At 37.3% G+C, this 144,179-nt stretch overlaps 7 protein-coding genes across 9 annotated transcripts in view; 3 read left to right on the top strand and 4 right to left on the bottom strand.

Moving 5' to 3' along the window:
• The window catches only part of LOC115922181 (protein ABHD18-like), a 15,949-nt gene extending 1,032 nt beyond the window's left edge, over positions 1 to 14,917 (bottom strand). The window contains exons 1-10 of the mRNA XM_030980488.1: positions 14,681 to 14,917; positions 10,699 to 10,783; positions 8,533 to 8,633; positions 7,106 to 7,184; positions 6,315 to 6,427; positions 4,774 to 4,912; positions 4,110 to 4,307; positions 2,529 to 3,105; positions 852 to 1,045; positions 363 to 421 (exon numbers count right to left, since the gene is read on the bottom strand). Coding sequence (XP_030836348.1) covers positions 363 to 421; positions 852 to 1,045; positions 2,529 to 3,105; positions 4,110 to 4,307; positions 4,774 to 4,912; positions 6,315 to 6,427; positions 7,106 to 7,184; positions 8,533 to 8,633; positions 10,699 to 10,783; positions 14,681 to 14,778 — 1,643 coding nt within the window. The 5' untranslated portion in view covers positions 14,779 to 14,917. The remainder of the gene's footprint in view (positions 1 to 362; positions 422 to 851; positions 1,046 to 2,528; positions 3,106 to 4,109; positions 4,308 to 4,773; positions 4,913 to 6,314; positions 6,428 to 7,105; positions 7,185 to 8,532; positions 8,634 to 10,698; positions 10,784 to 14,680) is intronic.
• Positions 14,918 to 14,994: 77 nt separating this feature from the next.
• On the top strand, positions 14,995 to 20,160 carry LOC115922182 (deoxycytidylate deaminase-like). 2 transcript variants are annotated; one of them, XM_030980490.1, is made up of 5 exons: positions 14,995 to 15,640; positions 16,093 to 16,204; positions 16,529 to 16,664; positions 17,608 to 17,821; positions 19,105 to 20,160. In XM_030980490.1, exons 1-5 carry the CDS (start codon positions 15,495 to 15,497, stop codon positions 19,202 to 19,204), a joined length of 708 nt encoding a protein of 235 aa, XP_030836350.1. In that variant the 5' UTR covers positions 14,995 to 15,494; the 3' UTR covers positions 19,205 to 20,160. The 2 variants fall into 2 exon arrangements, with proteins under 2 accessions (XP_030836350.1, XP_030836349.1); XM_030980489.1 differs by having other exon boundaries at positions 16,090 to 16,204.
• Positions 20,161 to 26,844: 6,684 nt separating this feature from the next.
• On the bottom strand, positions 26,845 to 28,142 carry LOC115922379. The gene is made up of 2 exons (XM_030981325.1): positions 27,540 to 28,142; positions 26,845 to 27,002 (listed from the first exon to the last, which is right to left on the bottom strand). The coding sequence occupies exons 1-2, from the start codon at positions 28,129 to 28,131 to the stop codon at positions 26,860 to 26,862; spliced, it is 735 nt and encodes a 244-aa protein (XP_030837185.1). The 5' UTR covers positions 28,132 to 28,142; the 3' UTR covers positions 26,845 to 26,859.
• A 6-nt stretch (positions 28,143 to 28,148) lies between these two features.
• Positions 28,149 to 30,991, bottom strand: LOC115922357. Its single transcript, XM_030981261.1, has 4 exons — positions 30,579 to 30,991; positions 28,897 to 29,037; positions 28,216 to 28,607; positions 28,149 to 28,172 (listed from the first exon to the last, which is right to left on the bottom strand). Exons 1-4 carry the CDS (start codon positions 30,805 to 30,807, stop codon positions 28,149 to 28,151), a joined length of 786 nt encoding a protein of 261 aa, XP_030837121.1. The 5' UTR covers positions 30,808 to 30,991.
• An 8,550-nt stretch (positions 30,992 to 39,541) lies between these two features.
• LOC115922378 (putative gamma-glutamylcyclotransferase CG2811) lies at positions 39,542 to 41,397 on the top strand. The gene is made up of 2 exons (XM_030981324.1): positions 39,542 to 39,730; positions 40,601 to 41,397. The coding sequence occupies exons 1-2, from the start codon at positions 39,548 to 39,550 to the stop codon at positions 40,949 to 40,951; spliced, it is 534 nt and encodes a 177-aa protein (XP_030837184.1). The 5' UTR covers positions 39,542 to 39,547; the 3' UTR covers positions 40,952 to 41,397.
• Positions 41,398 to 45,652: 4,255 nt separating this feature from the next.
• Positions 45,653 to 112,002, bottom strand: LOC576191 (circadian locomoter output cycles protein kaput). Of its 2 annotated transcripts, XM_030980486.1 has the most exons (16): positions 111,547 to 112,002; positions 86,187 to 86,234; positions 84,397 to 84,545; positions 79,922 to 80,103; positions 75,893 to 76,121; positions 73,402 to 73,567; positions 68,200 to 68,306; positions 60,401 to 60,548; positions 59,465 to 59,670; positions 55,928 to 56,020; positions 55,170 to 55,256; positions 54,601 to 54,770; positions 53,479 to 53,610; positions 52,294 to 53,019; positions 49,736 to 49,804; positions 45,653 to 48,536 (listed from the first exon to the last, which is right to left on the bottom strand). In XM_030980486.1, the coding sequence occupies exons 1-16, from the start codon at positions 111,591 to 111,593 to the stop codon at positions 48,192 to 48,194; spliced, it is 2,904 nt and encodes a 967-aa protein (XP_030836346.1). In that variant the 5' UTR covers positions 111,594 to 112,002; the 3' UTR covers positions 45,653 to 48,191. The 2 variants fall into 2 exon arrangements, with proteins under 2 accessions (XP_030836346.1, XP_030836347.1); XM_030980487.1 differs by lacking the exon at positions 49,736 to 49,804 and having other exon boundaries at positions 111,547 to 112,001.
• A 5,403-nt stretch (positions 112,003 to 117,405) lies between these two features.
• KRP85 (kinesin II, 85 kDa) lies at positions 117,406 to 132,447 on the top strand (the record flags this gene model as incomplete). The annotated part of the gene is given in 15 exon segments (NM_214612.1): positions 117,406 to 117,446; positions 121,595 to 121,859; positions 122,239 to 122,383; positions 122,997 to 123,081; positions 123,625 to 123,730; positions 124,537 to 124,676; positions 125,268 to 125,465; positions 126,268 to 126,442; positions 127,298 to 127,399; positions 127,902 to 128,058; positions 129,012 to 129,303; positions 130,058 to 130,237; positions 130,968 to 131,170; positions 131,913 to 131,961; positions 132,386 to 132,447. Coding segments are annotated over 14 exon segments (2,100 nt in total). The 3' UTR covers positions 131,959 to 131,961; positions 132,386 to 132,447.
• Between the last annotated feature and the right edge of the window lie 11,732 nt (positions 132,448 to 144,179).

Below are 144,179 nucleotides of genomic sequence, written 5' to 3'. Positions count from 1 at the left end.
ATCATGGTATACCCCCTCGTCAATTATTATGCTGACCTCTACGACCTCATTGAGCCTATTATTTTGCCAACCCGAAGAACAATCATTGCGGGATTGAGAGGAAGCAACTGTTCACCGATAATTTCTTGAATAAAATACATCAAATGCAGATTTGTCATTTCGTTAACAAATTAAAAATTGCATTCATTGATGCTTAAATAGCCTCGATAAGAGCAGAAACAACTCGGTATGTGCATTTTTTTTGCACATTCTGATATGAGGAAAATCAATTGGTCAATTTCCCCTGTATAATTTACAGCTTGTTTTGGAGGGTTTAACACATCTCAATCCCATTCTTCATTTTAACTGGTTCAGAAAATTACCTGAATTCTGACTGCTTGAAGAGGAAGGCTGCAATGTGTCCTCCCTCAATGTATCGAACCTGTAAGAGCAACAAAGATTTTAAAAGAGGATTAGTTCATAATGCTCTATACAATACATGACTACATGATTTCTGATTCATCAGCAAACAAGGAATATTGCAAATGAGAAAATTAATTTTATTGACATTCAGCATGTTGGTAACCATTGTTGGGAGATTTTTTTTCTTTTAAAGCCCCACTGCACTACTTATAGCTACTTGCACCCTCTATACAGCCAACAATGCCTAAGCGGTAACCGTTGATGCCCTTTTTCGTTAATTGAGAGCTGATTTGATGAGACCACCTGCCAGTGAACTTGCAGGGAGGTCTAATCCCTCCATGCCAAACTAGTGCAGAGGGGCTTTAAATTCGAATCGAGATAAAAAAAGAAGTGTATCACAGATAGTTCACTTATCATTGAAAGAGGGACAAGAAAAATGACAGACTCACCTCGACTCCTGGCCAGATGTCATCTAGTGGAGGGACCCCCTTCCTTGGGATGTAGCCGTCCTTCAACGCGCTCACGACGATCACCAAGCTGGAATCTACAGGGGTTGAGAAGTTGCCCACATAGGTAGTCACATCCATCACCCCTCGCATAAACTCCAAGGCTTCCTTCTTCAGCTCCTGGTAGTTCTCCATATCTGAAATGAAGACAAAGATTAATGGCACGCATTATTTGTGGGTATCAACTCTCTTTATTGAAACAATAACCCTAGGAAGGGGGAGGGGAACGGGGAGGGGGGCTCATTGTGAAGTATCAAGTGTCCCTGAGGGTGGAGGGTAGTGGTCCAATGGGGGGGGGGGGTAAATGTTTCAGGTTGGTAGTCTGAAAATCTCTATGCTTTCCAAAGACGTATCCCTCTGGAAAATGGTGCATGGTGATCGATGCATGACCCTGTGAACGTACACATACCGGTATATTGAAAAGCAAAGAGTGTAGATTTCTCCTCAAAAAAATTCTCTGAAGTGGTTCTAATAAATGCACTGTATAGCTGATAGCATTTACAGAAAACCATTTAAAGGGGAGGTCCACCCTGATATTAATTTGGTTTTAATAGAAGCAAAAATATGAGAGAAACGGATTTGTGAAAGTTATAAGTTCTTGAAGTTGCCATCAATCAAACATAAATTGGCAAGACACTGACATATATTGCGAAGTCCTCTCCAATTTGGTCTGTACAAAAATGTCATAACCTTTCATTTTCTTAGTTCTTAATGACGGAATAGTTTCGTTTCGTACAGGGGTCGTGCAGAAACACATATGCAATAACTATAGTTAGGGTGTGTGTATGATAGAACATTTTCTTTAGGCAAAATAGAAATGTTTGAATTATTTAGTACAGGGAAAAGGGGAGGAAACCCCGCCCCTGCCCCCCCCCCCCCACTCAGTGTTCTTTAGGATACGCATATGCATGTTGCCTCCTTTTGAAAACACCCCCCTAAGTCTGGTGTGTAAAGTCAATACGGGCCGGATTTTTGTGTACTACGAGCCGGACTTTGGTGCGTGAAAAGTACCCCTTTACCGGACATTTTTGGAAGATGCATGGTATCCCTCCGTTCACGGATTTGGGGGTCGGGAGTGAACTTAGCAAGATATATCACAGAGTAGCCAATTTGTGTTTGATTGATCGCAACTTCAAAATTAACAAATTTTAAAAAAAGGAGATTTTGCTCAAACTTTAACTGACATGTTCCTCTCATTTTTCTGCTTCTATTAAAACGAACTTAATATCAGGGTGCCCGGTGGACCTCCCTCCCCTTTAAGCAGCTATGAACTTTACCAATTGCCAAAAAGAGTGAGTGATTAATTAACACAGCTTTCTTGAAAGTCCAAGGTATGGAATTGTGAACATGAACTGACATAAGAATGTCACTTTATTTCATATTTTGTCTCATCTAAGGTCCTCAAATATGCCGAAAAAAAGCTTGCTTTCAAATCTGCAACATCACATCAATTCAAACCATATGTGGGTAACATTTCAAACAGTATTCTGCAGCAGGAGAATTTTCAGACCCAATGTTTTTACTCTTGCAATAATTCTGTCACAGCAACTTTGCCAAAGTAAGCCAATAATTCAATGGTTACATTAATACCCCCACTATTTGCATTCATGAGGTGCTTACCTGTGATTTTCGTTCTTTTCTTCTTCTTTGTACCTGCAGTACTGCTCTCCTCCGATACTGTGGTCTTCGCTGTATGATCACTATTTGTGGAAAACCGAAAATGGCTTTCTTTGTCTTTCCTATCTGAAGTTGATTCTTTGTTGGTATCTGCATCTACATTTGTACGATGAGCATGCAGTTTGCTATCTGGTATGGATGATCCATTACAGGTGGTGCTTTGCATGCTGTGGCTATGTGTCTCTGAGTCATGTGTAGGGTGTACTCTTTCATCGTCTCTGCAAAATCTATCTATACCAGGCTTGGCTTGCAGTCCGTTCGATGGGCCATTTAATGAAATCCCAACGGCTTCTTGCAAGTCCAGCTTACCCATCGGCCTATTATCTATTGCACTCAAAATGGACTCCTGGGCGGAACTCTTGCTATTATCCTCACACGGCGTTGCTTTAAAGTCATTGTGATACGAACGTTGAGGTGTTTTTGGTCGTTGGTCGTCTGTAGATCGTTGCATGCCGTTGAGATCATCAAGACTCTCTGGATAGTTCCAGACAAACTCCTGTCCAAGTGTGAAGGAATCCGTCTGTATCAAAACGAAAAGAAAAGAAAATTTTACCTGATTTTTTAATAAGCAGATACAAACAAATTCTGGGTGTAAAAATCCCCCAAAAGGTAGAGCCCCCCCCCCCCTATTTAGGCGTTGTGTCGTGCACCTGTAATCCAGCTAACAGTGGAAGTTACAAACTGATTCAGCCGAGGACGCAGGTTCGAAACTCAGTCACGTCTTTCAGATGGTGACGTTTAGAAGTCGGACCCCAGACGTAAATAATCATATCTGATTGACACACGTCTGTAAAAACACAATACACACACACACCCCCCTCTTCAGGAACAGATTCCAACCAATGTCCATGATGTCGTAGATGCATATAAAATGATGTTTGTCATCACTCCCCCTCAAACCTAGGGCACTGTAAAGAGTTGGTCGCACCCCACCAATAACAATATTTTTTGATTGAAAGTACTCCCTCCTTAAGGAACTTTTCAAGGACGAAACCCTCTTTAATTTTACTTTACTCAGCACCTGTTCGGTAAAGACAGGGGTAGCACCGATCCAGGACAGAACTCCCTTTATTTCATCTTTGCCCCTCCTCCCAATCCTTGGTAAAACCATACACTCTGACTCATTCACCTTCTCTTACCTTTGGGCACTTGTGAAGCTTGCCCATAATCTCCCTCTCATACTCCAAGTGTTGGCCCAGGTACTGGGTCACAAGGACAGGCCAGGGGATGGAACCACTAAGCACCCCCTTGGTGAAGACAGGGGTAGCACGCTCCAGGACAGACCCCCTCCCAATCCCTGTCCACGTATCCCCCTTCTCTTACCTTTGGGCACTTGTGAAGCTTGCCCATAATCTCCCTCTTGTACTCCAAGTGTTGGCCTAGGTACTGGGTTACAAGGACGGGCCAGGGGATGGACCCACTAAGGACCCACTTGGTGAAGACAGGAGTAGCACTGCTCCAGGACACCCCCCCCCCCCCTCCCCTATCCCTGTTAAAACCATACGCTCATTCCCCTTCTCTTACCTTTGGGCACTTGTGAAGCTTGCCCATAATCTCCCTCTCATACTCCAAGTGTTGGCCCAGGTACTGGGTCACAAGGACGGGCCAGGGGATGGACCCGCTAAGCACCCCCTTGGTGAAGGCAGGGGTACCACTGCTCCAGGACAGACAGGGGATCAGAGGGATGGGCTTGTGCCAGTTGGTTGCAGCTAGAGATGCCATCTAGGGTCAAATGGTAGATGATATTGCAATATTAAGAGAAAATTAAATCATAATTTTTTTATGTAGGAAATTCTGAAAATATCAAACAGATTTCATGTACACAAGATTTGAAAAGTTAAATCAAGAATAGGCAGTTTACTGTGAAACTACAAAACCCAACACTTTTTGCAAGTTTAAAGCTCATGAAAGAAGCCAAAAGAAAACTGAATACTAAAACACAACATTTAAGTTATGCCGTTTGCTGACAAGGAAAATAATGGATGTTGTTTTATCATATATGATAGATGCTAATATTTTCATCCTAACAAGCAGTTTTTGAGATTTGTTGACAGACTATAAAAATGTTTGCCAACCAAAACAATTTTAATAGGGGGTGTCACCCCTCCCCCTCCCCCCCCCCCCCCCCCCCCCCCACTCTGACAATGCCCCATAACATTATGAAATGATTTGAATTAGACTGACTCACATGTCCACCCATTGATATCCCTGTAAGGCCCAGTGGTCCAAAGCCTTGCTTCTCACACCAGTGTAGCATAACTAACCCCTCTAGGATTAGACCTCCTCCCATCACAAACAGATCGTTCACATGCCGCAAGCTGGACCGTCTGAAAATAAAATCGTATGGTAAAAACTTTTCTTGCAAGGGATCAGGAATGACATTTTTGGGGGTCTGGTTGCATGAGCTCCCTCTTAAAGCCCCACTGCACTAGTTTGACCAGGAGGGATTAGACCTCCCTGCATGGTCACTGACAGGTGGTTATCTCAACAAATCAGCTCTCAATCAACATAAGAAAAAGGGGATCATGGGGGGCCAATGGTCACTAATTAGGCATTGTTTGCTATATACAGGGCGCAAGTAGCTGTAAGTAGTGTAGTGGAGCTTTAAAGCTTTAAAAATAAAAGAACTTAATAAAACCATAACACAAAGCTTTAATAGCAATGGATCCCACAATTGATTTTCGTGATTGATGGCATTGATCAGGATCAATTGCTAAGCTTTAGGTTACAAGACCAAGGTAAACATTTTTCTTTATGAATTCAAGCCAAAGAATTCATTTAGAAGAAGTAATTTGGGTAAGATAGAAAAATGCAGTTTGGAAGATACAAAACTACAAGACTCTGGAAGATATTGGTAGGTAATCTGTTTCTTTCATTATGAAGTATGATTTCTGTAAACTATCATTATCTTCCATGTCCAGAAATATGACCTGTGTTTACTGGTTTACTATTAACCTATTCAGGGGTGATAGTGAGCACTAAAAAAAAATAGGTTGTTTGTTTTCGCCTCAACCACGCCCCCCTTGAGTAAAAAAAGCAAAGAAGAGGATCCGCGAGGAAAAAATGGCATCTAACAACATTCCCCCCCTTTCGAGTAAGAAAATTAGGACAAAATTGGGAAAATTGGGAAAAAAATAGGCAAAATAGGGAAGAATAGAGAAAATAAGAGGGAAATCGGGAAAAACAGGATAAAATATGAAAGAACAAAAAAAAATTGGTACAAAAAAAAAAAAAAAAAAAAAATCAGGAAACCGAATTATATCAGGTTTTTATCAGGCCTGCCTATTCAAATTTTATGCATACTTTTTAAATAAAGGTTGTTCTTGACAACCTGAACTCTTGTCGCTTGCCTGATACAGCAACGTGTAATGTATGCCCACTGGATTCCAAGTATTGTAGTTCATTCATTATCAGCAGGTTAATGGAAATCTTGTCACTAGGTCCCCAGGAAAGAAGCATCAATAATCTGAAAATTTGGTAGACCTGTCTATAATCACTATGAAAATGACTGACAAAGAAAGCGGACAAAATATACAGTTCCTCAGGTAGACAAAGAAACATCCCTTCACTGCTATTATGTAAAAATGTGTAGAACAGGTGTCACATGCATATTCACCTTTTAACATAATAGCAGTGAAGGGATGTTCCTTTGTCTACCTGAGGAACTGTATATTTTGTCCGCTTTCTTTGTCTGTCATATTCATAGTGAATGCCTCTTAGAGTACTTACAGCTGTTCTTTGGGCTTCCTGTATCCATAAAAAGGATTCTCAATCAGCAATGATCCAATCCCATATTCCTTGATGAGAGGCCTGGCCAGGAACGTTCTCCGCCTCCAGAAAAACTGAAAATAAAGACATCACACATTACAAGATATTTAAAAGAGGAAAGAAAATATTTTTATTTTCTATTTTCAAATTCTATTACTAATTTAATTTTTAATTTTTAATACGTCTATATAATGAGTTTGTCAAGTACTAAGCTCTCCATCTTCACCTAGAACCTACCAGTATTCTGACTGACCGCAATTAAAAACTGACATATGTCCCCGGCCCCCCACTCGGGAAACGGAGGGATACCATGCGTGTTCCCAAAATCTTTGGCTCGTAACAAAAGCAAAAGGTCTACCCGTATTGACTTTACACACCGGACTTTTGCTGAAAAGGCTCATATAACAAAAGAAAAAGGTCTACCCGTATCGACTTTACACACCAGACTTTTGCTGAAAAGGGGGGGGGGGGGGGGGGGGGGGGGGGGGAACACACTTATGCATACCCTAAATATCACTGAGTGGGGGGGGGGGGGGCGGGCATACGTCTTTTGAATAACTTTAAAAGTACAATGTGTAGGTCCTCAGATGAGTCACGTCTTTCTTCAATATAGGCTTAAAATCTGTCAAGTACGTTACATTTACTTAGTAACAAGTAAGAAACAAACATGATTTCAGTTTCCCCACTGAATTCCTATTATGGTACATTTAGAGTTCCTCCCTTAAGTAAGTGTCATAGCTACATGTACTTACATGGTCGCCTGTTCCTGCCATGTGGATGCACACTGGTTTCTTCTCGGTGCGCCATTGTGTGGGTACTATCAGTTGAAACCTGGAAAATCAATCAACAGTCATGAAATAACTGTATTCTTACACATGATTTCAGCTATAACTAGTGTAGTGTAGATTGGGGAGAAGTTTTCCATGTTGTAAAACAAGAAGCCCCCTTGTTAGACAGACCACTTCACATGAAATTGAACTCAATAAAGGCCTCTTCTACAGCCATCCGTATTCTCCATGCAATAGCTTTTATGAGGTCACAATACTAGTGTAGGAATATATCATAAACAGTGCATGACTATTTTATAATACCTTGTGTTAGGCTTTCTAAAACACCAGCACCTAGTGCATGCAATCTGTTTTCTGACTTCTCAAATACAACCACTTTTTGAAGGTGAATGCAATAGCTTTTGCAAAGCATTCAAGTACAAGAATAGGGCCTCCACCTGAATAGGCCATTTTTGTAATGTACCGGTAACCAAATTTAATGCATAAGTCTTTGTGAAGGGCCTCAATATATATTATTTCATTCACCTGATAAGAATAAAAGTATTCCTATAGTCAGAATCTGAACTGCATATATTAAGTGTTGCTAGGTAGATCAAGCCATAAAATCTGTCCTACCTGGCAACAACTAATGTATGCAGTTCGGATTCTGTCTATTGAAATACTACTATTAAACAGGTGAATGAAATAATTTGTATTGAGGACCTTCAAAAATACTTTCAAAATACGAAAATGGCATATTGATAGGCAAGGGCAGTGAGGTTCATAGGTTACATCACATGCAAATTGGCTGATTAGCATTCATTTATTCACATTTTTATAAAAAACAATTAACATACAGCTGTCGTTCATTCGCTAGTTGACATTAGCGTTCTTGATAACTTTAGAATTATCCAAATCAACTCTGCTACACGTCGTGGCTTCAGACAGTTCTAAAGTTTATTGTGTGCACATTATTTGAATGTACAAACATGGCATACACTGAACCAATTTTTTAAAGATTTAAAGGGGGTGTAGCATGACGAGACATTAGGGACTTTTAGATTTGCGTGGACTGATACGTTTGACGTCCATTCAAGGCAGTGCATTAAAAGGACGTCGATCGTAGCAATCCACGTTGTCGTTGTGCAAATCTAAAAGTCCCTAATGTGTCTTTTCTGTGGCCTGACTTGGAGCCAATCGGGTATAATATGTCTACAGACGACGCAACCGCAGTATTCACGTGCGTGCACCATACAAGAAATCGATGCGTGAGGAGAACTTTGGTCTGTTTCGCGAACGCTAGGGCGACCATTATAATCAAGTCTATTAGTTTACGTGCAGTTGTTCAAAAGAAGTCATAGATGGCGTTAACCAGTATTTGCCACGCTACACTCCCTTTAAAAGCATCTCACCTTGCTGTTTTGACCTCCTTTGGCATGATATCAGGAAGGTACCTGTCAAATGGGGACCTGAAGTTCCCATCAACGATCCGGACATCACCCTTCTCCACATCCTGTGATGGGTACAGAGAAATGGATTTGAAGAGTGGCCTTTTTTCAAAGTTATCATCATTAAAACTTATGGGAATTTCAAAAATGGCTGAATTTGTGAATTGCTAGTCTGCCATTTGTTAAAATTATAGAGAGTGGATAAAATGCAAAATATTAAAAATGTATTACAACTTATGGATGATCTTTTCTTTTGGAGGCAGCGCTCAAAATACACGGGGGCGATGGGCGATTCGCCCCCGTGAGCTCCATAATTGCCCCAATCAGGTTGTCCACGGGGGCGATTGCAAAATTAAAAATCGCCTCCGTGGAATTATAAAATAAAGATCATCAGTGAATTGAAAAATATTGAAAAGGATGCAATTCATAGTTGTACTCGATAATTCTCACTTAACATATTCTCTCTCTCTCTTTCTTTCCCTGTCTTGCATAAAGAAAATATGAAAATAATATTTTGCCTTGATTAAGAAAAATTGAAAATTTTATCAGTATTAAACAGGGAGAAGGAAAGGGGAGGAAATTAATCAAAACAAACATTGAAGAATCCAATTCAGTGTTCTTTCGTGATGCATAAGAATGAAAGTACATTAAAAGGTGAAATAATAAATTGAAGTGCGATGATAAATCAATTCTTTGACGTTGATTGATTGAATAAAAAATAATGAAACAATATGGTCTGAAGGTCATATATCTTTGAATATTAGAAAGTTTCATCCACCATCGTGTTGTTGAACACTATTTGCAATTTAATTTTAATGCGGTGACTTGTCGGTTACGAGCAGAAGGTCATATCAGGCTTCTATATTCTATTATACTATCAACAGATATCTGGATAGAGACACTTCGTCACATCAAGCTACGAGAAAGTATATCATCATCTCACAGAATTCTACTCGAACACCGCATCGAAATTCTTTTCACCCTTTTTTTTTCTTCTTCCTCTTTTTTGGTCCCTTTTAGCTCTCCTTTTTTTCCTTTTCCTTCCTTCTCTCTCTTTTTTTTTAGCGGGGGCGGGGGGAGGCAAAGGCCTTTTGACCCACCCCCATCCGCAACTTGTTGGCGGGAAAATTGCAACTGCATGATATCCCCCTTCTTTTCTTTACTTCTTCCTCAATTTTCCTTCCCTTTATCTCCTCTTTTCCTTTTTTCTTTCCATTTCCTTCCTTCCTTCTCTCTTATTTTGTTTTATTGGGGGGAGGCAAAAGCCTGGAAGGCAAGGCCCTTTCGCCCCCCCCCCCTCGATCTCCTTCCCCCTTTTCATTTCTTCTTCCTCTTCTTTCTTTCCCTTTCTCTCCTCTTTCCCTCTTTTCCCTCTTTTCCTTCTCTCTCTCTCTCTCTTTTGCGGAAGGGGGGGGGGGGAGGAAGGGGCAAGGCCCGCTCACCCCCGCTGGATCCGCGCCTGCATCTATCTTATATCTACTAACTAATGGGTACCAATCCAATGGAAATTTGTATTAAAATAAGAGCCCCCGTCAGCACTAAAAGAGCCCCCGTGGACAAAAATTTAATTTTGAGCCCTATTTGGAGGGCATATAATAATCTGCTACCTATAATATATAGTCAGTGCACCACAGGAGATGGTGCTTACTAAAGAAAAAACAGAAATTTATGATTTTTTAGAAGTGACCAAGAGCTGGAGAGTTCACCATGAATAAGTCGCAATCCACTGGCTAAATTGCCAATTTGAGATTCACAAAGATTTAGTGATTTTACATTTCAAACATTCTTAACATTCTTATTATTTGTCCAATTAAATGACAATGGTGTAGCATAAACCCAGCCATACGGGCGAGGGGAGGAGGTTATCTGGAGAATAAAATGATACAGAACAAGGCTAACAATTCAGGAGGAGAATGGGCATGGTATCATCCTATCTTCTTGTCATTGTACCTTTCCCATCTCCATATCTCTCGTTCTCTCATCCTCTATCTCTTTCTCTCTCCTTTTTCAGCTTTTATTTGCGATTCCAGAGTCCACCTTCCACTTTAGTAGCTAGGCCATCGTTTAAGATGTTTACAAATAGAATGTCAACGACAAAACAATTGAAAATATTGAAAAATCATGTCTTACACTGTCTATGTTGACTGGGTAATGTTCATTGACAAGGCGTTGACACGAAGAACGGTCTGCCAGAACTCTCAGAAAATCAAATTGCCTGCAAGATCAAAAAGAACATGAAAAAAGAACATGAAAAGTAACCTAATGATTACAATAACAAACTATTTAAACAAATGGGGGGAGGCTAGTACAGTTCAACCTGTATAATTGGAGATGGCTTAAGGGAGACAGAAATGGAGGTCTTTATGGCATGTGATCTTTCTAGACAGGTTCTAGACAGGTTTATGTCAAAGAGAAACATGGTTTCAGACTTTCAGGGGAAACAAAAATGTGGTCTATATAGACAGGTGGCCTTTTCTATGCAGGTGACATTATTAAAGTAATTTTCAGTTTTTCACTGTACTCTACTTAACTTCATATACCATACAGGTTTTTTGAAGTTCCGTCTAAGGTCAAGTAAAAAACAGGAAATTGGTTTTCTTTCTTTGATAACCATTACTTAGACCTGACCCACTGATGTAAAAGGTCATTCAATTTGACAGTGTACTCCTACATAACTTTCCTGTCAGACCTTCTTCAAGAATTGTGAAACTTATAATGCAAGGTTAAAGACAGTTGCTGCCTCAAAATCAAGAATAAAAATGGTCATCTAAAAAATATACAGTATTTATATTTTTGGAATAAAAAAGTTTATCTGAGAGCATTTGTTACATTATTACAATAACAAATTAAAAGGCTGTCAAAAAAATCTGCAACATTATGACTTACCGTATTTGCCGGCGTATAGGCCGCAGTATTTTTGGAAGAGAAAATATCAAAAAGTCGGGGTGCGGCCTATGCGGCGAAAGAGTAAAAAATGATTTTTTTTTTTTTTTTTTTTTTTTTTTTTTTTTTTTTTTTTTTTTTTTTTTTTTTTAATTTTATTTATGGCGCTATGCCTGGCAATGTCTTCCAGCTCAGTAATCAGTGTGTTGACTCACCACTCGGAAACTACAACAACACTCAAATTTGTCTGTCATCTTTGTTTGAAAGTAATCTTTCTAACAGATCTCAATATGTAGTTTATAATAATAATTCCTCAATTTTTTTTCTATAACAAATGGTGTACCACAAGGTACACCATTGGTACCATAGGTACTCTATTGTGTTTAATTTACATTAATGATCTTACACATTCTTCTAAAAACGACATTGTTACTATTATTTGTGACAAGTTTACAAGCACAAATCAGCGCCTTTAACTGCACCTCGATGTTAAATGAAGGTCCTTCCCCGCGTGGGTTTTCGGCAACAAAACATCAACAACAACAACAACAACAAAAAAAAACTTTTTTTTTTTTAAAATGTCAAAATCGGGGGTGCGGCCTATACGGCGGTGCGGCCTTTACGCCGGTAAATACGGTATTCTAGATAATGTACATGTGATAACGGAAATAACTGTCAAATCCAATACCTACAAAAAATATGAATGTCTATACAGAATCACTTTCTTCTCATAAATGAGAAATACAAACTATTCATAGTATTCAATACAAAAAAGTAAGGGCCTTCTCAGAAATTAGCAAGTACAGTAGTTACTGAGTGTGTACACCAAACACTTGTAATGCCTATGGGAAGGTGGAATGCACCATAGGCATAGCATGCAATGAATTTTTATGTACAAAGTGAATGAGAATGCCATAATAAGTGTTTCAATATGCAATAAAACTGTTTTTATGCTACATGTAGGTGCCACTTCCATTTATACTACTTTATTATAGCTGCATGTACGTGTACGAGCTCATAAAATGTTAATGATTAATATCAAATCATAAATTTACCTGGATATTCACTTGATAACTTATAAACAAAATAACAGTCTGTTTGTGAAATAATAAAAATGGCTGGATCAGCAGGCTGTCTGCTCTGACATCTAGACATTGCCCTCTGGTAAGCATTGCGCAGCAAAAACCTTGCAGCAATCGTGATGCCAAACACATTCAAACAAAAATGGCTGCACTTGCACAAACATACACCACACCTTGCCCTAGCTTGCTTGATACTCAACCAACCTAGCATTGAGTGCAGAAGTGCTCTACCATGACAATGCAAAGTATTTTTCAGGCAAAGTCCTAGCAACCGACCCACACATAAAATGTACATGCGTAATAATTTAATCAGAACATCCCTGCCAGAGAAATGATAAAACACCTGACAGTGAAATAGCTGATAGTCTGAATAAAAATAGTATGGCACTTCAAAAGATCTTGAAATTACTCCTACATTTGTGTATTTGATTACTTAGCAATGGAAACAATCTCTCCACAGTTTTGCAGTTTCTGTGCTAGCCATTTTCCTGTGGTAGAGTCGACATTGTGATTGAAATGGTGAAGTAAGAGTACACACTATGAATATGAAGGACAAAGAAAGCGGACAAAGTATACAGTTCCTCATTCTACCCTGAACCATTGCTAGACAAAGGAACATCCCTTCACTGCTATTATGTAAAAAAAAAACCTGTAGAACAGGTGTCACATGCATATTCACCTGTTCTACAGATTTTTACATAATAGCAGTGAAGGGATGTTCCCTTGTCTACCACAGAAAGTGTTGAGGGTAGAATGAGGAACTGTATATTTTGTCCGCTTTCTTTGTCCGTCATGTTCATAGTGACAACTTCTTAGATACCCACTGATGTGTATTCCAGCTACAGTGCATGATTATTTCCCAACAATCCACTCTCCAAGAAATTAATATTTGAGGTCATTTTTTAAAGATCTTAAGTCTGTTGCATACCATAATACCTGCCTGGGAACGAACCCATTTTCAAAGAATTTGCAAAAGCACTTGATATGGACATCCAAACATGTAAAATCTGATGATCAATGTTCTGAAAATTCATGTGAATTATAAAATTTCAGGCTTTCTTGCTTCGAAAAATCTAAGTCTTACAGAGAATTGAAGTGACTTCAGAGTCCAGACTAAATGTAGTTGCCTGATTGTCTACAATTTGAAGTTGATTATTCTAACTCAGTAAAACTTTAAAAGGCTGCGATGCACTAGAATTCAAGTTGTTAGTATACAGATGATCATTCCGAATCTCATTTTGGAAGATGAATTTGTTTAACTTTCAAGTTCAATATCTAATGTTTAATTGACATTTCTTAGAAAATTGGATTGCAGAAGGATTGTATATAGTGTGTGGTTAGCTTTATTGCAGTGACATTGACCTCATATTAACAAATTGAAAGCTTTTGACCAGATTATCCAGATACTTCATTTCACCATTTCAGTACAAAATATTAAAAATAGAGTGCATAGGGTCTACACATCATTGCACATAATTTTACCATTCATCTAGTAATCATAGACAGGCCCAAGTCTAAATCATGAGGTAGGACTTGACTTACTCACTTTCTTTATTGATCATTCTTCATGATTAATTTCTGTTTTCTTCATTATCCCTTCTTCATTCTGCTGACTCTGAACTTTTCTTCCGCTTTTAGTTCAGTCTGAAGAAAAGTTTTAATTTGCCCAACCCAGTCAAGACCTCACACAATTGGTGCATGTGACAGTGAGAAGCATTGAGAAGCAGTGAGAACAAAAGGCTCAGTTGAGCAACTTCGTTCTTTTTTCTTGTACCTTTTAGTTTTACTTCAGTCTTACTCAGCATCTGTATCTTAATTAATTATTATAATATTAATATTAATAAATTAATAGACCTAGATCTAGAGTCTATTCAACTTTTAAGTTTTTTTTAACTTTTAAATTCATGTCTAACTTTTACACCATTCCAAAGCTGCATTGCCTGCATTCATCATTCATGTTTATCCTTTATCATGTTCTTCCTCTCTTTCAAATCTTAGTTTAGATCCCTTTTCTTTTCTTTTCTTTGTCTTTCTTTCTTATTTTGACCCGCCCCATCCGCACCCCTTTGCATTTGCCGTCTGGCAAAAGGAGGTGCGTGCGTGCGAGAACGTAGGCCGGTGGCGCGGGGCGGCTCCGTTCTACTCACCGTTTGATTGTCGCTGGATTCCCCCATCCTCTGGTGAAAAATTTGGATAGCAGCAAACTTCTGAAAATACGATCGAAAGCACTTGCTTTTTCATACATTTCGCCCTTCTTCTGAAGTTCTTGTGGACGTGTAAAAACTCATCTGACAGCCGAAAGAGAGTTTTTTTTAGGAACTTTAGATGCTCGGAAAATGGACTCTCGTTGCGCGCGTTGCCTCTCAACCTAAGATTAAAAGTAAGAATAAGATTGCGTGCATTGTTGACCTCGTCGAGTCCGTCCATGACCTACAGGAAGTGCATGTAGCTCGGGTGCTGCGCCAGCTGGTTTGCCGCGGGAAAAAGGGAAAACACCATTGACATGTGTGCATGTGTGGATGTTACGCCCACGTAGATGTGTACTTGTGTCAGCAGCACGAAGAGAGTCTGTTTGATGTTGACCTCCCAAGGCCTTCGCCAACTAAGCTTTGTTTACGGCACGGTATAGAGGTGTGAAGTCTATAGACTACTGTCCCGACCTGACTTGACGCCCATAGGCCTAATCATCATTATGCAAAGTCTTGACATTGATGACAATTTTGCAGGTTGGTCATGATCATGCCACTTGCTAGTTGATGTCACCAGTGGCAGTGGTGCTGTGTTGTTATAGTTTCCGTGATCTGCATAGACCTGACAAGAGTTTATCTGAATTCTGAAGTCTTCCCCTAGAGAGTGAATCGAGTGTTGACTGTTGGATTGCCTTCTAGATCTTCTAGGTCTAATCTAAGTTGAATATCTTAAAGAGCTGTTTTATTCTGGAAAGGCCTCAAACCAACCAACATGATGCAGACACCACCACGACAACCAAAACATTTCCCAAGCAAAGCTGCAGAAGAGATTGCCAATGTTACTCCAACTAAGCTAAATAGCCTGACGCTGAAGTCAAAGAGTGCAGATGTCAATCAAAATGAGAAGAGTGAACCGAGGTAAGTTTAGACATCTGGGCAGCATTTCACAAAATGTTTGCTGAGTAGAGGTCTACATCCCATGAAAATGTGTTAAAAAATTGACTCACTTTTCCAATACAAAATTAACTGAAGTAAAATCAACTCAACTTGTGCAATGCTATCCAGATTGCCAGCACTGTACTGTTGTCAAGTTGAGACCACTATCCTGTTTACCTTAGAATCTAGGCTTTACCAGAAATTTTGGAAGAATACCGGTACTGCCCGGAGTTGGAGTTAAATATATAGAAAATGATGGTCTTGATTTACTTGCCATGCTGTGTTTATTTTCCCATCTATCTAGATTGATATACCGATAACCTTATTAAGGGGTCTAGTATGTAGATTTACATACCGTATAGATTGTACTTTGTAGGTCCATAAATGTTATTATCATTTTGTAAAGTGCTTGTCTTTTATTTTCATCAAAGCAGTAATACCACCAGTGGACAAGCCACCAAGAGATTGGACTATCTAGCCTGGGAAGACTACTTCATGTCTGTAGCTTTTCTATCTGCACAGCGTAGCAAGGACCCAAGCTCACAGGTGTGTTCATCTTACCTGTAGACTAGCCATCGTTTTAAAAAATGATGACATTGTCATTAGATTACCTCAAAATATCTTGCCATTATTTTCCTAGTCCATCAGAAGTGAAGGGATTTCAAGTTCTAATTCTTGTGGAGTCTCATGAAAAAAGTGCAAGTATGGTATCTAAAAACTTAAATACTCACTCAATGAGGAGTAGACAAACTATTCCTTTTCGCATATATGAAGAAATGTTTGAAGGTATAACTTTATTAAGCAGAAAATACAACTCTCTATCTCTCACTTTCTGTGTCATATAAAATCATGTTGATTTTCATTTAACAGGTTGGTGCTTGCATTGTGAATGAAGAGAAGAAGATTGTTGGTATTGGCTACAATGGGATGCCCAATGGATGCAACGATGATGTGTTGCCATGGAGTCGAGATAGTGAAGATTGGCTGGAGACCAAGTATCCTTATGGTGAGTTAATCATCTTTCCTGTCCTCTTTTCTGAATTGTTTTCCTTGCAATTATTCTTTCTCTCCACACAAGTAGTGCTAAAATAAGCACTGATCGTTTCATTTAATGTAGGCTATATATATATTTGTTTCTGCTGAGGAAAGCACATAACTCTTCCTTTTTTTTCTCAATTGTTTACGATATGTTTAATAAAATGTGTCACTTAATGATAACCCTCGTGTAATCATATGCTTTTGTAATTGTAAATATGTTAATTCAGATACCCTAATTTATATATAAACCATATTATGAGGCAGGACCTACATAATACAAGCTTTGCTTTTTAGTAGATCCCCCACATTATTTATTGATTTATATGATTGTATTCTTTGTTATAACTATTATCATGTACATTTTGTTTTCTATATTGTAAGTTTAGTTATAATAATTACCATTGTTCATTATGTTCAATTATGTTATCTTTGATAAAGTGAAATAAATAAACTTTAAAACTTGAAATATAGAGAAGGGTCTGTTAGCGTTACCATCTTTTTCACTTTTTTTTAAAGAGATGAAAGATATTGTAAGCAAGGTATTTCATAGAAAATACAGTTGCATGAATACCAGGCACTGCTAGGTCTATTAAACATATGCAATTTATCCTGGAAACAAATGCTTGGAAACAAAGGATGTCGTACAGAAACGCATTTGCCAATCATGGGATAGTAATAGTTATAATAATGATGATAGATATTAATACCAAAACATATTATGTCAATGAGAAAGCAAATAGAATAATGAAATGCTCATTACTTTTATAAAAAAAGTACAATGCATCTGGATTTGTATTTATAACCTATACAAACAGTTTCTAAGCGTTTTGTTATCTTTGACTAAGCATGCAGAGCCACTGAAACAAAAGGATAACACTGCTATGTTTATATAACCTACTTCTATTTTCCAGTATGCCACGCTGAGCTGAATGCAATTATGAACAAGAACTCCGCCGACGTCAAAGGATGTACTATGTACGTAGCTCTCTTTCCCTGTAACGAGTGCGCTAAGGTCATAATCCAATCAGGGATTAGGAAGATCGTTTTTCTCTCGGACAGGTACCAGGAAAAGGACACCATAAAGGCATCCAAAAGAATGTTTGATTACGCTGGAGTAACTTACAGGTAAAAATTATTTTTATTTTGTATTTTGTATCAACTTGAAGATATATGTACCGTAAATCTCTGTATATAAGATGCACCCCTATTTTTAAGACCAACAAAAATATATTTTTTTTGGGGGGATGGCTTTTCTGGTTTTTAGCAGATACCGCAGTACGTTAGAAAACCTTCATTTTGCTACAAGGCAAGCAAAATTGAAGGCACCGATTTGTGCTTGCGAACTTGTCACAAATAATAGTAACAATGTCAGATGCTGCTTGTAAGTATCGGCTTGCATGGTGATGTACATGTAGATATACAGTAGGCTTGGGGGTGCACCATGTGAGAGAGAGGGAGGATTGAGGGGTCGTGAAAAGGACTCTCGGTAATCTTTCTGAGGGTGTGTAGTCCTGTAAAGGACTATTCTTGGATCTTAGATTGGATTTCTCCGGAACATTCCACTAGGGAATTTTAACTGGAGGTGTGGCTTTGAGTGGTCAGTTACTTCATCTCTTTTCTCCTAAATCTGATATTCTCATAAAGTGTAATATAACGAAAACAGAATTATTACTTTCTGCTACATTGATAGGCTACATGATTACACTGTTGGTGTAGTCTTGAAAAAGACTGTTGGTTATCTTTCTTAGCTTATAGTTCTAAGGAGAACTAAAGCACTTGGAGAGGATGGGTGGCAGGAGTGGCTCAACGTTTTAAACAGGTTGACTATCCGTCATCAGGAGACGAGAGTCCTTTTCAGAACTCCTCAATCCTCCCTCTCTCTCTCTCTCTCACATGGTGCACCCGCAAACCTACTGTATAGTAACAATGTCGTTTTTAAAACTAAAGATGACTGACACATTTTCCTTTGAGTCCAAACAGAAATTCAGAAATTTGGCAGGGGATAAATCATTTTGTTAATTTGATTAACAGCTGAGGAAGTTCATTATCTTACATGTACTTAAAAAGCTCTGTAATCATGTAGCCTATCAATGTAGCAGAAAGTTATAATTCTGTTTTTGTTATTACTTTATGGGAGTATCAGAGGTAGGAGAAAAGAGATGAAGAAAATTGTGACACTCTTTGCATCTCCACAGCTAACTCAATAGAATTAGAAAATAAATGCAGTCTTGCTGTTCTTATTATTCTGCAAACACAAGATATTCAGATTCTCTCATGTTGTACAAAGTCCATATTGCTATTGAGAGATCTTGCAACCAAAACACCTGCCATAATTCCCTCAAATACGAACAAGGTCGTCCTCCTTTCTTATCGTCTATCCTTTCTTCTCTACCCATTGACATTTGCAGTAAATTCACACCGTCTCAGCAAACAGTTACCATAGATTTCTATGCGCTGGATCCAGAGGCAAGACCCAAGGACGAGAATCAGAAAGAGGAGGAGCTCTAACACCTCATAGTACCTCACCTCAAGGTCATATTGATTATCTCTGTCTTTCAAGGTCATTTCTAAATATATATTTATATTTTGTTATCACAATATTTAAAAGCAATACAAAGTGTTGGTATATAAAACATGAAATGAAGTCATTTTCCAATAGTTTTTGGATGCATCTGCAAGGATAGAACACAATCCAATAAATCTACCTTGGATTATTTGCCATTTTGAGATGGGTTTAAGAATGTAGCCAATAGCAAACCTGTATCAGGTCACATGTATATATATGCTTTATTTTTTCCATCACGCTCAGCTTCGCAATTTTTGTGCAGCATTATGTGAGCTCTGTGCAACCACTCTTCGTCAACGCAACTTGATGCGTTCAAAGCTCAGACGCGATCTAATGCATTTCATACGGCATGATGATGCGTACATCGAGCCATGCATTGTACATACGTTTGGCTGGGCGCGCGCACTGCATGATGTGACTTCATCCAATAAAGCAAATGGCTGCCTTCTTGATGTGGGACTTGGCTTTTTGATTGGGTTTCTTAGGCAATTTATCAACTTTATACTCATATAGGAGACCCAGCTTACAAAACAAATAATACATGATTTAGCTCGTGCATTAGTGATATGCACTGCACTTGGTTAAGCCACAATGAGACGGACAATGAACTTGATAATGAAGTCTCTTTCATTAGCCTATTGTAAGTTTTCCTGCGTGCGGTGCATATTCACTAATGCACTCGCAAAGATGTATTATTTGTATATTGCATGTTCAGTGACAAGTATCTATCAAGGCATTGATAAATAATGTGTTTTCAAGCTGGCTTGCTTTATGATAAATATGCTGGACAAATTCTTATTTGAGTTATTAAACAGAATATGAAAAATTTATCCCAAGAGGTGTCTTATCCTTACCAACACTTTGTATTACTTTCAATCTTATACATGTATTGTCAGAGAAAATTAAAAAATGTCTTCCAATTTCTCGATATTATGGAAAGAAAAATCTTCAGCGCAGAAGAAGTATAACATGTTGTGTGGTGCTATTTAAGAGATATCATAGGTCATAATAATGACATCTTTATATTTCTGTGGACAGGTAAGTGAGATTATTGGTAGGAAGCAAACAGTATTAGAAGTCTTTAGATATTTCCTAGAACATTTTTGGTAAAATTTCCATTGTGTAAATGTGAGTTGGTTTCTTAAGCTTTACCAGATTGAAAATAGGAAGCATACAGTATTAGAAGTCTTTAGATATTTCCTAGAACAATCTAGTTGAACTTCCTTTGTTTAAATGTAAATTTTGGCTTCTTAAGCTTAACCAGATTGAAATGAATTGACATTTGGTTACTATAAGTAGAAAAGGGCAAAAATGCACCGTCTAACACAATTGCACACACCTGCACAATTGGGCACTATATTTTATGGGAAGATACAGGAAAGCACAAAATTTGGTTGTTGGGAATTCTGTAGGCTACTTCGCAATGTTTAAAGGGAAATTCTACCCCCAAAATAAGTTTGTTTCGATAGAGGCAGAATAATAAGAAAATCAGGTGAGTGAAAGTTTGAGCAAATTCTGAATGAAAATAAGAAAGTTATGAATTATTGAAGTTGTGATCAATCAAATACAAATTGGCAACTCTGTGACTTATTATACAAGCTCTCCTTCATTTGCTTTGTGCATAATATTCCATAAAATCATGTTTTCTTTGTTATTGATGACGGAATATATATTTGTTCCTTGCAGGGGGAGTATAGAAACATATTTGCAATTATTATATTTAGGGTGCATGTATGGTTGAAATTTTTCTTGAGGGAAAATGAACATTTTAGATTTTTTTAGTACTGAGCAAATGGAAGTTGAGCTCGCATGATACGTCATAGAGTTGCCAATTTGTGTTTGATTGATCACAACTTCAAAAATCCTAACTTCCTTATTTTTAATCGGAATTTGCTCAAACTTTCACTGACTTGTTTCTCTCATTTTTCTACTCCTATTAAAACTAACTTAATTTAAGGGTGGACTCCCCCTTTAATGTTTAAGTTTAGTGTATTTTATATCCTGGTGCTCATAATAATAATATTGCAATATTCTTTTATAATATTGGAGTTAATTGTTTCAGTTTGCTGAACATGTTGTTGTAGAGTAATATTTATGTGTAGTATTTCTACATGTTAAAGGAATATAATGTAGTTGTATATATAGGGATCGCTGTCCATGAAAATCAACATTTCAAGGAAAAAAGTTCTGATGTAATCATGGCAAGATTCAATTTCTAAATGGGAATCTTTAAGTATCGAACAAGTTGTGCTGTCTCTTAATAGCATGCAGTTAATAACTACCGCAAGAGTATTACCACTCAAATCTATAAAGTATTAGTAGCTTGTAAGCAAGTCCACCATTTATACGTTACTATAACTACCCATCTTGTAACCCAACCCTCATTCAGTGTATAGACACATGCTGAGTGGCTTAAGTACCCGATATGTGAAAGTACATTATGTATTCCACTATGAAAGCAGGCATCATTACAAGGTATACACGTAAGGTTCAGTTCTTCCTTACAACTTTATACACGGCACATATTACCTCAGCTTAATAATACCAAAGTACTTTTCAAACAAGATACATGCGTGTTTATATTTATCACTGATATTTCAATGTGAGATCGATGTAAATGTTTTTTGTTCCAGCTATTTGTATTCTCTACATAATGTGGACAAGGGTAAGGTTAAAGAGAAGGTCGAGTTCTTGGAAGAGGTGAACAATAATTTGTGAGCGTTATCATTGTTATTATGCAAGTGTGGAAGAACATCATATAAAACATGTTCCCTGAAAAGCATGGCTCTTCAAATACCTTCATATGCTAAATACGGCATGTTACAGCATAACAATCAGGACAGATTTTTATGCCACATGTTTGTGTAGTCCCATATACATCTTTGTAAATTTACCAAGACTGGGCCAATTTTTGTTATCATTTTAATGATTCCAGGGGGGTGTTTCACAAAGATTCTAAGTAGAACTTAACTCTAAGTTGGACTTAAAAATTATGGACAGCCATTAGCATCTTTGAAAATATTTGGTAAAAATATTTTTGAAAGGCATAAAATGTTTATTCAAATCATTCATATTTTCTATCATCAAGGAGATTTCATATTCTTCTTGTGGAATTTATAAAATGTCTAAAATACTTGAATTTCTGCTTTTGAGTATATTTTATTTTAAGGCTCCAATGGCTGTCCATAATTTTTAAGTCAAACTTAGTGTTAAGTTCTACTTAGGATCTTTGTGAAACACCCCCCTGAACTCAACTTTATCTTTAAATGCATTTTGTTGACATTTTCATGTAAAAGATAATGCTATTGGCAATAGATGTTACTTGTTACATTTGTATAATATTGGTACATCTTATCTTCATAATAGGCTCAAAAAGAATAATAATATTTACAAGTACTTTTTTTTCTTTCTCTTGTTGTTGTTGTAAGCATGTATAACCCATCCATATTTCTTATACACTAAAAATCCTCTAGACGGTCATGCATTATGGCTCAAGGCATGAGCACACAGAAGATTTTGTTATGTTGGGAACTGGGGTAAAATGCAATAAATTATTGAAATTGTATTGCATTTTCTGTGTTTTTTTTTTTTATTTATGGGAACTGCCCCCTACCCTAGCCCCCACTGCGTACAGTCATGGTTCAGTGACAAAGCAATGGCCTCGTAACTGTGAGGCCCCGGGGTCAAAACCGTGTCGATGTGCTCTATTAGCGCCCTTTTGTGGGGCATTTATGCTCATTACTGTAATTTATGGCTTAAGGGCGTAGGTCCCCTAGTTGATAAGCATAGTAGCATACACATGCTTTAGCAGTCACGCAAAAACACGCATTGGCAAATTATTATTCAATAAAATCTGAGAATGTATACTATTATCTAGATCTATTATTTTTAAATTATTTTTAAAATAATTCCATGAATTGGGATAAAAAAAAAATATTTCACCTTTATGAGCGACAGTGTAGGTAAACAGGGTTCATTTTAATGTTTTGTCATGTTAATGAAGTATATACATGTATTATTGGGTTATATATAAAAAACGAATTACTAATTTTCCAACAGAATACCCGGGCAGAATACCCCCCTCCCTCCAAGACAAAAGGAAACTTGTTCCGTTTGTTGATAATTCATTTTGGCTGAAATCTGATGAAGGAAACAGATGGGCAATTTTTGTTTTTTTAATTAAATGTTTTCATGGAAAATCATGCATTTTATTGTATATTAGAAAACGTGGAACATTTGAGGTACCAAGTTGGAATTTTCATCATTTGCTAAAAGCCAGAATACCTTTACCGGTAAATCATTTTATTTTACAAATGTAACACCTTTCTACTTCTCGACCAACATTATACCTTCAGACGAATCTTCATTTTAAACTAAATCTCAGCCATATACCGGTACTAGACTTGATGTTGTTAACTCGGGAAGATGTACTAGTTATGTGTACACCATGTACGCATACTATAAGTTATCTAGCAGTGAAGGAATATCTCTAATGTCGTAAGATATTGATATTATAAAAGACTATTATGTATTACATTATCATTATGTCTATATTTGTACAAGCAGGCCTGATAAAAACCGGATTTTTTTATTTTTCCCGATTTTTTCCTGATTTTTTTTTTCTTTCCCGATTTAAAAAAAAAAAAAAAAAATCCAGATTTTTATTTATTTTTATTTTTTTTACCAATTTTTTTTGTTCTTCTCTATTTTATCCTGATTTTCCCGATTTCCCTCTTATTTTCTCTATTCTTCCCAATCTTGCCCTATTTTTTTCCCCAATTTTGTCCCAATTTTCTTACTCGAAAGGGGGGAATGTTAAATGCCATTTTTCCCCCGCGAATCCTCTTCTTTTTTTTTTTACTCAAGGGGGCGTGGTTGAGGGGAAAACAAAAAACCTATTTTTTTTTAGTGCTCACTATCGCCCCTGACAAGGCATGACAATTGATAAAAGTGTGTGAAATATACATATGCCAGCTAGGCAGTGTGTGACAAAATGTTCTTTTTTTTTTTTTCATTCAGATTCATTGTTGGTTGTAGTTTATAGTATTTTTTGTTAAATATCACTCTTGAATGCCACTAATGACTTAGCAGAAAATAGCGTGCTAACTTAGCACGTTATTCTTCTCTTTTTTTTTAACATGTGTACGCTATTATTTTTTTTTTAAATATAACAAAATAAAAGTCAATTAAAAACATATTTGAGTTATGTGTATGTGTTTTTTTTATCATCATTCGTTTTATCAGACCATCACATTTGTTTATCCATATGCTCACTTTCTATATTTCCGTCATAAATGGTTTTCTTGATGGTAACGTTATATTTTTTGTATGTACAAAAAGCATCGATAATCCCCTATAATAGAGTCCACGGACCTGATAAGAAGCTATTTGAAAGATAAAAGGAGCCCATAGCAAAAGCTCAAAGAGCCTCAATTCATTTCAAAGAAAAAAATAGATGTAATATGGGTATGTATGATATTAAACAAATATTTACATTTTGCTATAAACAAATAACATCATTTCATATTTTGTTTTAAAAATTGTGCAAAATACAGAAGAATACTTGCATAGGTTTAAAACATGTTAGCATCAGTATAAACTGGGGAAGGCATAAGTAACTAAATCAGTCTCTTGAAAAAATGGTAAACTTGATTTTTAATGATGTACTACATGTTCATACATACACAGTTGTATATACTATATCAAATTGAATGTAATAATGAATAGATATCAAAATATTGATACAGAGTTGCCAAACACTAATGTGAAGTGCAGATATAAAACTTTGCCTGTTTGACAAACGCGACGTATTCATAAGAATTACCAGTAAGGGGTTATTATTCCCAATGCAATGACAATAACCAGGGCTCAAATTAATTTTTTGTCCACAGAGGCTCTTCCCCCCCAAAAAGAGCCCCCCGTGAGCCTTCTCACGGGGGCTCTTTTAGTACTGACGGGGGCTCTTTTTTATACAAATATCCATTGAATTGGTACCTACGATACCCCTCAATTATTTGCTATTTCATCATTATCATTTCAATCAGCATTTTCCCTCTTACAAATTTACAAGCTACATAGCTGTTACTGGCCTGTGTATATAATATATACGCATACAACACTCATCTTTATGATGTCTTTAATGTGACATATCTTCTTCTCCCCTTGCAAACGAGAAAGAAAACAAGGTCATTAAAAGGGATTAAGCGACAAATAATGATTGTGATTCAAATTGATGCGAATATTTGTTTGAATATGCACTGCTATTCACCTGAATCTTCTTTGTAAAAACAACTTTTACAAATCTCATCCATGCTTTCTGAGTTGTGACGTTCCATTCAATGTAAAATACTCATTATAGAATACACTTCTCCTAATCTGAAAGTGATCTTATATTTGGTTTTAAACAAACCGGTATAATAACACGTTTGCAATATACACTTTTATCCAATTTACTCTCAGACTGCCTAAAACTGTAAACATATTTTAATCCGTTGTTTCATTAGGCCTTTAGTGTTCCCTTCTTTTATATATTCTTTTTAATACAAATTCATGCCCTTGCCAATTATTTGACTTGGGTCTTTTTTTCCAAAGTAATGTGCAATATCTAATTCGAAATTACACTATATTGTGATATTGTTATGTAAATACTCATTTTAATTTTATTTGAACAACTTTCTCGATCTAGATGAATGCTGTCATTACATTTATATTAAAAGGGAAAACGGAATAGAGACTGTCATTTTGACTTTTACGGTTTAATTTCATCCCATCCAATAGGTTTTTTTTTAATGCTTAATTTCATTTTTTGTAATAGAAATGTTTGTTTAGCAATTGTTAAATACTTTCTCAACTCTTTCGGTCAAACAACTTCCTTTTTTCTTCTCCATTCTCTCCTCCCTACCGTCTTGGTTCTTCAACATGAAAGTATATTATTACATTACTCTATAACTTTGTTTTGCGATTTCGACTTCATCTTACAATGACTTACAATATGTATTTTAGTTTTGTATATGTTTATATCTCTCTATATTTTTAACTTGTTTGTAAATTGAACATTTTCAGCCTGCGAGCTGCTTGTTTGATGTGATTTCTCAATAAACCAAACCAATTCAATTCAATTCAATCCAAAATCTTACAACACAGTGGCAGAAAAAAACAGAGAGCAACACACAGTTAGGCCAGTGAAAGGTCGAATTAAAACAAGCCATAAGTATCATAAAACGTACCGGCCAATGTACAGCTAGCATTATATTTCGTTTTTCCCCCTTGTTGTTTTGTTTTGTTATGTTTTATTTAGCCCCTCAAATCTCAACCCATTGAGAACGCGATCGCATAGACATTCGAGATAGAAACGCAGGGGCAATTTCAATTATTATTATAATCATGCATCTTTATGAAATCATTTTCGGATTAAATACGTCATTGCAAGGGGTGATGGACAGGTGTACAGACCAGTACGTTCCAGGAAAGAGTCGTTAGCCTTTTTTGTTTGGTTGGGGGCGGGGGGGCGGCGCGGGGAACACGTGCCCCCGGTATCCCCTGTATGCAATACTGATTGATTTTTGGAAAGTCTTTGAGATAAATTTCCCAGCTTGAATTATTCCGGGTCTTTGTTTTGTCTCATACTCGATCGCTTCTTGATGGCTAGGAGTAAGAGATAGATGCCCACATTAGCCGCTTCCATGATCCCGAGAATATAAAAGACTATCTGATAGGATCCAGTCATGTCATAGAGTGATCCTGTAAATGGAAACAAAAATGGAAGATCATTTTACTTTTAATAACGATAGGTAACAATAAATATTTATACATTTTACGAAAGTTTGATGCATGGGTTCATTGACTGCGTTCAAAAAGTCTTCAATGTGATAGTATTAACCCATGCCCTCATCTATACCACTATCCCGGACAACTAATATTCAATCATAGATCCACACAGTCTAATTATGTTTACATTTTTGTGACATTCATGAAAGTGCCGCGCGCATCTACAGATTCATATCCTTTGTAAATTTGATGTTTTGTGATTTTCGTAACTCAAGAATGAAAGATGGATTGGTTGACCCGGGGCCTTTGTTGAATACTTTAGATGTTAGCTTTATATGTCACAAACAAATCCTTGTCTAGGCTTTCGGTAAATTTGGGCAGGGGCATCGATCCCCTCCATTCCAAATGGTGAAGTGGCCTAGTGGCGCCCCGGTCTATCTTTATATAGATAAACATTGAAAGACACGGGGCTATATCACTGTATACTGGTACAGCTTCGAATGTACTTACCAGAGGTGTAAGCAGTCAGAATTCCACTGACGCCTTTCAAAAGATACGTGATGGAAACTGATGTGGGGAACACCTTGGGACTGACGACATTGGGCACCAGGGCTTCCACAAGGCACACACTACCGTAGAGACCGAAGCCCATGAGGAAGGAACATGCAAGGAGGTAGGTGTAAGACGCCCTCAAGGGTTGGACAAACAACATCAGCGATGTCAGAGAGCAGAGCACGACGTATTGACCGGACACCCAGGTTGGATGAAAGTGCAAGACGACAGTGCCCATGACCCTGGCGACCAGACCTCCCACTCCTCCCATAGTTCCAACAAAGACAGCCCGGGATTCCGGGATTCCGAGAGAGATTGCGAAAGGTACGATGAATATGGTCCAGCTGATGAGTACAAAAGCACCGATGAAGTCACACGGTAAAACGAATGCAAGGAAGAACTTTGCCTCCTCTGTGTATGTCTTCAGACTTGAAATCCTTTCAATGATTCGCCTTCGAGTACCCTTGCGAGAATCCTTGAAGTCAACATTTGGATCGTTGTATCTCTTTCCAGAGTCGTTGAAAGATTCAGTGCTTTCTGTCATTTTCATTTCATTATATCCCCCTCCTATTTCTTTTCCCATAATATAATCTGATCCAGTCATCTTATCAGGGTTAGGTGACTCACATTCAGCTAGGTTATATCCTAGATTTTGAAGAATATGGCATTCTACCTGGTGAGTTTGGGAAACGTTTTTCTCTGAAGGAAATTCCTTTGTCCTGGTTGAACCAGCATCAACAGACTCTAAGAGATGTTTACAAGTCAACACAGATGGTTGCTTATGCTTTTCCTTCGGCAATTTGAGGACAAGTCCAATCGGGAACATGTTGAGGCAAAGTCCACCTAAGATTAGGAGAGCGTTGTGTGGTCCGTAAGATTCAATCAAAACTTCAGTTACGATAGGTAAAATGAGCACCCCGACAAGAGAACCTACAAAGGCAAAGGAGCTGGCGAATGCGAATCTTTCTTTGTAGTGACGGTGTAGACAGATGATTGCGGGAACTAATACCATGCTTTGACCAATACCTAGAGGAATTGGAAGAAAGAAGACAAATATACATGTTAGGTTTAAAGTAGTATATGGATTGAGTGTGTGTGTAATATATACATTTATATATATATATATATATATATATATATATATATATATATATATATATATATATATTATATGAAAATATACTTCTCGAAAAGGACGAAATCAAACACAACTCGACGCTCAGCAAACCGGAATCGCGTATTTTCGATCTTACGTTTCATTTTTAGAGTTTTTCATTGCAACTGGCAAAAGACCATGAAATGTTGGATTTCCTACCGAAGAAAATGAAGAGGGTTCCTAAAGCCCAGGTAGTACGAGTGAAAGAAGACGTTGTCAGGGCAACACCAGCTATGAGTCCCCCAGCCATAGATATCTTGTTTGGATCAATACGATTTACCAGTGGCTTCACAATTACCGCTATAACGAAAGGAAGAAAAAAAGATAATGTCATTGCACGTATTCTTAGCTCTATTTACTTGTGGCTGAATCCGAACGTGAACATATTTGTATAGGCTACTTGTATCCAGGCGCGGATCCAAGGGCCGATTCTACCGGCCCAGCCCCCCCCCCCCTAGCCTCCCGAACCGGTTAAAACAAAAAAGGATAGTAACGTAAATTTTACCTTTTTTTTTTTAAAGCGGCCCCCCTGACCCCCCCCCCCCCCAACCCCCCCCCCCCCCCCCCACCAAACCCCTCCGCACATTCGCCGTTCGCTGGCTGGCTGATTCGCCGCTAAATATTTTCTCAAGCTTCCCCCCCCCCCCCCCCCCTCTCTTGCTGCCGGCTGGATCCGCCCCTGGTCACATAGGCTATGGGTCGTTACTGTTACACTATATGGACAGATTGAATAGATGTGTAAATCATTGAAATTATAACCAGTATACGATGCGAAAATGATTCTTCTCCAACTTCCGGATACCAACCTGGAAATTTTTGTTGCGTCCTACAGGACGCAATTACTCACTGCTTTTGCAAAATTCGTGCGTGAGATTTGGTTATTTGGTGAGTCCAGGACTTTCAGCGACATTTGCTTATACATGTATATATTGCTCTACAAAACAAATCTGCCATAATATGTGAGAGGAATAGATGATACGGTACTCGCTTGTATTACAGAAATTTTATTTTCACCTATAAAATGTACTTATGAAAATAAATGGTCAACATTAAATTTTGGGTCTTTAGCAAGTGTCTCATTTGAATTAAATATTGCTTCAGACCATGATTTACGTCATTTAACAAAAATATTGTGACCTGCCAGTGACACAAATGCGGCATCAAAATATTTGTGCTCAGTTCTCTGACCGTAATTAAATGCCTTAAACCCCTGAGCTTCCGGGGGCTCCGCCCCCTAAAACGGCCCCCACACCATATTTACGCTTCGCTCGCTACCCTCTACCTGATCGTAAATACTTTAGCCGCCCCACTTTGATAAACATTCCGTGTATATAATATATACACATAAAACACTGATCTTTATGATGTCTTTAACGTGACATAGCTTCGATCTTCTCCCCTTGCAAACGAGAAAAAAAAACAAGGTCAGTAAAAGGGATTAAGCGACAAATAATGATTGTGATTCAAACATTTGTTTGAATAAGCACTGCTATTCACCAGAATCTTCTTTGTAAAAACAACCCCTCCCCCCCCCCCCCCCCCCTCTTGCCGCCTGCTGGATCCACCCCTGCTTGTATCTCATGTTCTACATATTGTATGCTACAGTCTTCCAAAGTACAATATGTTTAAAGTCTTGTTTTTTTACAGGTTTTTTTGTTAATCTAAAAAGATAGTCTTTATAACTACAAAGGTAGGATCATTGCATTGAAACAGCAGTAAAATATATCTTTATAACAATAGTAGAATAGATCTCCATAATTATGCGCATTATTAATTGAGGCATATTATGTCGATCACACCAACTTTATCGCTTGTTTAATCGGTCAAAGTTTTTACTTAACCACATGTGTATTCCAAGGTCCATGACAAAGAAAATATGACGCCAATGGTTGCAAAATTACTGTCTAGCTGGAAAACCATGGGTGAGAGAAGAACTCCATAAGATTTGAGTACACCTGCTTCGAGAACTAGGAAGAAAAATGTTGCCAGCAAGACGACATGACGCCGGGAATCTGTCGGGGGTTCGTCAGCACCTCGGGCAGAGCGTAATTTCAGTGTTTTCGACACCATATTGACTGATAACCGACTCCTTCTAGTTGATAAGCGTACCGTACTTGTTCAACTACGGTCAACAAGAGACTCACACAGTTATATAAGTCAATTGTGATACCAGCACTAGATTACTGCTCTCCCATGTGGCACCCTTATAGAAGAAACATTCTCAAAGTGACGTCGTGCAACTAAACTCCTTCAACCTCTCAGAAGTCTTCAGCAGTGGCGGATCCAGGGGGGGGGGGGGGGGGGGCCCCCCCCCCCCCCCCACTGAGCGACTTTTCGGCCGGCGCAATTTTCAAATTTTCAGGAGCAAAAAGAAAAAAGTTGGGCCCCCTCCCCTAAGAAATCCTGGATCCGCGCCTGGTCTTCAGTACAAGTTACGGCTAGAGCAACTAAATTTGCCTTCATTATCATACAGATGTCATAGAAGCGACATGCTACAGCCTACAGGTCTATAAGATAATGCATGGAATTGACGACCTCCAGTCAACTAATTTCTTTCATCGTATCACTGTCACAGTAACAAAAGGTCACAGTTCAAACTACAAAAGAAACCCGTAAACCACGCAAAATCTAAATAGAGGCAGAGCTCTTTTTCACAGAGAGTAGTAAACGAATGGTCTCCGATCATTATGTAGCAGAAAGTCCATCACTCAATTCTTTGAAATCAAATCTTGACAAGTACTGGTCACTGAAGAAGGACAAGTTTAATCCTGATGAACTATTCAACTGTCCATGTTCATCCGTAACTGCACAACACCAAATTCAAGAGTAACCCACTAGCGGAAACCGAGGGGCAAATAAGTTTTGTACCCTTGAACTGTATGCCTCCCGCCCCCCCCCCCCCCCACTCAGTTTAGGGTACGCGTATGCTTGTTCCCTCTTTTTGAAAGCACCCCCTATCTGAGGAATGCCAACATTTCCGAACCCCCCTTTCGCGGGCTTTTCGCGGGCTTTTCCTGCCTTAATTGGAGACCCCCCTAAATCCAAAAAAATGCTCAATGTCTATGTCAATGTCAATCTCTAACATGAATCAGCCGAAGCCTTTTACGTATATGCACGTCAATTTGGTTGTGCATGGGTGGGGTGGGTCAGGTGGCTATGCTCCCTGAGAATATATATATTTTTTTAAATCTTGGCACTTTACTAGAATAAGAGGCACTTGTCGCTAGTGGTTTAAAAGAAGAGTTTGATTTTGAATATGGCTGATAGCGGAGGGGGAGGGGGGGGGGGGGGCGTATACGCATTATGCGGTCCGGTGCCAACCCCTAGACACGCCATTATTAGGGACTTTTAGATTGAGTGGACGAGAACACGACGAACGCCGACTGATCATGCGTGTCAACGTACTCAACTGCCCATGTTGACTACAATAAATTATAAATGTTTTAGATTGCAATCGACGATATACATGCATGCAGGAAGTAACACTATGAACATCACGGACAAAGAAAGAGGACAAAATATACAGTTCCTCATTCTACCTTCAACAAAAGAACATCCCTTCACTGCTATGTATATGTGTTTAACAGGTGAATATGCATGTGACACCTGTTCTACACATTTTTACATAATAGCAGGGAAGGGATGTTCCTTAAATTTGTCTACATGAGGAACTGTATATTTATGCGCACGCGGCATACTAGTACCTTGAGCATGTAAAGGCGCTACTTAAATATCTACAAAAGAACATCCCTTCACTGCTATGTATATGTGTTTAACAGGTGAATATGCATGTGACACCTGTTCTACACATTTTTACATAATAGCAGGGAAGGGATGTTCCTTAAATTTGTCTACATGAGGAACTGTATATTTATGCGCACGCGGCATACTAGTACCTTGAGCATGTAAAGGCGCTACTTAAATATCTACATGTATGTAATACTGTATGTACTAGATTTAGGAAAATCAAGGTTGACGCATTCTCGATCGCCGACTGAGATGACGCATGCGCAGTGCCTTAAAATGACGTCACACGTTGCAGTCAAAGCTGTCGACGTGCAAATCTAAAAGTCCCGACTAGCTTGTTTTGTTGACTTGACTGGGTATAAAGCAGTGGTATTGACCATCCCTTGGAATTGGAGGTCACCACGCAGACCATGGTACCACATTGGACTTTGGATCGACGGTCAAGCCAGCTTAACACTAATTGATGCAGAATACAATATAGGTACATAGAGTGAGAGGCATTTATAACAGAGAAGAAAGAGAGAGAGAAAGAGAGAGAGAGAGAGAGAGAGAGAGAGAGATTAAATTGAATTTATTTATTCAACACCGTTGAAACCATCGAAACGAAAGATAAATGTACAATGACAATGTCAATAACACAAAATTAATATAAACATGACATGCATTAAAATACATGTTCTACCGCGATTTATACAAGTTTGTGATCGATGGTAAAATAGAGTAAGAAGTGGCACATGACTTGTGCTATTCGGGCCTGCATGAGTGACTCTCGTTTTCTAAATCCAAAAATAAAGTAAAAGAAGAATACATGATGGGTTTCCAAATCCTGTAAATAAGATTTGTGTATATATCACAATCCAAACAATCAGACTGGCTGCTATATAAGTATATACAACTATATAATTACAAAGTTATAATTCGTGGTTTTCACCCAAGAGTAATTTTGTGATCTTTTTACGAAAGGAGTTTCTTGATCTCTCTCAGTCGGAACAATCCTGGTTGGAAGCATATTCCAAAAATTACTTCCAAATAACGAAACAGAATAAGGAGAGAGAGAGAGAGAGGGGGGTTGGGAGAGGCTTTCATCGAAAGGGTGCGGTGCGGCGCGGCGCGGTGTGGTGTGCTCAACGCACCCATTCGATAAAAGGCCCCCCGCTTTTCTCGAAAGGGTGCGTTGAGAGCGGAGTACCGTTTTAACACACCCTTTCGATAAAAGCGGGGGGTCTTTTCTCGAAAGGGTGCGTCGACTAGTCTTTCGCATCAGTCGTTTAAAATGAGGATCTAGGACAGAAGGTAATAGTTGCCAATTTAAGTATATCGAAAATGTATTAAATAAAATGGAATGGTCTTGATTACAGAGTGTTCTCTTTCGTTATTACTATGTTGATATGGGGAGACAGAGAGAAGGAAAAAGGGGAAAGGGAAAGGGAAGATAAAAGGAAAGAAAGAAGAAGAAGAAGAAAAGAGGGAAACGGGGGGGGGGGGGGGGCGAAGGGCTCTTGGCTCCTCCTCACCCCCCTCCCCCCCTCCCGCCAAAAAAAATAAATAAGAGAGAGAAGGGAGAGGGAAAGAAAGAGGAAAAAGAATAAGAAGAAAAGAGGGAAACGGGGGCAAAAGGCTCTTGCCCTCCCCCCCCCCCGCCAAAAATAAATAAGAGAGAGAGAGAGAGAGAAGGGAGAGGGAAAAAGAAAATATAAAAGGAAAGAAAGAAGAGGAAGAAGAAGAAAAGAGGGAAACGGGAGAAGGGTGGAGGCCTCCTCCCCCCCCCCCCCCCCGCCAAAAATAAATAAGAGAGAGAGAGAGAGAGAGATTTGAAAGCGAAAGGGAAAGAGAATATAAAAGGAAAGAAGGAAGAGGAAGAAGAAGAAAAGAGGGAAACGGGGGAAGGGCGGAGGACTCTTGCCTCCCCCCCCCCCCCCGCCAAAAAATAAATCAGAGAGAGAGATTAGAAAGCGAAAGGGAAAGAGATGATAAAAGGAAAGAAAGAAGAGGAAAAAGGAAAGAAGAAAAGAGGGACACGGGGGCGAAGGGCTCTTGCCATCCCCCCCCCCCGCCAAAAATAAATACGAAAGAGAGAGAGAGAGAGAGAGAAGGGAGAGGGAATAAGAAAATATAAAACGAAAGTAAGAAGAGGAACAAGGAAAGGGGGAAACGGGGGAAGGGCGGAGGACTCTTGCCTCCCCCCTCCCGCCAAAAAATAAATCAGAGAGAGAGAGAAGGGAAAGGGAAAGGGAAAGAGAAGATAAAAGGAAAGAAAGAAGAGGGAAAAGAAGAAACGAGGGACACGGGGGCGAAGGGCTCTTGCCCTCCCCCCCCCCCCCCCGCCAAAAAAATAAATAAGAGAGAGAAGGGAAATGGAAAGGGAAAGATAATATAAAAGGAAATAAAGAAGAGGAAGAAGAATAAAAGAGGGAAACGGGGAAGGGCGGAGGACACTTGCCTCCCCCCACCCCCCCCCCCCGCCAAAAAATAAATAAGAGAGAGAGAGAGAGAGAGAGAGAGAGAGATTTGAAAGCGAAAGGGAAAGAGAATATAAAAGGAAATAAAGAAGAGGAAGAAGAATTCGTGTCCTGCCAGTGTCACAAATAGATATAAAAATATGCTCATCTGACGATAATTTAATGTATAAAACCCCTCACCTTCTTGGGGCTCCGCTCCTTGGATCCAACACCAATTTGTGTCCTGCCAGTGTCACAAATAGATATAAAAATATGCTCATCTGACCGTTATTTATTGCCCAAAAATCCTGAGCTTCTGGGGGCTCCGCCCCCTGTACCCAACACCAAATTGTGTCCTGCCACTGTCACAAATAAGGTATAAAATTATGCTCATCCGACGTTAATTTTGATGTTTAATACCCCTGAGCTTCTGAGGGCTCCGCCCTGTGACAAAAACGTGTAAAAAAACACGTTAATTTTAACGTTTTGGGGAGATAGGCCCCCCCCCTCCCTGGCGTTCAAGGGGGGGGGGGGGGGTGCTACGATTTTTCAAATTTTCGAGGGCCCCAAAAAAGATTAGTGCTCTCTAGTAATTTCGCGACTACTCCGGAACCGCGGCAGATATAAAGTTTTTCTTTCATGACTTTTTTCTTTCGAGTCTTACGCATCTTTTGAAACATTTTTTTGGTTGAAAATTGGACGTATAGTTGCGGAGTCACGTGACTTTTTGTTTTTGCATTTCAGCCCTAAAATCGCTCATTTTTGTGATTTATGTACCAAACATATGGAAATACCATTTATTCTTTTAAAAAAAGAGAAAACATTGGTTATTTGGTCTTGTTTCAAGTTAATGTGTTTGTTTTTGGGTCAAAATAGTTGAAGTGTGCTTAGAAATGAAATAAAACAACAAAAACAATGTAATACATAAATACAAATTATCAAAACAAGAGATAACATGGGGATAAACTGGCTCTTCCAACTTTGTTGTCGTATTATTATTCTAACGAATATATGTCGTGAAAAAGAACGCTTGAATATGAATTATATATGATTTATGGGTAAAAATGTGAATTCTCTGATCTTGTTTGCATAAATTACCATAAATATGCAAATGAGTTAATTTTTCAAAAAAATGAAATTACCATAGTTTTGTATACACTTCACTTGACATGCATGCACATTTTCGCGGCGATCGGCTGTAAAACGGCCGAGATCTAAAAGGGGGACCCCCCCCCCCCCCCACCCTCAAGTCTACTCCAATCACATTGAAAAAAAAGTATGACTTAAATCATCTCTCTCATCATTAAACCGCTATAGTATTCATGTTTTTAATATTATTTATTGTCCTTCCATTAAACAAGTTCATAGAGAAAATACTTATCTCTCTGCAACATTAAAAAAGAATCTTCATTAACATGTCTTAATTTGTATTGATAGCCTTGTGGTCGCCAACAGTGGCGTAGGTAGGGGCGTCTCCAAAGGGGGGTGTGGGGGTGCGACACACCCCCCCCCCCCACCTGTCAGGATATTGTCGGTAAAATTGCGCTGCCGTCGGGAAAAAAAAGAAAAGGGGGAGAGGAAAAAAGAGAGGGAAAGGGAAAGAAAAGAAAAAAAAGAAAAAGAAAAGAAAGAAAGAGAAAAACGAAAAAGAGGGAGAATAGGAAAGAAAGGAAAAAAAGAAAAGAAAGGAGGCAAGAGCCCTTTGCCCCCGTTTCCTTCTTTTCTTCTTCTTCCTCTTCTTTCTTTCCTTTTATCTTCTCTTTCCCTTTCCCTTCTCTCTCTATCTCTTATTTATTTTTTGGCAAGGCGGGGGGAGGCAAGAGCCTTTCGCCCTTCCCACGTTTCCCTCTTTCCTTCTTATTCCTCTTCTTGCTTTCCTTTTATATTTTCTTTCCCTTTCCCTCCTCTCTCTCTCTCTCTTATTTATTTTTTTGGCGGGGGGGGGGGGTAAGAGCCCTTCGCCCTTCCAACGTTTCCCTCTTTCCTTCTTATTCCTCTTCTTTCTTTTCTTTTATATTTTCTTTCCCTTTCCCTTCTCTCTCTCTCTCTCTCTATTATTTATTTTTGGCGGGGGTGGGGGGGGGAGGGGGAAGGCAAGAGCCCTTCGCCCTTCCCCCGTTTCCCTCTTTCCTTCTTATTCCTCTTCTTTCTTTCCCTTTCCCTTCTCTCTCTCTTATTTATTTTTTTGGCGGGGGGGGGGTGGTAAGAGCCTTTCGCCCTTCCCACGTTTCCCTCTTTCCTTCTTCCTCTTCTTTCTTTCCTTTTATATTTTCTTTCCCTTTCTCTTTCCCTTCTCTCTCTCTTATTTATTTTTGGCGGGGGTGGGGGGAGGGGGGAGGCAAGAGCCCTAGTTCGTCCTTCCCCCGTTTCCCTCTTTCCTTCTTAATCCTCTTCTTTCTTTCCCTTTCCCTTCTCTCTCTCTCTCTCGATCTCTCTCCTATTTATTTTATTGGCGGGGGGGGGGGGAGGTTAGAGCCTTTCGCTTTTACCCCGTTTCCATCTTTCCTTCTTCCTCTTCTTTCTTTCCTTTTATATTTTCTTTCCCTTTCCCTTCTCTCTCTCTCTCTTATTTATTTTTTGGCGGGGGAGGGGGGTGAGGAGAAGGCAAGAGCCCTGCGCGCTCCCCCCCCCCCCCGTTTCCCTCTTTTCTTCTTATTCTTCTTTCTTTCCTTTTATCTTCCCTTTCCCTTTCCCCTTTTTCCTTCTCTCTGTCTCCCCCATCAACATAGTAATAACGAAAGAGACCATGCTCTGTAATCAAGACCATACCATTTTATTTAATACATTTTCGATATACTTAAATTGGCAACTATTACCTTCTGTCCCAGATCCTCATTTTAAACGACTGATGCGAAAGACTAGTCGACGCACCCTTTCGAGAAAAGACCCCCCGCTTTTATCGAAAGGGTGTGTTAAAACGGTGCTCCGCTCTCAACGCACCCTTTCGAGAAAAGCGGGGGCCTTTTATCGAATGGGTGCGTTGAGCACACCACACCGCGCCGCACCGCACCGCACCCTTTCGATGAAAGCCGTTGGGAGAGAGAGAGAGAGAGAGAGATCAGATCGAGAGTAGAAAGGGAAGAGAGAGCATCTTGCAATATTATTTATCTTTTTGTAAGTAATGGAATATTGCCCAAAGTTAGCTATATACATCGTCATATTTTGTTGTCACAATATACAGTCAAACCGGTATTTGGGAGATATCGCTTCTCATATTTTTCTTCGTTTTCTGAGTGCGTTTCATCAGCTCCATGGTTTCATGAAGCCTGAGTCACAACGAGGCGTACGACAGTTTGCCGTCTTCTGACAACCAAAAACAGCTGCGACCATCGACAACCAATAGGTTGTAGGGCAGTATATCCGATCGGCTGTCGAATGTCGTACAATTTTTTTTTGAACATCAATTAATTTGTGACCGCTCGTGGATATATTTGCGAATGGTTGGCAGTTGTTTGGCTATTGAACAGCAATAAACAACTGGTCTGAGTTCAATGGTGGATAAAATTATTTTTCATTTATGCACTGGTGGTATATTCTATTTTACACCGGTGCGGTGGAAGTCTTTTCAAGAGGGAAAACAACATGTATTCGTGAAGCAACCCTTTGGCAGTGATTATTTTAAAATGCACAAAAACTGAACTAAATCGTCCCTAATGTGTAAAAGATCTGTGTAAATTCGGGGTCGATTTTTACATATGCTAGCTCTGAAGTGGCTTATTATGGTAGAGGTGTCGTGGTCTATCGTGTGTCACCGGACTGTGGATCATATAGTTAGCGGTTCGGTCCCACCGTCCTTTGGCAAGACTTTAATCAATTCAGCAAGACATTAATCTACATCTGCATGCCCTGCATCTGCCACTCTCCGCTCAGGTGTTAAATGGGACCCGGTAGGATGTGTGCGCTTGTTAAATGGCGCCCATAGCCGGAATATGCCTTGGGAGCGGAGCGTGTGCATGCAATATCATGTGTGATTAGCAATTGAATCCAGCAAATGGGGCAATAATGATTACAAAGCGCTTAGAAACGTATGATCGATAATTAAGCGCTATACAAATGTGACTATTATTATATATTATGAAATGGAGGGACTTTTTCGGAACCGTGCATAATTATAAGAAACGGTAGCATATGCATCAATGAATAGATCAGACTTTATCTAGCTTTTGGATTGACACTAGGTGTTATTGCCAGGCTGCTGCAGCAGGAAAAAAATACTGATGTGGAACGTACAGCTGCTCAGTACATTACACCTCATTCACCCTGACAAATCTACTCCTCATGCAACGACTCCAAACCGACTGATTTGTTTGTCTTTAGGGGTAATATAATATATTTGATCGGTCTGTTGTTGATCTGGTGATGGTCTCGCCGGTGTGGCTGAGGTATTAGTACTGTTTGCGTGGTATATTTTTGTTTGGCGCTTTTGTTATGACAGTAAAATAACAATCACTTCCTTTTCTAAACTCCCCAAATCTCACGTTTTGGTGACTATTGCATAGTACAAGGTCTAATCACTCAGACATCAGAAATTCGCGTGTTTATAATTCATTCTGTTTACCTCCTACATAATACAAACGACAAAAGAAGACTCAGTGCAAGCCTCATATTGGGTCTGTTTAGTTACAATGAATCGTGTCTTCATGTACGGTACGCTAAAACAGGGGCAACCCTTGCATTACGTGCTTTCCGAAGTTGGACAGGACCGGTATAAATATGTCGGAAAGGGCTACACAAGCACCAAGTGGCCCCTCGTCATTGCTTCAGAGCATAATATCCCATATCTATTGGACAAGGAGGGCGACGGATACGTAAGTTTCAAGACAAAATCTGATGATTTGTGTATGCTTGCATGGTATTGCAGTTCATAAGGGCTCCGAAGATCCAGAAGATTAGTTTGGGGGAGTCGGAGAGGGGCCCCTCAGGCACAGGGGCGGATCTAGATTTTAGGGAGGGGTATGCCGGAATAATTTTTATTTTTTTATTTTTATTTTTTTATATTTTTAAATTCGTGTTACGTTTGTCAGAAAGAACATGATAGTCTCTCGGTACGTTACGTCAGATATGTATAACGTAATTCTATACTATTATGTTCATTATGTGTGCAGATATATCCCCTGCCCCCCTCCCTACTTGATCATGCTGGAAAATGTGCCACGCCTACTAATAAAGTGCCACGCCCACTATCGAGCCACTACCTATACGCATATGCGTATACAGGACCAAATACTACAGATAGGGGATGGGTGGATGGGAGTGGTGGGGTGTTGTGAGTTAAGGATATATTGCTGGTGTTTATTTCAATTGTTGGCGGCACCTGGATTTTCAAAATTGAGCCGAGGACAACTGAGAGCAAGGGAAAATAAGTAATTTAATTGCTGAGTAGAGTAAGAAAAGGTTTTTGGAGAGGAAAAACGATCTCATAGTAGGAAACATGTCATTTTCACAAACATTCCAAAACTCTCAGTTGGTCATTTCCATGATAAAGATAACCTGAACACATAAAGCCAAGTTGAATAGCCTTGAGCGTCACCTATTGAAATGTGTGAACATATCAATGACGTATTACTTAGTTTGAACATGATTTCTATGGGATATACAATAGGGTATTAATTGAAAAAGCCCTTGAGTTGATTTTCAGAAAATAGTTGCGATCGTGTTTTCTTACTTTTCTTTTAAAGAACATCAAAGGCGAAGTTTACGATGTGGACGGCGATTTGTTAGCGCATCTGGACCAATTTGAATGCTACCCGGACGTGTACGGCCGTCGCAAGGTTGAAATAATCATGACAACCGTGGAGACGGATTCGAATACCGATTCAAAAACCGACTCGGAGAACGTCACTCGACCAGACCAAGAGAGGACGACAATGGAATGTTGGATGTATTATCTACCCGAGCCTAGTCCTACACTTCTGGAGCTGGAAACGATGGAAGATTATGACAGTTATGGCGCCCACGGCAAACCGTGTAAACCAATATATGTCCCGGACAAGGGATGGATAGGAGAACTAACAACGCCGTCATCATAAACAACATCTTTAAAACTTTTTAAGACTTTCAAAAATACTTCCCTGGCTGAATAGGACAGAATGATGAAAACAAGGAGACTAAACTTTTACAAATTCATGATGCTGTACACGTCTTCTGTAGTTGATGTTTATATTTATAGGGATAGTCGACTTTAAGATGACACCTTCTCTCTTTTTTATAAACAATAACATAAAAATCTATACTTTATGTGAGATAAAAGGGGTTAAAGTTTTTTTTTAATGGTATATTATGTTTTTAATAGAATGTGGAAATCAAATTTTAACTTGAGCTTGAACTTGATGTACAAGTATTCTGTTCCCTCAAAGTTTCTCCATATTTCCGACAATTTTTCTTTTCTCACACAATATGGAACCAGTGCTGAAACGCCCACACATCCATCCAAATACTTTGGCTGAACGCCCAAACCAGGGCTTCCGCTTTTCTTTCTGTTAAAGAAAAATAGGGAAAAGTTTGTTAAGGAATTTGAAACTAAAGAAAAATTAAGGAAAATCAAAATTAAGGAAAATCAAAATTTAGGAAAATCAAAATGAGTTTAAAGAAAAGGTGAAAATTGTCTCATTGTCTCATTTGTTTTACCCATTTCTCTAAATCAAGTGTAAATTTTTTTTTTCGTCACGCATGCTCAAAAAATTCGAACTGAAAGTTGATATTCTTTTAATGAAAGAAAAATAACAAAAGCATGTACCGGTAAGAGGCATTATGAAAAAAATTACGAAATTTCATTGAATTCTAGGAAATCTGTTCTTTGGCATCGACCCAAACAGACACACATAACCACCCACTCACCCACACACAAGCCTGCATCCCCACATCGAACAATTATGTCTTTAGTTCACAAAGATTCATATTGGCCACAAATTGCAAGATACATGTTATTTTTTATAGATAAATCTGATTTCCAAATTTATTGGTGCATTTATACAAACACATGATCACTTTTCCATCATTAAATATATAAAGAAGCACTTTTTTCCAATGTGTAATCAACAAGTATTCAACTTTGTTTCTTCAAAGTCTGAATATACAGAAATGGTGACATACATTCGCATGTTCAGTAAAATTCCTCAAGACGTTCATGAGAGAGAAAAGAAAAAAAAGTATTTACAAAACCATCGTGTTACCTCCTGACACAGAACAGATGGAGAGACAGACAGGCACATTAAAATATCTGAAGAGTATGAAAAATGGAGTCCGCACCAAGTCTATTTATAAGAAACTCCTTCAATACTTGACTTATATATAGTACACATATCACATACAAAAATACACACACATACCTTAACTGCATGACACAGACTGAACAGTTTGATCCTGTTTATTTGTTATTAGTTTTTTACAATTTTTGAAACAATTTCATATTGTTGAAATGCGAGTCTGATGTTATAAAAAGACATGCACAATATCCTTTAAACAAACAAACAACAAACCTGCAAGATTTGAGTGAAAATAAGTTATATCTGTCAGTGTTTGGTGAATTCTGTTTATAATCAACACACAATAATAACAATAAAGGCGAATTTTCACCCACTTCCAATTTAGTACAACATTACACTACTTAGCATACTTGGCCTTTCAAGACAACAGAAAAGCACTTTGTGAAGTTAAATAGCAAAGGAAACAAAAGTCTCTGAAATGATTTTCATTTCTTAATTGCTTGCAGCACGGGTTTGATTTTTCATGATGGAACATTTGAATATAATATGGCAGTAAAATAAGGTCTATTTTAAAGGTGATTTAATATGCATTGATACGTACCACTCTGTACTTTTTTTTTCTTTCTAAAATATATGCACTTTAGCAATATGCAACTGTAGCAATTAAGGGTCATCAAATTTTGATATACTTTGTTTGAGTCATGCTGGTAAGAAAGGGATAGAAAAAGAAAGACAGAGAGGCAGAGAAAGAGACACAGAGAGGTGGAAAGAGAGAGAGAAAGGGTGAAAGACAGAGAGAAAGAAGAGAGAGAAAGTAGAAAGAAAGAGGAGAGAAAAAGAGGGGTAGAGGTGAAGAGAGGAGAGAGACAAAGTAATGGACCTGAATAAAACTGATCTCTGTATTAAAGCTGAGAATACAACATGGTACGGAATAATGATACCCTTTTCTTGAAAAAAACTTTATCTTTGCTTCCCCGTCATCCACATATGAAACATTGCGATAACTTCCTGAAAACAAGAGGGAGGTTATCCACCTTCACTGAGGCCTTTAATATGAGGTAGCCAGCGCATGCTATTCAGAATGACATTTTGAAGACTTATATACTGGTACTTCCAGTACTTCAATACACACATATTAAACAATTACATTATAACACCACATAACCATTTTACGATACAGAACTCCACTTGCAACATTGTACATGAAAGCTTACCACCCCCAAAAAATAAGTAGTCGAAGCTTCCAGAAATACAAGTACACAGCAGTTACAAAATCACACACATTTGCTCCTCCAACGATTTAATAATACATATAGGCAATGAAAATAGAGAATAATGTAATATTTTTTTCAGTAGCGTAAAATATGGCTGGCAGACACGAAGTACAATTTATATATGGCAGGATATAAATATTTGTTGAGTGTTTTTTTGGTAGAGAGTTATCTTTTTGATGCAAGAGATGTACAGAAAGTGCTACACTACTTTGCCTTGACAAACATCAAAATAGGCATATGGGCACATGCCGCCTCATTTTCATTTCATTATGGAAATAAAATAGAGTAATATCGCATAATAAGCAAAATCATCAAGCACAGAATTGCTAACATTTTTCATCATTTAAGAAGACCATAACAAGTCAGTTTCATACAAACAGAATTCATCCTTCAAAAAATAGAATAGTAACTCCATAGTATATTCATTACCTCTTTCTTCCATCCAAAACCTAATAAATTCATCCTTGCATGCTCATACATATTTCATCAAAGTTTGGTTTAATGCTGCTTATAAGTATCGGCTTGCATGGAGATGTAGATATACAGTAGGCTTGCGGTTGCACCATGTGAGAGAAAGAGGGAGGAGGATTGGGGGAGTCCTGAAAAGGACTGTCGGTAATCTTTTTTTCTTGAGTGTGTGTGTAGTCCTGAAAAGGACTGTTGGTAATCTTTCTTTGAGCTTATAGCTCTAAAGAGAACTATAGCGATGGTTGGAGTGGATGGGTAGTAGGAGTGGCTCGACGTTTTGAACAGATTGACTATCCGTCTTCAGGATAGTTTGAATTGCTGAATCATTTTCATCATAACTAACTCAACAATCCCTTTGAAAATACTTAACAAAAATAAGATCTTACATATTTTTTTTAATGAAGAATATTTCTGATACATGGCCTTCCTTTCATCATAATGATGAAGAGTGATATGACAGGAAAAAAAAAATATATAGTTGACAAAGTAACTGAGTTCAAACAGGTAATCCTGAGGAAGCAATAAACTGATGTAAAATATCCTTAAAATAAATCTTTTTGGAATGTTTGAAAACAAAATTAACTAATGAAGTAAACTGAACCAAAGGAGAACAAAAAGTGCTACTAAAAGGCATAAAGTTGTAGCAATCAAGTTATCTTCGTAAAAAGATCAAAATCGTTGATCATCTCCAGTCATTTCAGCTCCAGAGTATGTACACCTGTCTGCCTGGAGTGTTGAACCATAAACCCAATATTTGACTGGACACCGGCCAGAAGAATACTGCTATGTGCTGAATGACACCTCACTCTCCACGATACACTGCTTGTAACTCAGCTGTTGACTCACATCACATGTCTTTAAGCTTCTCACAAGAGTAGGTCTTAAAGCGATACTGAACTGATGATGAACTTTCTGCCCCAGCCATGGTTAACTTGCCATCAGTGCATACCAGTAACCCAATACTTAATTTCCACTTCGCAGACAGAGGACTCGATGTGAGAACCAACAGCGCAGCTAGGGAAGCAGCAAGTTACGTGACCATACTGCTAGACCTGACCTGACCTGACGCTAAAATGGACTTCAGGTACAATATGGCTCTAAATCCTGAGCCTACTCCTGACTATACGCCAGGTTGAAAATGTTGAAGTCATCCGTTTGATTTCCCTCTTGTAAAAATGATAGAGATTAAAGCTGTACATTCATTATCCAAAGATTCCCACCCAATCTTGAAAATCAGATGAAGATGAAGGTAGTTTGCACCTACAAATGATAAAAATAGCAACTGCAAAAATTCAGTCAACGGGTCGCACCACATAAAATCCCTGAACATGATAGTTTGAATGGACTACAGCCCTTGCGAATGAAATTGACTATTTTTTCTATATCTTCTATGTCTCCAAAAATCTCTCTCTTCATAAAAATAGTACCGGTACATAAATGTGTCACACACTTTAAGAAAACACTCACAAAATGCCCTTCGTTCATCGAGGAGAAAGCTCGAGTAACATAATGATAAAAGTTACATGTAGGTTTTTGACATGGACTGTAAGTACTTTCAAAATAAATCTTCCTTGACATTTTCCTAAACTATTACATTCACACATTTTTCTAATTGAAACTTAACAGCGTAAATTATGTGCAGAAATTTACTAATAGGGTGACTGAAAGTTATGTCAAACCTTTCATGACATGGAACCAGGCGCCAAATGTGAATTTTTGAACAGCTTTGACAGAAGAAAGATTTTAGACCTAAAACCTTTGAATACAGTAAAACCTTAAGTTATTTTAGAAGTCTTTGTTTGCACATTTCAGTGCTTAGTGGCTCATGAAATAATTTTCAGTCATCTTATTAGTAAATTTCTGCAAATAATTTACACTGGTAAGTTTCGATTAGAAATACAGGGTAAGGAACAGTTGAATTATTTTGTTTTCTTTTGAGCAATGACCTTTCTTCAGTTAAAATGAAACAAATGCCCAAAGCGTGTAACTGTAGCTGCACATATCTATATCTATATTGGTCCATATTTCATCTTGCCCGTATAATTCATCAAGTACGTCAAAGTAAAAATAATCTTTTAAATACAATGCAAATGTTGAATTCTTTTAAGCTTGTGAGAAAAATATATTCTGATTACAAAATCCCCATAATTCATCAATTTTTCAAGACTTTATTCACACAAAAAGAATAAAAAACACCTCTACGATTCCAACACATTTCATTAACTGATAAAAAAAAAATTAAAAATGAAATTTTCAAACCTTTCACTTTCAATTTTATAGTCAATTGTTCTGCTTTCAACTGCTGCCTTTCCAATATTGCACAAAATATAATTAAAAGATATTTTAAATATCATTCTCTCACTTTAAAAAATATGTTCATAATTTGTATATACATCAGCTCTCATTTCTTTCTCATTCTAATTAAAACCCTATCTAGGTACCAGCACATGATTGTAATACTAACATGATGAAAGGGTTTGCTTATGGCCCATGTACAGGAACAGAAAGAGCTACTCACAAGTACAAGTGACTTTGATGCTGGGTATTGACAGCTCTCAAAAGGTAAAACTCTAAAGCTATGTAAAAATGTAAACTTGAAACTACGTAAAGATGTAAATTTGAAACTCCTTAAAGATGTCAGGAGCAGAGGAATCTAAATCTAAAGGGAAATCTAAAGTCTAAAGGGAATCTTAAGTATTTTCATATATATCCTATTTGAATAAATCTAGATTTTTCTAAGGAGCAGATATCAATTGAAAGTATCATCTATCAACTTTTGCTTATTAAAACTGTACATGGCTTTAGATATAACTACCGTTTTGAGAAACAAGAGGCACTTACTTTGTTTGTGCTTTTGGTGTCATCTAATTTCATTTCACGTCAAGGCACTGTAAAACCATCACCACCAGCACCATCTCATTTCGATAAAAACCATTCACACTATGCCGCCCTCTCCAACAAAAAGAAATAAGTCACGATTGCACAAAATTGTATAATTTGATGGTCAATAAGACATAGAAGCATTTCTATCACTTTCTCAAACCACCGATGCTACCTTACGATAGAAAGAATTGGATATCCATCTGTTTGGAGCCAGTAGAGCAGTATTCTATGTAATATGATGTGAATTAATGACTTTCTGGTACCAAACAAACAATGTTTCTATACTGGATAATTCTAAGTGAGGGTAGATGGGGGAACTAATAGGATCGCTATGAATAAAAGGCATGTGTAATAACAGAGGGACAATGATATAAGAATATCTGGGAAATTTCTACATGGGCAGTAACAGGATTACATGATCCTTTTTCCACACTTTTGCATGGCGTAAGTAATGGTCCTTCCCAACGATTGTCTTGTAGGGTCGGGTGATACACTTGCTATCCTATGAGACTGATGCAGGTCAAGCATCTAATAGAGATGTTTGATTACATATTTCTAATTTGCACGAAACCGACACTTTTCTGTCTTTCTCCTCTACAAACACATGGAAATAAGCTTGTAAAACAAACCAAGTTCTTCCGAATCATGTGTACCACATCATTTCAAAATTGCAACACAGACACATCTTTTAGGCACCTTTTTTTATCTAATCCTTATACTTTAGAAGAGGTATCAAAAATTGTCATGAAGCAAAAAAAAGGTCATGAAAAGGTACAACTCTTTTTAAATTTGTGCATTAACATTGAAACCGAATATTGTTGTACATCTGTGTAGTATAGGGATGTGCGATGCGTCTTCACAGTACGAGAGAAAGAAAATGGAAGAAGAAAAAGAAAAAAAAACCTGTAGATGTAAAATGTGCTAACTATACACTGATTGGCACTTTTCCGATCACACAAGATAAAACAACACATTTTCGTTGGGTACATTTATAGTTTTGCTGGATGATGAACTGCCGTCACGTAGAAAGCGATGAGTAGTACGGTTAGATAGAACAGGCATACCAACACATACGACAGTAGCTTGGACATAATACACTGTACTCCACATGTCATCAACGAGATATAAACCATGTAGTCTTTGGTGCCTGCCGGCTTTAGACAAGTAAAGAGCGGTGTTGTAGAAAAGGCCTCAATTCTCTGCGCACGTCCGCAGCCACCATACAGGCAATGGTTTGGACCAGAAGGTTATATGAGCGATCAGTGGATAAAGGTTTCACTGCAAACAGGGTGTTTCCTCTAGTATCCCTTCCATTGCAAAATCAATGCGTGCACTATAGTGTCTGATGCATCATGTACACTCAAGGCTCCATGCCACATAATAAAAGCACCTTTTAAAATCCATGGGGTAATCCATGGGAGGGGGGCAGCCATGCACCCCTATAAATTGTCTTGCCCTTCCGATTGATGCATGTATTGGTCACTGCCCATGTCCAGCGTTGGAAGTCCTAGGCAAGAGAGGTCCTGCATGGGCACGGCTTGCGCCCCTGGGGGCATTGTCATTGAGGAGTGCATGGTAGGCTGGGCTAAGGAGTGGCAGTTGAGGGGCACCTGGGGGAGGTGGGGCGTCGGCTGCTGGCCGGGCGGGCCCACCTGTTGGTGGGGTGGTGGTGGGGCGGTATTGTTAGTCCTGTGAGGGGTTAGGTGTTCACGATGCAATGATTGTCCACTTGTGGAGGGATACTGATGAGTCTGATGCATAGCAAACGGAGCCCTTGTTGCTGACTGCAGACAGAAAGACAAGTAAAAAAAAGGCATAGCAGATCAAAGTATTACAATACCATCTTAAATTTATGAGCAGTATATCCAAACTATACTAAAAAGAAATCATCATAATATGAATTCATTTTATTCTGATTGTACTATTTGACATTTCAAAGTAGTTTAATCAAGAAGAAATCTAACCAAATTACATGTATAAACAATATCATGAACGAAAATGTGCAAAAAATGACTTAAAATTGAAATTGGAAAGTTCTTGAAATCAAACTGATAATTGCTAGGGGTGTTCATCTTTGTCATCAAAGAGTCTTCATTATACACATAGCCAAAATATATGTAGGTTTAATAATTGTGTTTAAGTTGTGGATTATTAGTGAAACAAAAGAAAAACACACAAATATCTTTTCTTTTTTTACATACTATTCAATATTTCTAAAAAGACATTGAGGTTAAGAAATAAAATGTTAAAAATTTGAATTTTCATCCCAGTGTTCATAACTTCATGGAAATGAGTGGTAAAATGTATATGGTTTCATGTGTAACATCAGACCGAAATGAAAAGAAAGTGGGTTAATGAAAAACAGTGCAAGTTAAGTCAATTGCACCTGAAACGTTTCCATGGAAATCCGATTTTGTAAGAAATTGTGATATCACTAGAGAAATATCTTTAACAAATAAAATCGTCCTGATCAATATCAAGAACAGCCATTTGCAGACACTTCAAATTTTCAGGTCACAATACCTGTTGTTATAAGCCTTCAATCTGAGTAAAGACCCTATCAATTTAAGTTGAGAGAGCTGTGCAACTGGTCTGAAATCTAAAATCTGGCACCAGGATTATTAGAATCCCTGCATTAGCTATCCCCATCCAAATGATAAATATCTTGTATCTAGTGCTACTACAATGTCTTCCAAAGGCTTGTTCAGACGAGAAACGGCAAAAGCTTTTTTTTTTAATGATGACGTAAAATGTAATACACTTCACATTTCTGTAGCTTATGACACAGAGCAGGCAGGGCCTTTGTTGCGAGCAGTTACCATTCATTTAAATGTTTAAACAAAAATTTAAAAACGTGGTTGCTCTTTTGCGGACGAATAACATGGTATATCTGAACAAGCCTTAAATCGGAAATCCATGGGATAATACAGTGCATAGTGGTGTTTGTACAGACTGGCAGGCCCACGTCCTAGTCTAGTCTAACCTGTAAGGCATTACTCGGCAAATCAAGGAGGTTGGGTGTGCTACAAGGCCACATAGCCCCAGCAGACAGCTGTTGTTAGGAACAGCATGCACAGATAGATAGATAGATAGATAGATGGATGGATAGGTAAATAAAATTAAGAGATAGAGAAATAGATAGCGAGGTAAAGAAATATAGAGATTAAGAAAGAAAGATAGGCAGATAGAGAGATAAAAACATACAAATAGAAAAACGGAGTGATAGGTAGACAGATATATAGAAAGAAAGAGAGAAATATACATAGACAAGTGGAGATTTAAAAAAAGACAGAGAAAGAGAGAGGATAGATAGATAGACAGAGAAATAGAAAGACATATATATATATATATATAGAGAGAGAGAGAGAGAGAGAGAGAGAGAGAGAGAGAGAGAGAGAGAGAGAGAGAGAGAGAGAGAGAAACAGAAAGATAGGCAGATAGAAAGATAAAAACATACACATAGAAAAACAGAGTGAAAGGTAGACAGATATATAGATAGAAAGAGAGAAATATAAACAGACAAGTGGAAATAAAAAAAAAAGACAGAGAAAGAGAGAGGATAGATAGACAGAGAAATAGAAAGACATATATATATATATATATATAGAGAGAGAGAGAGAGAGAGAGAGAGAGAGAGAGAGAGAGAGAGAGAGAGAGATAGGCAGATAGAAAGATAGAAACATACACATAGAAAAGTAGAGAGATAGGTAGACAGATATATAGATAGAAAGAGAGAAACATACACAGACAGGTGGAGATTTTTTAAAAAGACAAAAAAAGAGAGAGGATAGATAAATAGACAGAAAATAGAAAGAGATATATACTGAGGGAGAGAGAGAAAGAGAGAGAGAGAGAGAGAGAGAGAGAAACAGAAAGATAGAAACATACACAGAGAAAAGTAGAGAGATAGATAGAGAGAAACATACACAGACAGGTGGAGACTTTTAAAAAAGACAGAAAAAGAGAGAGGATAGATAAATAGACAGAAAATAGAAAGAGATATATACTGAGGGAGAGAGAGAAAGTGAAAGAGAGAGAGAGAGAGAGAGAAAGAGAGAGAGACAGGAGCACACAACAGTGTTAGGGTTGGTTAGATGCAAGGCAGAATCAGTAAAGGTTAATAGACTTTCTTGATTCCGTAGTCATGGCAATGATTCCACACAATGTCTTAAATTTCGTTATTCTACAATTCTTCATCATGTAATAGACTTTTAGTCATTTAACAAGTCTGGACAAGACAATCCTTTGAGAAGCTTTATATCACCTCTGTAATAAAACATGCTTTGACTTTGCAGTGTGAATGACAAACAAAGCTTTGATAAGTCTAATGCCCTGATATATTTACAGTGAATTGCAGACTATTGTTGGATTCTTTACTTCTGTGACTTCATTTTTTAAGAATTAAAAGCCCTGTCCCTTCAAAAAGGTTTTCAGTCTAAACAAAAACTAATCACCTTTAATATAAGAAGGTAAATTTGAATTGCTGAATGTATAAAAGAGTCATATTTTTCAGCAGAAAGACAAAAGCATCCAATAAATGTTACTAAAAGAAAAGCAATTCTTGCTTTACCCTGATATCCTCAAAAAAAGGATGTTGGGGAAAAAGATAGGGATGAAATCATACTGCATGGCCTAAACATATGGGATACTGCTCTATATTTGCAATACTGCATTTTATCGAAACATTGCATGTTCATACCAAACAAATTTTTTTTAGTAGGGACCCTAGCCATTACCAAGGAATCAAGAAATTTACTAAAACTAAAGTCAGAAAAATTATATATATATATATATATATATATATATAATTCAATCAGAAATAAGAGGCTGATTCACATTTAGTAATAAAATAGCACATTTTCATGAAATGGTATGCACATCCTATATTTCAATCTTAAACATGATAGAGAACTACATGTACTTTTGTTGGTAACTATTTGAACACATAGAAATGAAAAATTAAGCCAACTGCATATATTCTTACTACAGAATATTGGACCCTCTTTAATAGCAAACAGGATACCAACGAGTGAATTAGACAGTCAAACTCATTCCAAATTTGCTATGTATTTTCTTAGTCAATATATCCATTGTTTTCATACTGTATGGACATGTGTCAATGTAGCTTTGTCTTGAAGAGACTACAAGAAATGGATGTGTTTTTCTTTATATAATTATTAATTGCAAACTGACAAGATTCCTCTAGTTTAACTGTGTGAATCAGCTTCCAATTTAGAAGTAAATAATACACTACTTTTAATAAATTGTTTTTGAGTTTAGAAGAAATTGAACAAAATGAAAATCAATCGTACATATAAGAGCACTCAATAATGTAGAATCAAACAATGATGTTAAAAGAAGAATTAATACTTTTAGGATATACATGGTGGATATGAGGGGGGGGGTCTAAGATATTCAAGAAACCAATTCAAATGAAAGAGTTAAAGAAAGGCTGAATTCCAATCAAAAAGCAAGCATCAACTACAACAGTTTATGGACAGCAGAGCTCTAATCTATAGTTTAAAAATGCAGGTTACTTGCCTGATGCTGAACAAGCTGTTCCATTGAGATAGTCTCATGTGATGCAGGCTGTGGCTTGTGTTGCTGTATCTGTTGCTGCAGTAGCTGCTGTTGTTGCTGAGGATGTTGGGATGAGTGCTGCGGTTGTTGTTGCTGCTGTTGTGCCTGAGGATGTTGGGAGGAGTGCTGTGCTTGTTGCTGTTGCGGCTGAGAATGTTGAGTTGAGTGCTGTGTTTGTTGCTGTGGCGGTTGAGGATGTTGGGTTGAGTGCTGCGTTCGTTGCTGTTGCTGCTGAGGATGTTGGGACGAGTGCTGCGGTTGCTGGCTCCTCGACAGTTCCAGCTGCAGGACAGATGGATTGGAGGGGATGGGAGTGGCCTGTGCTGACCCCATGGGTGTGGCTTGAACAGACCTAATGGGCGTGGCCTGACCAGAACCCATGGGCATGGCCTGACCAGAACAAATGGGCGTGGCCTGACCAGAACCCATGGACGTGGCCTGTCCAGTACAAATGGGCGTGACCTGACCAGACATCATGGGCGTGGCCTGAGCAGAACAAATGGGTGTGGCCTGACCAGAACCCATGGGCGTGGCTGGACCAGAACTCATGGGCGTGGCCTGACCGGACCCTTCTGTGGGGGTAGTCTTGGACCCCATGAGCTGCTCCTGCTGCTGGATGAACATTTGACCCAGCATGGGATGATGCTGCATCATTAGCTGTTGGGCCATCATGAGCTGCTGTTGAACCTACAATACAGATGAAAGTTTGGATTAATCTCTCAATCATCATAACAATAACAATAGTCACTTTTTTTGTACAGCAATTTTTGCAAAGATTAGGTATACATGAACTTGTAAAAGAGATAAATACATTTGATGTGAAAAAAGGGACAAAAGCAATATGGAACTCGAGTCCCAAAATACTTAGAAGTTTGATGCCTTATGAATCCATTCAAATACGACACACAACCGTTCCTTAAGGTAGTGAAGAGAGAGGGAGGAGGGAGGGAGGAAAAAAGAGAGAGAGAGAGAGAGAGAGAGAGAGAGAGAGTGTGAGATAATAGAAGATAGAGAGAGGAGGGAGAGAGTTTTCACAATCAAATCTGGGATGGATAACGCAGAGAAAGAGAAGAAGGCATTCACAAAAAGTAAACCTATGAACAATGAATCGGAGAGCAGATGATTGCATGAGGAATTCTGACATACCTGCTGCAGTTCTTGTTGCTGCAGAAGGATAGCATCCTGGAGCTTATGATGCCTCATCATTAATTGCTCCTGGAGTTTCAACTGGATAACAGTAATCTGCTGTGGTGTCAGGTTGCTATCTGATGGTGCGGGCTGTAACAAAAAATGCAATAAAGGGTGAAAAAAAGTCTGTCTCTACAGCACTCATATCTTAGAAGGCTAGAATTAAATCATAACATCACGGTAAGTGCCATTTTTCTATGAACAAGCATCTCATCAGAAGCTGCTCCCAAAAATTTCAACTTGGATAGCAGAGATCTGCTGTGGTGTCCGGTTGCTTTCTGATGATGCAAATTATACGCAATGAAATGCAATAGGGGGTGAAAATCAAAAATGCCTGTTTACTTTTCTTTACTTTATCTTAAATTGCTGGATTTTTTTTCTATGATTTAACTATTTCATGGCCTGGTATCTGTAATTTGTTGCATTGTTTCAACCAGATAACAGTGATCTGTTGTGAGTTCAGTTTGCTATCTGATGATGCAGGTTATAACAATAAAATGCAATAGAAAGTGAAAAAAGAAAGCCCGATTGTGTTTCAGTAATCCATCTCAAAATGCTAGAAATATTGGATTTCATTATGAAAATGCTTTTTTTCTTATAACATACATTGTATTTGAATAACAATGATCTGTTGTGGTGTGAGACTGCTGTCTGACTATGTGGGCTGTGAAAAGAAAAATAACCCTCTTATAAAAAAAAAAGTCTTGTAACTAGCTAATAAAAATGGCTCTATGTTTCACTCAATAAATTAAATATGACAAAATAAATCAAGAAATAGTGGGTGTAAGTGCCAGCTTGTGTCTTGGAGCTCGCATGAAAGTGACCTAAATTTGTGGAAGTTCACCATGTACATGTATCATATGATCTTGCATGTACCACAGCATATCAACTGGGTTGTAATTATACTGTACATGCAATATGAGGTGAGAAAGAAAACCAAAATGCATATTTGGTATTTTAAGATATGGATTTGTAAATGTAAACATGCCTGTAGAAAAACATTGTGTTGTCTTCTATTGTGCAAGTATAACGTCGTTTCAAGTGAATTCAAGTGAGCAAATGTTGGAGCACCATTCTTACCTGTTCTTGTGGAGGGCCATTATTAGGGAACGTGCCTGGTACCGGAGAGGGCTGGGCTACAAAGGGCTGGGGAAGAGGGGGCAGGGGCAGAGAGGGTGGGGGTAGAGAGGGCGGGGGTAGAGGCGGCAGAGGGGGTAGTGGCGGCTGAGGGGGGTTCGAAGCTAGTGATTCTGTGGAAAAAACACCAAGAAACATCATCTCTAGCTTTGTCATGATCTTAAACAGGAACACAAAGACTATCAACAACAAAAAAGATGAAGAAATACTGATCATGAGATTGTTTGTCATGTCTCAGAAATTCATGGAATTGCTCTCTGCATTTCATTGAACATGCAATATCATGTAGGGATTCTTTGATAAATACTTGACTGACTAATTTCTTTAGGGGCCAACAAATCCTGATTTTTGTTTTTCTCCTCGATTAGAATGATTTCCTCACTCTTCCTGACTGGAAAAAAGAAAACCCATTTTCCAGATTCGTCGTGATCACAAGGATAGCTGGGAAGCCTGACATTGCTACAAAATTGAAATACTGGTATGCACCAATGAATCTAAACTAAAAAACATACCAGATTTAGGTGAAAGTCTTCCACTCCTGCTTTTTGTGTGCGATATACTGGGTGCTTTCAAGCTGCTTGTGCAAGATACACTTTCATCTAAAAACAAATGGAGGAAAAATTTGTTGTTAAATAATTATAGTTAAAAATACATGTTTTGTTATTTTTTACACTTTCATGACACTGGATCTTTCACCTTTGACCCGTTACATCCGAAATCTAATCATTTATCCTTGCATGCTCATACAAACTTCTTCCAAGATTGGCTTGAATTAGTTCAATTCCTTAGAAGTTATAATGGTAAGTACATATTACTAGTACACATATTTTTTGTATTTTTGTTAACACTTTCAAGACACTGTGACCTTTGACCGTTGACCTTTTCCACTCAAAATGTAATAAGTTCATCCTTGCATGCTCATACATACTTCCACCAAACTGAGTTTAAATTGCTATAATAAAGTTATCACAGTAACAAGGCATTTCCAGCAATTTTAAATGCTCTCATGACCCTGTGACCTTTGACCTCTTCCACCCAAAACCTAATCAGTTCATCCTTGCATGCTCATACAGACTTCATCCAAGTTTGGTCAAAATCTGTTCAATGGTTCTTGAATTATGCCGTAACAGAAAGTGATAAGGAAAGGAAAGGAAAGAAAGAAAACCCATTTTTCACATTCTCCATGGTTACAAGGATAGCTGGGAACCCTGACATCTCTACAAAATTGAAATATTGGTATGCACCAAAGAATCTAAACTAACAAACATACCAGATCGTGATTTAGGTGAAAGTCGTCCACTCCTGCTTTCTGTGTGTGATAAACTGGGTGCTTTTAAGCTGCTCGTGCAAGATACACTTTCATCTAGAAATGAATGGAGGAAAACAAATGGTGAGATACTATAAAAAACTAGATGGAATTTTGACTGCGCGCAGTCGAAAATGATGCCTCCGCCATAGAGCAATTTAAACAAGTTTGGAGTTTAAATCTCCAGTGGTTCTTGAGATATCATGATAACAATCTCAATGTATGGAATTTCATAAGTTGACCTCTGTGACCCTTGACCTTTGACCTACGTGCTCCAAAATCTAATCAGATTGTCTTCCTATGGTGATACACACTATCATTAAGTTTGAAGTTTAAATCTCCAGTGGTTCTTGAGATATTATGATATGGTGATACATACTATCATTAACTTTGAAGTGAAAATTCTCCAGTGGTTCTTGAGATATCGCGATAACGATCTCAATGTATGGAATTTCATAAGTTGACCTCTGTGACCCTTGACCTTTGACCTACGTGCTCCAAAATCTAATCAGATTGTCTTCCTATGGTGATACACACTATCATTAAGTTTGAAGTTTAAATCTCCAGTGGTTCTTGAGATATTATGATAACAATCTCAATGTATGGAATTTCATAAGTTGACCTCTATGACCCTTGACCTTTGATCTACGTGCTCCAAAATCTAATCAGATCGTCTTCCTATAGTGATACATACTATCCTTAAGTTTGAAGTTTAAATCTCAAATGGTTCTTGAGATATCGCGCTAACAAACTCAATACAAGGAATTTCATAAGTTGACCTCTGTGACCTGTGACCTTTGACCTACGTACTCCAAAATCTAATCAGATCGTCTTCCTATGGTGATAATTACTATTCCCGAGTCTTAAGTTTAAATCTTAAATGGTTCTTGAGATATTGTGATAACGGTCAAACGGGACGGACGTACGGACGGACAACCCGAAAACATGATGCCTCCGGCACCACCTTCGGTGGCGGAGGCATAATAAAACTACAACAATTTGATAAAAAGCATTTGTGTGGGCTTGGTCATGTGGGGTTAGAACGACTTAGAAAATAGATTATTTCAAATCATGACCAAGTACATGCATTAGTGCCATGATATCAAACCTTTAAAGAAGCACATTTTGATTTAATGAATGGTGGACAACAAATGGTGAGATGCTAAAAATAATGCATTATGGTTGAAGGCATGGCCACACAAAGGAATTTTTCTTGTTGGGGAATGGGGGAAGATGCAATTAATTATTGTTAATTTATGCAACAGTGTATACATGTATATATCCAAAGTTGCAAACATAAGTTATGACCGTGACAGATTAACTCACTGCAAATCTAAGTAGGGGTAATACCTCTTTTTATAGAATATGGACAGCGAAAGGTTCACCATGCAATCAATCTATTTCTCCTCTTCTTATCAACTCAAATAAACAGAAAGGTCTTGACGGACGGGGGTGGAATATTAGCTGACCGACACAGAAGGGCATTGTGCCTGACATTTTAAGAGATACTATCTATTATTTATCAGTAGTTGCATGGCAATGATAAAAGGAGAGGGTGGAATATTTGTGATGGGAGGATATCGTTCAAGGCAAAATATGGATTATGTACAGAAGATATGATCTATTAAATGCTGGTCCTAAAAGGGCAGAGGTTAGGGATAGGCTGTTGAATCTGCAGATCCTACTATTGGTATTGAATACCTTGGCAGGTTTTTCTCTTTTTTAACAATTTACGTAGCTTCCATGACTTTCAACCAGATTTTGTTATTTCTAACATATTTGGGATGGTATCATTGTGTGAATCAAAGCTTTCTCACCAGTATATAGGAGGCATTGCACTCAAAAGTTTTGGAGAAGTGAACAAGGAAAATGCTATGGTATATTTTCCACGACATGGGTCGCAACAAAGAAGACCGCTCGATGGAGAGAAGTAAAGTGGTCTCGTTCTTTCAGAAAATTCTTCAAATAATATTTAATTAAATAGACTACTCAGAGGTATGGTCTTCCTATACAGGTGATTGCTATAGCAGTTTTGACTGTACAAACATGAGAGAATAATCTAGACTTTTAAACATACTTCTTTTCTCCCCTCCCCTCCCCCCCCCCCCCCCCCCCCCCCAAAGGGGATTAAACTCTGAGATAACTCATTGTGTGGTAGGTATCTATATTACTAATACGCAAAATCGCCGCGGGGGTCCAAAACGGGGCAAAACGGTTCCTCAAAAACGTCTTTCCCCGACCGCGCCACGGCGGAGGCGGCACAACGGCGACACAATTCCACAAGGCATGTCTCCCGTAACCCGCTTGCCACGTCGACCCGGCGATCGACGTCCATGTCGTTAAACGCTGTTTCGGGGAGGACCTTGCTATAGGATATGCTTTGTACGCCAGATGGCCTATGCCTGTACGTGTATAATATATGCGATGATTATACGCTCATGTCACACGCACAGTCGGTTTGCGACTTTCATTCTATGATTGCCGTGATTTGTGATTTGTATATAGTTTACGTGAATTAGAGGTATGAAAGCAGGGCTAACTTTGTGATTATCCCGTCCATGTTTACTGAATTTCGATAATCATTCTTCAAAGTAAAGTTTTCACAAGAAATTCATTGTAACTGACAGTTCAGTTGCAAGCTAGCTGCCTTGAGGCTTGAGTCCACACACGGACAGTGCATTGCGCCACTGCTGCCGAGCACTGTCGGAACTGTGACTGTGTGTGAGCTGAGCTGAGCTGAGCTACATAGAGTAGACTTGACATTTGACAACACTTTGATTGCCCCGATTTCAATATAGTTTCGTGATTATAGAGGTATGAAACCTGAGCTTAGATAGTGATTATTCTGGCCATGTATAGTTGTATGCTGAATGTTGATAATCATTTTTCAAAGTAAAGTTTTCACAAGAAAATCAGACGGTCGTTTAAAAACATACTCCTAGCTCATTAGCTGGATAGAATACTTTTACTATGATACAGTTCTTGCATCACATCAATGCTTTAAAGGCCCACTGCACTACTTTTAGCTACTTGCGCCCTCTATATAACAAACAATGCCTAATCGGTGACCATTGGTCCCCCATGATCCTCTTTTTAAAGCTTATCTGCCGTAATTTACAGGAGGGATTAAACCGCTCTACAAGGTCACTGGACAGGTGGTTATCTCATCGACTCAACTCTCAGTTAACATAAGAAAAAGAGGATCATGGGGGACCAATGGTCACCGATTAGGCATTTCTTGTTATATAGAGGGCGCAAATAGCTACCAGTAGTGCAGTGGGCCTTTAAAACGGGTATTACGGTGCGCCATTCATGGTCAAACAGCGTATATTATAAAAATCGTCTATACCCCATATAAAAATAATCAAATTTTATTTTCAATAGCACATAGGCCTCTTTCTATTTATCCCCCCCCCCCCCCCTCCCCTCATCCCAGAATCCCGTGGATTTTCCACAGGTCCTGCTAGTACAAAATAATTCAAACAAAATTGTTTTTTGTACCTGTACTGGATGACTGCCATCTGTCATGTTTTCCTGTGCTGAAGAGGGGCACGTTGAGGGAAGAGTTGGAGGATACCGACGTGGACAGCGATGCCGATTCAGAGGCGCTGGAGTCCCAAAGATTTGTGCTGTCCGACTCTGCACCGCTCATCTTGCTGTCCGTCAATACCAACTCCTTGTTGATATCATTACGAACATCAGCATAGCTAGGGATGATACAAGAATGATAACTGATCAGGGGGTGTTTCACAAAGATCCTAAGTTGAACTTAAAAATTGGCAAAAATTGACAATGGCAACTACTAAAAAGTTAGACGATATATAAATTTAAACATATTTGTGGCTTACACCCAGTAAATAAGTTTGATTGATCGATCTGTATTGAAAAAACAAGTCAGAAAAAATCTGGGAACCAGCGGGATTTGAACCTGCCATCTACTGCTTGCCAAGATTCCAAGATTTTTTCTGACTTGTTATTTCAATACAGATCGATCAATCAAACTTACTTACTGCGTGTAAGCCACAAACATGTTTAAATAATTGAAATTTCTCCCAGGAAGCATTACATTTATAAAAGATATATAAATTGTGTATGTAATCCCGTACATTCTTGTTTTATGGACAAGTGTCCATGATGGAATCTTGCCACTGATGATGTATACATACAGGACTAAACAGAAAACACCTTGAAGGTTCAAATTTGTTCGCTCTCAATTTCAATGACAATGGTCAAGAAAAAAAAGTCATAAAAAAATTGAGAACTCCCAAACATGACTTTTATTTAATACAGTTTTCTGTTTAGTTCTGTAAGTGCTCACGATAAACGTATCTTTCATGACTTAAAATCAATATATTTGGTAATAATAATTATGGAAAAGTGAATTATGAAATAAAATATAGGAAAAAAATTCTTGGATCTTGAGTCTTGACGACTTACTTGACTACTTGATGGGTACACACTATAAACTCTGGCTTGGAATTCCACTGGTTGTAGGTGATGAAGTAGCGTGTTTGAAGCCATATCCACTCCTGCCCTTTCGTTAAGAACCGGTAATAGCAAGACTTTCCCTCTCCCGTCTGCATCACTGGTGGTCGAGAACATAACATGGAATGGATAAGAAATGCATGGAATGGATAAGAAATACTTGGAATAGATAAGAAATACATCAGGAGTAATCTCAGATTAAATGTGATCTTGAGGTTCAAGTAATGACGAAAATTAAAGGTGTTTCCTGGTAATTATTAAAATAAAATTGATGAAAATTAAAGGTGATTCCTGGTAATAATGGTAATGAAATTGATGTAAATACAAGGTGATTTTTTACTTATGATAATGACAGAAATTACTTATTTTGGAAATACTTCAGGAGTAACCTCAGATTGAATGTGACAGAGACTGATTCGGATTAAAAGTGGTCCTCAAGTTCTGACAATGACAGAAATTACTTTTTTTAATGGTGATCTAAAGATCAGACAATTTTAATTAAAAGTTCAAAATATAATATCTCTGAATGAAAAACAAGAATGAAGAAGAAAACAGATCAGTAAAAGTTCTCCCTAAATCTTATCATTAAGCACATTTAAAGCAATAGCATTACATTTCAAGCTTTGTCTATCAAACATCAATCAGTAACACAGTATGCATTTGCAATCATGTCATCATTTGCTTGTATCAAGGACACTTAATTCCACAATCTGATTATGTTTCCCAAGGGCATATTTTTCTTATACCTGGGCATTATATTCATCACTGGAAATACTTTCTTATTTCCATTGCGATGCAGTTAAAGCAAGCATTAAATCATAATGGTCGATCACACCATAAATACATACATGTATATTCATAAACTCCTTGTCCCTTTGGCAATTTTTTTCTGAAATTTTAGACTGACCTATTTTTCTGTTTTCAGTCAAAGCAATTTGATATCATGGTACACTGCCCTTAAGTCAATATATTACATTATTGTAAGTAATCCCTGGTGAGAGGAAAATGATGATTATTGGAGAACATTTATTTCAGGTCTATTATATAAAATTACTTTCCCCCTCAATCTTTTTCTAAAGAGTTGCAACTTTGCAGAAAGCTATCAAAATTGATAAATAAACATCTAGCATATGGCCTGATTTCCTTCTGACATTTTGGACTGACCTATTTTTCTGTTTTCAGACAAAGCTATTTGATATCATGGTAAACTACCCTTTTATTATATTATTGTAAGTAATCCCTGGTGAGAGGAAAATGATGATGATTGTACAACATGTATTTTAGGTCTATTATACAAAATTACTTTCCCCCTCAAAATTAAAACATAAACATCTAGTATGGCCTGGTTTCCTTCTCACTTTTAAATGTATCCCTGAGAAGGGCACAACCTCCCACTATATTCTCGCCCACAATATGAAAATATGCCATGGGCTGGAAAATGATATCACATCCTTTAAACTTGAAGAGGTAAACAATATCTGGGGCTCCATCAAGCAGAGTGTGGGATATCTGTGGAGCTTAATGGAGAAACGATAATCGGCTTTTCTTCATGTCTATTTATATTCTGCGTTCGCACTAGCAGAAATATAGTTACCAGTATATGAGAATTGTAATAAGAAATTACTTTTTTTAAGTCTGAACGTCGTATATAGTTACGCTGTACAGTGACATGCCTGTATGAGCATTATTTTGAATGAAAACTTGATAAATATCAGGTTCCCCTTCTGGTCTTAACATCGTATATCGTATTGTCAGAAATCGTATAACTGGGTCAGGCCTATCGTGACTATTCATGAGTTTACACTCAGGATTGGCCAGCTATCATGTTAACTCGGACCTCCCCAAAATTAATGTCTTTTTACAACGTTATTCTCTAGTCTGTATGCTCCTTTCTCTATCTGAAGATTCTTAATACAAATATTCTCTATACAACTTTTGTACAAACTTCATTTAGTTTGAAGAGGCGATGGATTATCTGTTTATATGTCTTTTATAAATAGCAACTTGATCATCATAAAGACCCTTTTATTTTTAAGTGGTTTTATTTTGATAGCCTCCTACCCAGGCGCGTACGCAGGATTTTTTCAAGGGGGGGGTTTTAACATTTATAAATCGGTCCGAAAATTTCGCAACGACTCAGCCAGCCGCTGAATAAGCGGGGGGGGGGGGTGGGGGGGGGGGGGGGGTAAGAGGACACATTTTTTTTTTTTTTTGGTCCCAAAAAAATCGCAACGACTCAGCCGACCGCTGAATAAGCAGGGGGGGGGGGGGGTAAGAGGGCACTTTTTTTTTTTTTTTTTTTGTCTCGAAATTTGGAAATTTGACATTTTGCTCCGTTGGGGGGGGGGTAAGGTCACCTTTTTTAGGTCGGCCATGGGAATAATTTTTTTTTTTTTTTTTTTTAATAATAAAAAAAAAAAAAAAAAAAAAAAAAAAAATCAAAAAGGGGGGGGGGGGGTTTTAGGTTTTTTTTTAGGGGGGTTTACACACAAAAAAATTCCAAAGGGGGGGGTTTAACCCCCCAAACCCCCCCCCCCCCTGCGTACGCGCCTGCTCCTACCTAATCACTGGTATGAGCTTTAAGCTTCCAAATGACAGACATGACGTCAAACAAAATGAAATTATAGTTAGCCTGTTATTAAACTTTTTTAGACCGTGATTTCGACCTTCAAAGTTACCTAAGGGACCGTGCATACCCCCCTGTTACGAAACTTCAAGTTTACTCAATGTTAAAAGCTATGAGTAATGTTATGAGGTAAGCGCAATAACTATGAGCACTTAATATAACCCACATTTCTTGTCCTATCAGTTTTTTGTATTTATTGTTGTAAACATTTTGTCACATCCTGACGTTAAAAAAAAAAAAGTTACATTGGAGCAGGGTATGTGAGTTAAATGGATTCCCCATCTAAGAGGGCCCTTTGAAGCACTCCGCTGCACCAAGAGTCTTTTTTTCCCCCTATCATAATCCCCTTAACCCCACCCGGACTGCACAGCTCGTAAATCTCACTCCCGAAACTGAGTGACATAGGGCTTGTGACATGCATTGTTGGAAATACACATCGCCTGCTATCAACAAAAATAGCGGCGTACAGTAGGGAAGAGTATTTGGTAGGTGACGATTTAGACTTTCTGACTGATTTTGAGGAAGATTTGATTCTTGAGCCTGGTGTATGGGAAGTTGGAGACCAATACAAGTTATGCACGTGTGAAATTCCATCAACGGAAAATCTTATACGTTGCAGCGAACCAGAATGTACGGTTAAATGGTTTCATCGTGAATGCGATATGCGTAGGCCACTCCAGCAAAGCATAGATAGTTGATACTAATGCGTATTGACTACTAGCACAGCAGTACGTGTAAATAGGCAGCATTTGAATACATGAATAGTCAATACACTCACAACATACAAATGCACATGATCATCCCGATGCGGTTGATCGGCAAGTTTGACAGTAGACTCACAATTTTAATTTTTAAATTATTCTTTCTAACATCGGAAAGTTGAACAAATTGTATTTTAATGCTTTTTAGGTGTCATCAATCGTCACTAAAGTACTGCCTTTGAATGAAATCTGTTGAGTTTTGTACAGTGGTGTTTGAAATGTTGAGAATCAATAGCACAACTTTTAATACACGGCCAGGGTAGTAATGCAGCTGCAGCTATGTGTGTTTCCACCAACAACATCCAGCATCTACGTGGTGATGAATTGACAACTTCTAACCCTCATTAAACCAAATGCGCAAATATATAACACGATTTCATTTAGTTATTTTAAGAGATAAACTTATGGACTACCTTCCTACGTAAAAATTTCGAAAACTTTCGGAAAATGTCAATAATTAGAAGAGAACGTGATGATGAGAAACTTGCATTCACTCTAACTCATGATTTCCTTGGTCGATTTCGCTGGTTCAGATGGCTACGTCTTCAGTAGAGTTATCGAAGCACAGCGAAAGCATTTGATAACCAATAGAAGGTTGCATTGTGCCATACGTTGTCGATTCTGTATTTTATATGTTATAGCTATATACATCTTCAATGAATTATATGACGTCATTTTCTCGGTAACTCGCATGGCTTCAAAGCCTTTTTTTTACGACCAAGTGTTTGGAGAGCTTAAGGAAGCAGACGGCGTTGCGTAACACTTTGTAACATTTGGATCGCCAGAGGGCATCTGTGGTCTGATAAGGGCGGCTGTTGATGGATTTGATGGCTGAAGAGGGTTACATTACTTGTTGTTAAGCCAAGTTAATCTTGAATATCTTTCCCTCGGGAAATTCTTTCAAGACGGAATCTCCATCTAAAACACCTCCCTGATTGGAGCATTGGATCAAGTTCGTTCATTTGACCTGTAATAATGGAGCTAATTTCATAAATAAATGAAATTTCAGGTACTAACGTTACAAAAAGGACCTGTAACATCAACGGATATCTTTGATCAGATATTTTACACCTACAGGTGTAATAGGCAATCTTTGATAAAATTATATTTCTTTTGTTATACTCTATAGGATTTATCCTTTGTTTTGTTATAGAATATCTACCATTTGACCGTTTAGATTTTAAGTGACATTTAGAAATGTTGGTTAGCAACGTTACAAGTTAGTAATGTTACATCTTTACACTGCTATTTATACTTTTATGGTTTTTTTGTACTCTCATACCCAAGAGGGGGTCAAAGAGTCAAAAAATTCTACAAATATATATTCTACTGAGCTTTTTCATTGTGTCAATGTCTAGAAATACAGTTTATTATGTAATTCATTGACTTGGTGCATTTTCATCGAAAATAAAAAATGTCAATGTATCCTACAACTCAGATTTTAAACTTTTTTTGGGGGGGTGTAGTCCCAATAAGAACATTTCTATAAAGACCAATATCTGGTCAGTTCTTCTCTACAGGTTTGAGTGTTGGACAATGAAAAAAGAGCTTGCAGGAAGAAGAGAGGCTACATAGACCTGGTTCTTGAGAAGGATTATGAATATATCCATGATAGAAAAGAAGATGACAAATGAAGAAGTGGTCAGAAAAGCAAGAGTAATACGATCACTCATCAACACAATAAGAAAGAGGCAATGCAGTTTGTTGGTCGCATTATAGAGAAAGGATAATCTAGAAGAAAAAAACAATATCAACAGTGATGATTGCTGGAAAGAGAAACAGGGGAAGGCAATGCCTCGGATATCTGCAAAGCCTGAAAAATGGGCAACTAAAAATGAAATCAGCAATACTAGCTTTTTAAGAACAGCAGATAATAGACAGAAATGGAGGGCCATTATCACCGATGTCTGTAACAGAACTAGCACTGGATGATGATGATCATGAGTCCCACATATGTCAATTCATGTACAGTTTTAGATTCTTCATGAAGGGGGGAGGGGGGACACAAAGTAAACATGATTTCATTATTCTATCTAGACGTATAATCCCACTTTTAACTATTTTGGCAGAAAAGATGGAAGAAATACTGATTTTAAACTTGTTTTTCATGTCTCATTATTTATTAAATTGTCAAAAAAGACTGTTTTGGGTTGAGATCAGATGAAAGGGCAAGGGAAAAAAAATAGTAGTTTTAATGCACATCATGCTAATTCCTTGTTTCTTTGTAATTTATGAGACAAAGAAAACATCAATAAGTTGTGCGTGCCCTAGTTAAAATGATGAGATGGAGAATGAAGCAAACTATGGCTTCACAAACAGACAACACTGCTGTATGAAGGAAGGCAGACAAGGATGAAGGATGAAGGATACAAATGTAAATCTCAAGAAAAACACTTTACTTAAAGCCTCTTTATATATATGCCATGGTAAACAGCTTATGACAATAGATCATCATCATCCTTTCCAAGTTGTTTACTGGTAAGTGGCAGTCTCTTTCATAACGTATTTGTATAACCAGTACTCAAATTGATCTTCATTTTTTTCTCAGTGAATTTTAATTTCCAGTAAATTATCTCCTGCTATCTGAAGAAGAAGAGGAATATGAACATGGCTTGCTCCCTACAGTGCCATTCTATAAAGTAATTCATTTTAGGTAAAAGCTAAAGGTTCAAGATTCTTTGAAAGGAGTGAGATAAAGAGAAACAGAGGGGGATAAAGAAGATTAATAAGAGAGATTAAGGTAGTAAGGTACAATGGGCGAGAAAAAAAACTGGAGCTCCTTAGTATCACAATCAAAGATAAAATAGACAGGAGAGAGAGAGAAAGAGAGAGAGAGAAAGAGAGAGAGAGAGAGAGAGAGAGATAGAGAGAGAGAGAGAGAGAAAGAAGGGGGAGAGAAAATTAATAGCATGTACCGTTAAGTCTTTAAATCATTGCTTTCTCTAATATTCTGTCAAATGCAAAAGATATGATAATGCAATTACATTTCAACATGACCACAATCTCAACACTTTTTCGGGGGTAAATCCCTTTTTATTAAACACTGAGCTCCTATCCTAACTAATGTCCTTCCAGACTGAGCTCCTATCATCGATTTCTTCTCTGTAATAATTCAACACCCTTCTAGAAGAGCAATCACGTACTCGGTCCAGTAAGATTAGCTAAATCCCTACTTATATCCCACGCTTGTTCCGTCGGCACTAGTAGAAGCCCATTTGAATAGTTGCATGCCCGAGGAATGGCTTGTTCTGTCCAACATCCACTTCAGATATGGTAAATGAACAATTTTTTCGATGACTCTATAGCTATACAATAATCAGTTGAATTTGTCTGAAGGACTAGACTGAATTAAGTAGCAAAAGTAACATAACCAAATATATAATATATAACAATGCTATATGATCATTGTAAGGTGAGCATGTCTTTAAACATTTCTTTATTTTTTTAATTCCTCTATGTACATCCCTCATACAATAGAACAGTAATAATTGCTTAATTCATTTGGCACATAATAAATCTACATCTAAGTGTTTTACAGATTCAGGATAGCCTGCAATAAATCCTAGGGAGCATTTCAGCCAGAAGATTTTTTAAAGAACGTTGTAGTTTTTTGTATTCCATTGAACGATTCTCTAACCACTTTCCCCCTGGTGTAAAAGACCCCGCTGTGTGATTACCACTGTGTATGATTTGCTATAGATGCCAGGGGGCAACTTGAGTTACAGGGAATGATTTAGATTATGCTACGTGCAGTACTTGAGGGATGCGTTCTCGTAATGAGCTGAACCTTGGCTTTGATTCAAGGATAATCTTGAATTATGGAAATAACATTTGACTCACCCTTATGAGGACTGATCGACTTTTTCCTATGATATGTTTGCGGCTTATAAGGTGTTCATTTATGTGTTCTTGTTTTTACTTTGTGTTGTTGCTTTATTCAATTATTTTATGTAATTTAATACCGTAATAAATAGTATTATTGATGAGTAATATGAGTAATTGTAATGATGAGGCCTTGTTTTGAAGGCCGATGGCCTATGCAGTTCCCTTCCACATTGTCATTTCATCTTTATCTTCTTTAAAAAAAAGTATATAACATTGTACATATCGAGGGTTCAGTGACACAAAGACTTAACTCCACCCAACACCCCATTGAAGTCAATGGCTAGTGAAACATAGACTTAACTCCTTAAGGCCACAGTGCTCAGTGACACACAAACCACTTTTTCTCAAAGTGACCAAAATGGAGTTACGTCTTTGTGTCACTGACCCCACGATATATATGTACAATTTCTATGCTACATGTATATGATGATTCTTTATACGATGCTATTTTCATAGTGTGAAAACGGTATAAAACTTACATGCTTCATGGCATCTGCCGAGTTTATCCAGATCATCCTGCTGATAGTATTCATACACCGAGGTACCGAGCACTTCAAAAGGTAGATAACCAATGATTGGAGGAGCCCTGAAAAAAAGGAGAAAACAATTTATTTTATAATTATCAAAAGGCACTTTGTTGGAGGTATGATACAGTGTACAATGAAAAACAAGAAACTTTTTATAAATTATATACTTTTTAAAATACCGTAAATCTCCGTGTATAAGGCGCACTTTTTTGCCGCCGAAAAAATTTGAAAGTCGGGGGTGCGTCTTATACACAGGTACAGAAAAAAAAAAGTTTTTTTTTTTTTTTTTTTTTTTTTTTTTTTTTTTTTTTTAAGTTTCGATTTATGGCGCTATGCCTGGCAATGTCGCATATGTTTTCTATGTTTTCTATAACAAATGGTGTACCACAAGGTTCTATCCTAGGTACTCCATTATTAGAAAGATAGAGGATGCTATTCATATCATGCATGACTATTGATGTTTGGCATAGAACACAGAGCTTCTGCTAGGTGATGTGAAGAGGCTGGTGTGGGACACTTGGGGGCAATTCCACGGTAACGGAAGGACACTCAGCAGGGCGCGACAAACCCGCTTGCCCGACGTCCCGGGCAACCAAATTGAGCCGTCGGGCAAGTAAATCAAATTATCACTTGCCCGATTCGGGCAAGTGATACTTTTACAGTAATTTCCTAGTGTCCAAGAACTCTACCATTCACCCGTCAACTTCTTACCCGTCGTCAAAATCCAGAAGCAAAAAAGCGATCGTTCCGATTTCGAAAAAACTTCACAGACAGCTAGCCAGCTCAGCTAGCTCAGCGCGCATGCAACAGTGACACTTCAAGCCATGAATGCCGCTCCGCCTCCACGCACGGCCGGCCGTGAGCTAGCTAGAGACAGCTAGCGCGATCGTACCAGCTGCGAGCTTATTCGCGCTCTCTCTCTCTAGCTCTGCAGGCCGCACCGACAGGCCTTTGCTATTCTCTGATTGCCGATTGGTTGAATCACGCCAAATATGACGTCATTATTCTAGGGAAATGAACACGTGCGAATCGGAATGGAATAAACAACAGGGATTTTCTAGTAAGTACAAAAAGTCAAATGTTTGATATTTATTCATAATGACTGTTAATGATTGTGAACATATTATTTAAAACTCGCTGCTCATATAAATCAGATGAATGTGAATCTGATTATTTATGGAGAATCAATAAAATGCGTTTTTTAAACCTTCAACCATCCTTTGTTGACCATTTTCTTTGACATATTAGGTTATTATTCAGTACAGTTACACTGTACATGTATGTGCATTAATTTGCTATCTAAAACACTAACTTATCATTACGAGATAATAAATGCTTTAACCTCGAGTCCTTTTTCGCTTTAAAGTTTTGGGCAAGTGGAAATATTGTTTGGGCAAGTAAATTGAAAACCCACTTGCCCGACAGGGCAAGTGGTGAAAAAAATTCTTGTAGCACCCTGCTCAGACAAGATTTTTGAACTTCAGGTTCATACTAAAAGAACTGTTTTATTAGTATAAGATGTGAAACAGTACAGATATAATACCTATATAAGTGCCTTTAATTCTCCCCCCAAAAATTGTCATTATAGTTAAGTAGTTTAAGAATGTGCATATTAATTATCTCGGTAACGGAAGGACATAAAAATGGACATGGTTTTTCCAGTTAAATAGTGTTTATCCAAACTTTGTGAAGTTGATGAAGCTTTCCACTTGACTGAAACACATTTTGTTCCCCATAGTTTAATACATACTAATAAAACATTTCTTTTAGTATGAACCTGAAGTTCAAAAATCTTGTCTGAGTGTCCTTCCGTTACCGTGGAATTGCCCTTGGTATCATGAAGCCTTAGACTGTTGTTACTATTATTTGTGACAAGTTCACAACTTCTACTGCACCTCGATGTAAAATGAAGGTCCTTCCCCGCGTGGGTTTTCGGCAACAAAACAACAACAACAACAAAACAAAAAACGATTTTTTTTTTTTTTTTTTTTTTTTTTTTTTTTTTTTTTTTTTTTTTTTTTTTTTTTTTTTTTTTTTGCCCCCAAAATAGGGGTGCGCCTTATACACAGGTGCGCCTTATACACGGAGATTTACGGTAGTATGAATGGTTGACATTCAAGAATGTTTCATGCCACAATATATTAAAATCAGATTGAATCATAACAGTAAAATATTTGTAATTTTTAAATGTTTCTTGCTGCTATAACGACAGGCAGGAACAAACCATGGAGGTTTTATGTCACCAAACGGTTCTTGTTTGCAGTAATTAAAAGAGCAATACAAAACACTTTTAATACGAGTGCTTACAAGTGAACAAACAAAGTACTATAGGCTGATTTGTAATATCTTTCAAGGGCTAAGGGCTAAGACTATTAAATGAATGTTTATCAACAGAAATAATACTTTTCAAATGAAATGGATTCATTATAACTACGACACTTAACCTTTGAAAATTCCTCTTCAACATTTTCACGAAGAAAATTACAATGATTGAATGAATCCATGTTTCACAAAAATCATTCCCAGACATATAAATGTAGACCTCAGGATTTCTATTTCTATGTTATGTTTAATTAGCCTGTACACACTTGTTTATGTACTACCCACTCTTTCTTTTCTCTTTACTTTGTATAATTATATGCGGCCATTGGAGCCCAGCCTTTGAAAGGCCAATGCCCTCTGCTGGCTCCTCCATATTCTTTGTATTGTTTATATGTTTTTCTTATATGTATAATGTATTGTTGAATGTATTTTTTTACGAGAATTGGAAATAAAATGAATGAATGAATATCTTGAGGGGAAACATACTTCACGGCCCATCATAAAAAGGTAATAGCATATAGTTGAATATAGTTCTGATGAATTGCTTCATTTAATGCAGGGAATATGCATGTAATTCTTTACTTTCATCATAATCACTGGAATCACATTAACAGTGGCAAAATTATTAAAAAAATAAAAAGCAATGAATGAATATTCCTGGTACATCACAGAACGTGCGATAGGTTCTTGTTGAATGTTGAGATATTCAATGGATATTTATGTGCCATGAAAAAGTATTGAGGTGAATTTCATTTAAAATCTGTCCATCTTATGGCCCGTTCACACATACATGTATGCAACTGTGACAGTAAACCACAGCAGAATTTTTTTTACTTTAAAATGAATGACAAATGGAGATGTAAAACGTAGCTCTGTGCAACAATGGTCCTACACATACTCCCTTTTGTGTGTTGTAAGATACAAAAATTTGAAGCATAGTACGCTTTAAAAAACGATGTGGTAAACCTATGCATATGTGAACAGACCTTTATGCAACATTTTCCTCCTTCCTTTCAATAACTTCACATTTTTCTCACCAACATGATGACAATCAAAAGTAGGTCACACCATGCATTCTATGTCAATTGCCAATCTAAGGCCAGACACATTTAGGTCATCTTTAATCCTATGGCTCCCTACCACGCAGAAAAAACATCATCTCTTAACACAATTATTATACAAAGAAGTGTCAGTACAAAGAAATTAAATCACCCTAGTAACTGCTGAGTAAATCTCCCCCAAGGCACCATTTGAGCGTCTATCATCACAAATACCCATTTTATTTCAATCAGAAATATAATGCCTGTCATTATTTTATGGTAAAGGGTTTTTAACGACTCCCTCCAGTATTTAACAGCATATTATATTAAAACTTTCTTTAAACAGTTACAATTGCTTGTCTGTTTTGTTAAAGAAAATAATCAGAAATGCAGGAAATTTCAGATAGCATGACACTTTTGCAGATCTCAACTACTTGCATGCTTTATAAAAGTATCTGGCTTTGAATTAAGTAGGAGATCTAGTGTCTCCATCTTCTCCCACAAGAATACTGCCCATACTGCCAATATCGAAAATGGGCATAGAGCTTTGAAATATTTTATTTCTAGCACAAAACTATGACATATAATCATTATAAAGTTACAAACATGGTCTGCAGAGGCCTAGAAGGACTTTATCTTTTGTATCTTTTATCGCTGAGTTTAATAGCTGTAATGTGAACACTTAATTTATTTGTAGTTTACTTCACACAATTCTGGTTCTATAATACTTGTTTCTTTTCACTACCGTTTGTCTAGGACATTTCATTTCTTACTATATTTTGTTTGGGAAATTGATGTTTTGCCATTGTTCTTTGTCATTTGTTTATGTTTATTGTATTGTTTTACTTAACCCTTTCTGGTCCCCATGGAAAACCAGCAGTTTACATTATTTTATCTTGTAATTCATTACTCTATTCATTATTGTGTTACTGAATGCATGTTGTCTTTTTATCCAGAAATAAAACAAACAAACTGAGGTAAAGGCTATCTGTCTCTCAAGAAGTGGAATGAGGCTATGCATGTGATACTTCAAAACATTTAATACCAAAAGTTGGCTACCTAGAAGGGAAGTGGACTGTGAGGTGTGTTTTATGACCATCATACATAATTGAAAATAGCACAATCTGCAAAGGCTTATACACGTATTTATAGATAAGCCTAATGCATAATTGCACTACAATACAATGTACATCCCCCATAAAAGCTATCACATGGGTGGAAACTTTAGCGACTATTTTCAAACCCTGAACATGATACGGTTGCAAATGTAAATAAAAAGACTGCTAGCGCTTAAGGGAGAGAAGTGGTCAGGCTTAATGTCATTACTGCAGGTTACTTTAGTACAGAATTTAATGAGAAATATAAAGGGAAACAAAAAATGAATTCTTTATAGAGAGATGGTCACCGAGAGTATCTCCCTTTATCAAATCGTACCATTGACTAATTCTGAAAAGAAATTTGGTTGAATTTGTCGGACATTAATTGGGCTAACTATTGATCAAGGTTCAAGGTTTAATGTGTTCTTCTACATTAGTTTTGTTTTCATTCAAATATTGCAGACAAATTATTTTCAAAGCTTGAATGTCTATATCGGCAATTTCATGATTCCTATTTGATTAGTGTGAAATTGAAGAGCACTGCACTCCTTACAACTGGACCACTACAACGACCATAAGACGTACAGTCGCCTAAAGCTATCATCAAAAGGACCTTGAGAAGATGAGCATTTCAATTCAAGTGGATTCGGCGCCTTTCAAATCTCAAGCAATATCATAATTACAATTATAATTACCTGTGGTCTAAGAAGAGGAATTTCCAGTCGAGACTATGCCTTGATGTGAATTCGTTCCCCTTCTCTGTGAAAGTAGCCATCTCTCTACTGAGCTGCGTGGAGAGGAGTCTGACCGTTGCTACAAAGCAATACCTAGGGGTGGTGACCATGTCAGTGAAAGCCGCCGCTGGAGAAAGAAAAGTAAGAAAAAGCTTTCAACAAGATTTGCCAAAATAGCACTATGGAGAGAAAAAAAAGTAATGTACCTCTTTTAAAATTGACAAAATACCATGCCTGTGAATGCTGCAACAGATCAGAAAAAATTGTTATAAATCTTTAGAAGGGTTAATTATAGCCAAAAAAAGCAGTGCTGATAATATTTATCTATACTTATATAGTGCTTCATACTAGTTCTTCCTATTAAAGTGCTTTACACATTAAATGATCACATACATTTTAAAGAAAATATGGAGTCAACATAACCAGAAAGTGGACATCAGTGACATTATTCACAAAGACAAAAATAGACTTACAATGATAAATATTGACAGTAAAGCCTAAATAGTTTCATATTACAACAGCTGTATTTATGCACTTTATTCTAAGATCAGAGCCAGAAGGGCATAGCAGACGCTTGGCTTTCATCAGACAATACCAGAAGGTTACGTCATGGGGTGCGTTCATAGTACCTTTTTTTGCCGAGAATCAGCGTTTACAAATGTGTTAGAGGCAAATTTTCAAGGTGATGAACGCAAGCCTGTTTTCAAACGTCTTTCTATATATGTGGGTATACTGAATCGCCGAAAAAAGTGCGTTTTTAATGTGACATAGAGACAAGGCCTATATTTTGAATATAATTTGAATATAATTTGAAAATGCACTGATTTGTGCTTGTGAACTTGTCAAATAATAGTAACAATGTCGTTTTTTAGAAGAATGGGTAAGATCATTAATGTAAAGTACCTAGGATAGAACCTTGTGGTACACCATTTGTTATAGAAAAAAAAATTGAGGAATTATTATTATAAACTACATATTGAGATCTATTAGAAAGATTATTTTCAAACCAAGATGACAGACAAATTTGAGTGTTGTAGTTTCTGAGTGGTGAGTCAACACACTGATTACTGAGCTGGGAGACATTACCAGGCATAGCGCCATAAATCGAAACTAAAAATTAAATTAAAAAAATCTTTTTCTTTCTGTACCTGTGTATAAGACGCAACCCCGACTTTCAATGTTTTTCCACGGCAAAAAAGTGCGCCTTATGCACAGAGATTTACCGTATAGATAGAAACAGTGATATTCAAAGGCAAAACATGATAAATGCACCCATGGAGAGATGATCTCTTGAAAAGGTGACCAAAGCTTTCATTCAGACACAAATTTAGTCAATAACACACTTGTTATTTCTGACAGATATTTCATGGAAATTGAACCACATGATCCTCTCTCCAATGCCACTTATACAAAAAGGTTTCAACGCTGATAACAATGTGAAGACCTCTTTCTCGTCAAGCATTTACATAAACACTTCTGCAAAACAAAAACGGAATCGCCTACTCTTTCTCATCATCATTCAAAAAATTTGCTCCATCCTTGAAGGATTACTGAGCAAGGCCACAGTAAATTGACCCAGCTTCTTTAGGGGTTTCCCATTTAGAGACTAGCCTTCGGACTAGTCCTAGCGCCCTACCAAAGGCATGTACCTGTCGAAATAAATGACTTTTTAATAACTTAACATCTTTTGTTACATGTGCTCAATAGGATCTGGTTCAGTGCAGTCCAATAGGAGAGCAAGAATTGGTCCCAGATGGATGGTATAGAAATGTTTTTAGTAGTGCAAAAAATAACCAGCTCAATGGATGTATCTTTGAATAAACTTGTGGATAATCTAAATTGTGGCAACAACAAACAAACAAAAAATAAATGCTGATAAACACCCCTTCATATCTCTAGAGAGTAACCTTTTAAGAACCTTTTGCAATCTTTTATGAACCCTGGCGAAACCCAAATTTGCTATGTTCGCAAGCATTCGTCGCTCAGTGAGATACCCCCTTAAAAAGGTCTGTCTATATATCTATTGTGCAGAAAGAATACTGGCATGCGACTGTATGACTCAAAGATTGTTCTTGAAAAGTTCTACTTCTACTTCTATTTCTCATCTTAACCCATAACCTTGAGTACAATGAATTACTGACATGTGATCTTATACAGTCACACCTGCTTTATTGACCACCTGTCTATAAAGACCACATTTTTGTTTTCCTTGAAATGGTTTCTCATTGAAACATGCACTAAAAGAACCTGTCTACAAAGACCACCTGTCTATAAAGACCACATTTTTGTTTTCCTTGAAAATGGTTTCTCATTGAAACATGTACTAAAGGAACCTGTCTACAAAGACCACCTGTCTACAAAGGCCACTGTTTGTGTTTCCCTTGGGCAGTTGCTATAGACAAGTTTGACTGTACCTAAAAGACTACCCTAGAAAGATCTTTCCGTTAATTACCTTGGCCTGTCTTAAGCAGGGAGAAGCTGCCATTGAAGCGGATGGGTTCATACTCTGCAGGTTTGTCCGGCTCTAATGTCCCTCGCCTCATGTGACAGGAGAAGGAGAACCTCTGGCCTAGGATGTCGGGTGTGCCGTTGGACGGATCTGCCCTGGAGAGGATCTTGAACATCTCCGGTCTGTCATCTTCATGGATAAGTTCATAGATTGTACAGGACTCAAGGTCTTTCTGTATTTGTTGAAAAAGATGGGAATGGAAAATCAGTAATTAGTCTTTTACCTGTTTTAACGTAAACATGGATTATCTGTGAGCTTGAAGCCCACCGGGGCGATGAGGAAATAGCTCTTTAGACAACTGTTTTCCTGAGCACTCTGTCTTTGATTGTTCTTGCGTGCTGCTCAAAGGCATTCCTGCCTCCTTATAGACCCATCGGTCCATGCCGTGGTTGGTCAGCTCCTCAATTTTGTGACCTCTGTTCCTCCTTGCAAGATGGGGTTTGTTCTTCTATTTCAACTTAAAGACCAAATTAGTATGAGATACTAGACATAGGCAAGTCCGAAAGGACTAGAGATGTTTGATCCATGCAGCAGTGATTTGATTTCTGAGAATGACGAGGCATGAAACCTAATTGGTCTCCTAACAGGGAGGTCCCAAGTTCGATACCACATCGAAATGCTGGTACTCTGCCTTTGGAAAGGCAGTAATCCTAAATAATCAAGTCCCTCAGATACGACTTAAAAGCTGTTGTACACCGGTTGTTTATTCACAAGCATGTACTCGCTTTCTTAGCAGTCACGTAAAATAAATATCAACAATATAACATCAACATCAGAGTGAACATCAAACTTATATACCAATCGGTTAGAGTTCTGCTAACTGTACCTCCTCCAATCTGTTGTAGCAGGGGTGCTAAGGAATGGTGAACAAAAGTTTAACTGTTCATTAACCCAAATTATCGCATAATCCTCTGACAGATCGTGCCATGACTTGGCAGCCCTCGATATGTAGATTTGTTACAGCACTTTTGAAAGCATATCGGATGTACAGATCAAGCAGAGCCCCCTACGGACAAAGATGAAACATGCACAGGGCCGTGTCACAACAAACCTTGATCCGATAAACACCTACAGAGTTGATGTTTTATGAGTGGCCTTTGATTTGAAGATGCTTTCCCTGATAAAGTCTGCGTAGATCGTAAAATGGTAATGATCTTCCAGTTCAAATTAATTCCTCTCATATCAAAATAACGATCTACTCTATAAATAGAATGAAGGGAACATATTGTATCAATGCTGTTGCCTCTGTTTCGCATAATTCACGTCACTAGAATACAAATTTAATCGAGCAACAAGAATACTATATGTACACATTAAACTCATTGCATTGAAGGCAGACTGTGAACACAGGTGAAATTATAAGAATCATTGCAAGGCTGTATAGGGTGTGTCAAAAAATTACTTTACTAAAACTCAATGTCAATGTCAATGTCAATCCTCCCTGTTTTTTTTTAAAGAATAAACATTTCACATCCAATACAGAAATGGAAGGTCTTTTTTTAACCCCTCCTAATTCTAAAGAAAGAATATCCAAGAAAAGTGGAGGCAAGGTATTTGTACACTTGATTTAATAAACAATCACAATCCACAAACTCTGGAGCATGTGAAAAATCCATGATTCTAGCTTGCAGTGTTAATGCACCTAGATAATAAACAGATCTGTATTCATGATCAAATCACCTCAGGCAATTAATGTAAACATCTACTTTAAATCAATAATTTCCTCTGGGGTTTGCAAGTTGTAACACACATTCAATCAACTTGGAAAGACCCGATTTCTCACTAGTGTTACCATGGTTACTTGCTTGCTCAGGGTGAAATCAGCTGGGGATAATTGTTCTGCTGGTTCAGTGATTTTCTGGTTCACTCTCAAAGGAAAGCGTGATGAGTTGGTCAAGGTGGTGGATTTTATCAGAATGTCTTTTTCTTGATGGTATCTAGTTGATGTCATTTTTTTGTCTTCCATGTTCAGTAGGTTTGAGAGTGTAAAGGAACAACAGTGGTGTCTTCTTCAAGTCAGATAATTATTTCATCATCAAAATTTCCTTTTTAAGCCCACCGCACACTACAAGATTTTCTTGCGATTTGATTTTTGAAGAACTGGCAATTGTATTAGATATAAAATCTAGACAAACATCATCTTCCTGATTTAACTTCTAAATACTGATAAGAAAGCTAACTACCAGAATGTTTGTGTATTGAACTCTCCTATAGTCAGAATAAAAGCTGAATATTGCAAATTCTTCAAAAGTTGGATTGTATAGTGTGGCGTTTGCTTAAAATATACTGGTTTCATATACATGAATTCCCTTTCATGTGAGTTACTGTGATATTCCTAATGTATTGTATGTTCACAGAAAATTTGCTTTGATAAATACATGTATAAGGAGGGCTTTTTGGAGGCTTATTTATAATTGAAACAACTAGTCATGACACAAGATGGTCATCAGTGATTTGTACAAAATATCTGAAATATAATAGTGAATGTGTGTCCACCCTCAACCATCACCACCACCACCACCACCACCACTACCACCACCACCACCACCACCACCACCACCACCTCCAGTTAAATCCACAAGGAATAGTTTGGAAGATCCGTTTCCAAGTACCAAGTACTAAGTGCCATAGAACTGTCTAGCTATTAAAGCCATAAGAAATTTTCCCTGTATGAGTGTCTTATAATGAAAACATCATATGGCATATAAGATATCTTACCATTGTTTCAGACAAAAACTTGATAAATAACCACATTCCACAGCCTTTTTGAACATCGTCTATCAAATAAGTTTTCATGCACGTTTGTTATTATCATTATTATTTATTCAGAATTCAAGAAATACAATAAGCCTGACCTTTAAAACATAAAGCCACACCCTGTCAATCTTCCCTTACTCACAAAAGATGTAAATTGCCCGATATCATTAAAAAAAACTAGATCACAACAGAGACATCGTACTTTCAGGCAGACACATTCAAATTAACAAAGGTCCTTTTCTGTGAAAGTGAGAGGAAAGCATGAAATATATTTGAAAAGAATTTCTGCTCAATTTCTTTTCCCTTTATGTGTGTGTGTGGGGGGGAGGGGCATTTCAAGATGCAGTAATGCATGAAATACTTTGTGTTAATAATGTCCCTTAATAATGTCCTTCTGCCTGCTGCAATGCTTTTGATATGGATGACATGCACTGGTTACAAAAGTTACAATAAATGTTATGAGCTACTGGAATTGTGGCATTAGTTTGGCTGTGTACAAATTAGTCATAGAATTTGAGCTTTGTGACTGGTTAAAAGGTTTTATGAAACAAGGGCCCAGGAGATTGAGATAAATTGTACCAGTTTAAAGACCATACAAACTAGGGATTCTGGGCCCCCCCCCCCCTGTCCTTGTATGAAGCTCTGCTAATTAGCTGGTGACAAAAATACATTAACAATTTATCTTACAGGGAAAGTCCACCTTGATATTAACCTACATTAAGTTTATGTACATACAAGCAGAAAAGTAGAGAAACAGCTCAGAGAAGGTTTGAACAGATCTGATTGAAATTATGACAGTGGTGAATTTTCAAAGGTTGCAATTAAATAAAAAGACATTTCTTAAAAGGTCCTCTCCATTTTGCTCTGTACAAACAAAGATTCTACTTCCACAAGAAAAAAAATTGAATTTTACATGCACTCTGGATTTAATAAATGCACATTTTTACACAACCACTGCAGGAAACAAACCCATTCCTTCATCAATAAGTTTGAAAATAGAAATTGATGACATTTTCTATACAGAGCAAATGGGTCGAGGTCCTCATGAGGTATATCCACAGAGTTGCCAAATTGTGTTTTATCAATAACAACTTTGAAAATTCAAAATTTCTTTCTAATTTTTTCCATCAAACCTTCATTGATCTGTTTCTCTCATATTTCCCCGTCCATGAGTATCAGGGTGGACTTTCCCTTTTAAGCAAAGGAACAACGTACCGGTAAATGTCTCAGTAGAGAGATGACACTGTCTGAGGTATACAAGATATGGCCTTGCTGAGAGAAGACTATCATAAAACCATCCAGAGCTTCTAACATCAGCTGACTGAACTCATCATCAGACAGGAACGACGGTTTCCAGTTTTCGTTGATTGCGTTCTTCTCGGATTTCATCACCATGTCTGTGGATAAAAATGGGTAGGAACAAACAAAATTTATTTGGTGTCCAATGGTTAAAGATATAGACCAGTTATGGTCATGCGATTGCATTGTGAAAGAAACGCTGTGGAATCGATCAGAAAAGGTTGATCATCTAGCATATAAGTATTGGTGTGTACTGCAAGGTTCTGGAATCATGAAAATGATAAGAAATTTGGCCCAGTCTTTGTAAAGTTACAAGCACTGTACACAGAAAGATGTATATAGGACTACGCACATGTGCACGACATGTGCGTTATATCTATCACGTCCAAATAGATACACTAATTTACCAAATACATCAATTAGTAGGCGGTTTCCCGGCAAAATTGTTATCATCATGTATTAGTCAAAACATATTCTTTCACATGATTGATAATAAGAGCTTCCATTTCATTTTTTGAGAGGGGGCGATTCCAAAACTGGTCTTTACCTTTAAGTGGTCACTTCTAAAGTCTAATTCAAGTCATCTTCGCACAGTGTCTAGTAACTCAGGGGTGTTACTTCTGATTTTCAAGGATTTTCAAGGATTTTCAGGGAAAGGAGGGGGGAATCGATGGTGAAGTAAGGAGACAGAGATAGGAGATGTGAATAAGTTAACAGGATCAAAATGAAAATAATAGCAATTATTTTGTTAATGGGTCAGGCCTAAATGTTTGTTTTTATTTGTATTTTTCTTATCATTAAAAATTAAAACATTGACAAGAAATTAGACAATCATAAAAATTAATAAAAGTGTCAGAAAACGGTTACAGGAATATTTTGCAGTTTGAAATACCAGGGGGAATTCAGTATCTAATATAACAATAAGAATGAAGAATGAAACACTGAGGGGAAGCGATGAGAGCTACCCCCCAGCGACTTCATCATGATTTTTTTCTCTAATTTCAGAAGTTAAATTAGGGCTTGTCGACTTCTGGTCGCATGAACTCAAGTCATCTTTCAGGTGGGTACTTCCATTACTGCTGTGTATGACAAGGGAAAATATTAATTTTTTTGTTTCTTCAAAGGTTATTACTTTTTCCAAGTCTTTTTTTTTTTAGGCTAAAACTGCTGAGGGGAAGGGGTGGGGGTAATTGAGGTATACCAGCTCTATACACACACGACAAATGATTTACCGTACTGAGATTGTCAGCTAATGCATCCCTATTCGGACGCTGACATCCTTTAATGCGAGCATCAAGAGAACCTTGATTGCATGCGCACCTTTTTCACCTGATCCTTCCAAACATCATACAAAAAAAATATTTTTCCAGGAACCTGTAAAGCACTGCTTATTAATAGGTCCCTCACATTCTACTTAATCTATTAAATGAATTGAGAATCATTTTATACGTATGTCTATATTTTTTGTAAAATGTGGAACAATAAAAACTTGAAACTTGAAACATGCCAACATACATTGTTCACCAACTCTGCTTGAGTCAACTAGAACTCATCATGCCATTGCAATGTAACAGAAGGTACAAGTATATTCATTAGTTACCTCGAATAGAGAGCATGTAAGAATTTTGTGTACCGTTACTGTGAGGTTTTAGAACCATATAAAATACCGGTATGGCTAAAAATAATACAGATTGAAAAGCATTGCACATATTCTTTTCTCTGTGCAAGAGATAAAATGTATAAAAATGAAGGAGATGAGAAATACCACTAGCTAATGGAAATCCATAATATGGTACATGGGCAAGTTTATATGGGTATATGGGACTGCACAGACATGAGGCATCAAATATTACATACAAAGTTCCACAGTACTTCTAGTCATATTTAGAATATATGAACATATCAACATTTGAAGTGTAAATTTCGTTTGATTCTGTGACAATTCATTTTCTTTTTTTTACCAGAACTCACCTTTATCTTTAATGCTACAAGATATTCCTCCATATAGGAGTATAAAAGAATAAGAAAGCTGACGAATTGTTTCCACCCATTACAAGAACTCAACCTTCTCTTCAAAAGCTTGCCGTGCTTGGATGCAATGCAAAGAAAAGTGCATACACCTGTACATGTACTTGCTTGTTTGACAAATCGAATTTAATCAATTGAATGATAAAAGCCTTCCCTGCCAAGCTCATTACAATTTCAATCATTAATCACATCAGCCATCAATTTATCTCTGATTCTGAATAAAGTTCTATGAGGAAAAATTTGCATCTTGCTTCCTTTATCCATATGACGCAGTAAACCCGCGCATTTTTTTTTACAATGACGTACATGTAATACCTTACACATTTCTTTATCTTATAACACAGAGTTCAGTGAATATGTGAACATTTTTTATGCACAGTTGCAATTCATTAACATGGTTTACCTCTTCATATCTCCACAAGTCTTTACCGCTGCTAGTATATACTAATATTAATAATTAACCTTGAATTTACCTAAAATGGTGTAAATGTTATGCCTGCTAAAAGCAAAAATAAACAAACACTCAACAACTTCTTCTTTTTAATAAAAAAGTACAAAAGGACTGGAAAATACCTTTCATATAAAAGATCATAACACAAAAAAAAAACTCAATTTGTATTCTTCCTCTGAATAATACAAACTGATTACAAACATAGATTCAATCAGACTCAGTTAACTACGCATAGTAATTCACCCACATTGATTACCATAATCTGCAGGCACAAACCCTTCTTCGTCGGAACTATAAAAAAATATTTAAAAATGTTACTTATAAAGCGCTTATATAAGCGCTATAACACACAAAATAGACTGATAAACAATTACATATTAAACAAAACTAAAAAGTGCAAATAAACCCACAAATTACAATACATATGGAATACACATCAAAGTGAACAGAGTTAATTAATCATCGAACGCAACTTTGAATAAATGTGTCTTAAGACTAGTTTTGAATAGGTTAACAATTTGACAGTTTTTGACATTTAAAGGTAGTCTGTTCCAACGTTCAAATATCGATGGTATATCAGACAGTCTGAACTGTAAGACTAGTTATGTAGACTGCACGGTCTTGCTGCTTTAAAACAGCCAAAGCTACTGATAAGGTTAGGCTACACTTGAGGTTTTATTTAAATGTGCATAAGTGTCAAGTATAGTCTTAGTATGCAGACCACACAATGTTCATACCACATGTATAATTTGTCACCAAAAAAAGAGAGGGAAAATAATTAAGTGAGATATTTGTAAGGGATTCCAAAACAGAGCAATTACTCCACCCATGTAGTATTCATTAAAGGCACTATGCATCATATTGATAAAATCTTCTGCTGAGAGCCAATAGGGCATCGAGTCATGAGTCAACATAGCTAACACCATTCTATGATATGTCACATTCAATAAGGAACATAAATTGGGCCAAATCAATTTTAACATACTTTAAAAATGACAAAACTTGGTAAGGGTATGAATAATTTAGTTGTTATCTGTATATATGTATCTCTCTCCTTTTTCTCCTTCAAATTAAATTAACTTGACAGGATAGTCCGTTTCCCTCCCACATCTTGCAGTTCCTCTTGAAAATGTAAAATCTATCCCCAGAAGGCGTGATTAGTTTCAATAAAGCCAATTACATAATAGCCCAATACTCCTAATTGAGTGTCAACTCTTGTTAACTTAATACTAAAGGTAATCAAGCATTCAAGCCTATATCTACAGTAGTTTTGGCAAAGCCCCAAGATGACCTTTCTGCAAGATTTCTGTGATTTTGTTTGCTGTCAAACAGCAAGACACTAAACAATTTTCAGTTGCAGTACTGTAAACCTAGAAACTACAGTGCACATACATGTATGTCTGCGAATTTAACACAAATGGTTCTCGTGTAAAAAACATGGAATTTTCATGTGGTGACATTTTCTGGTTTTACATACCGTAAACTCTAAGTCCTGATTAAAAAGGTGATAGTGATTTAAATACTGGCAATGGATGTAAATTTCAATGCGTGACAGGCTTGTATTCAACAAAACAGAAAACTAAAGTGTGTACACATTTGTGTGAAACTCTGTGACAGTTGAGTATGATACACTTTCATCATTGACAGATATGACCACTTGCCTCAATTCAGAAAGAAAGTTCAAATTTGATATCACATGACTTTTTGTTTTCTATGTTGAGTTTGTAAGTATTGAAGTATACTTTCTAAATGTACTATGGAATTTTATTCTAACTGTTCTGTATAAACGTTATGCTTTTTGATGTAAATATGTTCATGTTTATTCAGGGCCCCATGGAAGACCACTACTTATTGGTCAATGGGCTACCCTGACAAAAGATTAGAAATAAATAAATGAATAAATTGGACGTACCATTATGAGCCTTTAAGAAGTGTATGGTGGCTCTGAGGACTGCGGACTTGTCCAGCTTTCTCGTCTTGGTCGAAACCATTGAGCATAGCTCCTGTATAAGTACATTGAACTGATCTCTCCTCTTCTTCTCACTCGCATTGCGAGATTTCCTGCAGAAAAATTAAAAGCAAAACACAAAGACCCACATATTTTACTGAATTGTACCTTCATATCTTATTATTCAAAAGAAAAAATATAAACAAAACACAAAGACCCACAAATTGTGCCTTCATATCGTATTATTCAAATGGGATTTAGCAACATAGCATTTGTATAGAATTATATAAATAGTCGTAATTACCATGCGCCTATTAGTACTATTTCAAGTCAGAGTAAATTATTCATATTATTATCTTTTGAGTTCCTAAATATGTAACAGTTAAAATACTACACGGAGATCATTGCACAGCTGGGCAGATTACTACTACAAAATTTTGAGACTGTGAGCCAACCCTGGTTTTTTTTCTCTAGTTTTTATTATGGTATAATGAAACTTTGTAAACCAAAACATCCATTCTACTATAAATTGAATGTTGTATAAAGAAAAATAATGATAGTCTTTGTAAAACTGCAAAGAAATAGTAATAAACATCTGAGGGATAAATAACCTGAAATAAAAATTTAAAGTGTACCATTGCAAGCACCAAAAATATTGTGTTCTGAATGTTGGTAGTTCCATGTCGTAATACTACAATCAAAATATAAGCTTCATATATTACTTCTGTAAAGAGATATAGCAAGTCTACATACACTCTCAATTAACTTAAAAGCGACTCGTGAGTACATGTAGGCTACTCGATGCACATGTACGCCTTGGCATAGAAACGGCCTGGAATGAACCCACGACCTACTTGTGCTCTGTTTAATGTTATTTTTTATTTTATTCATACTCAAAATTTATCCATTACCCAACACAAAACCAGGTGAAGATTTATATAGATCTGTACATAAACTATTTTAAGGTGATTGGTACACTTAAATGACAAAGGATACAATGAGTGATTTCAAGTTGGGTGTTTAAGGCTGGTGTTAGTGTTTAATAAACACTAACATCAGCCTAAACACCGAAATGGAAATCAGCTGGTGTTAAGGCTTGACCTCTGAATATCGTCAACTTCCTGTAACTAGTGTTATGGATTTTGCAAAATTGTTGTCTGCTGAACCGACCTTTGTGGCTGGTGTTAATATTTACGTACAAATGTCCTATTCACCAACACTAGCCACTAGGGATTAAGCAAATGTTGATTTCCAGTTGGGTGTTAGTGTTGTACCCGCACACAGTCAACGCACGAACGACGCCAATTTATTGTCTGACGATCAAATAAAAATATGTGAAACAGGTAATTCATATAGTCTTTTGTATAAAATGAGTTATTTTATAAGACCAGAGAAATAGGTGTAAATTTATTCTGTACTTTTCATGATATCTTTAGTTTTGATGTACTATTTTTAAAGCATCGTCGTGAAATCAAGGATGTGGTGACGTCACAGCTGGTGTGAAGCTATCGATTTTGATATCGGTATCGGGCTCTTAATTTCATCAGCAAATTTTTCGCTCGATTTAAGAGCTCTTGAATGCTCTAAACACTAACACTAACACCCAACTTGAAATCACTCAATGTGAGTAAACAAATTTCAAGCAGAAAATAAGAGAGGGCAGAGGGAATAGAGAGAAATGTTGAATGAATATATACAAGGGAGGAATGGGATAAGGGTGACAGAGAAAGAAAGAACGATGAAAATGATCTTACCTCTTTGTGGTATCTTTACTATCTTCACCATCATCATACATATCACATCTGAAAAGAAAAGAAAGAGGAAGAAACAAATTTGATAATGCAAGGTTGTCTACGGATTTCATTGATATAATACTGCACTAATTACAAAATTAATACATTTGACTACCGTATTCATGTAAAGTTATTGCAAACCTATGGTTTGAGATCTAGCTCTGGCTGACCTGAAAATAGCAGAAATATGTTGTTTTTTAATGGATATTTTGCACATTTGTTCAAAATGCATTCAATATTTAGGTGCACAAGCAATGACCTTTCTTACCAGTACTAAAGCAGGGCTCCCACTTAGCCGAGTTGGAACCTCGAGTTGTGGCAAGCTGGCGCGATCTTATGGCAAGCCGTTTTAATATTAATTGATATCAATAAATAAATTCTAGTTATCAAGAAATAATTTTATGTTGTAAAGCAATGGTAATTCTTGATATCAAGAATTCGATTTCGTGATATCAGGAATTGAATTCTTGATATCAAGAAATATGTTTTAATGATAAAACTGCTTGCCATAAGATCGCGCCAGCTCGCCACAACTCGAGGCTCCAACTCGGCTAAGTGGGAGCCCTGCTTTATATACCATAATAAAAACATTATGGGAATAAAAATCGCACAAAGGGTGAAAGGAATAAAAGAAGAAATTTCATCACAATCTGGAAATAACACCAAATGATAACTTTTGCAGCAAAGAAATAATTCTGTTCACATTAAATATCATTAACATGTAAATTTTTTTTTGTGTGTGATTTTAAATGAGTAAATTAAGTTAGCTGTAAGGGGTAAAAATGATCTTGCAAGTATAATAGCTCATTTGAAAAAATGTCTGCAAGTCAAAGAAAGTTTTACAATTAACATTTTCTTGTTTAAAATGTATAAAGGAAAGTACCTTAAATGATACCTGTTTAGCAAACAAGAAACTTGCAAAACAATAAACCCTTTTTCATATTTTTAAATATTGTATTGTAGAGTGAAGAATATTGATGTTGGTGGACCCTTGAGCTAAATGTACACACAAAATCATTTCTGTTTTCTGCAAATTTTGACAAGTCAAGTGCATGTCAAGTCCATATGCAATCCTTCATGGAATCCCTATATTAACTAGAGCTGTTTTATTCCACTTTCCTTCAAACCCTTCAAGCCAATTTGAGCACTCAGAGTGAAATTTCATTTCATTTCAAGAGCAAGGCAAACGCGTAGTGTCGTCTCGCCTGCGTCTCGCAATGTGAGTGAGAATGCAGTACTCATATACAGTGTATATGGAAATTATGAAATTTCAGGCTTTCAGTAGTTCAAGATGTGAATTTTGGTTGTGGCACTGATTAAAAATGCAGTAAATGCTATCTCAAGCTGCACTCTTTTCTAAGTGAGAAACCGAATGTTATTTTTGTTTGTTAAATCAACTGCGCAAAGTTAAGAATTGTGCCTGTGCCTCTGACCCAATATCCCTCAAGCGCAATGTTTCTTATCCGACACAACTCTAGACCTGATGATACCAAATCCTCTTGAGATTGTTTTACTCTCATCAGGAGAACAAGCAGGAGGCATGATGAAACTGCACTGGATCATCTTTGAAATATTTACCCAAGTTGGCCTTTAACCTTTGACCTCATCATCAAAGGGCGCGTTTATCGGGGCTTGCCACTAGATATGTACATATCGTACCCCACTATGTGCACACATTGTGTGCGGGTAAGCCTGAATCCGATGACCGGGGTAATAATATATCTGTAAAGCGCTTAGGTACATCGTTGGATCGGTGTATTGAGCGCTATATAAAAAACCGGATTATTATTATTATTATTACTATCATACCCCACTATCGAACCCCACAGTTACGATCGTGATTTGCGGGATGTCGCGTTTATCGACTCTTCATGATTCACAATAAAGGCCTTGTCTCTTCGCAGCTGCTAAGCGCTATTTCTCCAAACCGGAAACTAGCCTGGAAATTCCTATTTGTATGTGAGGTTCAAAACAGCTTTGCGTTTATCGATTTCTCAGAAACGTGATTCTGGCTGTATGTCACATTCAAAACACACCGTTTTGCATCTTTAGATATGCCCATATCTAAAGCCCTTTAAAAAAGGCTTTGCGTTTATCACCTTCTAAATTTTCCTGAAAGACGTTTGAGAAACCTGATTCTAGCCAAAAATTTGGTCGATAAACGCAACCAAAGATATATAGAATTATTGCATAATACAGTGCTTTTTAATTTGAAGGTTCATTGGCATTTTGACCTTTGTCAGATTTGACCCTCTTTTGACCTTATCTTGCATGTTCGAGGGATGTACCTGTGATATGAATTTGTTGATCCTACCTCAAAAAGAAAGTTATTGCAGTACAGCATGATTGTCTACAATGACGAGAATTTAATATTATCTCAAGCTTAAGATTGCTCACGCTAAAATGGGAATGTATACACTTAGCCATTCTGGTTTCAAAGTTCAAACATATAGGCCCGAATTCACAAAGGAGGTGTGTCTACAAACCTCCTTTGTGAATTTAGGCCACAACATGGAGTAGAAAACCATTCCTGCCTGTAAATGGCACATGGCTGTTAATAACCTGAAGAGTGGGATCTAATATGAATGTAGACAATGAACTTTTGTATGGTTATATAACTTCTAAATATATAAAATGATCGATGTAGCACTCCATTGTCAGTCAGACAAATATACATTAAAAACCTCAAGCAGCAATAGACAAGTACTCTTCAATAAGTTAGAATTAAATGGAAAAGAGCCACCAGTATATTATACAATTTCTCCATGGTTTGTAATGCGCCTAATCTCTGACCACAGCTATTTGACTTCACACTCACAGTACAGGTGTACATTATTTTCAGAGTACTGGTATATTATTCTAGACTCTAGAGGATCTGCATTTACACTTCAAGCAAAAAACATCATTTTTTTCAGAGGAATTGTGGTGAAGTGTTAGATTAGAATCTCTGACTGCAGACTAGCTTCAGTCAGTCTACATCTGCAAGACAACATGGAGAGGATTTTGCCTTACATTTCTCAAAGGAAGGGAAATTGTAGAGCACACTTGCAAGTGAATCAGCAGAAAAAATTACAACAATTTCATCATATTTGACCTCAAACTGTACACCAAAAATATTGCATAACCACTCGATGGGCACTGCCTGCTCATACAAACTTATATCCCCATAGGCAAAAAGCGATGACAAAGACTTTTTACTTGAACATTTTATTGAATTAACACTATTATTTGAGTCTATAGCCATGTTTGGAAACACATTTGTAATTTTATAGTTTGTACGGATATCATGAACTAGAATGAATGGTAGGAATAGACCATCGAATTTGACATTAGACTATTTTGAGAAGCTTGATATACTGTAATTAACGGTGTATTAACCGCACCTTTTTGTCGCCGAAAAAATTCAAAGTCGGGGGTGCGGTTTATACACGGTACACCAAAAAACACCTGGCGCTATGCCTGGCAATGTCTCCCAGCTCAGTAATCGGTGTGATGACTCGCCACTTGGAAACTAGAACACTCAAATTTGTCTGTCATCTTGGTTTGAAAGTAATCTTTCTGATAGATTTCAATATGTAGTTTATGATAATAATTCCTCCAATTTTTCTTCTATTACACAGGGTACCACAAGGTTCTATCCTAGGTCCTGTACTGTTTTTTTAGGCGAAAAAGAGGGGTGCGGTTAATACACGACGGCAGTTTATACAACGTTAATTACGGTATGCCTCGCAAAAGTAATGTCTGAAAACATCAGCTGTGCTATTTTTTAGAGACTTTAACATTTAATAACTTTAATAAAAGAGATACAAATGCAGAAAAAATTACGATTCCTATTGAGTTATACGGTCTAAAGCAATTGGTTAACCTACCTAATTGTATCACTCAAAATCATGAGCGATACTGAGAGCGAGCATTTACACTGCAACAACCAAGTTGAAGCTGATGTAACAAAATTAAAAAAAACCTGGAGGTAGGGCTGTTTTACTTAGGTTTCTTGTCATGTTTATGGGTACTTATTTAACAACTTCTGACAAAACTCTGAAATATGAGGAAAAACCCTGGGTTTCTGATTGCAGTCTAAATGCCCCTATTGAGTGAACTCAGGGTAGGTTCATCAAAGGTCGCTCAAGGGTCCACAGGATTAGTGAGTCTAATGCACTCTGCAAACACCAAGGCCAAACAAAGTCTGTCCTATTTGCAGCTGCCAAAGATGGTTCCTTTTTGGAGACCTTCACACTTAATTCATGAGCATGTTGCCTACAGTACAGATTCAGATTCTGTTCATAAAAAATTGCTTTTCAGTATCAAGACGGGAGATTGGGCTATCTTCTATGACATTCCATTTTGAAATAGAGGTCATGTAACAGTTACATTTACATGGTATATATATTGAAAGATCAAATATACTATTATTTTGAGTAGGGAGGAGGGGACAGGAAGGGGAGGGAGGGGGTTCAAGTGAGAAGGAAGATAGGAGGGAGGGAGGTAGAGAGGGAGGGAGGGAGGAAGGGAGAAAAGGAAGAGAAGGAGAGGGGAGATAGCAAGGGGTAGAGAGAGAGGGCAGAGAGAGAGATGGAGGGAGAGTTTATTGGGGAAAATGGGAATGTAAAAACCGGTCAAAAACCTTTTTTGAGGGACTTCATGATCACTTTGAAGCGCATTTTTTTAGGGCTTCAATATTTAATACACCATATCACAGATACTGATAACACGTAGGGCCATGCATCTCAGATTTAACATTGTTAAACAATGCCTTTTAAATGAGCTTTTATACATGCCAACATGCTTGCCACTATGATGATGAAACCATAAAGTATATTACAATACATTTCTTTTCTATACATGTACCCACTATACTTCATGTACATCCATCATGTAATATATACACCTCTACTCTATGAAGACATTCCGAGAACCATTGAGACTAACTAATCAAGCTCTGTCTTTTGGAATCATGCAAAAATCATGAAGTTGTTAACATCCAACTAGACCCATTTACACAGCTCCCCCTCCCCCTCCCCTGAAAATAAATAAATAATAATAATAAAATACATTTAAAAATTATTAAACTAATTTAAAAAACATTGGTGTTGCTCGTTCTGTTGGGAATTTTTGGTGAGTAAAAGCTACAAACTGACCTGTTCCTCTCATTTTCTTCTTTATTAATTAAAACAACCTAATATCATGCTGGACTTCCCCATTAAAAGTTTAAATACCTAATTACAGCATCAACAGCACTTCTTCATCTTTATAACTTGCTAAAGTTACAGTGAAAGTTCATAGTAGATTTTTATGTTCTCAATATTTTTCATATTTTTACCAACGTATTTAATTTTTCTTTTTTTTCAGAACTTGCAGAATAAACAAGCTATTTCAAAACGAAGGCTCACATAGACTGGGATATTGAACATATCGCAATGCCACAAAATAACCAACTGTTATCCCTGTAGGCTAAGGCAAGGCTAATTTCCTTGCTAAATTTTGACTTTATACTCACATTTGCATATTACTGCTTATCTAATGCGATGACCAGTGTGATGAAAAGGAATAAAAACCATGGAGTCTTCTTACAGTACACAAGAGCTATTCATTCAGTGGTCACCAATGTTATGCAATACATGTTAATCATCCAATCATAAAGGAGATTGGCCCGGAGACTCGACAGCAGAATCCACAGCAATATTCCAATAGATCCAGTTATCTAGAGGCAAGGTAATCAGAGCCTTTCGCAAGAATGCTTGTGAATGAGAGAGGACATGAAGTGACCATACCAGATCCATTCCATTGCATGGTTCTTTCATACTTCTGCACTGGCACCTTTTGACGCGATTGTAGATTAAATATTCCTCCAATTCAAATGATGTGTAAAAACTGTGCCATTTCTAACGAGTGAAGCTCCATGAATATTCCACTGGGTGAGACACTGACGGGAGATAAGAGAGCCTTTCCGTTTTGTTTTCCAGCTTTGACAAAAGCAGGCTCTCTCCAAGGGGCCATACAGAACGGGGACATGAAAGGCATATTAGGGTGTTGAGTACTACCTCAGCGTGAGCGGCAGTGCAGCTTGCAATGTAGAGCACACACTATACAGAAGGGTTCATTAAGAATTGTGTCAAGTTTACTATTATATGCTTCCATTAGAGATACCCTACAGTGTGTGTGCTTTAATGAAGAGTGGGTGCATAGGTGAGTGAGTGTGTGGGTATGAGAGTGTGTGTATAAAGTGTTCCCTGCCAATGGGGGTGTGTTGAAACCTTACCTAACTGCCTTTGATAAATGTGTTTACGTAACCATACATATAGCCCCTGTCTGGTCTGCTGGAGGATTATGCTGAACAATGGTGTCACGGACTGCTCGTCTTCAACATGATGTAGACATACAATCAATACAATTGGATACAATATTGGCACTACTACAAAATATCAAATACATCATCTAGCCTAAAAGTTTAACTGCATGTAATCTGTATCTTAAGTATATATTTTTTGTTTAAATAAACCCTTCCAATAAACTGAAATTAAAATAAGCTAAGGGTGGGAAGGGTGGGCGGTATAGTTTCTTGAAATATATATATAGATGTTGTTACTGATGGTAATTATTAGCGTGTACGCACTTTGTTTTATGCTTTTTGTTTATATTATCATCATTATTATTAATCAATTAATCAATTTATCGTAGTTATTTGGGTACCCCAAGGATTGACCTGAAGCGGGTGATCCTTCGATCTTCATTTTAATTTTAATATTTTATTATTCTAGAATAGCTCTTTTAAAATATTGTAGTGTTTTGTTTCTTTATGTGTTATGATGTTAGTATTTCATATTTTATTATCGTAAAACCAACCCAAACTAACTGTATCACAGCACTTTACAAACTTATTATATATGTGTACATGAAATTAATAATAATAATAATAATACATATGATTTATAAGGCGCCAAATCCACTTGACAGTCAAATTAAATTAAGACAACAAATATATTACTACAAGCACATACAATTGTTGATTTAATGGTCAAAAGAAAGGTCTTCAGTGACTTTTGGAAACCAGAAAGAGATAGTAAAGCCCAAATAAACTGAGGGAGGTTGTTCCAAGAGTGTGATGCAGCAGAGGACTTGTCTATAAGTACAAACTCTTGCAGAGCAAGTCCACTTAAAAAATAACTCACTTTCAAGAGAAGCAGAAAAATCAGACAAACCAATTAATGGGATAAAAATATATAAAGCAATTGATAAATAGTGAGGCAATGACGTCACAAACTGATAATAAAATTGGCAATTTGTGTAGTGATTTCCATTGTTCCATACTTTTTCAAAACTTCATAACTTCCTTTATACTAGCTATTCGATTTTATTCAAATTTGTTTTGCTCTGTCTCTCTTGTTTTTCTGATCTATTTAATAAAAGCAAATTACTTTTGGAGTGAAGTGGTTTTGGCCTTTAAAAGAGTTGGAGCACTGATACTTGTGCATCACAAATTGACTTATAACTTATCTACATGTAACTTGACAAGTCTGTAATTACATGATTAAAGGTACTGCTAACATTTTATACAGATACTAAAAATGTTGCAACGTTTATTCATTTGAGTTTTAAGAATGATTTTGAATGTTTGTGACTGGATATACTGTTGCGAATAGCCTTCATGATTTCATAACAGGCATACTACATACACACTGTACCTGCAAATGCTTTCAACAGCAAATATTAGGAACCTCCCAAGGGAAAACATAGTATTACAGTATATTTTGTTCACCTTTTTAATTGCACAGAATTTCTCTGAAAAAGAGAAGAATCTAGAACTCATAACAATTAAAGTTATGAACTTTCTAAAATAGAAATGGTTGCAGCTTTGATACTGTTCTCAGCAGGGTTGTGGTTATTTTTTAAAAGAAATTACATACCATTGCTTCTACCCATATATTCCTGTTTCCCATTAGCCTTATTTTTCAACGTAAAATTTCAAAATTACACCTTTAATTAAGCCACTTTCTTTATCAAGAAACTTGTGACTGCAAAGTTATATATTGTGATTGATTGAATTGCTGCATAATATTTTTGTGAATTTTAACCACTTTGACAATTAAAACAAAGAGTCATGCGACAGTTTCTGTATTGCTGCACACAGGTGTGACCTAAAGAATGTGTGAAAAGGGCTCCATGTTTTTTTGCTGGTGAAGGCCCACGACATGAATATCTTTATACACCCAAAGGAAAGATGGACTTTTAAAACTTGCTACATGTAGCTAGAATAACCAGAGTCCTCACATTACTCTGGCTACTGTAGCATAGCCATATGTACAGTCCATTTTCATTAAATAGTTGGCATCATTTGGAAGGTTTTTTTTCCCTCTTCAGAGACCTGTATAGTGTGTTCATGTTTAAGTACGGTAGTGCCCCAAGGTAGAAGGCACCATCGAGAAAATTATAATTTAATGATACTTTTTAACAAGACAAATTGGAGAGTCGACCTTGACTACATCATGATCCACTGTCAAAAATGCCTATTTGACATTTGCATAGCTACATGTATAGTGATCTTATATTCCAAACATTCATGACTCTCTAAATATTGTTCCAAAATTATTTCAAACTACTGCCATTTAATGATATTATTGTCTGCTTTTATACAAATAAACTTGTTACAAGGGTTGGATAGCCCTTTAATAAAATGTTTTGGGGGACGAACACTCCCACAGTTTTGCCTCATTATGTCAACAGAGTCATTTCTTAACATTTACATTTGAAGTGGTTTTGAGGTGTTTTGTTGCCTGATGCAGACATGAGTTAATTATCTCAACATTAATAGCCAATTCAGACTATTTGACATTTACAGGAAACTCACGTTTAAGAAATGTGGTATAAAAAAAAAAAAAAATCATTTTTATAGCCAAAGGGGCAATCAGACTAGAGAAAAGGTAATCATATTGCTGTACGGTTCTTATACAGTGTAGCTTTATGATGAATCCTTGTAGTCTGGACAAGACTTAATTTAAGTGAGAAAGAAAGTCACTGAAACCTAATCTATATCTACCAATATTATGTACATGTTCCTGCATTAAAAATGAATATTGACAGATAAAAAAAAGTATGATATCACAAGAAATCATATTCTTAGCATGAAATATAATAATAATAATAATATTTAGCTTTTATATATCGCTTAATACAAATGTCTCTATTAAAGAGCTTTACAAATATACACAGTACCGGTAGTCACAACGAATATATAAACCTACTGTGTGTTTATGGTCATTTTTGGTCCTTTTTTATATTACCTGTATACACTTATACAGGTAAACCTCCAGAGTAAAATATAAGTCTCATATACAGAAGTTTTATTCTTTCTTTTCTTCTAGTGGAAAAATGCAACTACATGTATTCAGAGGGCTCTAGCTTTTCGAGTATTTCATGTCTTATTCAGAACTTTCAAAAACTATAATATTGTCAGTGTCATTAGTGTTTCATTGGTAGTAATGAATGAAATTATGCTTTCATAGCACAAGAGATATAAGGGTGTCTCTACAAAATAAATATACACAGGGTTTACCTTACATTATTACCAGAGTCAATCGATCAATCTATAATGAGTATATAAAAAACAGGAAGTAGAACATAGTGTTGACATATGACATGAATAATTGACCTGTGCACTTCTTTGTCAATTTCTTCCATTTTGTGTTTTTTTTCTGAAAAAGTAATAATAGAATATGCTGTTTCTTCTCGTTTCTGAGTAGATTTTGACATTCAATCTGGCGACAGTAGTCCTATACGTCTGCATCTCTGAAAATCCATTGTTAATTTTATCTCTCCGCTTTATTAGATCCTATAATATGAAGTGATGTGTGGGTGTATGAAGATAACAAGTAAGTAGCGAGAGTCCTCAAAAATGTGACGTCTCCAGCTAAAGATGGGATTTATTGTGGATTTTCAATAATAGGGTCAAAATTTAAAAGAAACTGGATGTATTACATCAGCCATTCTATGACCGCATGCTAGTCCACATTTCTTGGATTGTACGCAACCTAGAAAACAATGTCTTAGGAGCTTCGTGGCAGAGAAGTCTCATCACGTTCAATTTAGCATGGTTTTTATCGAGGTTCATCGAATGATGCTAAATCATTTTCTTTAAGATTTTAAAGGATAAGTCCCCTAGTCCACCCTAATAATAATAATAGAGGCAGGAATAGTTAAAGTTTGAGCAATAGCCAATTTAAAAGTAGGAAAGTTATTAAAAAAATTAAGTTGTCATCAGTGAAATACGTGCTGGCAACACTGTGACATATCTTGCAAGATCCTCTCCTATTTGCTCTGTACAGAAATTTCATAAACTTTTATTTTCTTAGTTATTGATGACGGAAAAGATTCATTCCATACAGGGGTTGTATAAAAGCATATTTATTTGATTTGATTTGATTTGATTTATTTACCAACAGCAATACATACATTTCATACAATGATTTTACATATATAGAAGAAGATAAACTACATGTATTGGTTGGTAAAAGGGGCCAGATGATATCACATGTGCTAGTCGAGCCTAACCCTTGTAAAAAAAAAACAGCTTTACAAAGTATTTAGGGTGCATGTATGATTGAACATTTTCATTAGGGAAAATAGACATTTCTGAATTAGTTAATATACATGTACAGTGCGTCCCATAAAAAATGAAACCAAGAACTATCAATGTTTTATCATAACTTAATCACAATTATAATTAATAAATGACACATATTTGGAAAGCTTAGATCCTCCTCTTTCATCTGATGCAACTCATATGACTCATATATCACGCATGAGTGATTAAAAGCAATTTGAAGAGAGAAAACCAAAAAGACATTTGGCGGGCGGTATCTGAATTTCAAGGAGAAAATCACATTTCTAGAAAGTTCAGTTTCTGCCCTTTCATATAACACCTCAATCAGGAAAAATGAGCCAGGAATAACAAAGTTATGTTTGTTCAAAGTAATGCTTGCATTTCCATAATTTGATCAAACGAGTTTGTTTTTACTAGCTGCCTGCCGTTGCAACGAACAGAGTTGACAAAAGACTTAACTCCATTTCGTTGACGATCAGCCATGCACAAAGAAGAGGTCAGACCTGATGCATGACTGATCTTCAACGAAACGGAGTTAAGTCTTTTGTCAACTCTGTTCGTTGCAACGGCAGGCAGCCAGTAAAAACGAACTTGTTTGATCAAATTATGGAAATGCAAGCATTACTTTAAACAAACATAACTTTGTTATTCCTGGCTCATTTTTCCTGATTGAAGTGTCATATGAAAGGGCAGAAACTGAACGCACTGTATATAGCAAATGGGAGGGAACCTTGTAAGATACATCACAGAGTTGTCAATTTGTGTTTGATTGATCGCATATTCAAAAATTCATAATTTTTCATCGTATTCTGCTGAAACTTTCATTGATCCGTTTCTCTCATTTTGTCAGCTTCTATCAAAACCAACTTAATATTAGGGTGGATTTCCCCTTTAGTATATCACTGCTGAAGTGGGTAGAGTACAAGTTTGGTTAAAGGGATAGCTGAGTTCTGTTTTCAGACCGCAAATGCCTTCAAAGTGTGTGGTTATTGCTCTTATAATAGCACTCCTTGAAGATCGAATCTCTCCTAGTATTACATGTATGTGCAAAGTAGTGTACAACTATGGTACGGTAGACAGTTGGAAATATTAGGATGTAGGGGTGTATTAATTAGGCATTGCAGATGAGATGCGCTCGATCTACATGTACATGTAGCTATAAGTATGAAAGGTACATGTAGCATGATTTTATGTACTATGGAGTGGGTAGCAGCATTGTGGTACACCGATGAATAATGTGATGATAACAAATTTGGTCTCATAATCAATCAGTATAATCACTTCATCATTATACATGTAGCTATTATTTTAATAGGGATGAAGTCTGGACTCGACCCTTGTGTAGGCAGTGATCTGAAGTTGGAGGTGGGGACGAAAAGGAAAGTTCACCTGAAATTGAATCATCCACCTACACTGTACGGCAAAACAACCACTGAGGGCAGTACAGAGTCTTCTCTAGTACCATACATGTACTGTACGTGTGTAGTCTATAAATACACATATGCAGAAGTCTTAGAAGAATACTCCATCGCTACCTGAGGATTGTGAAAGGTCATTGAAATAGATTCACATCTTTTGTCAAACTAATAGTGTTCCCCTCCAGAAGTGAGTATGTATATCAAATTTCTTACACCAGCGCAATAAACAAGTAGGCTACATGTGTCCTCTAAAATATATGGAGGTCATGAAGACAAAGACGAGATAATGATGTTTTTGTATGTGTATTCTCCATCACTCCATGTCATTAAAAGTTGTCATCATCTCCTTAATTACGTATTGTTGTACATACATGTAGTAAAGTAAACTAGTAAAGTGACGTGGCACATGAGTGGGACAATTGTAGAAGAACTCATTATTTTTTGCAAAGATACCGGTAAGGCTCTAGACTCAACTACATGTAGAGACGATCACTCAGATTATGCATATTGACATGTACTTCCAACATCAGCAATCAAAGAAAACTTTGAGTTCTGGGAAAGTGAAAATCAGTTCAACTAGTGTGAGCTCTCTCTCTCTCATGTCAAAGAATACCAATAGTAATAGTAATGACCAATATATTGGATTAATCTTAAAATGACATCATACTAAAAATATGACGAGATATTCTCTAAGATAATATCTGTATGCGGTCACCGATAGACGTGAATCCAGGAGTTTGTGAAAGAGGGGACACATTATTCCCAATAATATGTTGACAAGCAAAAACAAGGGGGTCATCAGAATTTTTTTTTGACAAGTACAACAAAAATGTCTTCAGGGATTTTCATTTTTCTTTGCCTTTTTTATCCTACACAAATCTACCCTTCGTCTGCACCAGTTTGCCCTTCTCCAAGCCAGACTTTAGGGCCTGCTTGATGAATAGCAGCTGGCTAGCAAAACAAAAAACAAAAACAAAAACAAAATTTATCATCTTAAACTGTAGAACATATGTTGGAGCACTTGAGTTTCAAAGAGGGAAGGGGTACAGGCCAGTTGTGCCACCCCTAAATCTGCAAGTGGTATGCAGGGCTTTTTACTGTATGTGATTTTTCAGCCACAATTAATTAGTCATTTGTTATCATTTTAATGATTTCAAAACCTTATAATTCATGATTCTATGGTACTACAATAACATGAACATGAACGCCATGAACCTTTTCTGATTAAATTCTAGTATTCTACCAGACAGTTTCTTTCAAATTCGAATTTGGGCTGTCATCCACATGCCCTTTGTCAATATCTCTCTTGCAGGACATAAATCATCTGCTTTTACCACTCTTGGCACAGGTGAGGTTATCTGGTATGATTCGTTCTTTGGAAGAAGAAAAAATGTTGGCTTACACTAAGGGAAACAGTCACATAAAAAATATCTATCATTAGAAGGTATCATATACCTCTCTTTAGAAATCTAGCCATCTGATTGGTCGAAATTGCCTATAAGACAGCCAGGCCTCTCAAGGCAGTCGATATCTCTATATAATCACCCCCATCAACAAATGAAAAATAAAGATAAGATATTTTAACAGTTTAGGTCAGGATTAAAAGCACTCATCAATACAGGTGTGTAAATCACAAACCTAATGGAATATTGACTTTTTGTTGCGTCTTGTACATAGATGATATTTCACATGAAAATTTATTACCATTAGAAGTAAAATATATCAATATTTAAATGTGTCAGTGGTAATTTCATCAAGATTATATGAAATAAAATGGCTTCAATGCAAATGTTCATTATGAAATGGATTGGATATTGCCTATGGAATTGTCATGTCTGAAAACTGCAAGGATTTACAAAGCCACTTCAGACACAATAGGTGATCAGGCAAAACAAAACCACTAAAAAGTCACAGATAGGATTTTTTTAGTTTAGGTATTATTCTAATTGAGGAGAGTCTCAGCTTTGAAATGATGACTCATCACAATTCTGGTTCTTAACAAACAATTGTTCATTTTCTCAGAATTGTCAAATTAAAGTCTGTGTTTTCTAACATCATGTACACAGGAAAAGAAAACCATGTCATCATTCAAAGTACATGTATGAATGTTGTATGCGCTACAATGGTACCCCTGTATACTTGTAACCAGTTATTAAAGCAAGATAGTGATTAATAAATTGGGCTACATGTATGTACAGTGCATGAGAAATTTACTGTTTAAAAGGAAAAATTGTTTAATGTCAGCTTACAATAGTCTATGACAGCTGGTCAATCCTCACTGCACAATCACAAAAAGCTAGGTGTTCATATTACACAATGTTCATAATAGAAATTTTCAGTCAAATTGACGCTCAATAAAATAATTTTTCTGACAATTAGAAGTTGTACATGCATGTGACAAAAGGGTTACAAAAATCTTTGTAATAACTCAGAAAAGAAGAAAATATAAAACAAATGATGATGTGATAACTTTGCTTAAAACTTTTAATCATATACTAGTATGTATCTTTAATCTAATTCTAAATCTGAGAAAATATTCTTTTTAGCCGTAGAGTATTACATGGGAACAGGGAATGATTTTATAGCTGTGGAAAGCTCTAAAAAAAGCACTCAAAATGCGAAAGAAATCAGCAACAAAGAAAAGAGTAAGATAAATCATACAGAGATGTAAGTTGTCACATGTAGCAAATTATATTTCATATTAAAAGGCAATAGACACAAAGCTCCCTTGAAAAAAAGGGGGAAAATTATACTGGTATTCTGCTAATGGATTCTGTTTACTAGTACTGTAATATCTGTATAGTGTATCCTCTGCAGTAAGAATTATTCATTTTATATTCTATGGCCTCCATCCTCCCAAATCCCTTTTTTATGGGCTTCGCATAATGTGTAGACAGCTTAATACATGTTAGATAGAACACTGTGTACCCAACCCAGTGAAACACAAAGATCTGTGCTGCCTTTATTGATTTAATCTGGCTGAAAATAGGTACAAACAAAACAGTATAATGCATATCCGTTAACTCAACTTTAATGTCCAGTTATTTGCGTCTATATTAAGGAAGATAAGAAAGACTAACGCATTATTGCCATTTACTAAATAAATGTACAATTTATAAGATTTGTTTCTTTTTTGGGGGTATCATACTGTAAATATGACAATATTAGTCTCCTCAATTTTGCCATGTTCTTTTGCTTTTACAATAAAATATAAAAAAATTCACATTTAGGGTCAAATGTGGTCAAAACAAAAGGATCAGTTATTCCCCTATACACTCCAGGGACCAGTTGCATAAAATTTATCGTTGATGGTAACTTGGCCATCAATGGCAACTACCATGGTAACAGGGGTCAATAGCCAAATCAAAATCAAAAGGTTTCCACAACGGTAGTAACCATTGATGGCAAAGTTACCATCAATGGTAGGTTTTGTGCAACGGGGGCGCTGGTCTATTCACAGTGGGGGCTAACTGTGTGGGCTGAATGTGAGATAACGAGGAGAGGGTGTGGAAGGGGGTTGAATAGGCTCACTGCCTTCTCCTTTCCATTCTCTTTCTCTTTTAAAACTTTTATTTCTTTTTTGTTCAACATTTGAGGTGGACATATGCCATCTTACTTCCCTGTACATGTAGCTATGTCATTGTCTATTATTAAAGTACATGAACCTTTTTGACCTATAATGTAGGCTTCATAATATCAATAGTATCAATCTATTATTAAGGAGTTTGAGGGGGAGTGGGAATCGAATAACAAATTATGATTATGAATTTTTAAAGTTGTTATCCATCAAGCTCACATTGGCATCACAATGATTTCCCTAGAAAGCAACATTCAATATTTCTATAAACTATACAGTGTGAGTCAAAAAAAGTTTACACCTAGAAAATTGCTAATTATCTTATAAATCATCTATGAACAGTAACTTATTATACATCTAATAAAAGAGTGTTTTTATCCCGAATCATTTGGTATCATTTTTGTGTGGTATGTGTTCACCCTTGGATGAACAGGAGGCATTGTTTGCGAGTGCAAATATCGACTTGCGACAAGTTGCTTATGTGTTGTTTGAATAAAACAATTGGGATTTGGGTATTAAATCAGACATTGCAGATCCAAATAACGTCCCTAACGAAATTACTCATGCCCCACATATCAAATATAGAATATCAAATATCAACAAACATTTGTGCGCGTGTGTATATGTACGTGACTAGCTTCTGCAAAAAGCATATGAATTGCATCTCATTTGATATATTCAATTCATTCTTTCACTTTAATCCCAAAATATCACATACCGTAGGCAGCACTTTGGCGCAGGTCGGTTTTCGCACTCTCGCAAACAATGCCTCCTGTTCATCCAAGCATGAACACATACCACACAAAAATGATACCAAATGATTTGTGATAAAACACTTTTTCATAAGATGTATAATGATTTACTGTTCATAGATGATTTTTAAAATAATAAGCAATTTTCTAGGTGTAAACTCTTTTTTGACTCACACGGTAGTGAGAATTGTTTTTTAAATATCGCTCTTCCTGGTTGATGTCTTGATGATGTGTTGATTTGATAGCAAGGTGATCTTTCTTTGTAGCTACTTTTATAGCTTTAATTGATTATTTACACAAGTTTCTTTTTTTCTTCTTCTTCTTCAAATTTACTATGCAGAGCTCTTTTAGAGGTCTCTGGAACCACATTCCTGAAGTATTTTTTCGCCACATGGAATTCACTTTACGCAGTTAGCACACATATATTTGCCAATGAATGCTTGAAAGATCGATTCAAATGACTACCTTTCATTCAATGAAGAGGAAAGTCCTACCGCTACAAAGATACAGTACAACTAGAAACTTTCAGCATAATGGCATTCACCTGTATGAAACTTCGGCAAAATGTTATGGTCAGCCATTTTCACAGCAAGAAACTCTTGCAAATTGCGATTTCTCCGGACCAATTATTTTGCAACATGAAACTCACAGTAATCTGCAAAGCTCACAGAATTCACAGGAGTTTCTGTTTTTACTTGACGTATAATGATGTACATTTTCTTGTATGTTGCCCGCGTTTAGAGTAGACTACCAAAATGGAAACACAGAACTATACGATGTCATAACCCTTTTCCTAGTATAAACATCATAGAAAGAAATATTGTGTAACAAAACACCGTCTTGTGAAACGCGATCAAGAATCAGGTTCCCATTCTAGTTTTAACGCTGTATCATACAAAAATTGATAAGTTGGGCGGAGCTTATCATGAGAAAACATCAATGATTGGACAGCCTGTAATGTTGATTCACCTTTACAAGACTAGTTTCTATAGATGCTTTACACTAGGTTTTCACGCCTCTCAAACTATACAGTATTACAGTGCGTATAAAAAGAAGTGTACCCTATTTTGGAAGCTCTTGATTATAAATTCATAACCAATATGACTTTAAAATCTATTTCATGGTGAAGAGTAACTTGTTCTCTGTCAAATGATATCCTATTCATTTAAAAAAAATCATGGGTGACTGAGCATCAGGGCATCGTTTCATCAAACCGTAATAAGTACAAGTTCACTGACATAATACATATCCAATCGATATATGTGTATTAAAGTTAAAGACCAGTATTTGAATCGCCCCAATTTCAAAAAATGAAATGGAAGCTCTTTATTACCAATCATGTGAAAGAATATGTTTTGACTAATACATGTACATGATGATAAAATTTTTGCCGGAAACCGCCTACTAATTGATATATTTGGTAAAAAAAAATCTTTTTAAACGTTTTAGCCCTCCATAGGCTATTTTATTGAGTCAAACAAACATTTTTACAATTCAATGAAATTTAGTCTTTCCTTAACTCAAACAAAACAGAATACTTTCACATTTCTCTCCTTGTTGTTCATACAAACAAATGATGAAGTGCCTGCCATTTAGTAAAAAATTTGTTATGCATACCAGATATAGAATGGATATATCTCTCGTCTTCATAATATTGAATAATTTTCTTCTTCAAAGAACTAAAATTTGGAATTTTGTTATTAAGCTTTTGAACAAATAGTTGATGCTTAATCAAAGTCACCATGCAATTAAAAGCATCATTTCTTTTGTCTTCAAAACCCAAAATTACATTTTCTAAATTAAACTCTATCTGTAATCGAGAACCTTCATTTATCCATTTCACCGTTTAATTCCAGATTGATTTACTGATTTCACAATTGTAAAAGAAATGTACAATATCTTTGGTAAATTAGTTTATCTATTGGACGGTGAGAGATAAACGCACGTGTTATGCACGTGTGCGTAGTCCCATATACATCTTTCTGTGTACAGTGCTTGTAACTTTACGAAGACTGCGCCAAATTTCTTATCATTTTGATGATTCCAGAACCTTGCAGTACACACCAATACTTATATGCTAGATGATCAACCTTTTCTGATCGATTCCACAACATTTCTTTCACAATGCAATCACATGCCCATAACTGGTCTTTATCTTTAAGTTAAACAAGCGTTTCAATGGGATGTCAGTGAACTTGTACTTATGACGGTTTCATGAAACAATGCCCAGGGTCTTTAAAAAGTGTTGTAAAAAAAAAAATGTACCAAGTTTGGGCAGATGGAACGAACGTACATGTAATTAGGCCATATGCATGAGCTTCTTTGTTCTTAAATCCTTTTAATTAAAGGTTAAATTTTGCCTTGTGCTTCAGTGCTTTGTTGTTTAAAATGATGCAATGTATCTAGGGATTCACAGAACCTTGTTTCAATCCACAGGATAACCTCTAATTATTTTGAAAAGCCTCCGTTCTTCTAGTTCTTGTCTCAAGAGATCTCTCTGCTAACTCGAGTTTTCTCTCCTCACTTGTCCGCTGCACCTTTCACATACATATGGAGCATAATGTGTTAATCTCGAACAGTGAATAGTGAATAGTGAATAGCGAAATCAAAGGTTAATTATAAACCTAAATGCAAGAAAGAACACATACATGTATGATGGTACATGTAAGTATTTTTTTTAATGACAGTAGACTTTCATTAAAAAAAGATAACATCCCAAATAAACTTAATCCATTTTGTATCACTCAAAAAGTAGGGTTACCTTAAACAAGGGATTAAAATGTAGTCAAGATTGGAATCATCATAACAAATAGAAGAAAAGAAAGAAAAAAATTGGCTTGTAATTTAAGCATTTCCTTGAGTTTGAGTTGATATTTACACCATTTATTTTCAACTGCCAAATAGTTGATGTAAATAAGAGAGCAATTATTTTTGGAAAGAAATAACGCAAACATAATGGCTTTTGACCAACATTCATTGCTCAAGCCAAAACTTGGTAAAAGAGGATTAAGCAAAAACTTGGTAAAAGAGGATTTTGACAATACTCTTTGAAAAGCTTGCTGCTGAGGCATCCGTGGCAGCACATTTATGAAAATGGTATCATTAGACAGGGTATTACATATGTAGTTACCCTTACCCCTTCACCAGATATATGATTCAAGGTTGCATAGGTTGTAATGTTCTTAAAGATAAACTCCAGTTCTGTTTAAAAAAAAAAAATAATAATTCTCACAGAATCAAACGAAACTTACAATGAATGTTCAAGATTACAAATAAATGACATGTGCTAAACAATTTTGGAAGAAAATGTATACTGGCTGAGTAATGAGCATAGAAAGACAAGGAAATCAAGGTAGTACTAGCCCAGACACTATGTGTGTTGTCCCATGTATAGCTTTCTGTGTACAGTGCTTGTTACTTTACCAAGACTCGGCCAAAGTTATTATGATTTTGATGACTCCAGAACCTTGCAGTGCACACCAATACTTACATGCTACATGATCAACTGTTTCTGATCCATTCACACCTTTTCTTTCACAATGCAATCGCATTACCAGAACTCACCTTTATCTTTTATTAGAAGCTACCAAAGTTGGGTTCCCTTTTTTGTGTAAGCACTGTTCTATACAATGATTCTTTAGACAACCATTCTTTATAAAAAGAGTTTCGTACAAATTTTCTTTAGTCTGAACAGGCACTATTAAAGACCTACATTATAGACAACATTTAAAGTTAAATGGTTAGGGTAACGATCATTTTAAAGCTACGTTGCTTGTATACAGTTCATGTGTAGTGTGGACTAATTGAACCTACTGCCGTCAAAGCTGACAAAGAATGGCCCATTACCAAAGTTAAATTGCATTTCAGTGTGATAAAAAAAAGAAAAGTACATTACATTTACACAATTATAGAATTAAAGATTACAAATTAAATATCATTTACTCATTGACATCTTTCTTTGATCTGTCAATGGTACAGGGAGAAAGATATGAATATACTGGTAGTAGGGATGGAGTTCCATCATCGGGATCGGTATGTACGCAGATTTATGGCGCTTTAATAATATGAGACCTAGGGATGGTTACACAGTACGGATGTGCAGTCACAGAAGATTTTGTTGAACATGAACTGGATGTTACTGGAATACTACCCAGCTCCAGGGAAGGCTTGAGAAAGAAGTATCTGTATCAAAACTATGAGTAAACTTTAATTGGCCCATACAACCTCAGAGCAGGTCCATGCTTTTTAAAGCTCAGAGGTACCTGTACAAGATTGAGCTTGATTGTACTAGTAACTTTTAACATCTACAGCCTGTTGTATGAACCAGGGGTGATAGTGAGCACTAAAAAAAAAATAGGTTTTTTTGTTTTCCCTTCAACCGCGCCCCCCTTGAGTAAAAAAAAAAAGAAGAGGATTCGCGGGGAAAAAGTGGCATTTAACATTCCCCCCTTTCGAGTAAGAAAATTGGGACAAAATTGGGGAAAAAATAGGGCAAGATTAGGAAGAATAGAGAAAATAAGAGGGAAATCGGGAAAATCAGGATAAAATAGAGAAGAAAAAAAAGATTGGTAAAAAAAAAAAAAAAAAAAAAAAAAAAATCTGGATTTTTTTTTTTTTTTTTTTTTTTTTTTAAATCGGGAAAAAAAAAAATCGGGAAAAAATCGGGAAAAATAAAAAAAAATCGGGAAACCGATTTAAATCGGGTTTTTATCAGGCCTGGTATGAACCCAACTATTGAAGGCTATGTATTACCTCTCAGTTGCGTCTTGCAATGTGTAAGATGATCTGTCTAATTCGTTCTTTGGTTGGATCAAAATTATATCTAGATCTGGGGACATTTTAACACTGCCATCAAGACTCAGGTCTCAAAACCTTTATGAACTTGAGTTTACATACTAGGAATCACAGCAGAGCCAGGATTTTTCAATAGGGGGGGGGGGGGGGGGGGGCCAGACATGAAGGATCGACTAAGCAGACAAAAAATCTGCATCACCACCACTAATACATGCAGGCCTCGCCGAACGTTTTTCAAAGTAGGTTGGGGAGGCTAAAGTATTTACGATCAGGGAGAGCGTAGGGTAAATTGGCATGGGGTCTAGTGGGCAAATCCCCGAGGGGGTCAAGATGCAAAGCCCCCGGATGCTCAGGGGGTATGGGCATTTAATTACGGTCAGATGAGCATATTTTGATACCTTATTCATGACTCTGGCAGGTCACTAATTGGTGTTGGGTCCAGGTGGCTGAGCCCCATGAAACTCATGGATTTTCAGGCATTTTATAACAGTCAGATAAGCATTCAGGGGCCCGCCTTAGGGCATCTGGTGGGGTCGAGAGGATGGAGACCCCGGAAGCTCTGGGTTTTGGGCATTAAATTACGGTCAGATGAGCATCCAGGGGCCTGCTTTAGGGCCCTGGTTGGGTCCAGGGGGCAGAGCCCCGGAAGCTCAGGGATTTTTGGCATTAAATTATGGTCAGTTGAGCATCAAGGGGCCCGCATTAGGGCCCTTGGTTGGGTCCAGGGGGCAGAGCCCCGGAAGCTCAGGGTTTTTTGGCATTAAATTATGATCAGATGAGCATCGAGGGGCCCGCTGTAGGGTCCTTGGTTGGGGCAGGAAGCTCAGGGGTTTAGGCGTTTCATTACGGTTTGATGAGCCAAAAGACTGGAACTATGACTATTCCCATGGATATCAGAGCAATGTTAACGTAGAATAATGCAGACCAGAACTTGTCTAAATAATAATTATAATAATACACAACATTTATTAGGCGCTTAATACGGGTGTTTTTAAGCACACCATTGTCTGACTAAAAATTACTAACCAAAGCTTATAATAAACACACAAAATATATATCTGTTCTTTATTCAATAAATCATGCATATATATAATAATAATAAAAATAAAAATGAGATCGAACATAATTAAGGTCAGACATAAGATCAAACATAAGATCTAACAAACAAGGAATAAGATGGTGTGCACCTTCTTTGACCGACTCACAACTGGAGAATATCATTCATGAATTTAAAAGATGCATTTTCAGCAAGGTCTTAAACTGGTCAAGAGAATGAGTATTAGGAATATGCGCTGGTAATTTATTCCAAAGGATGGGGGCATTGACTGACAAAAAGCTTAATCGCCATATTTTGTAACGGTATGAGGTCCAAGGGTTAACTGCAAGGTTGATGATGATCAAAGAGGTCTTAAAGAACTAGAAGTACGTAAGGAAATCAAATCTGATTTTTTTTTTTTTTAAACTAATGTAGGTCCTGAAGATACTGACTTCCAGTCATTTACTACTCTGGCAATAAAAGTAATTTGCCTGATAAATACATTTCACATGGTTGCAACTTTAAATGTTTACTAAATGCATGTTCACTGTGCGTGTCTACAAGACTCTACATCAAGTACATGTAGGTAGGCCTAAGCACATGTACATGTAGTTTGCAACTGCATAACAATTAAAATTTCAACAAACATCTACAGACACATAAACAGCATTGTGAGCTAGTTAATGTAGGAACTAACCACCAATCATTAACTTGGCACAGCAGTGATGTTATGAATTCTCTCCAGTTTCCACCTCATAAACTTTGCACAATAATGTGTGCATGCATGCTTTGATACTATGGGTTATCCAAAGTACTGGTACCCAACATTAGATTACATATAATATAAAAGTACACATACACAACATATACAATTAGGTAGGTTGGGTAACCTGGCAATAGGGCTGATTCAGCACAGCTAGTGCAGAAGCTAAGTAAAAATTGGACCTCTACATTTCATGTTTTTTACCATCTAGGATTCCCATCTTAAAGTTTCTCATTATCTCTTTTATATTTTACACATTACTTCCATTACTAATTAATCTGAAATATTAGTGTTATAAAAAGGGGATAGTCAATGAAAAAAAATGAACTGAAGTAAATGCAATAGTTGATTCAACTGTCTTTGCTAACTCGGCCCCACTCAGTGACTCTCCACCAAATCCAAGATGATACTAGTGTCGAGTTGGCTCAGGATCCTTCAAAATTATAGCTCCGCTCTAAAGTCTATTTCATCTTTTAAAAATATTTTTTCACTTTCATGTATATGTATGTACCCATATGGTGGTGTGACCACGGTTTGCATGTGACCTTTATTCACGGACAGTTCCATATCTATAAAAAAAAAAAAAAAAATAAGACTGTGTCCCCTACGTGTATCCTCTGCCCTAAATTCAGTATACGAAATGGATGGAATTATATGTGACATATCACAATGAAATCAAAAAGCCTATCTCTTGTGGTTCTTGAAATAAGGCAATAGCAAGGCTAAAACCTGGAATTTAATAAATTGACCTCTGTGACCTTTGAGCCTAAAATGTAATCAGATCATCTTCCCAAGTTGATTACTACAATGTACCACCAAGTTTGAGCCTCGATTCTCCAGTGGTTCTTGACATATTGCGATACCAAGGCTACATGTACATGTACAGGTGTATATATATAGAATTTCAAAAATTGACCTTTGACCTTTGAATTAGTTACTCCAAAATCTAATTAGATTATCTTCCTATGGTGAAACATTATCACCAAGTTAGAGCATCATATCTCAAGTGGTTCTAGAGACATCACAAAAACAAAACCAATGCCTGGAATTTCACAAGTTGGCCTCTGTGAACTTTGACCTAGTTACTCGAAAATCTAAAGAGATCATCTTCCTACGGTGATACACTACATATCATCCCTAAGTTTGAGCCTCACATCATTATTGGTTCTTGAGAAATCGCAAAAACAAAGCGAATACCTTGAATTTCATAAGTTGACCTCTATGACCTTTGACCTAGTTGCTCAAAAATCCAATCAGGTTGTCTTCCTATTTGGTGATACATATATCATCAAGTTTGAAGTCATATCTCAAGTACAGTAGTACGGGACGGACACACACGCACAACCCGAAAACATAATGCCTACGGTACCACCTTTGGTGGGCGCATAACAACAAAAAACGGTAGGATTTAGACAATTTGATTCTGATATCACAAATGGAAAAAGGAACTTAAAATTATCTAGTGACAACATTTTCTTTGGAATTGGATGTGAAGTTATGAAAATATCAACTTTTGTGTCCATTCCGAAAAATATAAACTTATCAACAAGCATCCAAATATTGTCACATTCGGGCAGCAAGGTGCCTGAATGTTTCTTATATTTTTATAGTCGTGGTCGAGTGGATATGTCACCGGACTGTGGATCACAAGGTCCGTGGTTCAAGTCCTGCCATGGCACTTAAGTCTTTTGGCAAGACATTGATCTACATTTGCCACTCTCCACCCAGGTGTTAAATGGATACCAAGTAGGATGCAAAAGTTAATGTGCTTAGATTAGCACATGTGCCCTTGTAAAAATGACGCCTGGCTAGAATGCTCCCCAGGGAGTGGTGAATGTGCATACATTGTGTGCAGGTAAGCCTGAATCCGATGACCGGGGTATCTGTAAATTAGCGCTTTGAGAGGGCCTGCGGTCCTGAAAAGCGCTATATAATAACGAGCTATTATATTATTATAACATGTACATCGAAATTACATTTTGACCATGCATTCACCTTCGCTCGACTCACTCAGAACATTTAGAAACAAGATAATTCTGGACAACAAGATGCCTGAATATATTATTCTTGCATCGATCGAGGTGACCAAATATACGACTTTCCTATTCATGTATTTTGGCAGCGAGGTGCCAGCATACATGTACCTGTAGACCCTACATAATATCTTACCTACGTCCTACAGTGCGTTTTGTTAACAAAATAACATTTTCATTTTATTTTTACTAAACTAAAAATTGTCATTGTGTTTTGCTCGCTCACTTGCAAATTTTAGAAACAAAATTGGTGTTTACAATTACTCTTGCTATTCGTACTTCACGTTCCAAATATTCAACTAAACGGAACTTTAACTAAATAGACAAAGTAACAACATGATCTTTACTTACATTTTTCTGTTTGTCTTCGGTAAGGAAGACCTCTTTCCGTAGTTCATATTAAGATCCAAACTAATTCTTGAGCACAAGGTGAGGTGACATCACAGTGTCGCCGAACTTAAAAATAGAAGAGAGGCAACATTTGTCGTAATTCATCCTAAAAAGCGTTCATATCATACCCCACACAAATTCTTAGAGGTGGGCTTTGCCAATAAAAATGCCGACAACACAAGCGACAAGCCTTGATGATCATGTGCAAAGGAACAAGTTGTCTGTACCCTTGAGTCTGTATAACTGTAGTAGTATTACGGTTGTTGTTGCGTACACAATTAGGATGCTCCTCTGGTCCCTGGATTTTGGCCCCCTAGCTCTTTCCACCACACCACTGCCAGTACCGAAAAGCTCTAGTGCAGTGGTACAACAACGGTGGCCCTGCGTGGCTTTCGGGATTTATTATTTAATAAGCGCTAGCGATCTGGACATGAGACTATTATGTCACCAAATCGCAAAGTCGTCAGTCGCGCATGCTATGAAATCTTGATTTGAAGGAACTCGGTTTTACAGATTAACACGCGTTTCGTCGTGTATCGCAGCGACGACATAAAGATCATAGAGCGCAGCTCACGGACGAGTGTGCGATGTGTTTCTATATATGCGTGTGACCCGATAGTCTCATGTCCAGATCCCTAGCGCTTATTATATAACATAGTACCAAAAGTGCACAGACAGTTTCTTTGTTTGACAGCAAAATACGACTCTTATATCCAGAAAAAATTCTGCGATCTAGCAAATTATCGGTCACACCAAAGAGATCACAATACATGCTGTACATAAGAAGTCACAGTCTGCATACATTATTTTGTTGTTTACGGCATGTTAAGCATGCAGTGACCGTCGTACCACCAATCTATTTTGCACAACGTTAAAAAGGTTAAACCTAAATAGAGAGTGAGGAAGGGAATTTATAATTACATAGAAGTGTTAATTTCAGGCCTGACGGAAATGCTTGTTAAGGTCAAGTGAGATGATGAATTTATTGAAAGAAAGACCAATTACGACAAATAAACAAAATAGGCACTGCAACAAAATCGAAAGAAAGAAGAGAAGAAAGAAAAAGCCGGAAAAAAAAGAACCAAAGAAAGAGTGAGACAGAAAAAGTAAGAACTGTTTCAAAGTGCAAAGCTAACATATTAAATGAAAATAACAGACAAAAAAGTGTCATTTGAATCAATAGGCAACGGGGGTTGAGTAAAATGCGGTATTGAGAGAAAAGAAAAGGGAAAGAGAGGGAAAATGTGAGAAAAGGAGGACTAAATCCCAAAATGACGAAGGAACTGAGACTTGGAATCTGGAAAACATGAAAAGGGAGAGGACAGGAAGAGAGATAAAGAAGAAGAGATGAAAGTGACGGACTATAGTACAGTGCATCTACCTCCAATTCAAATTTGACAAAAGACGAATTCTTTCAAAGGAGTTGACTAATAATATTGCTCCCTAATTTTTAACATGCATGCGAATACACTTACGGGCTCAGGAATTCAGAGATCAAAAGCTCACTTTAGAAAAATCCAAAAACAACTTTAAACGAATAGGATTCATGTATTCAAGTGTTCAAATTTGAACACTTTAATAAATAAATCCTATTCGTTTAGAGTTGGTTTTTCTAAAGTGAGCTTTTGATCAGAATTCCTGAGCCCGTAAAGTGTATTCTTTTAGGGAAATGCATTCGCATAATAAATAAATAGCATTTTTTTTTAAAATTATGTAGTTTAAAGGTCTGTGCTATAAAGCTTGTTTTTCCAACGTATTTCAACACGGTCAACTCTAGGAATAAAGCAGATTTTATGTGTGAAGCCATACATAGTTTTGGGCTCATCACAAAATGTCCTACGGTTATGCAACAAAAAACTCGTTGCTATTAATTAATAATGTTTTTTATACCACTCTATCAAATTTCTTTGTCACAGTAGTAATACGCTTTGTGATAAAATAAACATTTTACATGGATATGTATTCGACATGTTATTTTTGTTACCAACTTGAATACATTTTGTGACATTGTGTTATGTTGTTGTTAATAAATTCAAATTCAAATTCAAATTCATTTTTTTTAAATGTAAGTGAAAGTGCAAATGAAAGGTCCGAATGATGGAGAGCGGTACCATTTTTTTTTTTGGGGGGGGGGTTGGGGAGGTTTTGGGGAACTCGGGGTCCTTGCATTCATTTTCTACATTATTTTCCCCTGTGCTTTTTTGTTCGGGGCGGGGGGGGGGCTTGAACAAATTGGAGGCTTGGGCCCCGCCCCTCCCTTGCCCCCCCCCCCCCAATAACCTTGACTTGCTACTTCAAATTCAAAATGTTATGGTTAGTGTTGATCCATGCGGGGCTCACGTGGGTCCTGCCTGCATTGCCTCTCCCCATTTATGTTTTCTTTCTTGTTAGTGATTTTGGAAATTGGAGCCCATTTTCAAGTACGATGAGCCATTTATTATTATTATTATTGTTATTAAAGTCAATTCTGAATATTTCCATATAGGTTTAAAGCATGCATTATGAATTCGAATACCATATAGGCCTATTTTGTTTGTTTGTGTGTGTGTGTGTGTGCAGAATCATATAGATAAATGATCATGGTGCACGGTACAAGTTGAAATAAAGGCCCCTTTTACGTAGATGAGTTTGACTGAGATAGAATACAGCCACCACAGATTTCAATTATATGGCAGACAAAAGAATATGATTTAGTAATTTAAATTTGGTTAAGAATACCTTATAATTGTTCCTAACTTGTCACGAAAGAGTGGGGACTTTTTTGACGCGGAGTGGTGGCCACGAACAAGACAGTATTCGGCTCGGAAAATTTAAATGGAAAAAAAAAAGTTCAATTATCAATTATTTGATTCCCAGCAGTGGTATAACAAGTCTAGTCCTTTGGTAAGACATTCTACATTTGCCATCCTCAACCCAGTTGTATTTACATGGGTACCTGCGTGCCATGGTGGGAAGCCATTCCATATTTCCATGAACGCTTTCAGTGCCTTTGGGTGTGTCTTATAAAACAATAGTATATAGTTCATATAGTATGTGTATAGCACAGCATTTACGAGCTCTTGCAGCGCTGTAGAATAATCCACATAGTTATTGCGCTTTACAAATGAATATTATTATTATTATTGTTATTATTATTATTATTATTATTATTATTATTAGTTATGTGTACATATAGGTGCCTGTGATTGATACATGCAAAATATACAAATAATAAATCTTTATATAATTATCATACTTCTGTCCATTTTTTTGAAACTTCATTTCGGATGCAATGCCTACAATCCCCTTATCTTTTTCCTCCACCATCAAGAAGAATGTACAATCATTTTTCCATTAGTGAAAAGAGCGATTGCATAACATAAGTACCAATTAAAGGACGAAAAACTACAGAACTAGAATAGTGTGATATTCTGTAAACTGTTTTCCCCCTCCAGCTCCCTCGCAGATCATTATGATTATAATTAACGAAAGACGAGTAATGTATGTATTGACCCCTTTGCCATACACGACTGACCTGTTGTAATCTCAATCAATCTAAACAAAAAACAGCATAATTTATGCTTTGAGGTTTCTTACGTGTTCAAACAACATAGATAAAAAGAATGAAAAATGGAAATATGGGGGAATTATGAATGGACGTGTTTCAAAATAGCGCTTTTTCTCATGGCTTGAGAGGGGAGGGGAGGATCGAGGCTGATAAGAATCAAATATTGCATGTCATTATCTAGGCCTACTCTACTATCAATAGACAGGCTATATATTTATGTGTGAACATTGATTTAAAATATCTTTAAAACACTATAATGGAAAGCATTTCCCTCAACTTCAAATCAGTTAAGTACTTGTGTTTTCCATGCTTTGTGTAAATATTGCCAATTGTTTTACAGTTGAGATGTTTTTAACGTAATATAATGGCATATTCGGTGTTTGTGTGTATGAGAAAGAGAGAGAGAGAGGGAGAGAGAGAGAGAGAGAGAGAGAGGGAGAGAGAGAGAGACAGAGAGACAGAGAGAGAGAATATGTGGCTTAACTGGGATGTGGTGTCATGGGGGGGGGGGTCGGGCGACAAGCAGAGCAAGCAAACGGGTGGGAGAGAGAGGGGATGGGAGGGGTGGGAGGGGTGTCCCCTTCGACGGTGAGAGCTTTTTGCATTTTGATGTTTGTAATCTTGCAATTTGGTGCATATTCATGGTATTTTTTATCGATTTGAAAAGGTCTTTAACATTTAGAAAAGGAAGAAGTTTTGCTCTTTCAGAATGTATGAGCTGCAGATATTTCAACTCAACAGAAACATTCGTATGTCTAACGAATGATGTGTAAACTGAGAACACTAATCTGATTGGCTTTTGTATAATAATGATTATAATAATGGCCCGGGGATATTGGCTGGCAAGCAGTCAAACAGTAACATACTAAAATACAAGTACAACAACCACAACCATCACTGTCAACAACAACAACAACAACATTTGTCATATTTCAGTTAGGGGGCAAACTGCGCCCCCTCTCTCCCCCCCCCCCCCCCCCCCCCCCCCCCACCTTTCATACGCTAGTGGATAGAGTCCCCAAATAACGCGTTCATATCAAAACCAGGATCTGACATGCTTTGTGAAAATCTGAGAGATTTTTTAACAATTCAAATGTTTTCAAGATATTCAATCGGAGAGGGACACAGAGAGAGAGAGAGAGAGAGACAGAGACAGAGACAGAGAGAGAGAAGGGGTGGGTGGTCCCCTACAAACAATAATTTATATCAGAAATATCGGAAATCTGACAAGTTAGGATTCTAGTATTCTTAGATTTGCATAATTATTTTACCACACTCCATATAGACTATATTGGTGTAAACAAAATCATATTTTTCCTCATTTACATTCACTCCCTACCGTCCCGTCCCCCCCCCCCCCCCCCCCGCTCCCTACCCGCCACACCAAGAAAGGAGAAAGGAAAAGAGGCGCTTATCAGAAGGGGAAAAGGACACTTCTCTAACTGGAAAAGTAAAGGAGAACATGTTTAAAAGTTTCAAAAAGACAATTTTCCCTCAAAATTTTCCCTCAAAAACAAATCCAAAATCGGTTGAACTTTTTTAGACCCCTCCCCAGGACGTCGATCGATTACATGTATGTGCCCCCCCCCCCCAAAAAAAGCAAAAAAACATCAAACTCTGGCTACGGTGAAATGGGATAATTTATGAGAAGGGGAAGAGCCTCTTATTAAAAGGGAAATAGGGTAATAATTGAAAGGAAAAGGGACACGTATCAAACTAAAAGGGACGCTTATTAGTAGGGGAAAAGCACTTTTTACAAAGAAAAGGAGCACATGTCAAAGAAAAAATGAACAATTATCAGAGTTGAAAATGGGCACTTCTCGCTTCTGAAGAGGGGCACTCACCAGAAATGAAAAGGGGAACTTATTACGAAGGAAGAGGGCATTTGTTAAGTAAAAGGGCATCTCCAAGATTTAAACATGGGCAATTATCAGTGAAGGGGGCATTTATCAGATGTGGAACGGGCACTTGTTAGAAATAAAAAGGGTCACTTATCTGAAGTAAAAGGGGGCACTTTCCCTATGTAAAAAGGGGCACTATAGGGAAACTTGAAAAAACGGGGGCGGGGGCACTGTGACAACTGCCCCCCCCCCCCCCCCCCCCCCCTCCGAGTCGGCCGCTTCTGGACAGAGTGTACACATTGGTAATGCATCTGTATTTTAATCGGTGATGATGGAGATGTTGACTCAGTGACAGAGAATGTGGAATATCTTCTCAGTGCAGTGTTTTGTTAGAGCGCCCTCTTGTTATCAATTGTAAAGGCTAAATATTTTGATAAGCCGATATCAGAGAAGTACAAGTAGTCGAAATGCCGGTGAGATTTTGTTAAATTGCGAAATGTGTCTTTTATTTAAGACAATCTTAATTCACTTTGTACGTTATTAAGGCATCACTTTTTGTTTATGATATACTAATTTAGTAAATATTGTACCAATAGGGTCCAGATGATTAATCTAGACGACGAGTATTTTTCGCAGGAATTCGGGCCATCACCATTATCACAGGCAAACTGGCCGCCAGGCCCTGCCCGATGCGATGTACAGAGGTAGCCGCTGGTAGCCGGTACCGGCAGCTGGATCAAATGAAAGGATTTACACTTTTCATTCAGTTTAATTAAAAAATAGACTCAAGTCAGTGTAGATATATTGTGGTTTTGGAAACCACTAATTCGTCTGCATGCACATGTTTGTTTGTAGAGTCTATTGCATGGGAAAATGTGTGTGACACAATGAAATGGCAATTCATGATATTGTGTGGAGTGAAAGGTGGTATTATAATAGACCGAAAGCTTCAGTCTCTATACCGTCGGTTGTTCCACTGAGACTACGTCTGGCTCCACTAGACCTCCGGTTATAGAGACTGAACGATTGCCTATGCCAGCCTATGTTGAAGATATCACGGCTAGATTTTAGCCGTTAGGCCCCTCCCACAAACATGAACAAACTTGCCACGGCCGTATTGTTATGCCCCCAAAATCCCCCAAAATGTCATTTTACCTCGTGCATATCCAATTTTACATTAGGCCTAGGCTATAATACATCGGTTCCACTTACTAACTTGATTGAAATAATCCGTTTAATGGTCCCTTTTAAGGAAATTATGGGTCAAAATCGACATCCATGTTGAAAATCTTGCAAGCCGTGTTAAACTCTCGCTGCCGTCAATCTCATCCCTTCTAGTCTACGCCGAAGGCAAAAATGATTATGAAGGAAAAACTGTGATAACGCCATTACGAACGTGTAGATGGCGCACAGTTTTTCCTTCATAATCATTTTGCCTTCGGCGTAGACTAGAAGGGATGAGATTGACGGCAGCGAGAGTTTAACACGGCTTGCAAGATTTTCAACATCATGGATGTCGATTTTGACCCATAATTTCCTTAAAAGGGACCATGAAACGGATTATTTCAATCAAGTTAGTAAGTGGAACCGATGTATTATAGCCTAGGCCTAATGTAAAATTGGATATGCACGAGGTAAAATGACATTTTGGGGGATTTTGGGGGCATAACAATACGGCCGTGGCAAGTTTGTTCATGTTTGTGGGAGGGGCCTAACGGCTAAAATCTAGCCGTGATATCTTCAACATAGGCTGGCATAGGCGATCGTTCTGTCTCTATAACCGGAGGTCTAGTGGAGCCAGACGTAGTCTCAGTGGAACAACCGACGGTATAGAGACTGAAGCTTTCGGTCTAGTATTATAATACAAATAATACACAGCACGCAGTGAGGGTATTAGAAGGCGCTAGTTCAGAATTGTATCCAGACTTTGACCCGTAACTCCTGCGTGGAGATACCCTACTAAAACATACCAAAATTCGCCTAAATCTTCAACAATTTTTCAAATAATGGTCATGCTTGGTACTTGGTTGGGTAATCCCTTTGGCAGCTCACTCAGAAAGCTATACTGGGATGGTAGATGAGGCGAGTAACTACAAGGAGTGTCATGAATTGCAGGTATGGTGTGTGGACAAAGCACTCGTCATGATTTTAAAAGTTGTTGGTTTACCTGTTTCATGTCAATTTTCTTCTCTTTTTTGGAGTATTTTTCCTAAAAACGAAGACTTATAATAATATACACTTTCTCACGGGATTCACAGCCTACTGCTGCACAATACAATTGCATACCATATTGACGGTAGGGTGCGTGTGTGTAAGTTAGCGACTGTAATCTTAGTTTACGGTCACTAACTTAACAGGGTCATTCCATGTCAAATCACCCAATGGTTTTAACCCGACCATTTTTGATTTTGATGAAACTTAGTGTACTTGTTGAGTGTGATCTCACAGCACCAAATCCAAAATTTTAGGTCAATCGGGTGAGGGGTTTGGGAGATACGGCCCACCAAATTTTGAGATTTTTTTAAAAATGGGGGTGGCGGGCCTACCTTTGAACCCTTGTATCTCGGGACCTAATGGGTCAATCTTCACAAAATTTGTATTGTTGGAAAGGGTATTCAATAAGGATTCCAATTCTGCCGCCATTTTGAAGATTCGTACATGTTGGGGTACTTTGACCTCTTGACCTCAGATTTGACCTTGAAATTGACCTTGTGGATCACGTAACTTTGACAACATTTTTCATGAAATGCAATCTCTGACATGTTCACTAAAACATGTAAAAGTTTCAGAGATATAATATTTTTTGTTTAGGAGCAATAAGGATTGAAAGTATTCATGCTCACAGATATTCACAATAAACCCTATTATAATGTATACAATACATGCAATATGCACAGTACAACATACATGTACATCTTCCACATGCCTTTTTGTTTTAGGCATATCCATCCTAAATGTCAGTAGTACTTGAATAGAAATAAAGTGACAAGTTCATATAGGCTTAAAGTGTTAACAGGATGTATGGCTTTAGGCCTCTGAGTCGGTTCTAGGATAATTACCCCCCTGGAAAATTAACCCTCAGGAAATCCCCCCCCCCCCCCTGGGGACAATTACCCCCAAGGACTATCACACCCAGAGGATTATTACCCCCCAGAAAATTACCTCCTAGGACAATCTGTCCCCCCCCCCCCCCCCCCCCCCCCCCCCCGAGGACAATCAACACCCGGACAATTTCCCCCTAGGACAATTACCCCCCCCCCCCCCCCCGGGAAAATTACCCCTCAAGAATAATATACCCCAAAAAATAAATCTGCTTTGATTAAAACCACCTTATTATCAGGTTGGACTTCCACTTTAACGAATAGGGGGGGGGGGGGTAATTGACCTCTGGGGTAATTGTCCTTAGAGGGTAGTTTTCCGGGGGTGAATTTTCCAGGGGGTAATTATCCTATAACCGACTCAGAGGTCTAAAGCCATACATCCTGTTAACCCTTTAGGCCTATATGAACTTGTCATTTTATTTCTATTCAAGTACTGCTGACATTTAGGATGGATGTGACTAAAACAAAAAAGCATGTGGAAGATGTATGTTGTACTGTGCATATTGCATGTATTGTATACATTATAATAGGGTTTATTGTGAATATCTGTGAGCATGAATACTTTCAATCCTTATTGCTCCTAAACAAAAAATATTATATCTCTGAAACTTTTACATGTTTTAGTGAACATGTCAGAGATTACATTTCATGAAAAATGTTGTCAAAGTTACGTGATCCACAAGGTCAATTTCAAGGTCAAATCTGAGGTCAAGAGGTCAAAGTACCCCAACATGTACGAATCTTCAAAATGGTGGCAGAATTGGAATCCTTATTGAATACCCTTTCCAACAATACAAATTTTGTGAAGATTGACCCATTAGGTCCCGAGATACAAGGGTTCAAAGGTAGGCCCGCCACCCCCATTTTTGAAAAAATCTCAAAATTTGGTGGGCCGTATCTCCCAAACCCCTCACCCGATTGACCTAAAATTTTGGATTTGGTGCTGTGAGATCACACTCAACAAGTACACTAAGTTTCATCAAAATCAAAAATGGTCGGGTTAAGATTTTCAGATTTTTTGGGTGATTTGACATGGAATGACCCAACACACTTAATGGAGGCCTTTTTACTATGTATTCTAGCAAGATAGTAAAGCTCATGGTATTTATTTAAGATCTTTCAGTCTTGCCATTATTTCAAACACATTTTTCCATAACAGAAAAAGAAAAAGAAAAAAGGGTCAACAGTTAGAAACTTAGAACGCAGACTTTACTACATCTACAACTAAAATCCATGGTTGATCATTTGTTGACTTTATTTTGAATGATTTACCAATCCATCAATCTTGAGAGGTCTAGTTTAACTTTTGTTAAAGTAAATTCTATGACATTATTGGCCTTAGTGATAGAACTAGGCAGTGCACAAAGTTAAGTGGTAATGGACCATAGCCCTTCAGTGGATTACGCCTTTGCAATACCGTACAATTGCCCTCATTTTCCATATATTTTATATCCTGATATAGGAAATGACAGAAAAGTAATTTTCAAAAGTATTAACCCCCAAACCATCTTTTAACGTAGGGTGGCAGCAGTGGTAATGACAATGTGCGAGTGGTGGTGCGATGTCGTCCTCTCAACTCCAAGGAGACAGGCCAAGGGTTCAAGTCTGTGGTCAAGATGGACGAGATGAGGGGTACCGTACAGGTCACAAACCCCAACGCACCCAGCGGGGAGCCCCCAAAGTCGTTCACCTTTGACACAGTGTTTGCGCCCGGTGCCAAGCAGACTGATGTCTACAACCAGACGGCGAGACCCATCGTAGATGCTATCATTGAGGGGTACAACGGTAGGCATCTTTCTTGCTCAACATTTGTAGGTTGGGATTGGAACGATTTTTTGCTACGGAGATCGTCTTGCTTAGAAATGAAATTTATTCAAAAAAACTTTAAATTCAAATACTCCATTGGTAAACTAAGTATAGCACATGAGTTTTTTTAGTTTTAATGCGATAAACTAGCACATGCATTATCCTCTCTTCATTTGGGTTTAAATTATGTATATCTCGTGTGTGCTTTAAAAAATATTCAGACATCAAAGCTATACAGGTATATAAAACATAAGATACCAAATAAACAAATTGTTACAATTTCAGCTTGTTTTCCCCTTTCCATCACATAACAAGATGTTTGAAAATTACTAAAAATATCTTCTTTTCTTGAAAACAGGGACTATATTTGCCTACGGTCAGACAGGTACAGGAAAGACGTTCACCATGGAAGGAGTACGATCTCAACCAGAACTCAGGGGCATCATTCCCAACTCATTCGCTCACATTTTTGGACACATAGCTAAAGAGCAGGAAAATGTCAGGTAGGGAGAACAAGATGGGCTTTTAAAGCTCCACTGTTTTGTTTGTATTGAAGAAGGGAAATGAGTCTTACAGAATTGCTTTATATGCTGGTGAAGTTGGCAAATTGTTGTTGGGTTGTGAATTTACATGTGGAAATGAGCTGGCAATGCATATAGTGAATATGGATTGTAAAGAGTCTTTGTTAATGATCTCAAAAAGAGCAATTTGCTAAAGCATCCATGTACCTGTTGTGTGCGAAAACGTTGACTTCATCAGTATTTACTCATTTTAAGATGCTCCCTTCTGCCTTGAGGGTTTAAATAGTGTTGATATATTAGTATTGTATAAACAAGTAGTGGTATCAATTAGCATCAAGCATATGCAATTAGGAACAGTTGCATGCTTAAGATCAATTCTAATTCTGCAACCCCTTAGCAAAGGGAGAAATTGAGTTAAGGTTGCTTGAGTTGTGCAGAAAATAAACAATTTTTTTATATATTTATTTTTAATGTCGCTTATAAAGCACTTACCACCAAAGTCTCTCAGCGCTATGGAAAATTTTTAAAAAATGGAAAGATATTCATGACACGTTTCTAAGGCATCATAACATTTTCTTATTTCATCCTTTCACAGGTTCCTAGTGAGGGTGTCATATTTGGAGATCTACAATGAAGAAGTGAAGGATTTATTAGGCAAAGACCAGCAGCATAGATTAGAGGTAAGACATTACACCCCCAATACCACAAGTAGGATAGTCAAAGGGTGCAGAAAATTCCGGGAAATGTTATCCAGCTGTTAGCTGAACAAGCATTAACCACAAATTTGTGAAACTATGCAAAACTTAGCAAATATGTTCCTATTAGATCCTGAGAAATGTGAATGATGACTTTTTGATTCCCATAAGTTTTGCCAGCAAACCTGTCGGTCTTCAGAAAGTTTCTTGTATGACTGGGAACACTTATGCTACGTGTACACTGTGCCAATTCATGAGCATGTGCAAATTAGTTATAAATTAGTCACTTGGTTTTAATTTTTGTAGTACTTTGCAAATGATAAAACATAGCAACTCTGAATCTGCAAGTGACAATAGTAATGACAATGTTTACATTGAGTAAAAAACCTACACATTTCTCTCCAAGTATTAGTAACATAAAACCTAGTTTTCCATTTTCCTGAGCATCCTGATGTCCATGTGTATAATCTGTATTGTAAATGATTAGTTTAACATATAACAAATTTGGTTTTGTACTTCTTTGATCAGGTCAAAGAGCGGCCCGATGTTGGTGTCTATGTCAAAGACCTTTCTGCATTCGTTGTCAATAACGCAGATGATATGGACAGGATAATGACTCTAGGCAACAAAAATAGTAAGTATCATTATCATCAATCAACATAGCCATCCCTCTATGTGAAATGGACATTATAGATCTACAGACTTATGCCTCTGTACTTACCCCTCCCCTGATCTATAGACAAGAGCTAAATTACAGTGGAAAAACATTCAGTTCCTCTGAAACAATGTTATTGGAAGCAAACAGAGTAGGAGAGTAGAGGAAACCCTGGTGTAGTAGAACACTTAAGTCTCCTACTAAGTCTGTAGATCTACAATATTAATTTCACATAGAGAAAAATACAATATTTTAGAATATACTACTCTGTATTTTTCAAATGTCAGATAGCTGTTGCCAGTATGTTATTGTCTTTTTATAGCCACTAGGGAGTTAACTCTCTGTAAATTGTCATGGATTAATGACCGTCTGGCTCAAAAGTTGTTACTGATTTTCAAGTCCCCTTCAGAAAATTACCTTCAAATGAATCGATCCTAATTTGTTGTTTTGCAATTGATTGTAGAATATATTGTCCCTATGCTACATCATGTGTGATGATAAAACCTTTTGATTTTGTGTCTGCAGTAAAATGTTAAGTCAACACTCACCTGTTTCAGTTTTAGAACCATCTACTGTGAAGTTTTTAATAGCTTGACTACTGAATTCCCATATTCCCCATTATATTTCATACAGGAACCAATTCGTTCCAGTGAGCAATCGGTTAAGATAATTTCTTTCTTCTTTACTGTCAGCTCTCCAGTGATCTTTACTCATAGATTTGTTCCTACTCGGTACTTTTGCAATGCTGGTAAAATAAACTCTTTGCCATTTTCTACCTTTAATAGGATCTGTGGGGGCGACAAATATGAATGAATCAAGTTCTCGTTCCCATGCCATCTTCACTATTACGTTGGAAAGGAGTGACATGGGTCTGGATAAAGAACAGCATGTCAGGGTCGGAAAGCTACACATGGTGGATCTTGCAGTAAGTGATCTACTTCAAAAGAAGATTTTAACAGAGATTATTCCAATGCTGAAATGCATATATTGGGGCTGAGGACAATTTAACTCACTCTACTTCAACTTGCTGTACAGTTTTCCTGCTGGTGACTGTTTATTGAAAAATTAAATTGGTAACCTAGATAAGGGTTATTAAGGGGGTTAAACTGGTCCTTGCTCTGTGTTTGAAGTGTCTTGTGGTGAGGATTAAAGTAGTTAGTGACAGATTTCGTTTTCCCTAAATCCATGATTAAATCAAGCCTTTGGTTTTAAAGTTGTTTTTAACTCCTCATTATCCATCCAGGACAAATCTCAACTGGTTTTGCCAGCTATTACCTTGTCAGTCGTAATAGTTCTAGGCCACATGTACTCTAGGAAAGAGACTGTAAATAAATTGTGGGACATTTGCGTAAGATGTGAAACACTAAACATCTTGAAGTTTTAAAACACCTTAAGGATGTGAGGGAGACATGAACAAAAAAGTATTTATTAAAAAAAAACAATCGCTGATTCTGACATTCCCAAAACTCAATACAATCCTCTGTAAAATGTTCTCCTTTGATATGTGATCCTGCAGGGTTCTGAGAGACAGACCAAGACCGGTGCGACTGGACAACGTCTCAAGGAGGCCACCAAGATCAACCTGTCCCTGTCCACCCTTGGTAACGTCATCTCATCCCTGGTGGATGGCAAGAGCACTCACATCCCCTACAGGAACTCCAAGCTCACCAGGCTCCTACAGGACTCCCTTGGAGGCAATGCAAAGACAGTCATGGTAAGATGACAGCATACACCAGGGACCTGTTTCACAAAGATCCTAAGTTGAACTTATCTCAAAGTTGGACTTAACAATTATGGAAAGCCGTTAGCATTCATGAAAATATTTTGTAAAAGTTATTTTTTTAAAGGCATAAAATGTTGATTCAAATCCTTCATATTTTCTTTTAGCAAGGATATTTCATGTTCTTGATGCGGAATTTATAAAAAGTCTAAAATACTTGAATTTTCACTTTTGAATATATTTTATTTTGAGGCTACAAATGGCTCTCCATAATATTCAAGTCCAACTTAGAGTTAAGTTTGACTTAGGATCTTTGTGAAACACCCCCCCCCCCCCCCCGAGAGATAAATGGACAAATGGACAAATGGACAAATGGATAAAAGAGCAGATAAGATGGTGCCTAGGGGATTTTCTTTTTTCTGAGATGCTTAAATAGCCAAGATACTGTCAGCCGAGAGCTTGTCAACTCAATTTTGCATTGCCTCCTCATTTCATCCAAACCTTCGGCACAGCTCTCGACAAGTTCAAATTTATTTGAACTTTTGCAGTGACCCAAATTCCATTTGATTTCTTTACCTTTAAATGTATTGATCAGTGACCTGATGATGTTTGTATAACTTGTATTTCTTTCTTTTTTACACTTGTAATATCTTTTATATGCATATATGTTTTTTATTGAATGGAATGAATAAATCTTGAATCTTGAAAACCTTTCATTATGTAAAATACAAAAAACATCAAATTTACAAGGGGTATGAATAATTCAGTTGTCAGATGTATATCTTTTTCTGCCTAGTGTGCCAACATTGGACCAGCAGAGTATAACTACGATGAGACAATTAGCACACTGAGGTATGCTAACAGAGCCAAGAACATCAAGAACAAGGCCAAGATCAATGAGGACCCTAAGGATGCTCTCTTGAGAGAGTTCCAGAAAGAAATTGAAGAATTAAAGAAACAGATCTCAGAATGTGAGTAGTGAGGGTAAATTATATGCATGTCATTTTCTCATGCATGAATCTACATCTGATTCATTTTTTTTGGTTTTTTTTTGTTATGAAATGATGTAGCTTAATAAATAATTTATAATAATTTTCTCATAGCCGGCGCAGGTGTCTAAGAAGCACATTATATGTACAAAAAGAATCGCAATTTTACTACCATAATGTTACCATGCATATGTTTTAAATGTAATTTTACTTTGTCACTGATGTATACTTTGTAAAAGAAGCTGCAATTCAGCTCTCGGGCCGTGAATGTTTTTAAATGAAATCCTGCTTTTTTTAAAAGCTCTAACATCCCCCAATAAATGTAATTTCCTGTGATAGAGAACAGTATTATAATTGTGTGGAAATCGATCAGTAAATGCAGTTTTTCTAAATTTCAAAGGGGGAGCCATTTTAAATCTTATGTATGTTGGCATGTTTTGATGTTAAATATGTCAGGTTTTAGTTAAAAAAAAGGTTCACACACAGTTTAACAGCATTTATCTCTACATCTCCTGCTCATCGCAAAATTGTTGTTTAGCACTAAACACAACTTCATGGTTTTGTGATAAAAGAAGAGATGTGATAGTAAATGAATAATGAATCACACATGACTGTGTTCTATCATTAGATTAGTATCTAGGAGAGAATTATACAGTCAAACCTGTCTATAGCGACCACCCAAAGGAAACACAAAAAGTGGTCTTTGTAGACAGGTTCCTTTAGTACATGTTTCAATGAGAAACCATTTTCAAGGGAAACAACAAATGTGGTCTTTGTAGACAGGTGGTCATTAAAGCAGGTTTTATTGTATAATGTATATTTGTAATAATTTTACAGCTGGAGAAGGTCTAGACGATGACGAGGAGAGTGGTTCAGAGGAGAGCGGAGATGAAGAAGCGGGAGAAGGAGGGGTAAAGAAGAAAAGAAAGGGCAAAAAGGGTGAGTAAAGGTTGTCAGGTTTTTTTGTGTGGACTTTGCTGATTTCTGTATTTTGTTATGATAATCTCTGAAGAAAGACTATATCTTTAAAAAACTCTGGTTCCTTTGAACTGGAGTTTTTTTTTGCATAAGTTTGGGTGGATTCCACATCTTGAAATTCATGTAAATTGTAGACTCTTGTAAATCCTGATATATGGTGCAATCCCAAATTCACTTTCATGAGGCTTTTATCATCAAAGGAAACATTACATCTTGAAATCATCAATCTTTCTTTACGACAAAAGATGTAAATTTCAAGAATTTCACATTTTACAGTGTTAACATTTATCTACCAATTGCATTTCATCCATACATGGTCTGAACATGAAACATTGCTTTTCTGGCTGACAGTGACAAAATGTTACATTTCATCCACCTATTTTATTATTCTCTAACAAAAATTGTTGGTTATTTATTAGTGATTATTTACTGTTTTCTTTGCCGGTAATGTTTCATCGTCAAGGTAAGAGAAAGTTATCTCCTGAGATCATGGCGGCCATGCAGAAGAAGATCGATGAAGAGAAGAAAGCGCTGGAAGAAAAGAAAGACATGGTAGAGGAAGATCGGAACACGGTACACAGGGAGCTTCAAAGGAGAGAGAGTGAACTTCACAAGGCACAGTGAGTCAATGAACTATATAGAGGTGTCATGGTCTAGTGGATATGTCATCGGACTGTGGATCAAATAGTTCAGGGTTCAAGTCCTACCATGGCACTAATGTCCTTTAGCAAGACATTAATCTACATTTGCCACTCTCCACCGAGGTGAAGTTAATGGGTAGCCGATAGGAAGAAATTCCTTGAATATTTTAGCTCCTTATCATGGCGTCTCAGCTACAGTTAGGGTAATAATACGATACTTTGTATTAAGCGCAGAAGAATAATTCATATAGAAGCTGTGCTATATAAAACAAGATATTATTATATTCCTTTTCAAATTGATGTGCAATACGATTTACACAGGGGCCCTTATGCCCTCACTAGAATCTCAATTGCATATAACCCCATTTCTAATTACCTTGCTCAATCAACAAAACAATTCCTCCTCAAAATAACAGACAGTGCTCGTTACTTGAACTTCAGAAATCTTTGTAAACTATGTATCGAAACCCCAAACTACCACATTCTTAGGAGTATATGGTGCATGTATGCATGATAAAAGTTGACTGCGGTAGTCCAGTGTGTGTTTCATTAGTTGACCAAAGCCAGAAAGAGTAAATCATTATTGTAGAGGTGTCGTAGTCGAGTGGATATGTCACCGGACTGTCGATCACAAGGTCTGCGGTTCGAGTCCCACTTCGGCATTGATCTACATTTGCCACACTCAACCCAGGTGATGAAAATGGGTACCTGGCAGGAATTAATTCCTTGAAATGCTAGAGCGCCGTAATGGCAGCTGTGCTAAAGCCAGGGTAATGATCGGGAGCGCCAGGAGTGTCAAGTCTGACAAACATGAGCGCTATACAAGAACCCACTATTATTATTATTATCATCCCCTCAACCACCCCTCCTACTCCCCATCCTTCCTACTCCCCACCCCTCCTTTTCCCCACCCCTCCTACTCCCCACCCCAGGGATGACCAGAAGATCTTGAACGAGAAGCTCAACGCCATCCAGAAGAAGCTGATCGTGGGTGGGGTGGATCTCCTGGCCAAGTCTGAGGAGCAGGAGCAGCTCCTGGAGCAGTCTGCCCTGGAGATGAAGGAGCGCATGGCCAAGCAGGAGTCCATGAGGAAGATGATGGAGGAGAGGGAGCAGGAGAGGATGGACATCGAGGAGAAGTACAGTAGTCTCCAGGATGAGGCCCATGGCAAGACCAAGAAACTCAAGAAGGTCTGGACCATGCTCATGCAAGCCAAGTCAGAGGTGAGATACAACATTAAGCTACACAGTTTGATTGTAAAGTGCTTATTCCATTAAAAGGAGTGTAGCCTGACGTGTCTTTCCCGTGGCCTGACTCAGGGGCCAATCAGGTATAATATGACTATGGACGACGCGACTGCAGCAATCACGTGTGTGCAACATACGCAAAAACCGAAGAGAACTTTGGTCTGCCTTCGCGAACGCTGACCATGTTGAGATTAAATCTCTGACTATCGTTAATCAAGTCCATTTGTTTACGTGCAGTTGTCCAAAAGAAGACTTAGATGGCGTTAACCAGTATTTGCCAAGCTACACTCCCTTTAAACAATAGATATTTTATTTTGAGGGAGATGTATGTTCCTTGCTTCATCTGGATGATCAAATGCTAAGAGATGATTGATTTCTGTCAAATACCTCTTTAAGCTACAAGATGACTAATCAATACTTAGATTTGATATGACTTTGCTGAGTTTGTTAATTGTGCTTCTTTGTAAACCTGGGGTTAGAATATGGTCATATAATACAAAATTTGATTTCCCACGTTAATTTTGACTTCTCTCCTCCTACTAAATGACTTGATAAAGATATATTACGTATGTAAACTCATTTTGATTCTTTGTGCGTTTGTAAAATGTGAGCAAAACAATATTGGACAATAAATTGAAATTAAAATTGAAATGTGTGGTAATTGAAGAGCTCTGCTTTACAAGAAATTTATTAATTTTCACCATTTTGAATGATTCTATAACCTGACTAGGTGGCTGACATGCAGGCAGAACACCAGAGAGAGATGGAAGCATTGCTGGAGAATGTGAGAGAGCTGAGCCGAGAGCTCCGGCTATCCATGCTCATCATTGATAGCTTCATACCACAGGAGTTCCAGGAGATGATCGAGCAGTATGTACACTGGAATGAAGACATAGGGGAATGGCAACTGGTAAGTTGAACAAGGAAGTGACTGTAAGCCAGGGAAGCTTAAAGCCCATCTGTACAGTTTGGCCATGGGGTAGTAGACCTCCCTGCAAGGTTGCTGACAGATGGTTATCTCATCAAATCAGCTCTCAATTAACATAAGAAAAAGAGGATCATGGGGGACCAACAGGCACCGAATAGGCATTGTTTGCTATATAGAGGGCGTAAGTAGCTATGAGAAGTGCAGTGGGACTTTAAATGGATATTGTATTAGTGTAATTCATTAGAAAATTGGAATAGGGAATTATAACATGCCAGAAGAAAGTGCATATCTTTAGAACCACTTCTTATATATTTCATTGGTGCGAGCTTTTGTGAAATATGGAAAACAGTATTTTATTCCACATCACAGTATTGAAGGGGAATTAACCTCAAACTACATGTTAATTTCAGTTTGTAGCCCATTTAACATATTATCTAAAAAATATAAAACATTGTAGATTTGACGACAGGGAAGACGTAACTCTTCTCTAGAATCCTTCGTCTTTTGCGGCTCTGAGAATTTTCAGAACGTCGCCATTATGTTTGCGCACGGCCCGTTCTGTGACGTATCATAAGACAATAATATTTGGCCCACAGCAATGCTTTTTATATCAAATGAAACGTTGTTTTAAACTCTATGTCATGATAATGCTTCATAGTCGAGAGGTTAATTCTCCTGTAATAGCACTTTTTGATCTTTGCCCTTGGTCTAGAAATGTGTTGCATACACTGGGAACAACATGCGCAAGCAGACGCCAGTAGCAGACAAGGACAAGAGCCTGGCCTACGGTGAGGCCGATCTATCAAACGTCTTCCTGACGTACAACCTAGAAGGGGGAGGTATGAAGTACAAACCATCGCAGGGTAAATCAGGAAGACCAAAGACATCATCAGGGAGACCAAAGACTGGAAAGAAGTAAGTGGAGATTAAAAGCCAGTACGGAGTTACTATCTGCGCATGAGCAGATAGAGGTCATTATACATAACTTTAAAAACCATTGAGACAACTGTCGGATAAGTGTTCATGAAAATTATGCAATCGTTATTCCTTTATGCTTTATGCACAGGTGGAAGTTATCTTTCAAGAAGGCAAACAAAATGTATTTATGAAGCATACAAAGTTGGTCGTCTCCATGTGTAAAAGATCTGTAGATATTTGAGGGTCATTTGTACAAGTGCTATTTCCAAAGTGGCTCATAAAGTTATTGGTTGATGTTTATGGAGAGAATCTATATAAATATAATTATGATGTAGAGGTATTGTAATGATGTGGAGTAAACACTTGATTGGAGATCAAAAGTCAGGTCATGGGTTCAAGATCCGGTACAGCACTAATTTCCTTTGGCAAGAATTTATTATACGTTTCCCCCTTTCCATCTAGGTGTAGCTACAGCTGGGGTAATATTGATAGATATGAGCGCTAAACAAGAAGTGCATATTATAATAATTAAAAATAATGAATATTATAGAGTGTTCTTTAGATTAAAATCTTGAATCTTACAAATGAAAATTTGATTAGGTCTGTTTCTTTTCACGTGTTTCCTTCTCGTCCCTATTCTTTTATCTACTTTTCACACTTTTTTTGTAATTTCTTCTCCTTTCTTCTATATATATATATATATATACTTATTAATGATCACCATCCATTGTTTTTTCAGGAAACAAGCATCTATGGCAAGCTCTATTGATGCACTATTACAATAAAAGGTAAGCTGTCAAAATCTAATACACTTTGCATAATATATCATTTCAAATTATTCCTACATTTTTGGTGTTTATTAGTGTTTATAGTTCTAAAAAATTGTTAGTTCTTCAAAATCACAATTAAATTGAACCAGAGCTTGCTGTTATATGTTTTGAAATTAGTTTTGGGATACAAGAAAGCAAACTTATTTTATCTCCAAAATATATTGATGTACTTGTACTTCAAATTAAAGTTTTGTATCTGCCCAATCCTTTGTCAGACTGTTTGTCTCATTGTACCGACATTTAAACAAAAATGTTCATCATTGTTGATCTTGGAATCTGATACATCATAGTCATGACAATATCTGCCAGGAAACTTCAAATCAGATATTGCATTAACAGTTTGTGTTTATTTGTTGGCTTTATTTTTTTTTTTTTCTCACAGTTTAGCTCTCCTGAGCATCCTGATGTGTATTGGGTATTCACAAGCCACTGGTACACGTATTATCGTCGATAGAGGGCTGTTATCATAATTCAAACTGAGAATCATCCACGTCTGCATCAACCCTCCCCATTTTGTGGTTTACAGTTGAATCTCTGCATATCAATTCATTGTTTAAACTCTGCTTCTGATAATAACCTTTGGTGCACTAATCAAAATTTCATGTATTTTGATTTTTGTTTCTAAATAAAATAGTAATTGGGAATTCCTGCAGGAGAACACTATTTGATAGTGAAAACATACCTTTTTGGTCTATTTATAGCTTTCAAGACTCTTTGAAAACTATAGTCCTAGCTTTGTAAAGAAATTGGTTATTAGCTAATTTAAATACATTCCATATTATATGTAGTACTACTGTAGAGTAAACAGGTAGTTAATATTGATGGCAAAGTGACTAAGTGACTGAGTGACTAACTACTGTCAGCTAGGAGCCAAAAGGGCATTAAACCATGTTGACGCAATGCCCTTCTGGCTCTCAGTAGACACTATGATTAAAGGCATGAGCTCATTGCAGAATTTATTTGTTTGCATAGATACATCTCCTTTCAATTTCACATTTCATTTGTTGAGAGCTCTAAGGGCATTAAATACATCTCTGCTCTGCAACTGATGTGCTGTAAAATATAAACCAGGGGGCCTTCAGTTTCCAGATCCTTACTGGCTGACTTTGTAATTGAGGATTAACAACCAAAGGGCATTAGGGCATCAATTTGAACCTAGGACCTTCTAGTTACAAGACCAGGTTATAACCTGTGAACCGTAATGTATTAAGTATCTCACGAGGTCTGTAATGTCGGGACGAAGTCTCAAGGATAGGTTTCAGGATGTGTTTGTAAGCCCTGATCATTTCCTTTAACAAATTTTCAAACAATGATTTATGCAATCTTTTTCTGTTTCCTATGAAATAAAAATGCAAACGTTATATAGCTCATATTATGAAGAGTTATGTTAGTTAATGATTTGCACTGGTATAATGTGTTTGAGCATATGAATGTTGGAACAGAATGTATATATGTGGTATATTCCTTGTGTTTTCTTCTTCCTCTTTATTATTATCTTGCAAATTATTTATTGTACATTGCTGCCCAATACAGTGTATGTATTTAAGATGTGTGAAATAAGTTGTATATTTGCGCTGCGTGCAATAGTACTTATGAGGACGCTGACAGATTCATTGTATCCAAGAATTGTATTCACCCTACAGAAAAAGGCATGATTCAATCTGAACATGTAAATTTTATATTGTATTTCTATAGATTCCATTTGTACAAATTTGATTCAAATATGTCTTAATTTCAAATGTTTTCTGTGCTAAATTGCATTATACCTGTCCACCTAGAAAGTATGTCATTTTTGTGCCGTCCTGTGAAGATTTGTATTCAAGTTATTTTATTTTATTTTATTTTAATTTTTTTCAAGTTTGATGTGAATTAGTATTGGATGTTACATGGTAATGATGTTCTCATCTTTTATATAAATAAAGTATTACGAAATATAAATGAAAATGTTTTGTATGAACAATCCAGTGTGAACTTTTCGGAGAAGAGAAAGATGCTGATGCAGATTGCTGATGGTTATGATGACAAAGAAGAGGGTGGGGGGGGGGTGATGATGATGAAGTGATGGTGATGACAATGACGTGGATATTGATGATTTGTATTCGTGATGGTGATGAAGATGTTAGTGAGGCTGATGATTGGTGATGGTAATGATAACTATGAGTGTAATAATTGTGGGAGTGGTGGTGATGATAATGATGGCAGTGGTGTCGTTGATATTAATCATTTGTAATCGTGATGGTGATGAAGATGTTGGTGGTGATGGTGATGATAATGACGATGATAATTGTGGGAGTGATGATGATAATGATGGTGGTAATGGTGGTGGTGATTACGGTGAAATTGATGACAATGATAAGAATGATGGTGTTGGTGGTGGTGATATTAAATGATGTTGATGATAGTGATTATGATAATGGTGATGATGAAGACAATGATTTTAATGACAGCGATAATGATGGTGATGATGATTATGATGATGTTGATGGTGATGAAGATAGCGAAGATGATGGTTGTTATAATGATAATTATGAGGTGGATCGAGGACAGTGATTGTGATGATTTTACCGAAGATGGTAATGAAATGTAAATGAATGATGATGAAAGAATGAGGATGTTGATGATGGTGATGATAATGAGGATGATGATGATGATGATGATGATGATGATCGAATATGTTAATAATGGTAAAGGTTTGATGATGTTGTTAACGAAAGAATATTTGTACCATATGCGATGTTGAAAACGGGAAATTATTCAAAAACGATATAGAGAATACTTCTGAAATTTACTAAAGGTTCCAATATTACGCTTCATTTGACGTTTGTTGGGGGTGGGGGGGGGGGGGGGGGAGGGGGCGGCTGTTTTTCACCCTACCTTACATCCCTAATAGTCGCAAAACAGGATAAATCCAAGCAATTACCGAGATTTCCTTGACTAATTTGAAGGGATAAAAAAACGGCATTTCTTCTTCCGCTTCGTGCTTCATTTGTCGCCTGAACTTCGCTGAAGGCGCACGACCTATGCCCGACATAATCCCCACACCGCTTGGTAAAAATCGTGAATTAAACATGAACCAAATTTTGATGCTAGTCCTTGTAAGTAGTATGGGTCACCAATGCAAGCGAATGATTATCTTTAATTCGCGCCCAACTTGGTATGTCACGTGCTCGAAGGCTGTCAATCATAGTTTTAGCCTGCTTTGCCGCCAAGAGTGGATGTGTAAATCTTGTCAAAAATCTTTTAAAAGCCTGAACGCGACAGAATCCTGTTATCTCAATAGTCTGTGGATTGGAGAAGGATTTGAGGGAGTACGGTAGTTACGTTTCGACGGAAGGTAGACTTAATTCGGTTGGATATAATGAACGGGCGAGAAATAAGTACAACTTGGCGAATGAATAAAGAGTACAAGAGGGCAAGGTCCAAAAAGAATACAGGGAAAAAATATTAGTAACAACATCAACAACTCAAAAGAAGCAAACGTCAGGGGAAGGGTATATAATAGGATGGATCATAAAATTGTAAAGGGACGAAGCAAATTGATATTGAACGAAAACATACTGTGAGTGTATGGTTTACAGTAATAGTTCAAAAATCCTATTCTACAATGGCTATATTAAATATGTACTAACATTTTCTTTTTAAACCACAAGTCATCAGGAGGGTGTTTATACAGAAAACTCACTTATCTTTTGAGAAGTCTAATTACCCAGGCTTTGCTTGTTGTTTTTAGTTATCATGTTCCATTGTGAAATCATGCCATTGTCATAGCAATATTTGTATTGCATTTTGCAATTTCATATTACTGGAACGCCACCATGATATCAAATCGGTTTTGATAGAAATAGAATAATTAGAGAAACAATTCAGTGAAAATTTGAGAAAAATCAGACAACAAATAAAAAAGTGATGACTGTTTCAAAATCATGAAAATCATGTAATCTTTGAGACAAAGTGGCAATGTGGTCAAAAATTGTGATGATCGGATGAAGTCTAATCATTTTGATGTAGGATGTATAAATGAGTTCTATAATATTCGATGCATTTTACTCTCAACCAACAACAAATACTTTAGCGCCATCTATTGGCCATTTAACAGACATCAATTTCTATTTCTACAACTTCATACCCCAGCATCATTTCATCAATCTTTTGCTAACAACATGAAGGTCCCACTGACTAAATTCACTCCTCCTGATAAAAAGTTTGTCGACAAGAGTGATTCTCCTGCTTGCATTGTTTTAAAGGCGATGGTTTTGTATTAAGTTGAATGCAAAGTGAATATCCTTTACTCATGTACAATTTTAATCTGTAGCTAAGATTACAATCAAGAACGGCTAACAAAAATATCTGTCATTTTGGATTCTCCTTTTCTCTCTCTCTCGCTCTTTCTCTTTCTTTATCTATTTCCCTCTTTCTACCTTTCTCTCTTCTCTATCTCTGTCTCTATCTCTCACCTATCTCCCTCTCTGTCTTTCTGTTCTCTGTCTCTCGTCCCCTCTTTCTTGCTTTATCAATATCTTAGCACTCTCTACCCCGCACAACATTACGCAAACAAAACCAACATGAACTTTACAACAACAAAAAACTGTCCCTAGCGTGCGTGGACGCCCCTCCCTCCTAGATAATAAACCTGCACATAGCGTCCGTGGATGCCCTCCCTCGCCATACAACCCCCACTCCCCTAATCTACCCCCACCGCCATGTGGCCAATAATCTCGGACACCACACAGCTGCTACCAGTTATACCACACATGCTCAAGGCATTCGTAATTTTGACAAATGAGCTCGCAGAATCGGCACAGCGTCAGTGGCGCCGAAAATTTGACTATGAAACATTCCGAATCAGTGGCAAAGACATGGGCACGCTATGGGTAGGGATCTCTCTATACCTTCTTATAAACCTCAGTAACACCGCCAAACCAACTACAAGCCAACTCCAATGTCGTTCATTGAAATGTTATTTAGAGGTGTTACGGTCTAGAGGATAAATCACCCGACTGCAGATCACAAGGTACGGAGTTCAAATCCAAGCCCGGCACTCAGACGTCAATCTACATCTGCCACTCTCCACCCAGGTGTTTAAATGGGTACCCGGTAGGATGCGGAAGTTAATGTAGTTTGCTTAGCATTGCGAGCGTCTGTAAAATGACGCCCGGCTGGAATGCTCACCAAGGAGTGGAAATTAGAAGGTCTGGTGAACATGTTACAGTTCTTTGATCATAATGTCCATTATTCTAAAAAAAAATATTTTCTCCGAAAATTAAATCTCCGAAGTTCTTTATTTCCGACTGTTCAATATTCCAAAGTTTCTTTTTTCTTCTTCTTCTTCTTCTTCCAGGGAAAGTGCTGCTTCAAGGCCTTGAAGATTGCGCACTGTGTGTGTCTGTAAAAGAGCCTGTGTGAGCCTGCTGGCCAGGATCCTTGTGCATATATTTACAGGGTGCAAGCAAAAACTTTCAATCCCGTGAGGGTAGTTATTCCGATTGTTCGTGTACGAAGAGATATCATTCCAAAGACCAAATATATTCTAAAATTCTATCTTATTCCAGAGATTCTTCATTCCTAATATTCATAAATTCCAAATGCTCTTTATTCCGAATATTCTTGAACCCGAATGTTTGTTATTTCGGTTGGTTGGTTCATCCAAAGGACTTGTATACCTTGAGAATCACGAAACCTTCGGTATGAATGAAATTCAGGAGAAACCAAAATAATTCGTCGAAAAATACCGAGCACCCCCGCTGAAACCCACGGATAGAAAGGTTTTCATGTATTAACAATACGTTCACATCAGTGCAAGACAGCTGCATATAATATGCGGGCGAGTCGGGGGTGTGTATACCACTACCACTATAATGATTTTAAATTGATATGATTATTTCACGAGTCTGTTAAGGTTACCTGTAGGTATACAGGGTCAAATAATGTCCATTAAAGGAGGATCTTCATTTCTATCTGTACTGAAGCTCATGTATGTATGTACCTGAACAACGATCGCAGAGACTGTCGCAAAACACCAAGCTAAGACATTTCAGGAGTCATCTCAATTACCTCCTGAAATATGCGATAAGTCTTTGAGATCGTGTTCTGACTGCTAAGAAAGCAATCATTGTATAGAAGTAGCAAGATTCGATCCTCAGACCTTTTGGGTCTAAGACCTCTATCCGTATCAGGACAGTTACCTCCTGGGCAATTACCCCCGGAAAATTACCCCCCCCCCCCCGTGGACAATTACCCCCACCCCTGAAAATAACTCCGAGGACAATTATCCCCGACCCTAGGACAACTAACCCGACCCCAGGACAACCAAGGACAAATACCACCCCTTGTTCGTTAAAGGGGAAGTCCAGCCTGATAATAAGTTGGTTTGAATAAAAGCAGATATTTTTTTCGGGGGATAATTATCCTCGGGGGGGGGGGGGGGGGTAATTGTCCACAGGGGGGTAATTGCCATAGGGGGTATTTTTCTGAAGGTAATTGTCCTCGGGGGGGGGGGCTGGTTATTACACATGCTCGACCGTAGCAATGAATGTTAGCTAATCGGACTCTGACAGGGGCAGTATTCTTAAGATGATGTTTATTTTTTTCATTTATTTATTTATTAGTCTTTTTTTTTAGTAGGGTGGCTCCATCAGTAGTTAAATACTGTTTACCGTGGAGGCCCTACATGTTATCGTTCTTTATAGGGAAAACAATGATTTCTATAATTTCTTTAACTAACAGTATGCAGAGCTAACCCTTACCATTAGTGCTTACGCAGATATCTCCTTAACTTTATGCGAACGCAGCCAGCTTTGCGCATACATTAACCAATGCCTTGTCAAAATTCTGATTTGTTATGACAAAATACAACAAAAGATAACACAGTTTTCATAATACTACCCCAGAAAGCGCCAGACAGAATATGATGTCGTTTATAACTAGGTTCACTTTGCGCAGTCGACATCATTGTTTTGATATGACCTAAGACTCGCAGCAATATTGAATATTGGACAATATTAAAAATTGGTAAATTTTGTAGCCACCGACTTCCTGTCTTGCGGCACGGCAGCTACATGTTGACTATTGCCCCAAGAAAACGAATGTCAAATGTAACGCGGATATTAAATAGTATAATGAGCGAGATGGAGGGAGATGATAATGATAGATGGGAGAGGACGATGAGAGAAGAAAAGATAGAATATATAAATGTCTAGATAGTTAAAGATGTAAAGAGAGAGGGAGGGAGAGAGAGGAGAAAGCAAGAAGAGGGAGAGAGAAAGAAGAGGGAGAGAGAAAGAGAGAGGGGAGAGAGAGCGGGAGAGAGAGAGAGAGAGAGAGAGAGAGGGGGGGGGGAGAGAGTGAGAATAGAAAAGGAGAGGGAAAGAGAGAAGAGAGAAGAGATGAAAAAGGGGTAGAGATATACGACTGACAGAGACAGACTTACCGACAGAAAGACAGAGAAAATGCGGACCCAATTATTAGGAAGCGTAAACTTAAATAAAACAGCATTAAAATGAAATGAGTTGGTTATTTGTAAATGGATTGCCCTATATCAACAACAACAATTCTTTAAGGTGATGAAATTGTACCACTTTAATATACAAGGGTGTTGATAATGATATAGAATTCCTTTAAAATACCTCCTCCAGTATAATAAATCAATGCTTTCAGAAATATTTGTGCATTTTCTCGCAATCTGAAGACAAATTAATGAACGTTTTGCACATTTTCATGACGATGTAAGGTAGCTACAATTTTTTCCAAAAAGCATTGTTTAATATAGGTATGTAACCATATTTTAATCTGATTAAATTAGAGTCAAATTATTTTCGCCTTGGCAAAGCTGGAATTTAATTTCCAAAGAGGTTTTAGGGTTCAATATCGAACCAATTAATTATCCCTGAGTTAAATGCGATTTTAAAATTAAATACTGCATGCGGCTAATTAATATGGGTTTTCATGAAAACAGTGATATAACACTTAATTATCTGTACAGTGGTGTGAAACTTCGAAGGTCAATTAACTGAAACCCGACGTCATGCTTAGATAAGGTTACTACATTTGATATTCTCGCCTCATTGATTTTTAATGAGAATAATAGGAATAATAATTTAGGGGTGGATTAAGTCGTAGTCTCACTGTGTTTTCCGTGCTATTATAACCGTTCTGCCCTTTTTGTTTATTTTAAGTTACCAATAAATCTGCCCTACTGCTGTTAATAATCTCTTCTTTTTGTTGTTGTTTTTTTTGTTCTTACAGTCCTCAGGGATTATAAGGTAAGTTTGAAAGAAAAGGTAAAAAGTGAACAAATCCAAATGACTTAAACAGTTTTAAAAAGCAATGAGCAGAAATTGTTCATAAAATTATCATGAAGCTTCCCCCAAATCTTCGAGGGTTAAGACATGACTTTTTTGGTATAAAACAGAAACAAATTATTTTTCAGGAAAAAAATATTCAAGATGATTTAAGCTTAAAAAACAAGATTTTTTAGAAAGGTATGTGCAGAAAGGTACGGCATGGACTTTCTCTTATTTGCTGCTAAAGTTCCTCAGGCCAAAAGCTGGAAGAATTCAACCTCTACGTCATTATTCCTTTACCCCTGCCATTGTACTTTACTATGAGCACTTCATAGGTATAGAGGATGACAAAATTAACAAATATATACATTCCATTCATCACTTATAGCTTTAAAACAGAAAGAAGGCGAAAGAGATCGAGAGATATTTGTTTTTTTGATACTGGAAGCGCATAGTGCCCCTATCGGCGTGCGTAATTTCCTTTTGCCAGGGGTGGAAGGGTTCGGCGTTGAGTATGACGTACTTCTCGCACTTTGTGACTTTATATTATATAAATGATCAGAGGAGAAAAATATCGCTATGTCTTCGAGCTAAACAAAAACGTTAAAATACTGGACGCACGTTAATAATCTTTCAAAACATGTGACAAAACATCTCTCCACGTTTCATCGGCTCTCTGTCGATAAATTACAGATCCTTTGCAAAAGGGATTTATTGAGCGCCTGAATCAGCAAACAGGCGAATGTTTAATATATATTAAAATAATGAAGGCCGAAATGATCAAAATCTGAGAGCTAAGGGGGACATAATTGGTATAGTGACGTACGAATCATATAGCGCAGGAAAAGCTGATAATGGAATAGAGTATTCTATGACCTCGGTTGACAGACTTCTCCATATTTTTCCCCTATACATGCACCCTGTATATCGAATCGTACGCAGCATTTGAGGAATGATTTATATAAACTTGTTACAAATGTAAAATAAAAAAATAAAAACTATTTGTTCATACAGTTTGTACTAATACAAATTGTAAATTGTAAAGGCTTCATTGCTGTAAGCGTTGCCTCGGTCCAATAGTGAGCTTGGCGAACGAGAGAACAAAACTGCGTATGCTTAATTAGTACCAAAATTCTAAATTATGAGGAATTTTACACCTCATACTCAATTTTACCAAGCGTGATAATCATAGGTTAATATCAGGGGCACCTGAGGGATTTTTTTGATGGGGGAAGCACGTTTGACAGTCCCCTTCCTGGGGCTCCGCTGCTGAGTGCTGATTATGAGAGAATACTTTTTAAAACCATCGGATAAAAGAGACTTTCTGGTTAATCTTGCTCTGTTTTGAGAGAATTTTCAAAAGTTGTATGTCTTATAATATCTAGTCCTTCAATCATTAAGAAACTATAACAGTGAAATATGAAATAAAAGGAAGAGCGTGACTCTCCATTTGCCTTTCTCAAATGCGAGCTTTGATTATTTAGATGATTATCATACACATGTAGAACACATCCCCAAATATTTGCACCATTTGGTCTCCCCCCATCCTTCACTGTTGTACATAGGACGTGCCATAGTGGATTATGTGTACCCCTTCAATCTTACAGGGGCATTTCGAGTGGCGTAGGGTGGCTCGAAATATGAAGGGACACTTTCTAGGGGGCACCGGTCAATAATACGACATCATTATCATTATCATGTACTTTTAATTTTATTTCCTCTCTCTCTCTCTCTCTCTTTATTTTTCTCTTTTTATTTTCTCTTTACCCCACTGTCCCTCTATATTTTGGATAACTTTGTTTGACCAGAGACATGTATCACTGGTTGGAGTCAAAGTTTCACCCTCATTCTTAAATGTAACATCCTACCTCAACTGTTTCTCTCCTTTTTTACCCTATTTTTTCTTTCCTTCTTTCTCCCTCTCTTTCTACCCCCTCTCTCTTCCCCTTCCTGATATATTAATATTCATTCAGACATATTTAAAATCTATTTCTATTTCTACATTCACCCGTTTTCTTTTCTTATTTCCGTTTGCCACTTATTTTCCATTTTTCTTTCGTTAAGAACTTGAAACAATATCCGTCACCCTAAAAGACATTCCTTACTTCTTCCCTGAATAATACAATATAATGTGATATAAGTGATTTCAGTTTTTGTCTTCTTCAAAACTTTTGAGTTTGTAATCACTGTTTAAACGATTGTGTTAGTGCCTTGAATATCCTGTATTTTATCGTTATGATTTTTTCCCGTCTGTTTCTGTCCCATCTATCTTTGGTGGTACATATAAACCTCTATCTCCTCCTCCTCCTCCTCCTCCTCCTCCTCCTCCTCCTGTCCCTCTCCCGTCCCTTTCTTTCTCTCCCCCTCTCACTCACTCTTTATCTCTCTCCTCCCTCTCCTTTCTCCTTCCTTCTTTTTGCCCCCCTCCCTCTCCCCCTTTCCCCCGTCTTCTTCTTTTTTCTCTTCTATATATCTTACACCTTTCTCCTTCGCTTGCTCGTTCCTTATAAATGATTTGATACACTGGCCTAGACCTTCATCGCTCATGAATCAAGCTTAGATTGACATGTTTATTTTTCGTCTAACAGAGGTGAACAAAATAGAGAAGCAGCAGCATCGCGTGTAAAACGTCCCCTAAGAACCACAATGGTGGTAATCATGTCACTGTATATAGAATTAACGTCCTTCTGGTACTCTGCAGACTAGAACACTTCACGATTTATTTACGCAGGGAAAACTCACATCTCCCTGATTTACGTATCAATGGAGTTTGTATCGCTATTCGATTCTACTGTACCCGGATCCTCCTGTTTTCGTTTAATTTTGTTCTTGTTCAAACAAAAATATCTAATGATAATCATTTTATTTAATTAAGTTTAGATACGTCCTTAAAATAAAACACCCATAAATGTCAGCGTTTGGAGAAGAGGATCAGACATTTTGTCCTCAAGTTAAAGAGTCATGGTTTCTCGGTTTATTTCCCATCTTATCAACAGTATATTATGCCGAGTTAGTGTATTTACAGGAAATAATTGTTGGCACAAGGATAAAAGGCATTTAAACATACGTGCAAGTCCATTCAACATACTTTCAAACGCATATATTCACACCTATACACCACACACAGGCACAGGCTCACACACATCTCTCCCACATCCGCAAACTCACGCACACACACGCCCCACATAGGCGTATAGGCCAAATTTCGACAAAAGTGGCTGACAATAATAATGATCGAATATTACCACTCCTGTTTCTACGATTTGCGAGCGAGCAAAGCGCATGAACAAACATTTTGACATTTTACAAATTTTCGGGGGCAGCAGCACCTAGCCGACCCATGTCCCCCGCCCCCAACGCTAATGTCAACATTCCCCACAATTTCATTCCCAAGAAGCTGCCAATTCAGGCGAAAGGAAACTTTCATAACAAAAAAGTATTTGCGATCGGATTTCTGAAATTGTAGAACTTGACCTGATATGTCTACACCGTCATTATACCGTGATTGATAGGAATGTAGAGTGTCACATTTGAACATTATTTACTAGAAATTACACCAAGGCTGTTTGTAAGAAGAGAGAGAGACAGAGAGACAGAGACAGAGACAGAGAGACAGAGAGACAAAGAGAGAGAAAGAGAGAGAGAGAGAGAGATCCTAGTATAGTTGACGGTCGAAGCCATGATGTGAACGTTACTGTTTACTTCATAACTGAATTGTCTACAATGTGATAAGAGGAGGCACGGAGTACGAGATTGTGTAATAATAGGGACTTTTAGATTGAGTGGACGAGAACACGACGAACGCCGACTGATCATGTGTGTCAACGTACTTAACTGCCAATGTTGACTACATTAGATATCGTTTAGATTGCACTCGACGATATACATGCATGCAAG

This window comes from Strongylocentrotus purpuratus, unplaced genomic scaffold, assembly GCF_000002235.5.
Source record: "Strongylocentrotus purpuratus isolate Spur 01 unplaced genomic scaffold, Spur_5.0 spur5_scaffold_11, whole genome shotgun sequence".
NCBI classification, from domain to species: Eukaryota; Metazoa; Echinodermata; class Echinoidea; order Camarodonta; family Strongylocentrotidae; genus Strongylocentrotus; species Strongylocentrotus purpuratus.
Note: the sequence above shows the minus strand (reverse complement) of the source record. Positions and strands in the feature narration are given on the sequence as shown.

What these genes read in the sequence shown, in the direction of transcription:
- LOC115922357 (XM_030981261.1), bottom strand. Translation starts at nt 30,807, where the DNA reads ATGGTGTCGAAAACACTGAAATTACGCTCTGCCCGAGGTGCTGACGAA. An exon ending in GACCTTGGAATACACATGTG is followed by an intron (nt 29,038 to 30,578) that starts GTTAAGTAAAAA and finishes CTTTCGTTATAG; the next exon opens with CGGTAATTGTGAAGCCACTG. An exon ending in AAAATCTAGGATATAACCTA is followed by an intron (nt 28,173 to 28,215) that starts GCTGAATGTGAG and finishes TGACTGGATCAG; the next exon opens with ATTATATTATGGGAAAAGAA.
- LOC576191 (XM_030980486.1), bottom strand. Translation starts at nt 111,593, where the DNA reads ATGAACTACGGAAAGAGGTCTTCCTTACCGAAGACAAACAGAAAAAT. An exon ending in TGTACCCATCAAGTAGTCAA is followed by an intron (nt 59,671 to 60,400) that starts GTAAGTCGTCAA and finishes TATCATCCCTAG; the next exon opens with CTATGCTGATGTTCGTAATG. An exon ending in TTCACCTAAATCACGATCTG is followed by an intron (nt 55,257 to 55,927) that starts GTATGTTTGTTA and finishes ATTTGTTTTTAG; the next exon opens with ATGAAAGTGTATCTTGCACA.
- LOC115922182 (XM_030980489.1), top strand. Translation starts at nt 15,495, where the DNA reads ATGATGCAGACACCACCACGACAACCAAAACATTTCCCAAGCAAAGCT. An exon ending in AATGAGAAGAGTGAACCGAG is followed by an intron (nt 15,641 to 16,089) that starts GTAAGTTTAGAC and finishes TTTTCATCAAAG; the next exon opens with CAGTAATACCACCAGTGGAC. An exon ending in TACGCTGGAGTAACTTACAG is followed by an intron (nt 17,822 to 19,104) that starts GTAAAAATTATT and finishes TGACATTTGCAG; the next exon opens with TAAATTCACACCGTCTCAGC.
- LOC115922379 (XM_030981325.1), bottom strand. Translation starts at nt 28,131, where the DNA reads ATGAAAATGACAGAAAGCACTGAATCTTTCAACGACTCTGGAAAGAGA. An exon ending in TCTGACTGCTTACACCTCTG is followed by an intron (nt 27,003 to 27,539) that starts GTAAGTACATTC and finishes TTCCATTTACAG; the next exon opens with GATCACTCTATGACATGACT.
- LOC115922378 (XM_030981324.1), top strand. Translation starts at nt 39,548, where the DNA reads ATGAATCGTGTCTTCATGTACGGTACGCTAAAACAGGGGCAACCCTTG. An exon ending in ACAAGGAGGGCGACGGATAC is followed by an intron (nt 39,731 to 40,600) that starts GTAAGTTTCAAG and finishes TTTCTTTTAAAG; the next exon opens with AACATCAAAGGCGAAGTTTA.